This window comes from Cupressus sempervirens, chromosome 10 (assembly GCF_028749045.1).
Source record: "Cupressus sempervirens isolate cs-2001-9-10 chromosome 10, ASM2874904v1, whole genome shotgun sequence".
NCBI lineage: Eukaryota > Viridiplantae > Streptophyta > Pinopsida > Cupressales > Cupressaceae > Cupressus > Cupressus sempervirens.
In genome coordinates this window covers 232,932,885-233,071,879 of record NC_143127.1, presented here as the reverse complement: position 1 = coordinate 233,071,879, position 138,995 = coordinate 232,932,885, and the positions used below count along the sequence as shown (strand labels likewise).

The window sequence follows — 138,995 nt, the reverse complement described above, 5'->3', positions numbered from 1 at the left end:
GGTTAGCATTAGGGGGTTTGGAATTTTACTGGCTATTGCCAAGTTTGAGATTGGAAACAAGGTTGAGAGGTGAGGGGAATGATTCTTCAAAAAATAACAATCCCTCCTCTTGTGACCCTCTTTAGATTGCATAAGTGACATGAATTAACACCACTAAGGAAGGTAATAGGGAAACAAATAGGAGAGTTTCCAAGGTCGAATTGTAAATTATCTAAGATATCAAAGCCATTATTTATATAAATAAGAATCCTAACATTTGTATAGGTATTAGCACATTGGACTTGTCAATTATAATAACTCTGCCAATAGATTCGAGGGAATGGGGTATGAGGTTCTAAAGGAATGAAGGGAGGTTTCCAATTACCAATCATCTTGGACTCGATAGAGCCAAAACTTCACAATGAGAGGCATCACCCAACCATTGGATAACACATAATTAACAAGGACCAACCTTCCAAAATTGTTTGTCAACAATGACTTTTTGTGAATTGGGGTCATAGAAAAATCATCAAGAATAAACCTTTTGGAAGCATTCTAAAAAAGAAAAAGTGATATCCCAATTTTTTTTCCCAAACCCTTTACAACCAATCATTTAAATAATTTGTGTAATGAAGTTTTGAAACATAAAGAGAATAAAAAAGATAGAACAATTCATAATCCTAGATTTCTCCTTGTCTATTGCAACTGCCATGAACAACTCAGACATGCGATTCAAATTTTTGAACGCATTGATTTTGAGCAAGATGTTTTAGGGATTTGGTGCCTAAAAGATTATGAACATATATAGTTGGAAACTTCATTATTGAAGAATGTATGGAGAAGGGTTGTCAAGTGTAGACAAGAAGAACTAAGAAGAATAAAGAAGATAACATAATAGATGAGCTACTATAGACAACTAAGTGAAGATAGAGCTGAGTAGAAGGTGACAAGGTGATACAAAAGATATCATGAGGGAAGTGAAAAAGACAAGAAAAGATATAGACATCTTCAAGGTATACACTAGAGATCTATAAGGCAAGTTGTGCCACTCATTAAAGATCAATCTTTTTATTGCTTTCTTACCATTGTAATCAATTATAAGCTCCTGACTAGACATGTTTTAGTAGCAATCATATTGTAAATCCACTAACAAGATACCCCCTAGAAGGAGAGTTTAAAATCCTTTAATAGAGTAGATTTAAAAGGCCTATGTAATCCTAACATGTTGCTATCATTCATAACTAGACATGTTCTCAGAAAGAACAATTGTAGCCTCTAATCAAGAAACCTTTTATTTATAGTAAAAGACTAGTGGGTATGTTACTCCCACCATGGTTTTCATCCTCTCATCAAGGGTTTACACATACAAAATCTTCATGTCACTTGTATACTTTTGTGTGTGAGATTGCATGCTTTAATCATTATAATATAAGTTACATTTTTGTTATCTAACTTTCTTAGAATAATAGTTCAATAGACTAGTTGGAGAGATTGCACTGATGAACCACCCTGCCCCCTTTAGCGCTAGTTGAGACCAAAATTTGATTTTCTTTCCTATGGTTTTTCAAGTTGAGTCAAGGAAATACATCTACAAACTTGATCACATTCTAAATTCAGCATATTCAGAGATTTATATTGCTTCATGTTAGATCTACTTCTACTACTTGCTAGCAGTTCCATTTCTATCTCATTTTAAGATTAATTCCTAAAATGGGGTTTAACCAACGCAAACCCCCTATCAACGAAATACAAACCCTTTTTCTTGTAGGTCATGGATCTTAGAAGGAAAAATATGTTGTACATTTAGATACCCTTTTCATTGTACTTTAGAGATTTAAAAATAGTTTAATGATCAAGCACTACTAAGTAGGGATGCACTGTGGCCCTACAAAGTTAGTCCTACTCCCAAAAGTTAGTCCTGCTCCCAAAAGTTAGTCCTACTCCCAAAAGTTGATCCTGCTGACAAATTTTGACCCTGCCAGAAAACCAAACGATTTTTGGGTCTTGAAGATCTCACAGTTTCATGTCCAAATACAAAGAATTAGTAGTTTTGGAGATCGTTTGACAACCCATTTACAAGTTTTTATTCTACAAGGTATATCATCCTTTCTTCTCAATTTCAATACATGTTTCCATTTCCTTACATTCAACTTCATATTTTCATAGCTACTTGCCTAAAACCCTCTTAAGATCATGGAGGTGAGGGAGAAGCAATTCCAAGTACTTTCCTCTTTTTTTCATTAGATTATAGATTGACATTGTTTGTTGTGTTAAACGAGCCTGCATTAGGAGGTGAATCTTGGTTTTCTCCCTTCATTTGTGGTTAGGGTGGTTGATTCCATTCCTCCTTACATAGATACACATCTTATTGAGTGCTTCTATTTTTCACCTAAACAACTAGTTTAATTCTTGACTTTTCTTTGACGTTTCAAAAATTTGGTGAATGTACTAATATTGCTAGTAAATTATATGTATGAAGGAATACATGATGAAATTTTAGTGAATCTACAATAGTGAGTGGGACATCTTGATTTTTATTGAAGTCTCATTTTTTTTTTATAAATATGATGATTTATGCTGACATGTCTCATTTGAAGAAATTTAGTAAAAATAATTAGTGTTAGTGTAGTTTTTTAATTTCCTAATGGGTTTTTTTTTTCCCCCTATATTACTAGTTTTTTGAAAATTGAAGTTTGTTGTTCTCTTGCATCTTTGGATGATCTTGAGAATCAGAAAAGTTTTGAAGAAACTGTTTTTGATCTATGGGGTTTCAATCTCAAATCTGACAACCAATGTGCATATTTGAAGTTTTAAATCAGTATTGTAGGTTTAGCATGCCATTGATGGACTTAGGAAGCTGATTCAACATTTGCATGTCATCTTTTGGTTGCCGGGGTCATTTCTTGGTTTTTGGAGCCATTTTTTAATTGTTAAAGGCATCTGATTTACACTACAACTACATCTTCTGTACATCAACAAGAAAAATGCTTTCTAGGTTCTGTTTGCAGCACCAAAAAACTATCTGGGTATCTTTTAGTTTTTGCATGCAAGCTATATATTTTGCATAATTGAGCATGGAAAGCTACCGTTGTACCCCTCTTTGTTGGCAGTTGTATATTTGAATGCAAATTTAAAATGCCTCATTCTTGCTCATACGGACTTTGAGTTTGATGATTCTTGTTATGACCTTGGCTATTTTTTTGTGCTCTATCCATTAGTGGAGTTGGTTTTTTGATTTTCATGCATAAATTCTTTAGAAATTACAGATTCTTGGCCATGACTATGCATAGTTCTCATTTTGGAAACTTTGGAGGATCATAACTTTCTCATACAAGGCAATTTTTTTTTGAAAGTGCATGGTTTTTCGAGTAGATCAGAATGGTGCTATTTGTTTCTTTGATTATTGTGCCCAAGTTTCACTTTCAACATATGCTCTTCATCAGGGTTTTTAATGCATTGAAATCAAGACCACTAAGTATTTATTTCTAGTGGTAGTTGTAAATGCACTAAAATAAAGTGCCAATTTCTTTTGGGGGGGGGGGGGGGGGGGAGACATTGTCGTGGCTAGGTTCTCTTTTTTTTTCTCTGCATTTCTTCATCATGGATCAAACAAATATGCCCATCCTAACTCCATACAATTACTTTGAGTGGAAATCACGCATGATAATTCACTTAAGGAAAGTTGGATTAAATAGGATAACTATGGGACTTGAAACTAAACCTGATCAAAATGAAGATAAGCCTAAGTGGTTTAACAAATGTGATGAGGCATATGGAACATTGTGTTTGTCTATTTCTCCTAATTTTCTATTTCACATTGAATCTTTGAATACACCAAATGAAATATGGTTAAAGCTAGAAGCACTATTTGGCACACAAGATTCAATGAGGGGTCATATGTTTGAAAATGAACTAATTAGTTTAAGTCCAGGCAATTTCAACACAATCCAGAATTTCTTCACTAAATTGAAGTCACTAAGGCTGCAGTTAAAACAATGTGGAATTGAAAAGAAAGATGAACATATGATTCTTATTATTCTCTCTAAGCTAAGTTCAGAATACTTTGTGTTTGTCTCTACCTTCTATGCTACTAAGGGTACACTTGGTACTCAATTCACCATGTCATCTTTAGATGATTTTGCTGTCAATCTCACTCGAGAATAGGACAAGCTAATCTAGATGGGCACTCTCAAGCCCTCTAAGTCACATGCCTTGGCTGCCAACCAAGGCACAAAATAACAAAGAGGACAAAGTAGTAACGACAATAGTAAGGATGAGAAACAAAATAATCGTGAGGAAAAGAAGGATCAAATACCGATTGCTTCAAACGAAAATATTGATACCCCATCTTCCAAGGATGATAAGCCTAAGAAAGAAAAGGTCAAATGTGCCTATTGTAAAAGGCCTGGTCATTATGAACATAAATGTTTGAAGAAACAAATTGATCACTTGACATACATTCTTGAGAAGAATAATATTAGTGTTCCTGAGTCTATCAAACAAAGTTCTAATGAAGGGTCTAACAAGGAAAAAGAAAATAACAAGGGGAAAGGAAAGGGCAAGGCCCTTGTTGTAGTTGCTTCCTCACCATCCACTTGGGTTCTTGATTCAGGTGCTTCGCACCACATGGGTTCATCTAAGGAATAACTTGTATCCTTGGAGCTGTGTACTATGCCTTCTATTTTGATGGGTGATGACACTCCTGTTGAGGTGTGTGGGAGAGGGTCTGTTGATGTGGGGGATGGCACATTCCATGATGTTCTTTGTGTACCCTCATTATCAACTAATCTCCTATTGGTATACCAGATCACTCACACAAGTTTAGGTAAGCGGGTTGAATTCACTCCTAATTCAGTGGAGATACATGAGTTGCACAGTGATTCTATAGTTGCAGTTGGAAGAGTAGATCATCGGTCGCGGTTCTTTCTGTTTTCTCACTTTGTTTCTGATCCTCCTTCATCTATTTTGCTCACTCCCTCTAATGATGTGAGTAAATTATGGCATGAGTGGTTTGGTTGACTTTACTTTCGCTATTTGCATAAGCTCAACCAGTAGGGCATGGTCACAGGGTTTCCTTTAGTTCAATTCTCAGGCAGTGTTTGCCAAGGTTGCATTCTTGGTAAGCATCCTAAGGAAAAGTTTGACAAAAGTAAGGCATGGAGAGCTTCACAGATACTAGAGTTAGTTCACAGTGATTTGGCTGGTCCATTTCAGCAAGGTCTGATATTTCCTCACATTCGTTGATGACTTTCTCAATATACTTGGGTGTACTTTCTCAAATAGAAGTCAGATGTATTTGATCATTTTTAGGACTTCAAAACTTTTGTAGAGAAGCAATCCAAGAAAGCCATCAAAGTTTTGCGCACAGACAATGGTGGTGAGTATGTCAACTGTCGGTTTGAAAGATTTTGCACTTAAGAGGGGATTGATTTACAACATTCAGTTCCATACTGTAAGAATTTGGCTTAGGCCAGAATTCACCCAAGACCAAGGAACTCAAACACAAGCACACAGTAGATCAAAATAGAGAGAATATGAGCAGAATGACGATATTCATTCAATATGCCTTCTTGAGAGTACACTAGGAGTGCCTGTATATAAAGGCCCTCAGGAGAGCTTCTAGAATGCATAGAAGTCAACGTCATGATAATTCATACAGCTAGGCACATGTTCACTAGATATGGATTATCCTCCATTAAGCACAGAATTAAGTGTGATGATGTGAGGATAAGCTTACAATGGTGTAGGATGCAAATCAGTGGTGTAGACAACATGTGAAAAATTAGGAATGCAAATAACTGTGTTGTCAACATGACAACTCAGTGAATGATGCAAACTCCTGTGCTGTAGACACCATGTGCATAGTTAGAGTTGCGTAACTCATGAGAGTACACAAACTCCTAAGTGTCTCACCTAAATAAGTAATAAAATAATGCAAAATAATGCATTAACCTAAGTAAACTTAAGTAAGTGTAATAAGCAAATACTTATTTACAGCAACACCCCCTCTTAAGTGCAAGTTAGGGGAATGCCCTTAAGCTTACGAAATCTAGGATGTAATGCATAATGGGTCTCGGCTAATAGGCCATGTTAGGTACCCATGTACATAATAATATGCAATCTCTCGTAAAGCAGAGAAAGAGGGAAAACCTCATTGGAAAAACGCTCCCCCAAAAAGAGAGATGAAAAGGGATGCATGAATGGATGGAGTAATCAAGACCCTCCCATTACGACATACATCCAGCATATACATAAGAGAATGATGAGAAGAGGAAGAGAGACAGGATAGGCTCCCCCCCCCCCCCACAAAGAAGAATGCCAAATAATGACTGCTCTGATGAAGAAGCTGATCCAAGACTGCAGAATGGTGTTCCTCCCCTTAGGAAGAAACAATGCCAAGCGTACAAATGAGACGCTTCCACTATGTATGGAAAGAATCCCATGGATAAGTGATGTCTCTAAAACCTGCTCAACTAGCTAAAGAACCTATCCCAAAGAACTGTATGTCTTTGCAATTGATGAAGAACCCTGCTGCAACTATTGATCATAAGTATCTACAATCACTTCAACTTGTAACGATTGATCATGTAGAGAATGAACAAGAGAGTCAGATGGAGCCCTCATGACAACTGAAGAAGGTAATTCTGCATCAAGAAGAAGAGGCAAATCATCAATATTGTCCCCCAAATTTATCACTAAACCTATACCTGGAAGATTAGATGTACCTTGTTGTTTTGGACCTATCACTGTGGCGATGTATGCATGTGGACTGAACTGATGTAGTGACCTTTTGTTGCAACTATCGATAGAACCCCACGTGTCTAAATCTATTGAAGCACTATCGCTGGTGTCACTATCAGTTTCCACACGATATGATGTGTGAAGAGGATTAGAGGACAAGCTTGGTGAACTCTCCTCAAAATTTACATCCTTCTCCACAAATGTCTGATGTGTCTCAGGATCTAGAATTTTGTATACCTTCACACCGTCTTCATAACCAATGAAAGTACAAGGCTAAGGTGACTGTGCCTTGCATCCCCTGGAAGATGTGTTTGCCCATGCAGGATAACCAAAGACTCTGAAGTGTGTCACAATTGGTTTTCTGCCGCACCATGCCTCAAAAGGAGTCTTGCCATCTAAGGCTGGATGAGGAGATCGATTAAGAATGTGAGTGGCACTAGTGATTACTTTGACTTCTAATGATGGATCTAGAGACTTGGCATGTATCATGCAACTTGCCATGGACTTAAGAGTTCGGATCCTCAAAGCTGCAACATTTGTCTTATGTGGACTAAATGTTGGTGGAGTTTGAAGATCAATTCCCTCGAGTCTACAAAAGTCCATAAGTCTTTTGTTCACATACATGCTTCCATTATCCATTTGGAGAACTTTGATGGCCTTTTTGGATTTCCGTTCTACATGAGCCTTGAAGTCTAGAAACTTGTCCGACGCTTCATTCTTGTTATGAAGAATATAGACCCAAGTGTATCTTGAAAAGTCATCAATGAAAGTCAATATGTAGCGACCCTGGCTGAATGCAAAAGGACCTGCTAATACCATGTGAACCATGTGTGGAACACTTGGTGCTCTTGAAGACTTCCCCCTCTGTAACTTCCCCTCTGGATGCATATCCACTGAATCTGTTGAACATTCACCCTTAGAAAAGTTGATTTGAGGTAGACCTTTGACCATGTGGTTTGTGAAAAGTTGTTGAAGATAGCGGAAGTCAAGATGACCATACCGCTCATGCCATAATTGCATGTTTGAATTGGATTGAGATAACAAGGCTTTTGAAGGAGACTTGGGCACAAAATGAGAGAAAGAGTATAACCTCTTGTTATGATTCACTTCCCCCACTGCAACCAAGGAATCATCTTTAAGATTGTGAACTTTTACTGAGTCTAGAAAGAACTCAACTCTATGTCCATCTCCAAGGTGAGTGATTTGGTAGATTGATAGGAGATTTAAACTTAGGTTTGGAACATAGAGAACATTTTGAAACTCTCCATTTTCCATTTCCACTTTGCCTTTTCCTTCAACTTCCATTTTGCTATCATCTCCCATGAAGATGTGTGGTACTTTGGACTGCTTCATTGAAGAAAAATCCTCCTTTGAAGAACCCATGTGATAAGAGGCACCTGAGTCAAATATCCATTCCTTTGAAGAGTTTGAATTTTCCATGAGTGCTTGCCCTTTGCCCTTTGAATCTGAAGAAGACCCTTTCTCCTTGTAAGCATTAGGCAATGGAACATTATGTTTCCTCATGATATTGGTCAATTCATCAATCTTCTTGAGATAACACTCATGCTCTTCATGACCCGATTTCTTGCAATAAGCGCACTTCTTCTTCTCCTTATTGTTGTCCTCCTTCTTGTTGAAATTTGAGGACTTTCCTTGTTGATTAGATTGTGGTGTTGTCTTTTTTGCATCCTTTGATTTTCCCTTCCACTTCTTCCTATCCTTTCTTTTATTTGAAGATTGTCCAGTTGAATGTTGAGAACCGTCATTGGCTACCAATGCTTTAGACGTAGGTGATTTGAGAATCCCCATTGATTTCAACTTCTTTTCTTCATCATCTAACAATTTAGCATATTTATCAATAGTGACTTTCTTGTAGGCAGACCCTAAGGTAGTCTTAGAGGTGTTAAAAGAAGATACAAATGTCGAATACTCTGATGGCAGCTTGTTATGGATGAGATAGTTCAGTTTTTCATCTTTGATAGAACTCCCATAATCAGTAAACTTTGTCCTTAGTTCATTCACCTTGATAATAAAATCCTGGATTGAATCATATGACTTAGGATCTAAGGAGAGAAGCTCATCTTCAATTTTGAAAACATCCTCTTCAAACACTTTACCATAAAGGTTTTCGAGGGTATCCCAAGCTTCCTTGGATGTAGAACACTTCTTGATTTGATACATGATCTTATCATCAACCCCCAAACATATATCACCTAGGGCTTTCCTATCCATTGCTACCCAAGCTGAAATATCACTTTTTGAAACTTTATCACTTACTGGTTTAGGAAGAGTATCATCTACATATTGTGAAACTCCATTATGCATTAAGTGATACCATGTTTTGATGGACCATGTAACATAGTTATGAAGAGTTAATTTAGGAAACTTAAAGTTGCCCATAATGCAGAGAATGAAAGAAAAGTGCAGAAAAGAGAGAATACAACACCAAGAACACCCCCCCTTTTCACTAAATCACGAAACCCCACCCAAAAAAAGGCTTTGGGCACTTTATCAGTAGTGTGATTACAATGGGCCACTTGCCAATTTTGGTCTTCGTGGACTTTTGATTTTTCTTATTACAACCTCTTGATAGATTACAAATATGGAACTTTACAATGTGCTACAATTCTAAAGCAATACAAAGCAAATAAAGGCCCTATTGCTGAAAGTGACACTTTTATACACACAACCCTATGATCTAACTAAGGATCTGGAAAGTAGATGAAAAATAACACACTTTTAGAAAAAACAAAACTTGTTTTCGACTCCAAATGTGCCTATACAGAGCATTTGAAGTTGCAAAATGTAGGATTATGTAGGTACAGTCGCCAAAAAATGAAAATTCTGACAAATCCATGCACCAAAACTAGAAAAGTGCTACACTACTAAAAAATTTAGGAAATTCTACCTAATTTCATAAAAAATTGCACCTGATTTGGAGTTTGGATGCCCGAGTTATGGCCTCTTGAAGTCAGACTGCAAAAACCAAAATCAATCTGGATAGGGGTTGCATCAGTAAATGAAGGGGTTAAATTTGATGGTCATACTATTGTCATAGTAGTTGTAATTTGGCCATGAATGACGATTAGACAACCATCAAATTTAGGCTCATGAAAAGATGACGTGAGCACACCCAAGCATGTTGATGATGTCAGTATATATGGATGATGACATCACTTGTATGGATCCAAATGGCTATACTATATGGAATGTGCAAACAGGTGGTAGAAAAAAATGCCTCCTCCTATGTGTTAAGTATGATTTGCTAACATGGCAGTTGACTGTACGCCAACGTACTATTGATTGGGTAGTGATGTGTAATGCCACTATACTCCCGCGTGATAGGTGATTGTTTCTACTGACTGTGTAGGAGTCATCTTTATTGGTGCCATGTGTCCTGCATGGGTGAATTATGTGGATGTCAAAATATTTATTGTCATTATCAAGCTATTGTTTTCAACAATTGCCAAAATATTTTGCGCTAGATACCTTTAAGTAGCTGGGGTTGGGAAAGGGTTTACAGTTGCCATAGTTGTTTTACGTCTGCCTGATTCAAATTGTGGCAGGGGACATTAGTCCCACACTCATTATGCGAGTAATGTCTGCAGTGTTTAAAAGGCTACTACTGTGGTGATCAAAATGAATAGCCCACTGGATGTGTGGAGGGACTCGACTGGGTTTGTTGCCGCTTGTCGAAAATTGAAGGGTCAACCGCTAGTGGGTATTTGACACCAAGTTATGTTCACTTGAATTTATAGTGAAATTTTTTGCAGTGTACGACCAGAATTGTAGAGGCTAAAGAATGGTATTCACAGGGATCTACGACTTGGTGATGGAATAAAGAGCCTGCAATAATATCCTTGCAAAAATAACCTCCGAAATTGTAGAGTCAAGATCCAACAACTTGGTTTTGCTAAAAAAATTCTTTGATAGGGCAATTAATAAATCTAAAAATTAGAGAGAATTAATAGATCCAAAAATGCAAATGATCAGATCAAATTAGATCATACCCGAATTGCAAATCGAGGCCTCTGGGTTTCAATTTGCAAAAAAAATTTGCCTCATGATCGACTTTCACCTAGCATAGGCAAATTTATAGTCAATCTTCATCGAATCGACGCTTCGAATGCAACGATGAGGTTAGATATGGCTCTAGACACTCCTAATTTCCATGGATCCTCCAGATTCAGGTCAAGGTGCTGGAGCATGAATGGTCTCGAATGGCTGTGTAGAGAATCTCCCTACGAGCTCTGATAACATGTAAGAATTTGGCTTAGGCTAGAATTAACCCAAGACCAAAGAACTCAAACACAAGCACACAGTAGACCAAAATAGAGAGAGTATGATCCAAATGACGATATTCATTCAATATGCTTGCTTGAGAGTACACTAAGAGTTCTTGTATATAAAGGCCTTAGGAGAGCTTCTAGAATGCATAGAAGTCAGCATCATGATAACTCATACAACCAGGCACATGTCCATCGGATATGGATTATCCTCTATTAAGCACGAAATTAAGTGCGATGATGTGAGGCTAAGCCTACAATGGTGTAGTACGCAAATTAGTGGTGTAGACAACATGTGCAAAATTAGGAGTAGGAATAATTGTGTTGTAAACATGACAACTCAGTGAATGATACAAACTCTTGTGTTGTAGACACCATGTGCATAATTAGAGTTGTGTAACTCATGAGAGTACACAAATTCCTAAGTGTCTCACCTAAATAAATAATAAAATAATGCATTAATCTAAGTAAACTTAAGTAATTGTAATAAGTAAATACTTATTTACACCAACACATACAATCCTCAACATAATGGTGTTGTAGAACGGACGAATAGATCTTTGAAGGAAATGGCAAACTGTATGATTCACTCTAGATCTCTTGCACCACAGTATTGGGCAGAGGATTCTCAGGATCACAAGTCTACTTTAGGTTACAACTTCTCACTTGGTTTCGGTCCTATTTGTTGGCAAGCAAGAAGCAGTCTGCTATTGTTCTATCTTCTACTGAGGCTGAGTATCAGGGGGCTGTGAGTACCACTACTGAGGCCATTTGGCTTGAACATCTTCTCACTGAGTTTGGTATCCAGATCAAATGATCATTAGTCATATTTTGTCACAACCAGAGTGCCATTCAAATCTCACAGAATCCAATCCATCATCAGCGAACCAAACACATTGAGATCCACATGCACTACATCCGAGAGCTCATCCATGGTCATGTCATCGACCTTTGCTATTGTCCAACTTTCGACTAGGTTGCTGATATCTTTGGGGGTGATGGATGCTTCATCTTTTGGGGGGGCCTCTTCCTCTCACTCGGAGTCCTAATTATTTTTGGGGGTCTCTTCTCTCTTTTTTTGGAAAAATTTTATGTACATGGGTACCTCATCAGGCCTGACTTGCCGGGACCAATTTCTACATCCACCTAAGCTTCTCTTATGGGGGATGTTAGTGTAGTTTTTTAAATTTCCTAGTGGGTTATTTGTTTTTTTCCTTATATTACTAGTTTTTTCCTACACTTTTAATAATCTTTCTTAGGTTAATAAAGCATGTCTTATTTAGAAAGTGGTTGCGAGGTGTCACCTTCCTACATATGAGCATCCATTAGCTATCTTAGGAAGATACTTTTCTACCTTTAGTCCGATAGATGGTTGCTCCTCATTGGTCGATGTTGCCACCTGCTCCCTCTTCCTAGTCTATATAAGCATGCTACCTGGCTTGTATTTGTGATCGCTTTCTTTTGCATCCTCTTAATGCTATTTTTCTTCCAGCATTTGCGTTACTCTCTTGGAGACTAACTCTATGTTGCTATTTTGATTTTGTATCATTTGCATTCATAGTTTAGATAGATGGAACCCCTCTAGTATTTAGTCATATCTCCAATGTAAGTCTCTTTTTCACTTATAAAACACTTGAAAAAAATTATTTTTACTTTAAGTATGCTTAAGTAATGTTTTGTAAGTATGTAGTCCTTATTACATTTTTAAAAAAAATGTCTAATTTTGAATTATATTAAGTTTTTACTTTTTATTTCTTATGAATCTAGATTTTTCATCAAACATTAAGGTTTTTGATATATATATATTATAGTTATAATTTATTTGAACTCAAAAAATAATTAAAAAGAGGCAGTAGGAAGTTATGAAAAAATATCTATATTAGTGTGACAATTTTATATTTGAAAAATTATAATTTTATTCTTTTTATAAATAAAAAAATACATTACAAATTATTATCATTAGAAAAATCTCATCTACACTTATCAAAATATTGAAAAAAAATCATTTTTACTTTACCTTAGAGGGGTCAAAATACTGATGGACCCCCTCTAGTATTAAGTGATATCTCTAATGTAAATCTCATCTACACTTATCAAACACTGGAAAAAATCACTTTTACTTTACCTTAGAGTTCATTTAAAAGTTATGCTTTGTAAGTATGTAGTTCTCATAACAATATTTAAAAAATGTATAATTTTGAATTATATTACATTTTATTAATATTTTTACTTTTTATTTCTTATGAATGCATATTTTTCATCAAACATTAAGTTTATATATATATATATATATATATATATATATATATATATATATATATATATATATATATATATATATATATATATATATATATATATATATATATATATAGGCTATTCTAGTCATAATTTATTTAAATTCAAAAATTATTAAAAACAGGTAGTAAGAAGTTATGAAAAAATATCTATATTAGTGTGATAATTTTATGTTTTAAAAATTATAATTTTATTCTTTGTATATAGAAATAAATATATCACATAATAATCATCATTAGAAAAATCTCACAAAATTTGCTTCATCTTAAAAAATGTAACCCAATGTTGTGGGTTCATAAGATGGTGTAGTTTTGTAAAAAGGTAAATCTCACCACATAAACACATTTTGATTGAGATGTGAATCCATTGTGAGGTATTTATTTATATCCTAATTTTTTAAGAAATAATTACACCTAGAATACAAGTTCAAACTAGGTTGCCTAAAAGCTCTTGAAGCAGTGGGGAAACTTGTTTTTGGGGGTTTTAATGGGCTTGGGGTTACCACTCAAGAGAGGGGGCTTGCCTCTTTTCCTTATAATGTTCTCACCTTCCAAAAATTCTAATGGTTCCTTCTTGCCAACATTCCTATTTTTTCTAGGTTTAATGTTGGGATATGATTCAAATACAAAGTCTTAATATTCATTCTTCTTATGGACATCTCAAGAGATTTCAATTTATCCCTCTTCCATCACATTTGAAGGCCTTTACACATCCTCCAACACCTCACTATCTATTGGTAGAGATAGAATCGAGTAGAAGGTGACAAGGTGATACAAAAGATATCATGAGGGAAGTGAAAAAGACAAGAAAAGATCTAGACATCTTCAAGGTATACATTAGAGATCTACAAGGCAAGTTGTATCACTCATTAAAGATCAATCATTTTATTGCTTTCTTACCATTGTAATCAATTATAAGCTCCTGACTAGATATGTTTTAGTAGCAATCATATTGTAAATCCACTAACAAGATATCCCCTAGAAGGAGAGTTTAAAATCCTTTAATAGAGTAGATTTTGAAGGCCATTTTAATCCTAATAGGCTGCTATCATTCATAACTAGACATGTTCTCAGAAAGAACAACTATAGCCTCTAATCAAGAAACCTTTTATTTATAGTAAAAGGCCAGTGGGTATATTACTCCCACTATGGTTTTAATCCTCTCATCAAGGGTTTACACATACAAAATCTTTGTGTCACTTCTTATATACTTTTGTGTGTAAGGTGCATGCTTTTATCATTATAATATCAGTTAAGTTTTTTTTATCTAACTTTCTTAGAATAATATTTTAACAAACCAGTTGGAGAGATTGTACTGATGAACCACCCCCCGCCCGCTGTGATGTCCCTTTCTAGCTAGATACTTTAAATGTGCTATGGTTTAGCCTATTACTGGACCCTTGTAGGCTAATGAGAATTGTTAGAGGGTCTTCTAAGGATTGATTCATCTTTGACATTCAGGGATTTATGGATTTGGCCTTCATTCAAAGTCATTTGGACTCCATTTTCCATACTTCCTATGTATAGTAAGTTAGGAGTAATAAAGATGAACCCTTTCTATTTTAAGAAAGTGTATTTGGTCACATAGGGAATTATGAGGAGAGATTCCTATTTCAAACAACATGTCAATCAGACAAGTATTTCAAGATATATTAAAGTTCAAGTGACTTAAATGATTTATTTATATATTTTTATGTTATTATAGAGTAACTTATAATAATAAAGTTACTTTAATATTATAAAGTGCAAATATAAGAATATCTTTTATCCCATATTGGGGAGAAAAGTAAGTGAGCACCCGCAAGGAAAAAATAAATTAACTTGAGAGGTTCTTTCTATTTATCTGATTATTGTCAAGTACATTTGATATGAACTTGTGAGAAGAAACTAAGGGTTTTTTATTTTAGTTAGCCATTGGAGAGTTTCAATTCTTCAGTGTTGCAACCATTTGAGGTGGTGAAATATCCATTGAATTTGGCATTTAGGAGAGCTTTATTTTGGAGTTCTATTTGTGCCTAAAGTTAAGGAATAATCAAAGGGTTTGAAGAATATATAAAGACTATCGAGTGTAGACATGAAGATTCTTTATTTGGTAGCCATTAGTAATCATTTCCCCCCCTTGCTGCTACAGTACCTATGAACAATGTTGCATTAGAGTATTTGTGCTTGAATCCGATTGCAACTTTCATCTCCATCCTTAGGCATCACTATTATCAGCTTCCTCTTGCAGCTATTAGTTGTTAGCATTGTAATCTTAGGCATATAATTTTGTTGTTGTAAGTGATAACTCAGAATCATATTTGGCATTTTTGTCATCATTATTGTAAGCCCATTTGTCTTGGCAAATTCATAGCAACATTGCACATGGGAATGAATTCAATAAAGGAGATATATGTTGCATACCATTTATTTGACAAAATGTCTATCTGATAACATATATGATCAATATAATAGTTGTATGCCAATCATTTGTCAAAATGTCAGTTGGTTGCAGGTATGCATTCCATATCTAGTTTTCATGTATATGCATTGAAAAAAACAAAAAGAATTGCACTTGCATATTAGTTCATTGTAAGAGGTATTGTAATATCATTTGTGAACATTCTAAATTTTGTAGCATCATTCAAACTTTATTAAACAATCTGAAACACAAAAATAAGAAAAGAGAAAGGCAACGTACAAGTGTTTGACAATATTCCTTGAGCCAAATCAATCAGTTGGGCAAGGGAAATTACTATGGTATCAGAGCTAAATCCTTCCATCATTAGAGTTTAGCAATCACATGCAACCACCTGGGTTTGGCTCTCATAGTTCTTACACTTGCAGATGAGCTTTTTTTGATAATGACCAAGAATTTGATAGGCAACCAGACACCATGGGTGACAAGAAAGAGGGTAACCCACCAAGAGACAATAGGAATGAGGATCAAGAAATGAGGGGATTTTTTAGAGCAATGGTTATAGGATAGGAGCAGATGGCTCAAGATTTGCAAGCACTCACCACTATGGTTCAGTGCATGAACCCACAAGACAGACATTATAATGAGCAAGGGGATAAGATGAATGTAGTGGGATCATCTAGAGCTCATAGAAATCTTTCCAAAATAATAGACAAGCCCACACATCTTACATTTTTTAGAGAGGAACCAATACAGGAGCCAATAGAGGAAGCTAAGGATGGGACATTTGTAGATATCCTTATGGCTGCTAATGATGAATGAGAGTTATTGGCACCACAAGTGTAGGAAAGAATGAATTTTAAGAGCTTTGTGAACCAAAGAAGAGAACACTATTGTGTAATCAGATAGGATAGGAGACCCAAGGGACATAATAATGAGCTGAAGCATGCTACAAGAAAGCTTACTTTGTCCACTTTTGATGGTAGTGGTAGATTGACTATGCAAGCATGGATCCATAAGCTTGATACTTTTCTAGCACTAAAGCCTATGACAGAGATTGAGACAATAAAAAATGTGACTTTATATTTTGAGGGAGTAGCACACAATTGTTGGTATCATGGGTTGATTACTCTTCGACACAGTTAGGTGACTTCTTATTAGGACTTTGTGGACATATTAGTTGAGAGGTTTGACAAGAAAGACTTACAGGTTTGCTTTAGAGACTTGGCACAACTCAAGTAGACAAGGATTTTGGAGCATTTCATCAATGAGTTTCAACAGTTTTTAGTTATGGTGTGAGATATATCAGAGAGGAGGTTGATAGTTTTATTTATTGAAGGCTTATCTGAACCACTAAGAGGTTGGGTAAAGGCTTTTGATCCTTCTACTTTGTAGGAGGCTATGGAGCATGGAGCATGCAACTCCCTCAAATAAATTTCAGCCCAAGGGTGCATCATCTAGTAAAGACAACAAACCATTCTTCAAGAAACCTAAGAGGAATGAAAAAAAGGATGAAAGTAAAGATAAATCATTTGTACCTTTAGATAAAGAGACATTTAATGATTTAAGGAAGAAAAAACTTTGTTTTAATTGCAAAGGACCCTATGACATGAAGCATGATTTTTCTTTGAGGCCAAAGGGGGAAACAAATAGGGTAATGTGGGCTTATTATGAGGACTTTGATTCTAAAAATTTAGACCAACAATCTAAAAACGAGGAATCAATTGAAGTAAAGGAAGGCACAAATGATGAAAAGTTGAACAAAATGGCTACAAGTGATTAGAAGATTAAGGGTAGACTTAAGGAGGCCTATCTCACTAGTGTAAAACAAGAGGGATCATTCAGGATGAGAGGGGTATTGGTTGGTCAGCGAGTTATCACTTTTCTTGATATATGTTCTACTCACATTTTTATTGATTTTAGGTTGATTGAGAGGTGTGGGATACATACAAAGTAGTTTGAGGGTCTGAGAGTGAGGGTAGCAGATGGCTATATCCTCAAATGTGACAGGAAGATTATAGGTTTTCCCCTAAAGATCAACAACTTTATTTCAAAAAAGATTTTTATGTTGTTAACATGGGTGATACATATTTAGTTCTTGGCATGACTTGGCTACATGATATTGAAGAGTTCACTCTCAATTTGAGAGATATGGAGACGATTTTTCAATTAGATGGGAAAACCCATATACTTAAGACCATTCATGATAGTGGGGTTAGGATGATGTCTTGCAAATGCATGGAGAGCTTATTGAGAAACAACTAGGTTGAGTGGGCAACCCATTGCACTTTAATGTCATTATAGGGGCAACAAAAATCAGAATATCACCTAGACATATAGGAATTGAGAATCAAGCACTATAGGTTTTGAGTGAAATACCACTAGGTAGACCTCCGAATAGAGATATTGAGCATATTATTGAGTTAGAGGAGGGTGCTAAACCCATCATAATCACATTCTACAAGCATACAAAGAGATTGAGAAAACCATCAAGGAACTACTTGCTATGGGGCACATTAGACCAAGTAAGTCTCCTTTCTCTTCTATGGTTTTGGTGAAGAAGAAGGATGGTACTCTTAGGATGTGCATAGATTACAGGGTCTTAAACAAGAAGACTATCAAAAATAGGTATCCCATCCCACAGATTGATGAGTTATTAGATGAGCTACATGGACCATATTTCTTCTCCAATTTTGATTTGAGATCAAACTATCATCAGATTAGACTCAAAAAGAAGGATATAGGGAAGACAATATTCAGGTGTCATTGTGGCCATTTTGAGTTTTTAGTCATGCCATTTGGGCTAACTAATGCTCTAGCTACTTTTCAGTCCACAATGAATAGGGTCTTTTAGCACCAGTTAAGGAAAATTGTGTTAGTCTTCTTTGATGACATCCTGGTGTATAGTAGGACATGAGATGAGCATGTGCAACCTTGTATGCAAAAGAGTCAAAGTGTGATTTGGGATTATCAGAGTTATTATATCTAGGTCACATAATCAGTTCTCAAGGAGTACACATGGATCCTGAAAAGATTCATGCTATTATTGAGTGGCCCACTTTAGTGAACATAACACAGTAGAGAGGATTTTTGGGGTTGTGTGTGTTCCATAGGAGGTTTTTTAGTGGATATTTTAGGCATGCAACACCCTTGATAGACGTGATGAGAAAGGGGGCTTTCTTATGGACTCCTGAGGTACATGAGTGTTTTGATAAATTCAAGGAGTTGATGACTTCTTGTCCAATTCTAGCATTACCAAATCTTAGCAAACCTTTTGAGCTGCATTGTGACGCATCTGGCGAAGGTGTTGGAGTTATGCTTATGCAAGACAAGCACCCAATTGCCTATGAGAGTAGGAAGCTCAGGAGGCCTGAGAGGAGCTTCAACATTTATGATAAGGAAATGTTGGCCATAATCCATGCTTTGGAAAGAAATATTTATTGGGTATACAATTCAACATAAAAACTGACCACAATAGCCCAAAACATTCCTTGGGGTAATGAGATCTTAATGACAGGCAAAAAAAATGGTTAAATAAATTATAGATGTATGGCTTTGGTATTACCTCTTTCAAGGGGACACAAAATGTAGTAGTAGGTCCCTTTTCAAGAAGACTCCACTTGAGCTTGATGACAGATATATCAAAGGATTGGAAACATTTGATCCTTGCAGAGTATGCAAAGGATACATGGGCATCATGATTCATAGATGGATTGATCCAGAATAGTGATTTCACCTCTGTGAATGAGCTCATCATTTACAAATGACACATTTTTTTGGTGCTAGGGTCAAAGGTGAGGAGGATGGTATTGATAGTTTATCATGACTCACCTATGATGGGACATTTAGGTTTTTACAAAACCTACCGACAGATTTGTGAGTGCTTTTCTTGGAAAGAGCTCAAAGCTAAGATATTGTAGTATGTTAGAGAGTGCCCTACTTGCCAACAAAATAAATAGGAGCACTCTTACCCAATCGGCTTACTTTAGCCACTTCCAATTCCTGATAGGAAGTGGGAGTGTTTATCCATGGACTTCATCATAGGACTGCCGAGAGCCTAGGGTAGAGACTATATATATGTTGTTAGCTTACATAATTTGCCCACTTCTTCCTAATCACTACTACATACACTGCTACGCAGGTGGTAGATCTATTCTTCAGAGAGGCATTCAAATTGCATGGCTTGCCTAAAAGCATCGTCAGTGAAAGGGATAGTAGGTTTATGACTCACTTTTAGCAGGAGTTTTTAGATTATGTGGGACAGAGCTCACTCCGAGTACTAGCTACCACCCCTAGACAAATGGTCAACCATAGATAGTGAACAAATGGGTGGAGGGATACCTTAGGAATTACATAGCAGGGCAGTAGAAGGCTTGGATTAAGTGGTTATATCTATGTGAGTATTATTATAATTCCACTTATCACATGTCTATCTAGATGTCACCATTCATGACATTATATGGATATGAGACTCTTAGTTTCATGGACTTGTTGCTATCGAATAGTAGAGTGCTTAGTGTTGAAGACTTATTACAGGAGAGCTAGGACATTGTAGAGGCTCTTAAGGAGAATATCACTAAGCCATAGAATCAACAGAAGTAGTATGCTGATCAGAAGAGGACTGAGTGGGTTTTTGAGGTAGATGATATGGTATATCTGATGTTGTAGCCTTGCCACTAGTCTACTCTCAAAAAGAGTGGTGCTGAGAAACTCAAGCCACGTTATTATGGGCCATTTAGGGTGATCAGGAGAATTGGAGAGGTGGCTTATGAGTTGGATTTTCTAGCATATAGTAGAGTGCATAATGTCTTTCATGTGTCATGTCTCAAGATGATGTTAGGACATCAGAGTGTTCCCTCCATAGTGCTTCCTCTCTTGGATGATGAGGGAAAGTTGGTGTTAGTACCTAAGGCTATCATTGAGTTCAGGAAAAAGAATTTGAGGAAGCACACTATCAGAGAATATTTGGTCAAATGGAAGGACATGCAAGTTGATGATGCTACTTGGGAGAGTGAGGAGATTTTAAAACATCCAAAGTCGAGATTGCTTGAGGACAAACAATTTCAGGAGGGGTGGACTATGATGTCCCCTTCTAGCTAGATACTTTAGTTTGGATGTGGTTTAGCCTATTATTGGACCCTCGTAGGCTAATGAGGATGGTTAGAGAGTCTTCTAAAGATTGATTCATCTCCAACATTCAAGGATTTATGGATTTGGCCTTCATTTGATATCATTTAGACTCCATTTTCCATACTTACTATGTATAGTAAGTCAGGAGTAATTGAGATGGAACCTTTCTATTTTTGGAAAGTGTATTTGATCACATGGGGAATTATGAGGAGAGATTCCTATTTCAGACAACATGGCAATCAGACAAGTATTTCAAGAGATATTAAAGTTCAAGTGACTTATTTAAATATTTTTATGTTATTATGTAGTTATAAAGTAACTTATAATAATAAAGTTACTTTAATATTATAAAGTGCAAATATAAGAATATCTTTTATCCCACATTGGGGAGAAAAGTAAGTGAGCACCTGCAAGGAAAGAATAAATTAACTTGAGAGGTTCTTTTCCTATTTATTCGATTATTGTCAATTGCATTTGATATGAACTTGGGAGAAGGAAATAAGGGTTTCTAATTCCAGTTAGGCATTGGAGAGCATCAATTCTTTAGTGTTGCAACCATTTGATGTGGTGAAATATCCACTGAATTTGGCATTTAGAAGAGCTTCATTTTGGAGCTCTATTTGTGCTTAAAGTTAAGGAATAATCAAAGGGTTTAAAGAATATTGAAGGACCATCGAGTGCAAACCTAAAGATTCATCATTTGGCAACCATTAGTTTCCTTGCTGCTATAGTATGTGTGAATAATGTTGTGCTATAGTATTTGTGCTTGATTCCGATTGCAACTTTCATCTCCATCCTTGGGCATCACTATTATCAAGTTCCTCTTACAACTATTAGTAGTTGGCATTGTAATATTAGGCATATAATTTTGCTGTTGTAAGTGATAACTCAGAATCAGATTTGACATTGTTGTAGTTATTATTGTAAGCCCATTTGTCTTGGCAAATTCATAGCAACATTGTACATAGGAATGAATTCAATAAAAGGAGATATATGTTGCATACCATTTGTTTGACGAAATGCCCATCTAATAGCATATATGATCAACATAATAGTTGTATGCAATTGTTTGTCAAAATATCAGTTGGATGTAGGTATGCATTTCATATCTAGTTTTCATGTTTATGCATTGAAAATACCAAAAAGAACTACATTTGCATATTAGTTCATTGTAAGAGGTATTGCAATATCATTTGTAAATATTCTAAATTTCTTAGCAGCATTCAAACTATATCAAACAATCTGTAACAGAAAAAAAAAAATTAGAAAAGAAAAAGACATCATACAAGTGTTTGACAATATTCCTTGAGCCAAAATCGGTTAGTTGGGCAAGGGATATTACACTGGCCCCCACCCCCGCCCCCCTTAGTACTGGTTGGGACCAACATTTGATTTTCTTTCCTATGGTTTTTGAACTTGAGTCAGGGCAATACATCCACATACTTGATTTCATTCTAAATTCAAGAGCATATTCATAGATTTATATTGCTTCATGTTAGATCTACTTCTACTACTTGCTAGCATTTCCATTTCTATCTCATTTCAAGGTTAATTCATAAAATGGGGTTTAACCAAGGAAAACCCCCCATCAACAAACTACAAACCCTTTTTCTTGCAAGATGTGGATCTCAAAAGGAAAAATAGGTTGCACATTTAGATATCCTTTTCGCTGTACTTTAGAGATTTGAAAACAATTTCAAGATCAAGCACTACTAAGTAGGGATGCATTGAGGCCCTACAAAGTCAGTCCTGCTCCCAAAAGTTGATCCTGCTAACAAATGTTGACCCTGCCAGACAACCAAACGATTTCTGAGTTTTGAAGATCTCACAGTTTCATGTCTAGATTGACAGAATTAATAGTTTTGGAGATCGTTTGACAACTCATTTAATAGTTTGTATTCTACAAGGTATATCATCCTTTCTTCTTCATTTCAATACACATTTCCATTTCCTTACATTCAACTTCATATTTGCATAGCTACTTGCCTAAAACCCTCTTAAGATCATGGAGGTGAGGGAGAAGTAATTCCAAGTAATTCACTCATTTTTTCATTAGATTACGAATTGACATTATCAGTTGTGTTAATCAAGCTTGCATTAGGAGGTGAATATTGCTTTTCTCCTTTCATTTGTGGTTAGGGTGGTTGATTCCATCCCCCCCTACATAGATACACATCTTATCGAGTGCTTCTATTTTTCACCTAAACACCTAGTTTAATTCTTGACTTTTCTTTGACCTTTCAAAAATTTGGTGAATGTATTAATTGAAGGGAAATGAGAGCATCCCAGAAATTCATCTGAGATCAGTATGCACATCCTGTATGCAATAGTTCCTTGTACAACATCTAATCAGCAAATACAAGTGCATACTACTATGCCATAAAAGCAAAAACAGACATAGTTGATTTCCCACAATTAAAACCTTAAAGGAAAGTGATTGCAATTTACCGATCTAAACAAAATTCAGCAGCATTACGACATACAGATTATTACTCTATAATCATAGAACTAGAAGAATGAGACATAATAGAGAACACATATATACGTGGGGAAAACCTTTATACAATACATTTTCAGCCTTCACATGGAAATTTACATCTTGCTCCATTCTAGAGAAAATTCGGCAGCATAACCCTGTCCAAATATCTTCTCATCTCACTCTTCCACTCTCTATTGCATTATAACATGCAATACTCCTTTTATGAACATCTTAAGGCCCAACAAAATGCCCATAAAAGAGTTGGGCATTTTTCATGGCTCAACCACCAAGAACCATGCACAATGCCACATGTACATGCAATAACAAGAAAAGGGCGTCCATCCCTTGAATAGGCAATGACAGCTTGTCATAGAATCCGCCAAAAATAATGGTCACAAGAGAAGTGTAAGGGAATCTGTCATACCAACCTATTTTTGGCATATTCTCTTACACACACCAACCACTCATTCTTGGGCGCCCAAATAGGCCTCATGTCATAAGATGCTCTTACACTTGTCATAGCTCATTCCTTAAATAGCTCTTACGCATCATAGGAATCCGTCATAACCATTTCAACCATGATCTCCTTCACACACTTCAAGATGCCGACACATGTAAGTGATCAACATGCCAACTAGACATGTACACTCACATTTACATATTATTTGCAAAAATACATTTTACAAGGTTGAGACACCTTATTCCTAACATTCTCCCACTTGTCGAACACCTTGTAAGAGCAACAGGAACATAATAGGAACTAACCGCTATAGGCCAAAAGGCCCACAGACTCTAAACACCATCTGAACTTCTCAGTGTCCACTAGTTTCGTTAATGCATCTACAACATTCTTCACAATATCTACCTTCTCCAAATTTACCTTTCCATCTTCCACCATATCTCTCACAAAGTGAAACTGCACATCAATGTGCTTCGTTCTGGCATAGAAAGTTGGATTCTTCGCAAGGCAAATAGCACTCTGACTGTCACACCAAATAGTAATCTATTCTGCATCAACACCAACATCAGAACACAATCTCTTAAGCCAAATGGCTTCCTTACAAGCATCAAAATTGATGAAACTATATCATCACAGCCATCCATGAAACAACATAAATCATAACATATGCTCTTGTGCTCCAACTAGAAACCTGTCCAAATAACACAAGCATAAGATCCATGCGATAACAAAGGCTACACACATTGCTACCGCTCCACTGTGCTCATGAGCTACACAAAAGCATCAAAAATATCAGCTTCTTAGCCCAACAAAACTATGAAGTCATCCTCCAGAAAACAAGATAAAACATCAGCCAGAACAACAACCAAACTGATTTGTCCAATCCAACTGATAAACCCATGAGATTGAAAATAGCATCCACAGTAAATGCTAACTCATCCAATCACCCATACCTCAAAGGTATCAAACACTAGAAAACTCATGCCAACAACATAACCAACCCATAAACTGCAACCTCAAGCTCTATGTGCAAACCAGTCGATGAAGACCAAACACATACAAGAACTCCCACTGCATGGATAATGTCGAATCTGAAAAATCAACGGCATACTGAGTCTACTGATAACAACACAAAGAAAGTGAATCCATGTAGTACCAAGGACCATCCACAAAGATATGCAAATCCTATAGCAAAAACACTGCAAGAAACATCTCTCTCATCCAGTCTCCACAAATCTCCTATGTTCTCCACATCCAACAAAGACAAGAGATAAAGGAACCAACTTGTCATCACCCAAAAACAATGAAGTACAAGTGATAACAATTTGACCACAAAAGAGTGACCACATAGCTCCAACAAATCTCAAAAACAATGTTATGTGAACCTAAACATCCAAGAAGATAACCAAAGCCAAAGAGAGAAACTGCAAACCATAAGCATGTAGCATGTCCTTCTACAAACACTTCTAAATGTCAACTGTGCCAAGTATGATCTCCTTCATAGCCCTAACAGAAAAGCCACAACTACATCCAAAACTATTCAACCTCAACAGATCAAACATAACTTGATATCATAAATCTTCATGGATGTAAGCCTCTCAAAGAAGATCAAACAAACTCCATTTCCCATTTTAGGAAATCAGCCCACTACCATCTCCTATTGTCATCATAAATGAAAGTACACCTCAAGGAGATAATCATGTTATCCATCTCTCGCAATGAATCCTCGAGAACCATCTAATTGGAGCTCAAGATCCACAAATATGAAAGAAAAGATAAAGCACCTGAAAGTAACATTGGGCAGTACCTCTCAAGTGATAAACTGCCAAGTAGACCAAGAGTGGGGAATGCGAATGCTCCTCCAAGATATGCAAGTCACCCTGTGACTTATCTAAGAACAAACTCCTCATAGGTCTCTATTGAACTCACGTCCAACAAAGGTGTAGGCTCCTCAGACTTTCTTCTGAAATCTCATCAAGAGTATACATCTCAACAACATGTATCTCATCTCAAGAGAACTCTAGCCTCACCTAAGTCTCCAAGTATCCACAAGCACCTGTAATCAATCACTCCATGCAAAACTTCACTACAACATAGCACTATCATGAAGTATCAAGCAAATGATCAAAGTACTTAATACCAAGAAACTAAAACAAGATCAATGTCAAAGCTCCAACCATGGAATCAGGAACATAATCATGACATCGTGATCTAAACCATCTCCTCCAAAGAGATAACATGCTTCATGTGATCATACTATAACATGTCACAACTCTAAACGCGTATCAAGAGTATACCATGACATAATAATGAAACCATCCTCATACCAAGGATAACATACCAAATAAAAGCATAAACCACACCTTTTCCAAGAACCCTGTGAGTCCTCAAGATGCAACCATCTCCACACACCATGAAGATAACAAATGCACCATGCAAATGTCAAAGATGCTTCTGCAGCAACAGGATCTAAGAAAAACCTCCAACATTTGCAAACACTCAATAAATAAATCAATGCCAAAAAACTCCCACTCAACCGTGGTACCAAGTCACCTATGGCATCATAAAATCCATCTCCTATATGAAGATCCAAACCAAACTAGGAACTAATCCTGCACTGTCACCCCATCAATGTCACAAGCTCCCACTAAACTGTGTATCCAAGCTATCCATGACATAATGATACAACATCCTCCAAATCTGAAAATCATCTAGGTCCACACATCACATTGGGTGAAACCAAGATCTCCACACTAAGGAAATTCACCATGCTTTAGGACTCCATAACTGACTATCCAAGTACTCAAATATCATCCATCCTCTCATCTCAAAGCAACCACACAAATGCACAAATGCCCACAAACAAGGCTAGCTAACAAGTCTGTACCAATACTGAATCAAATCTGGTGGATAGAGACAGTCCACATCCAAGTTATCCCACTGCAATTAAATGTGCGGCCTACCCACCTGATTGCATAACTTGTAGATCCAATCATTGCAACATGCAAACCCACTATCACATTAGTGACATATGCAAATGAGATCAAAGAGAATAATCATGTAGACAACATGACTCAAACACCAGATCAAGCACAAATCTGATTTGCCAATTATGTCCACATCAAGCACCATAGTCCAGGAATCCAGCAAAGCATCACCATAGAAATGTTGAGTGACTAATCACATACCAACATCTCCATGCAGAGAAAGAAAAACACCTCCTCTCACCATGCACAAAGAATACATGCATGTAGAACTACAACCATCTCATCTGGTACCACTCTAAAGGAACAAGAGTCCAGAAAATAGCTCTTCAGTAGATCCACAAAAAACCACAAGCTTTTTATTTCAACATGCAAAACTTGAAAAAACACTGTGTTTAAGAACACCCATGCACATCCACATCCACTTCTCATCTGGAAGACTCAAAGTCTGAAAAAAAATACCAAATAACTGAACCCAGAATAATAGATTATCATAGATGAACATCACCATAGACTTTTTAGGAAAATCTATAAACCCCTTGAATCCAATGAACAAGAATCCAAGCCATGCATGTATAAACATCCAAGAGGAAAACATAGTACTGGAACTTTAGGCCCACTTGTAGACCAATCCCACAACCGCTACTAGTACATGCATCTAAGAGAGAGAGACTATCCAGAAGCTTCCAGATCATCCAATGATCAACTCCATAGTCTCAATGCATTCCAGGTAACAAAAGAGACACCTTCAAATACCCATGCATCAAGAGTTATTCTGCTATCAACCAAGAGCTCCAGATCAATGTCATTTCAACATGACCAACTCTATTTTCTTTGTCTTCACCATCCTTTAAGAAATGTCTGCTGTCTCCTGAAAGAATAAATCAACTGCAAGACTTCCACTCATCAAAGGATTAATTATCAGTTAATTTCTTCAAAACAAACTTCTTCAAGTTTTGCAGGCTAAGAAATCTTAATAGAAGAAATACCCAGAACCAAAAAAATCTGTGAATCCTCCCATGCAAACAACATGCAATTCACAAAAATGGGCTCTGATACCAATTGAAGGGAAATTAGAGCATCCCAAAAATTCATCTGAGATTAGTATGCACATCCTGTATGCAATAGTTCCTTGCACAATATCTAATCAGCAAATACAAGTGCATACTACTATGCCATAAAAGCGGAAACAGACATAGTTGATTTCCCACAATTAAAACCTTAAAGGAAAGTGATTGCAATTTACCAATCTAAACAAAATTCAGCAGCAATACGATATACAGATTATTACTCTATAATCATAGAACTAGAAGAATGAGACATAATAGAGAACACAGATATACGTGGGGAAAACCTTTCCAGGTAAAAAACCCCACCCTCCAAACCATCAAGCTAATGTATTATTCAATAACAAGTTACAACACATTTTCAGCCTTCACATGGAGATTTACATCTTGCTCCATTCTAGAAAAAATCCGGTAGCATAACCTTGTGCAAATATCTTCTCATCTCACTCTTCCACTCTCTATTGCATTACAACATGCAATACTCCTTTTATGAACATCTTAAGGCCCAACAAAATGCCCATAAAAGAGTTGGGCGTTTTTCATGGCTCAACCACCAAGAACCATGCACAATGCCACATGTACATGCAATAACAAGAAAAGGGCGTCCATCCCTTGAATAGGCAATGACAACTTGTCATAGAATCTGCCAAAAATAGCAGTCACAAGAGAAGTGTAAGGGAATTTGTCATACCAACCTATTTTTGACATATTCTCTTACACACACCAACCACTCATTCTTGGGCGCCCAAATAGGCCTCATGTCATAAGATGCTCTTACACCTGTCATAGCTCATTCCTTAAATAGCTCTTACGCATCATAGGAATCCGTCATAACCATTTCAACCATGATCTCCTTCACACACTTCAAGATGCCGACACATGTAAGTGATCAACATGCCAACTAGACATGTACACTCACATTTACATATTATTTGCAAAAATACATTTTACAAAACAAATAATAATAAGAATAAGAATTATACAAGGTTGAGACACCTTATTCCTAACATTAATACTGCTAGTAAATTATATGTATGAAGGAATAAATGACAAAATTTTAATGAATCTACAATAGTGAGTGGGACATCGTAATTTTTATTGAAATCTTTTTTTTTTGAAAATATGATGATTTATGTTGACATGTCTCATTTGAAGGAATTTATTAAAAATAGTTAGATAAAACCTCCATAGATGGAACCCCTCTAGTTAAGCTGAGAGGCTTTCTACAATAGCAGCAATCTTCAATGTAAGCATTTTCCATTTTGAAAAAAAATTGACGTTTATTTACATGTCAGAAAAACAAAATAGAAATAGACTAAATATAATTATAATTAAAATCATGAAAATTGCAGAGGAAATGGAAGTAAAAATGAGGCAGATCAAGAGTCTCGAATCATTTCCTCACGCCTCTTAGGCTCACATAAATATGGGATGATGAAAATTATGGGATTATAAAAGTAGACGCCTCGAGAAGGATATCTGCACTTCTCAAAACACTAGAAAAAAATCACTTTAACTTTAAATATGTTTATGTTTTTTAAGCATGTAGTCCTCATTACAATTTTTTAAAAATGTCTAATTTTGAATTGTATTAAGTTTTATTAATTTTTTTACTTTTTATTTCTTATGAATGTAGATTTTTCATCATATTTTAAGGTTTTTGATATATATATATATATATATATATATATATATATATATATATATATATATATTCTAGTTATAATTGATTTGAACTCAAAACATAATTAAAAAATAGCATAAGAACTTATGCATACATATCTATATTAGTGCGACAATTTCTAATATTAAGTCATATATCTAATGTAAGTCTCATCTACACTTATCAAAACACTGGAAAAAAATCACTTTTACTTTACCTTAGAATTCATTTAAAAGTTATGTTTTGTAAGTATGTAGTTCTCATTACAATATTTAAAAAATGTATAATTTTAAATTATATTACATTTTATTAATGCTTTTACTTTTTATTTCTTATGAATGTAGATTTTTCATCAAACATTAAGGTTTTAGAGAGAGAGAGAGAGAGAGAGAGAGGCTATTCTAGTCATAATTTATTTGAATTCAAAAATTATTAAAAAGAGGCAGTAAGAAGTTATGAAAAAATATCTATATTAGTGTGACAATTTTATATTTTAAAAATTATAATTTTATTCTTTGTTAAAAAAAAAAAAACCATCACGTAATAGTCATCATTAGAAAATCTCACAAAATTTGCTTAATCTTAAAAAAATGTAACCCCAATGTTATGAGTTCATAAGATGACATAGTTGTGTAAAAAGGCAAATGCCACCACATAAAACACATTTTGTATGAGATATGAATCTATTGTGAGGTTTTTACTCATATCGTAATTTTGAATAAATAATTACACCTAGAATACAGGTCCAAATAATTAAGAAACTTATAACATGATAAAACAATTGTAAATTATGAATAGCATTTTAATTTTTTCAACATAATAATTTTTAATATTTTAAAATGTAATTATATATTTTTAAATTTTTTAATTAAAATATTACAATAACATTAATTATACTTAACTATATTCATTTAATAATACTAATATTATATATAAACTACAATTCTTTTACAGAAATAATAGTTTTAATTTTTTAATTTAATTATTAAATTAAAATATTATAATAAGATTAATTATATTTAATTATATTTATTTAATAGTACTAATATTATATATAGCCTACAATTCTTTAGTAGAAATATTAGTTTTAATAATCAATAATAAAAATTAAGTAATGACATTAAAATAAATCTATACAAAATATCTATAACTTGCATCATAGTGAGAACATCCATCCAATTTTTTTTTTATGTGAGCAATTGTAAAATTCAAATCATCACTAACTTTATGCACTTTAAAAACTAGTGTCACATTAGTACTTGTCTTTAGTTTTTATATAAATATAGTTTTAATTTAATAAATTTATTATAGTTTATAAATATTTTAATTAATAAGAATATTATATTTTTATATTTTTGTATAATGATATTAATTATAATTTAAATTTATATATTATTTATTAATATAATTATTTATATATATGTTTAGTTGCATATGTATCATGTGATATTATTATATTATAAATAAACTATAATATCTTTATAATAATAATATTTCTTAAATGATTATATAATATATGAAATATTTGTTTTAGTATTTTTAATTGAATAACAAAAAATATATTATAGTGTAAAAAAATAATAATATAAAAATATAAAAATATAAACCAACCTACTTACATTAAAAAATATTAAAAATGAATCACATTCACTTTAATAAAAATCAATTAACCAGAATTCATCCAATTAATTTGCATCTATGCTTTGCTATGCAACATATTAGTTTGATAACAAAAATTAAAATTAATTAATGCTTTGCTATGCAACATATTAGTTTGATAACAAAAATTAAAATTAATTAATTCTGAATCGTACAAACTAAAAAATTTAATTACTAGTTAAAGCCTAAAATTCAAAATGTGTAACAATAGTACTTAGCCAACCCATACTGAGCACCCTTCAGGTAATGAATAATTTATTTGTATAAAACATAAAGCTAAGCACCTTAGTATAAAAGGTATGACTAACAATTTTGTGGATAAGACGTGGCCGCTACGTAACATCTCAGGTCCCTCTGCGTAGGTTCGGACAGAAAAGTCACAAAACTGTGTTACTTTATAGGAGCAAAGTGGACATTGATTTCAATGTTAATCACAGCTCACATATTATGAGCTCACATATTATTTCATCTGCAATGGCGACTCCACTCATTCCACAAATCAAGCTGGGCAGTCAAGGATTGCAGGTACTGCTAACTTTTGTGTCTTTCTTTCATCCCTGATCTACTTTCGAAGGATTTATATATATATATATTTGGAATTGGCATGAACAATTGTTGTAGGTTTCTAAGGTGGGATATGGATGCATGGGGCTTACTGGATTGTACAATGCACCTCTCTCTGAAGAAGATGGAATTTCCATGATTAAGTATGCATTTGAGAAAGGCATCACCTTTTTTGACACAGCAGATGTTTATGGCTCCGGTACCAACGAAACACTTGTTGGGAAGGTGAGCTTGATTTTTAGAAGAGCCCAATCGGTCTGGCCATATCAGAAAACGTAGATCAAATCATTTACAGGAATATTGAGCGATGCTTGTCCAGCTAATATTGCTATACAGTCCATAGATCAGTAGAAGTGGGTTTATTTCTCTAGTATATATTAAAAATTTCTTTGTTCTCACTTTTGAGTGATTGTTGGCTCCCACCTTTCAGATTCACTGTAGCTCCTGTGTATTGGTTCTTATTTTGATAATTATATTTGTTTGTTAAAAGCTATCGAATTCGTATAGGTTTGTAGGATCAATATCAGTTTAGGGTGACTTAATATAAATGCCTTTGATTTTGTCCTCACTCAGAGACTTTCAGCAATTTTGATTGTTTGGTTAAGTAATAAATGTACTCTCAAAAGAAAATCTATTACTCACCTAATTTGATTTGTTATTAAGAGGGTTTTTCAACTTAATGTTTGCCTAGCTATTATCAGGTTATAAACTAATTGTATGTAATACTAAAACTTGATCATGGGCAGGCCCTGAAGCAACTCCCCCGTGAAAAAATTCAGATTGCAACCAAGTTTGGGATTGTATTTACTGATGGAACCATGTATGCCAAGGGTTCCCCAGAGTATGTTCGGAAATGTTGTGAAGCAAGTCTTAAACGTCTTGATGTGGATTACATCGACCTTTATTATCAGCATAGGATAGATACATCAATTCCAATTGAAGAAACGGTAAACACAGCCTGCACCTATTTGCATCAACTCTTTTGAAAATACAATAGATGCAAAGTAATGAACTTCATTTTTCTTTTTTCTTTTGCTTCTTAAAAAACCATCTATTTTGGAGCATGCTTTATATGTTGGCCTCGTAGAGATTTGAATCAATCTATCAAGTGTATATGCTTTGATAAGACTTTATTTATTGCATGCATATTCATGACAATTTGTTTCAAACATCGTATGTGACTTTTCTGTGGCAATGATTGTAGATTGGAGAACTAAAAAAACTTGTTGAAGAGGGGAAAATAAAATACATTGGACTATCAGAAGCCAGTGCTGACACCATTAGAAGAGCACATGCAGTACATCCTATTACTGCGATTCAGCTTGAATGGTCTGTTTGGACCCGTGACATAGAGGAAGATATAATCCCTGAATGCAGGTCTTTTCAAACTTGGCCAAACATATATTGTTTTAGTTTATTACTTGAATCAATAATTTTAAAGCCAACAACTAATAATCTTGATGTCAAGAACATATCATTTTTTAAGTCAATGTCCATTTGATACTATCTTCCATAGTTTTCAAACTTGGATTTAGAGAGTGCTTGGCAAACCCAAAATGATCAACTTGGACAGTACTCTGATAAAAATGGCAAACAGATATTTGAAAAGGACAGTATTTTTTAAACAATATAAATTTATCTAATATTGATGCAGAGCCCTCTGTATTTACCTTCAAGGAACCGTAGTTCAACTCAAAGGTTCACAATATGCTGGAACACCCTCAAGGAACTAAGTACATCTCAAAGACTTCAATAGAGAACCCTTACATTATACACCAATAAAGACAACATTCACATAATCAGATTTCTATGTCTGATTACATTGTTTATAACTTTCATTCCTAAACTTTTCTTACCAAACCCTTTGGAGGAATTGTTCCAAATTAGGAATAATAAAACATATCCCAAGATGAGCCAAAAATAATAAATACATTGCAAGTTATAGTCTCTGTACGTAGATCCATTATCTTTGTCACAAACCAGAAGTAAAAACAGTAACCCTGTCTAGGGCATCGGATATATTTCACAAAACAAAGTCAAATAACACCAAACCGATTGCAAAGTATCCATTTGTGAGTCTAGTTTCCAAATCTGTAAGCCATTTATTTTTCCCATTCATAAATCATTATATAAGATCAAATCTTTGTCTGCAACACCATTGAAGGTATTTAAAAACCAGTTTTCACTCAAATCTTCATAACTTTAACAAATATAAATGAAAATGATTCAAACCAATTGGAAATGAAAGTTAGTTCACATATCTTTCCAATGAATATGATTAAAGGTCTTGAGTCTCCAAAATGTGTCTGTACCACATGCTGCAATATGATTGTATTCAGAGAATCTCAAATCTGCAAATACCCACTTTCACCAAAATGCTCATAACTTATTCATTTCTTCATAAAATTGAACCAAACTAAAAGCATGAGAAGAAGAATTCATCATACTATCTATCCATTACTATATTACATGGTTTCCAGGTTGTACATGGCCGTACAAGGCCTGGAAACAACACTAAAAGTAAAACACCAATCAAAACCACAACAATAGAATGCACCAAAAATGTATAAAAATATTTTCTCTTCTCCAATATTGATTTGGTTCGACCATACAATGGTATTTATATTCATTTGATAGTTATAAACCTTCCTAACTACCCCCACGACCAACCATCTACCCTTTTACATCATTTCTGTATTATTAGCAACTTTCTCAATGTTGCAGTTTACAACTTTTTATGCAACTTTTACATTTTTGACAAAATGGCTTTATAGCCTTTACAACTTGTCCCAAATACAACATAAATGACTAAAATGGATTTAAATATATCAAATAAGGAATCTTAACTTTCTCATGTTCTTGTATTTTAGGTGCTCCTGCACCAAATATATAGCTACAAAATGTGTCGAATGACCTTGGTGGGGGTTTGAGGGGCAACTCCTCTCACCAGAATTTGAGGGCAGCAACCTTTGTGGGGTCTGGGTGCAGTGCATACCATTCTGACAATCCTTTAAAATAAAAACAATGCTTGTAAAGCCATCTAATTCATGTTTTTCCCCTCAAATTTGACATGTTGGAGTTTAGATGGAAAAGCTCACCAATTTTTTGGCAAGTCTGGGCAAATTTGGGAAAAACTGAAAAAAACTTGTTGGATGAGCCTCGCGAAATCTCACACAGCAAGAAAAAATGCGAGTTCTCATGACTTGCCGAGTATTTAATCTATGCTACTTATGCTGTCACTGTAGTTGCTTTTTCTTTCCCACAGAAGATATATTTGCACTACGAGAACTATTTACCTATGTAATTGTCAAAGGGGAAGATGATTCTACAGGCAAAACATCTACATAACATTCTTAATGTAAGAAATCTTCCAGCCGAAAGGTAGTTAATAAAATGCACCAGGCATCAGTTTTTTCTGTGCAATTAGGTTTGCTTGATTGGTTTTTTCATCAACTGTTGATTCTTGTAGTTATCTATAAGCAGCAAAGTGAAACAAAGTTTGAAGGCTTCTTAATTAGGTGTCAAAATATTTCTAATGACTTAGATATTCCAATGAACAAATATTCAACATTGATATAAAATTTCTTATGCTCTATCTCAATGTAACTTCCTACTGAACTCGAACATCGATATTGCTGAAAACTGACGTGTGACTGCTATGGCCTTCCCATTTAGATTGTTTATTCTTATTGCCTTCCCAGCTGTATTCTACGCTGCTGAAATTTTCTTATATAATCATAATATTGCCTCATCCTCAAGTATACTATCATATAATTAGCATGTTTTCCTTTTAGCGGATGAAAACAAAATGCTAGAAATGACCAGTTGAGCTAACAACAGAACACCACATCGTATCATAGATCTGACAATTCAACAACTTGAATTCTCTAAACAAGTTAATGTGGAAAAATTCAACTTGAGGTTGTGCTTCTGCATGTCAACTGAAACCTGCAAGATTACAAGTTGAAGATCTCTATGAAGTAGTCAAAAACATTTCGGGACTATATCAGCGCCTCTGCTACATGTCTTCTAGCTTGTGCTGCTCTACAGCTTTCCCAGCTACCTCCTGACCTCTCCTACTCTTAGTTGGAATGCATCCCAATTCAGATCCAACTCTGAAACAAGATAGATGCTCACTGAAAGAACCAAAAGGCATATTTACACATACATTGAATCAGTAAATTGATTTAGAAGACTCAAAATGGCATTTCAACTTAACAATTGGGATGTGGAATGCCTTGGCTTCCATTCTAGCTGTTGGTTGTGTTGTGTATTGCATTTAAGTTCAGTCAACGATCATATAGTCTGCTTGATGCATTCAGCAACAGTTGATTGTAGCGATTCATTCAGTGGGATTTAAATATGCTTGAAAAACTCTTTGTCAAACAAATGTGACTCATCACTGTGTTTCACATTTATAGATGCTGACTTTTTTAAGTGATCCTTAGTGTCTACATCAACTTCAACCTTATTTATCTACCTGCATCATTTTTTATGCCATCAATCTTTGAAGGACGAATCTGGACATTTTGGTTACACAAACCATCCAACTAAATTACCAAATTCTTTCAACCAATCAATTTGTGACCAACTGCATCTCAATATATAAATGCTTTCTCCCCTAAAGCTCATACGTTGAAAATTTGAAGTATTCCCTTCTACCCACTCTGAGATTTCCTTTTCTGTACCTCTCCATTGAAATTGATTCATATCACTATTTTAAGAGTCTTATTAGAATAGAACACTCCCCTTGAAGGTGTCCAATATTGAACTGCTTACATAAGTTTAAAGTTTTATGCTTAATTTGAGCCATTTCTAAGTTTGGCATGACGTACCTCTCTTTTAAGCTGATAAATGGCAATGCTCAAATTACTACTCCATAGTCCTTTTAGTCAAATGATGTCCGTACTCTACTCTAAACATGGATTTTCTCATGCACTTGTTTGATGTCTTCTTTTTTGTGCTCATAATGTTTGTGGCAACCTTAAACTTGAATTCCTTAAAAAATATCTTATTATTATACTATATGGGAATACCTGTGGCTGTGAACTCAAGCTCCTTATCCTCCTCCTTAGATTGGCTGTTTGTTCCTTTTGATTGCCCAAGTGGAATTATTCTCTTGCTTCTGCTGTTCTATGTGAATGGCTTGCAATTTTAAGTTTCAAAGTTTGGGAAACTACTCTTGATGTGTGCTCTTCATAGCTTGTCCTTGCACACTGCAACAAATGGAACTAGGCAAAAGTAACTCAAAACACATAAAAGTTTAAAAGATAATGATTTGAGTACTTTGATATGAATTTGACAAATTTGTAATTATTTGCAAATACTTAATAACATACGCCAAATGTAATGTCCTCAATTGTACAACTCTAGGAAATGGTGATTTATCAAACATGTGTCAGCTAAAACAATCATCAAGTGACTAATGTAGATGCAAACCATTGCTGATCATCAATAATGCAAAATTGCAAATGCAAATTATTTTAAATCAAACTTATACATCCAAACAGAAAATTCAAACCTTCATAATGCTGGTATACATCCTCAAATGCAACATATATAACAGTACTAAATTATATTTGTCAAATATATCAAATATGACTGCTGATTTATGACCAATTGTTATGGGGTATGATACTATCATTCACCAATGGTTTTATGGAACTCTTACACTGCAATCAACCCGATATGAAAGTAGAGTTGGATATGAGTGGCTAGAAAAATGAGAAAAGTAATAAACATGGAAACACCAACATAGAAATCCTAGATTTTATTTATATCTCAAACGGCCAATGTAATCATAATGGAGGCAACGGAAACAACAACATATCCTCATAAATAATTCATATTGGGTCTGCAATTAGTCTCAAAATGCATTCCAATTAGGCAAAAAATATATGTATGTTTGTATTATTAGACGAATAATTGGTAAAATATTGGATGGTTCATTTACAAAGAACAAATTGTTCTGCTAGAGTTTACAATCGAAATGTTTCCAAAAAGAAACATACAAATAATAAAAATAATCTATTATACAATTTATTTACAATGTCTAGAAGTGACCATGAAAATGGAGATAAAATAATTTAGGAGATATTATTTTAATACCCTTTCTTAATGGCCAACTTATTAACGAGACTAAGCTGCCCTCTAAATTTGAGAAACTAGTCATGAAGTAGGGATTTGGTGAGAATATCAGCAATTTGGTCAGTTTTAGAAACAAACTATAAATCCATGGATCCATCTTCAACTAGACGACAGATAAAATGACAAAGAATATCAATATGCATAGTGTGCCCATAGAAGACTGGATTTTTGGCAAGTTTGATGACCCCTTGATTGTCGCAAAAGAGAGGTGAAGGGCCTTCTTGAGGCACGTGGATGTCGGAAAGCATCTTATGAAGCCAAATTGCCTCACCACTTGCTTTGAGTGTGCTTCTTCCGGGGTCCAAGTAATAGCACCTATGCCCAAACTTAAAACATAACTGGAAGTACACTTTTTGTCATCAACAAAGCCACCCTAGTCAAAGTCTGTGTAACTGATGAGTCAGGCGTCTTTGGTTCATCCATAGAGAATACCAAAATCAGGAGTGCCCTTGACACAGCGCATGATGCATTTTGTTGTAGCCTAATGATTGGAGGTGGAAGCTTTCATAAAGCAACATATGTAACTCATTGCAAAGCTAAGATCAAGTGTAGTGGCAATAAGATATATCACACTGTCTGCTAGTTGTTTGAATGCAGATTCATTCTCAATAAGAGAACCAAATTTGGCTGATAACTTGAGACCAAACTCCATAGGTGTAGATGCAAGTTTACAATCTTACATTCTGAATTTTCCACCTAAGCCTATGCATAGTTAGACTGAGAGATGAAATGCAGTGTGACTACTGCCAAACCCTGACACCTAGGCAATAATGAAGAAGTCCAAGGTCGGTTATGTCAAAAAGTGACAAAGATTCTCTTTGATTCCTTGAATGAACAATTTGGAACTGCCAATGGTAATCAAATTATTGAGATATATAACTAGAATGATGTTATCATTGTCAATGGTCTAACATACAAGTTTGAGTTAGAAGCACTCCTCTAGAAACCTCGATCTGTGAGGTATTTATAGATTTTCATGTACCATGCCCAAGGAGCCTATTTGAGGTCATAGAGTTCTTTTACTAGTTTGAGTACTTATCATTCTTTCCTAGCAACCATGAATCTAGGAGGTTGTGTCATGTACACTTCTTTTTGTAACTCACCATTAAAGAACTCACTCTTGAGGTCCATTGATGGACCTTCTAGTTACACTGAGCCACCATGGCAACGACTAATTTGATAGTGGTCATCTTTGCAGTAGGAGCAAAGGTCTCTTCATAGTCAATTCCTTCCCACCGAGAGAAGTTTTTGGCAACAAGGCAAGCCTTGTACTTATCTAAAGAACCATCAACTTTGTATTTGACTTTGTAGACCCATTTGCAACTAACAAGTTTCTTTCCTTAAGGATGATCTGACAGTACCCAAGTGTAAATTTTCAATAGGCTATGATGCTCAATTTGCATAGCTTTTTTTGAATCAAGTATTCCTTCAACCATTGTGTATGTTTGAGGTTCATACACACTGTGAATGTTGGTCATGAGAGAAAAATTTACAGTGTCACAAGGTTTGCTCTTCTTTCGAGTAGTTCCACCCTCGATGAGCTCATCGTCCTGAAGATCACCAATTGTCTTAGCCTACCATTTAGGTTGGAGCGTAGAAGTGCTAACCTTTGAAGCAAGTGGTTCAAGGGGATCATCATCATCAAATGGAAGATCAGATAAATCTAGAGCAAATCTAGGTCATGTGGTTGTATAGGTGAGCTTGTAGGAGGAGTGTAATGGCCCCACTAATTAGAGTTAGATTGGAACATTAGTACCTTCAAAAATAGATGTTAGGTTTGAATATCATCAAGTTTAAATATATTATTCTAGCCATAGTTCTGGCCATTGCCTCATTCTTATCTAGCCATTTATATAGGGTTACTCATCTCTCGCACTGGCACGATAGCCATTTATACGAAGATCTCACTTCTTGCACTGGTACTATAAGATTCATTACTCATTTAGCCATTTATACAAGGGATATAGTTACTTCTCACACTGGCACCATAAGCCATTTATACGAGAGGACACATCTCATGCACTGACACTATGAGTTAACATTATCCTCTAGCCATTTATACGGTGTTGTGATAATCCCTTGCACTGGCACGATAGTAATTTATACGATGATTACATCAACCTTCCGCACTGGCACTATAAGGATCTATTAATCCAATTTAACCATTTGGATAGAAATGCTCAATTCCTCTATTGGCACTTAGCTATTATATATTGTTTAATGTAATGTCTATAATGATACTACAAGACTATAAGAATTTATCCTCATTATTTCTATTTGTTTGATAAATATCATCATTTTAAATCAATATCCATTTCCATGAATACAATAGTTACATATTCATTATGTATTAAATAACATATTATATTATTTGTAGAAGATTATATGTTTATATATCCTCAAATGTTGGAAAATCTATAAATATGAAATTAGTACCTTAAATTACCTTTTATGCTTCGTGGGACCCGGTGTTCCTAACCTTAGAGATTCCCCTTTATCTTGACCCAAAATATGGTTGTGCCTTGCTTTAATTCAGATGATACCTTATGTAATGAGGGATATTCATGCCTTATCAATACCTTCGAATGCTGCCCTATGTCTGACGTAGAAGCCACATGGATTCTCGGTGAATGCGTGCGTTACCCTCTTTATTTCCTCTCCCTTATTTGTGCACTTCGTACTCTATGTTTTAGCAGGATCTTTTCCCTCCTTCGTAGGTGGTGTGTATAATTCTCCGACAGCTCTTACCCCACGTGACCCACTTCTCTTTCTCCACGTCCTCGCTTGAAACACCTAGTTGTGCTTGTACCTTTTAATAGTTTCTTGAACCCATCCGTACTTGTATTTAGGGGCCCTCGATGTTATGTTATGTCAGGTTATCAACGGTGTCCACCTAGGCAAGTGCTATGCCTTGTTATATTATAAAGCTTGTTTGGCTTGAAGATGCTATTCCTTAAGTGGAGGCCATGTTGTTTCTTAGTGAATCTGCCTATGGGAATCTTCCTTGCGATGGAATATCCCGTGGCCGATATGTGTTTCACTTCATTGGTTTGCACAATTCTATGTATAATGTCTTTTTTTTTCTTTTTTTTTCTTCACATGCTGAGCACGATTAATATATGTGTTGGATATTTAATACATCCAAAGGAGGGGTCGCGCTCTTTATTTAGTGAGTATTCTCCACTAATATTTGGTTATTATTTATATTTACATAATAGTATATTTTAGTGCTAGTGATTAGTCACAAATTGATATCATATTGACATTACTAATTACTTTGATTACAGAATCAAATATTATATTAATACCAATGATTAATTAGTAATATTGATTATGATTATATTCAACTTACTTGTTATGATAAATAATGCATTTATTGTTAAAGTAGTACTTAGGTCAATTATGATTGATATTAGATTGCATGATTAAGGGGGCATGTTACAAGGAGTTGAAGGAGAGGTAGGAACATGAACACTTATAGCCTTCTCACTTGAAGCCCTCCAATTAAGTGGACCTAATTGGAGGCAAATATCCAAGTCTTGAGCTTGGAGGGAATGATTCCTTGAATTCATAACTAGAGGAGAGAGCTGAAATGGTCCTTGTTCCTCATCTAAGATTATATCAAAACTGAACATGAGATGATTAGTCTGGATGCCAACTAGGTGATTGGCTTTGTGATTATCACTGTAGCTAGTGAACTTGAGTTTCTAGCTCTTGGCATCTAACTTGGTGCATTTAGCATCAGGGATCCAGACAAATGCATGTAGCCAAAATTTTAAAGGTGACTGATTCTTGGGTTATAGCCTGACTTGGTCTCTTTTAGAGTCTTCTTCTCAACAACCACTGTAGGAGAGAGGTTGAGAAGATAGACTACAATGTGGACATCTTCAGCCCTAAATTTCTTTGGAACTTGCTTGTGTTCAAGCATAGGCCATGTCATTTTAGTGATCATGTGGTTTCAATACTCAATGACACTTTTTTGGTGAGGGATGTAGGGTATTGTTAATTGGCACTTTATGCCATGTTGATCACATAAATGGGAGAAGGCAGAGGAATAAAACTCTCTCCCATTGTCATTTCTAAGAGTAATACTATGTTGACTAGACTCTTTTTCTACAGATGATTTGAACTTTTGAAATATAGCAAATACCTTTGATTTTTACGAAGGAAATACACCTACATTTTACGACTGAAATCATCAACAAAAAGTAAAATATACTTGGACCTAATGAGAAAGGGAGTAGCCATAGGTCCACAAACATCAACATGGACTAGTTGTAATAACTTAGAAACTCCAGGAGTCATCATCTACAAAGGAGTGTGATGTTGCTTCCCAATTTGACATGCTCCACAAACTCCATGTTTTTGGGTTTCAATCTCTAGTATTCTAGTGACAATATTTTCCCGAACAAGCTGAGAAATATAGTGCATAGTGCATATTCAAGTGTCCATACTGTTGATGCTAGAGTAGTAATAGAGGAGCAATAGGCTGCCATAGAAAGCTCTTGAGAATCTTCGGAGTTAAATAGTTTTATAAAGACCACGATCTTCAACACCAATGTGAACTATGGACTGAGTTTCCCGATCGATGGTATTGCACTAATGGGAACTGAAGGTTATGTCAAGCCAAGGAGGTCTCAAAATATAAGTGATAGAGATAAGATTGAGTTCCATGCTTGGAACATAGTACACATCAAGGCAAATCACTTTCCTTTTTCTAGACTGAATTTGGATATTGCCTCTTTTGGCAATGGCGTACTCTTCTCCAAAAGTAATTGAATTTGAGAATGGATGAAAATCTATGAACCAATCCCCATGATGAGTGAAGTGGTAGGAGGCACCTGAATCAATATACTAGGTATAGGATTTTACATGATCTGCAAGTCTTTTAGCTATAAAGACATAAAAGGCAGATTCACTTGGCTCTTTGTGCTCTATAGCATGCACTTGAGGTTGGGAACTAGATTACTTGGCTTGAGAAGCCAAGCATTTCCGACATTTCAACTTCTATGGGCCTTCTAATGATTGAGCAGAAGGATTCTCCTGAGAAGGCTTAAGTGTTAGAAGATGAGATGGTACCATTGTCAAATTACTGTTTTCTATGATCTTGTCATAGAAGCATTATATAGAGATTGGAAAATGAAAGATCAGAATGAGTGGAAGCAACGTTGAGAGTCTCAACAAACTGCTCATAGGAAGAGGAGAGTCACTTTAGGGTGATCACCACTATGTCTTTATCTTCCATTTTGTGTCCAATGGATTCCAATTGATCATGAATATCCTTGATTTTATTGAGATGCTCTTGTAGGGAAATCAGATCATCCATCATGACCGAGAAGAAGCATATTCTTCAGAAAGAATGCATGACTTTTGTTTGAGGTTTCATGCAAACCTTTCAAGTGGCTCCAAATTTATACATTTGTCTTATCAGAAGGAACCTGTGGGAGCTGATCATCAATGACAGAAAGTTTGACAAGCATGATAACTTCTCAATTTTCATCATCAAATTTATCCTACTCTTTTCCTTCATCTGTAGGATGAGTAGATGTGTCTAAAACAATATTTTCAATGCATCTATATTCAAAGATGGTCGTCATGCACTTCTTCCATGTGTTGTAATTTCTACCATCAAATTTTTGCCTACTTTTCAAGAAAATGTTCGTCAAAGATGCCATTGCATGCTTTTTAAGGAACAAAACATGAGAAGACTAGATGGCTGAATGCACACATTTGAATGTGCTAATTATAGAGGCAGATATAGGCACAAATTTCAATGTGAATCCATAGGCCCAAAACTAAGGACAAAAAAAAATTAGACAGCTACAAAATTTTGTAGACAACCTAGTTGAGATCTCAAAACACTGACCAAGAATCTTTAATTAGATTTCAACTTGACCAAAAAATCAGAGGATTTCAAGAAAATCCTTGTTGGCAGAGAATGGAGGTCTCCAATGGCAGAAGGAAGAGTTGAAATAGCTTCAGAAATGATCCTCTCATAGATCAAAATTCTTAGAGATTGAAAAAAATGATTGTTTGGAGCAAAAGAAATGTTTTTGAATTTGTGCAAAAGTCGCAAATAGATGCATCAAGTGCCTCCTAAGTGTAGAAACACAACCCATCACAAGCAAAAACATGACCAAAAAATATGAAAAACTTGCATCTAGGGTTTGTAGGTAGAAGTAAACATGGCTGTCACAAATGAAGACAATTTGTAGGATAAAAAATTACCTAAGAATTGTTGATTCAAGGTGAGAAAATGAAAGCATTAGTGATAGAAAGTCTTGGAAAAAATAGCAAAATACGGGTGATGTGAAATAGAGTTGTGATCGCAACCACAAAAAGAACATATACGATAGAAAAATGACCACGGTATGGTCATTTTAGTTTGAGAGATACTGACGTCTGAACAAGTCTCACCCAAACAATCTCTTCTTTCGCCCTTAAGCTTTCAAACTCCATTTTGTGAATCTGAAGTTTGGCCTTTTTTACCTTTTCATATCCTTCATAAGTGTTACCCATATTTTAGTCTTGTAAAAATTTAAGTAACTGCTGGAATTTTTAAAACCTCGCTTTTTGAGTCATTGAACTTTGAACTTGAACTCAATTAAGTTCAAGGTTTAAGTTTAGAAGTTGTTTCAAGTACCAAGTCGGTCTTGTCATTATCTTTTGTTTCATCGCGTCGGTTATTAAGTCCCAACTTTGAACTTGAATTGTTGAACCTCAATGTTCAAGGTTCAAATTTTAGAGTCTTAGATATGCGACACCAACCCGGTCCACTATATGTATAGTCTCCTTTTATTTCCAGTGACGAAAGCACTCGTTAGTGAAGTTGAACCATTGAACCTTACTTCCTATAGTTCAAAGTTCAAAGTTTGAAAAGTCATAGTGAGTCCTAGACATCGTATGTATTAAGACTCTAAGCGCTTCGTCTCGAAATCTTGTGGATAGATGAACCTCTCATTTCATGGTTCAAAGTTCAAGATTCTTAAGTAAAAGAGACCACCCATAGACACATGGAAGCCAGTCATCATGAATTGGTATGCCCAAAAGGTGAAAGGACATATATTTAATGGTTTTTGGAAAAGATGATGACGGAGTAAGGTTGGTACGTGCAATAAGTAAATCACCATTTAAAACTGGCGACATGCTGTCTAATCAGTAAGGTTTCTATTATTTGGTAAGGCACGTCGCAAGCATGGTTTTATTGTTGGAATTACAAGTGGAAGGAGTAAACTTCGGGGGGGGGGGGGGGAGGGGGGGGGGGGGGCGAGTGTGAATCAGTAGTTTAACCTTGGACCCATAAAACTTTCATCATTCATTCATCACATACATTAACAAGTAAGCTGAAATAACATGTAAAGCATATGCATCTAAAACATATAACAGTGTAAGCATTCACACACATAACACAAGATGTGATTACCCAGAAACCCCCTAAAACTGGGGTGGGGATGACACCCACAAATCTTCACTATTGCAGTAATAAAGTGTATCCAATGAAGGTTACAATGTTTTGACCATGAAACATGATCTACCTTATGAAAAGTCTGCCCTGTTAAAGGCTTACAAAGACTGTTAGATCTCACCTTGTTAGAGGATTTCAACACCCTGTTTGAAGTGTGCTTTGTTAGAGGACTTCAACTTAGAACTAAGTAAGCACCCTGTTAAAGGATTTCATACAACTGTTAGGACTACTCTGCTTAAGAGATTTAATTGAAATCACCTGTTAAAATGTCAGCATAGATCCTGCAATTGGTACTTGCTTGCCTGATAACAAATCACCTCTACACAATATCTTATTGATCCTTCATGATCCGATGTCTCAATGCTGTATCCTTTGCTGTATCCTTTGTTCTTCTCCAACTGATTCTTCAATTCACTCTTTCATCATAACTTCTAAGTCACCTTGAATGCTCTGCATGCAAACTATCTTGTTTGCTCCTTCAATTCGTTCTCCAACCATAGATAGTTTAGGGTTTCGTCCTCCTTAAGAAGACTTTGGTGGCTTAGGATTAGGTATGAATCTACAGCTGAGATTCATCCATTTTGTCGCTTAAGCCTTCCCATTTTCTGATTGGCTGAATGTAATTGTATAGGGAATCTAAATAGAGATTCGTCCTTATCTCCAAAATATCAAAATATAATCTTAAGTTGGCTAAAAAACGGTTTACATAGTTGTTTGTGACATTGAAAACAAATATGTCAAAACTGTGTTACTCGGATATAAAGTCTCTGATGCTTGGCATGCACTATTTTGTATACCGTGACTCGACACTTGCATTACTCGGCATCCATTGTTTACTTGGCCTCTGAATCACTTAGCATGGTCTATCTGCTTGGCACATGAGTGACTCGGCACTCATTACAACTCGGCATGGTCTAATAGTTACATATTGTGCTTTGCATGTATTACTAGTTTGACGTGAACTAAGTAAATGTCTTAAGTGTGTTGACACTCGTCAAAACCAATCTGAGATCAACAATCTTCCCTTTTGACATGAGTGTCAAAAACACTTGAATATACAATATTATCCTTAATCTCTCTAGCATAACATATCCATGACTCGGCTTATATACAAAATTTCAAAATTTTACACTAACTTATATACCTCAAAATTTGATAACTCCCCTTGAGTTAATATGTCTGTTTTATATCCAAAATCTGTGCTCCCTTTGAGTAAATGTGTCTCTACTATACACTTTGATTTCAATGCGCTGTATTACTGATACTCTTTCATTTGATATGCTCTCTCTAGCTGATATCTGTCCTTTTTTGCTCGGTTTCTTGCTATATCACCCCAATGATATAACTCTGCTACTATGCTCTTTTTCTCAAAAATGTATATCACCCCAATGATATAACTCTGCTACTATGCTCCCCCTTTCTTATTTCTCTCTTTTGTCCATACTCCCCCATATTCACTATCATATTTTCTATCTCCCCCATATGTTCCCCCATATGTTTATCTTCTCTGTGTCCCCCTTTTTGACACTTATGTCAAATGGCTTATACACCTATGGTGTGTTTGTCCAAAAAGGATTTGTGGACATCCATTATTATCCTTAGAGTTGCATCCCAGTTATCACATGCAACATCCAATGACTTAATTTGAATTGCAAGCTTGGCAACAAGGTGTATTAGACCATCTAAAGTAGAAAGATTGGGGTCTTTCTTCAATAGAGTTTTAGCATAGCCTAGCTCCTTGTGCATTATCTCCATATGTGGGGTGAGGGTAGCTTGAATACTTGTCAGTTTGGCTCTAATATTGGCCTCATTTGCTGTAAAGACATTTAACTGACTTTGTGTTTGAAGCAATGCTCTGAAATGCTTCTCACTTTGAGTTGGATTTGTAGGTAGGCTTGCACCTGATGCAGATATTTTGCTCTCTAGACTCAGAATGTGACTTCTGGTCTCTTGGGTGAAGAGTGTAGGATTGCATAGTTTTGTGTACAGTGAGAATATATTCTCAAGTATCTTCTTCACATCCTCAACCTTTGTTGCCAATGCAACTTGTTGTAGTGCTATCTCATTTGATATTTTCTCATTTGCCTTGCCTTGAAACTTCTTTTTAGACCATTCTAATAGTTTTGCATTTGTATCAAGGTCTTCATTAGTAACCTTTTCCACTATATTTGTCAGTTGTTCTATTAGTGTCTTGGTCTCTTCAGGAGTTGGCAGACTAAATGCATCTAAAAAGATGTCCTTTATATCTTGAAGTGCTAGCTTCTGCTTGTGTTCTCTCTAAGCATTTCCTAATGCTTTTTCCTTTCTAAGGCTTGCTGTAAAATGCCTATTTGTTCCAATGTCATAGTATCATAATCATAATTTGGAATCGCAATGTCTTTATCAAGGCTTATGTCTCCATAATGTATTACCTTTTCTACCTTTGATGAGCTTGGGCTTGGCACTGAGATCTATAATGGGGTAGCATCTGTGCTCGGCCTTTGAAGAGTTCGAGTAGAAGGAATGGCAGTTGTTGGTAAGGCTACCAATGCTTGGATGACCAGTTGTTCCTTCACCTTTGGTTCTGTCTCTTTAGGCTTGCCTTGGTCTATTACTATGACTTGGCTGGCACCTTGTTCTTGTGCTGTAGGTACAGATGAATCTATCTATCTTGTTTCCTTTTGTTGTCCTGTAGTTGTGTCCTGTTCTTCTGCTTTCTTCTCAGTTGTATCAACCTTAGTAGATTTATCTATTGTCATTTGGATTAAAGGTTGTACAAGAGTGACTGAAGGGATGATTGAAGGTGGTTCTTGTGGATTCACCTTTCCCTTGTAACATCAGTTACTGCATTTTATAGTTCTTCTACACTAACCAAAACAGGATTGCCACAAAATTTGGCTTGTAATGTAGATTGATCTAATATCTTCTTTAGATCTTCTGCACTAAGAGGATTGATGTTTTGAACTGATGGGTTGGAGACATCCTTAATAGTTATAGTTTCAATGGTTTTGGTTGTGTCATGGGGAGGACTGACACTCAACACTTGTGTGTCTTGCACACTTTGTTCATCTTGCTGCTGCTCAGCTATTCCCTTGTCATCATCTTGCTTTTCTGTCTCTCCTCCAACTGTATTGTCTTTGTCATCATCTTCCTTGCCATCATCTTTATCATCATTTTTACCCTCTGAAAGGTCAGCTTCTCCTTTCTTAATAGTGGTCAACCCATAAATGAGTTTCCATATTTTTGTTGATATCTTGACATCTTCAATATTATTTTGGAGAATGCTAAAGGCTTTGTATTTAGGTGTGAACCTAATTGCATATTTCTTGACAGCCTTAGCAATTTGTCCTTTTGTCAACTTTGGCATTACTTGGGCTAATGTGGTTTCCCTGATTTGTCTTTCCACATTCAGACAATGATGGCATTTTTGCTCAATAACAACATATAGGTTTTTAGGTATTAAGTTGGCAAATTCTAGTGGAGTGTTCTTAAACTTTGACATCATGACATATAATGCCTCTTGCACTTGGTTTTTCTCTTCTTTCCCCAATTTATCAAAATCAATGTCTAAAACCAAAGAAATCAGCATTACTCTTGACATTTTTACATAAGTTCTCAAGATTTAAGAGAGGATTGTGACTTACCACCTTGAATTGGCTGTTATTATTTGATTCTATCTTCTTTTCATCAGAATCTAGTTGAGCCACATACTTCCTTCTCAGTCTTTTCTATTCTTGTCCTCCTTGCTCTATCCGCTTGGTCTTTTCTTTGGCGGTAGTTGCACGTGTGGTGGCCCTTGTAGTAGGTATAGTAGGCTTTGGCTGACTAGGTTTTACAATTTTCTTTGCCTTTGCTATTGGCTGTGCCTTTGCCTTTCTCTTCTTTGACTCGACAGTAGTAGGTGCTTCCTGGGCTTCTTCTCCCTCGGCACCTGTAGTCTCCTCTTCTTTCTCTTCTCCCATGCCTTGAGTCAAAGCTAGAGGTTCTTGAGCTTGTGCTTGTTCTTCCTCTTCATCTTTTTCATCTTCTTCCTCTGCCTCCTCTGCATCTTCTCCAAACTTTGCTTTTAGCTTCTTAACCAGCTTATCCTTCTTCTTGATCGTGGAGGCAGTTTTCAATTCCATGGCAATCTTTGATTTCACCATCTCATAGTTTCCAAAGACTTTAGCAGTCTTATCTACTTCTTTAGCAAATAGAGCTGTTATGGCTGCTGAGGCTTCATCTAAATTGACCTCATAACCTAAGGGTCTTAACCATCTTACCCTTGGTGTAGCAGCTTGCACATATGTGTAGTCAGCATCAACAAGAAAACATACATCATTATAATGTTTTTCAACTAAGGAAACTGGAATCCTGAGTCTCTGCTTCATTGACTTCTTAAAATCTTCAAAGTAACTAGTCATTATGGTTTCAAAGTTTTCTCCTAGTTGCTCAATGTATTCTCCAATCTGTGTTGCTACTGACTTATTGGTCTTCCATCCTACAGTTCCAAATGAGGGAAATGTGTTCTGTACATAAAAGAATATACAAACTAGTATAGAACCAAACTTGCATTGTGCACTCTTGGTTTTCCTTATTGCTCCAAGGCTCTCCATAAGTTGTAGTTGAAGTTTTGCTAGATCACATGTATGATATTTCTTGACAATTTTATAACCAACATCCACAGCTATGCAGGGTACACTATTCAATCTACTGGATTGATAGAATTTATGTGAGATTACCCTTACTGCAAATTTTAGCAATGGATCAATGCTGGTATCTATAGTCATACCTCTTTTATTCCAGATTGCTCCAGTATTCTTCTCAATCACTTCCTTGGAATCACTCCTGAGTGTCTTTTGCCGATTTAGGGTTGGGTAGCCAGTAACCCTATGAATTATTCTCTTGGTTATTTTGATTGGTCCTCCTTCCAACCACAAGGAACCATCATGAATTCGGCTCAGCACAATTCTCATCCACTCAGTCTTAACTACATTTGAAAAATCTAGGGCTTCTGTCAAACCCTTTTTCTCAACAATTTTGTTCCTCTTTCAAAACACTGTTTTCACATAATCTGTTATACCGCACCTCTTATCTCCATGTCACCAATGCTTTCTATCTTGCAATTGTAGCATTTCCTCACATCTTGCACCATTATCACATTTGGTGGGATCATAGACAATGTGCCAGAAGGGTCTTGTTTATAGGTGATGTGAGAAATGGCTTTAAATATAGGCTGTTTAACTTCATTACTGACTAGCTGAACATTTAAAACTTCTTTTCCTTCAACATTTTTCGAACTTGATGCCATTGTGACAAGCTAGGGTTTAAGAAAATTTAATATGCGTAGCTCGGCTTTCGATAAATACCTTGGAAATTTGTTGAACTGGTGATGAATCTCTGCACAAGTCTTTTGTAATCGCTTCTAACAAATTTCAGGTCGCTTCTAGTTCTTCTCGCTCTTTCTCGATTTCAAAATGATGAAAAATTAGCTCAAATCGATCATATACCCTTTGAAAACCTTGCATTTAATACTAAGTGTTTACACAACTGTAAGCTCGACAATAACTAATTTTCGGGTTCATTCGACATCCATTGATATTTCCACCACTCATTAGCTACTATGAGTTCGACATCAACTAACTAGTCTGACAGCTCGGCATCAACTAACATTCCACTCGACACATACAGGAAACTTTTCATACTCGGCAACAACATGAAAAATTTAAAGATTTGTCTTGAATTTCTAATAACATCTTGCATTTTTACTTATGCTAATTAATTCCTTTCAGTACTACTTTCTTTTGGAACTGATGCATGATATAACCTTTAAATGTCAATCCCACATACCTCTTGTTTGCCTATTTTGATGAGGTGTGACCACTTGACCCATTGGGTGAAGTGATCCCTTCTCCATTTGATGTGCTGCAAACACCTTTCTTCTTCCATGTCTTGTTCATCTCATCTCTGATGTGTTCAACATCTGCCTTGCCTTTATCAAATTCACAACTTGGTGTCTTTGACCTAATTGGACAATATTTATTGATGTGACCAGTCTTCAAATAGGTAAAACATGTAGTTTGACTCAACCATCTTTTGTAATTGCCACTGAAGTGTGTCCTAATACAATTCTTAGGAACATGTCCATATTCTTGACAATAATGACAGCTATATCTTGTGTTATAATCCCAATTGTAAGAGTTTTTATTGTTTCTTACTTTTGTTGGCTTGTTTGATGACCACATGGATTTGGATCTGCATTCAAAAGCTCTATGTGCATACTTCTGACAATTGTAACAATATCTTTCAAATCTTTGTGTATGCATGGTCCTGGTTTTGCATTCATGTGCCTGATGACCTTGCTTGTTGCACTTATGACAATGAGTCATGTTCTTAGGTTTGACATTCTGATTTGTATTCTTGCTCTTGCACATATTAGCAGTATGTCCTTTCTTACCACAATTATGACAAGTAGGTTTGGAGTTCTTACCTTTGATGTTTCTTTCTTCTGCAACTTTGGATGATTCTCCTTCTTCAATGCTTGTGTAGCCCAATCCTGATGTATCATTGTTGGATCTAGGGGATCTCAATAATTGCTCAAAGTATTTGATGGCTTCATTTGGCTTGTTGAAACTTTCAGCAAATTCCTTTTTTCTCTTTAGGTCACTTTGCAATTGTTCATTCTGCAACTTCAATGTAGTTATCTCAATGTCCTTGACATTCAATTCATAGTTGGCATTCATCATTTGACTTAGAGTATCCAATTGCATGTTGGAAATCTTGGTTAGCTCTGTTGACTTCTCTTATAGTCTGTTGGCCAGAATTCTTTTGTATTCTTCAATCGTGGCCTTGTCTTCCATAGCTTTCTTCTTTTGTTTAGTCATCTCACATAGCAGTATAGCTTGTGATTCTTGCTCTAGCTTGAGATTTCTAATTTCCTCAGCTTGGACTCTATTCTTTTCCATTAGATCTGCAACTGCTGCATCAAATTCATTGGAGTCACCATTTGCAAATAGCTTGGTAGTGTCTATTTCTTTGTATAGTGTGTCATTTTCTGCAATAGCAATCTCTTTCCTTCTCTTCAAGAATTTCTTTAGTTCCTCTCTTGCCTCATTCAGTTGATGCAATATGAGATGTATTTCAATCTCTTAGTTTTCAATAGTCTTTCCCAACTTGTAGACTTCCATTTCAAGATCTTTCCTCAAAGCTGCAAAGCTTGTCTTTTAGAGAACAAAGCTCTGATATCAATTGTTGGAATTACAAGTGGAAACAGTAAACTTCTGAGAGGGACCGGGGGGGGTGTGAATCAGTAGTTTAACCTTAGACCCATAAAAATCTCTCTATTCATTCATCACATGCATTAACAAGTAAGCTGAAATAACATGTAAAGTAAGGATTCACACACATAACACGAGATATGATTACCCAAAAACCCTCCTAGTGAGAAGGTAAAATTGGGGGTGGACATGACACCCACAAATCTTCACTACTGCAGTAATAAAGTGTATCCAATGAAGGTTACAATGTTTTGACCATGAAACATGATCTACCCTGTTAAAGGCTTACAAAGACTATTAGGTCTCACCTTGTTAGAGGATTTCAACACCCTGTTAGAAGTGTGCCTTGTTAGAGGACTTCAACTTACAACTAAGTACACACCTTGTTAAAGGATTTCATACAGCCTGTTAGGACTACTCTGCTTAAGAGATTTAACTGAAATCACCTGTTAAAATGTCTTAGCATAGATCCTACAATTGGCACTTGCTTTCCTGATAACAGATCACCTCTACACAATATCTTATTGATCCTTCATGATCCGATGTCTCAATGCTGTATCCTTTGCTCTATCTTCTGTTCTTCTCTAATTGATTCTTCAATTCACTCTTTCATCATAACATTCAAGTCACCTTGAATGCTCTGCATGCAAACTATCTTGTTTGCTCCTTCAATTCGTTCTTCAACTATAGATAGTTTAGGGTTTCGTCCTCCTTAAGAAGACTTTGGTGGCTTAGGGTTAGGTATGAATCTATGGCTGAGATTCATCCATTTTGCCACTTACTCCTTCCCATTTTTAGATTGGTTGTATGTAATTGCATAGGGAATCCAAATAGAGATTCGTCCTTATCTCCAAAATATCAAAATATAATCTTAAGTTGGCTCAAAAATGGTTTACATAGTTGTTTGTGCCATTAAAAAAAAATATGTCAAAACTGTGTTACTCGGCATATGAAGTCTTTGATGCTCGGCATGCACTGTTCAGTATACTGTGACTTGACACCTGCATTCCTCGACATCCACTGTTTACTTGGCTCCTGAATCACTCGGCATGGTCTATCTGCTCGACACTTGAGTGACTCGGCACATGAGTGACTCGACACTCATTGCAACTCGGCATGGTCTAATATTCACATGTTGTGCTCGGCATGTATTACTAGTTTGGCATGAACTAAGTAAATGGATTAAGTGTGTTGACACTCACTTGTCAAAACCAATTTGATATCAACATTTATAACAACTTTTCCTTATTCTGCCATGATTACTTGCATTGCATAACCATTCCACAATTGCTTATAAGCAAAGAAGCCAAGGCGAAGTAACATCTTCTTCCCAGGATATTGGAGTTGAATTTATAGGTGAGTTTGAAAAATCTCTTCTTGCATTTTCTTGTTTCAAATTCCTTGCTCTTAAGTTAAGGGCTTTTTTGGCTTTTTCCCTATTTATCTTTTGTAAACTTCAAGTAATCCGTTGTGATGTGCCCAAATGTCTTCATCTAGGCCTAAGCTTCCCAAGGAAAATTAAATTCTCTAGTTGATTTCTTTGTCATGAAAGGATGCCTTGTTCACATAGTCCCAATATTCCAAGATGCCTTGATCCAAGAGTCTTTTATTATTTGACATGATTCACATGCAGCTGAAGTTGGTATACCTAATGCACCATTCTTCTTTCCCTGTTTAGGGTCCACAGAAAAGAACACATCAAATAGCTCTTATAGTACATATAGGAATACAAATAAGAGATTGACTGCAATAAGTAAAGAGAAGTAGTAATCAAAAGACGATGAAAATACTTATCTCATTATTTACGAGAAATCAATCTTTCAGCTCTGACCAACAATCATAATCAGAGTCTTTCCATTTGTTGTTCAAGAGTGGTTGGACCACAATCTCTTCATATACATTACCTTAGATCTTCATAAGATATTCTTTTTTAATATGGTAATTATATCATGATATACTTAATTGTTTGATATTACTTATAATAATACACTCCTCTTCCTAACTCCATGAATAGGATAAGAGTGTCGTGACCAAAACTCCCATAGAAGTTGTCAACTTACTAGTTGATAAGAGCATAATATCAAATTATATTAATTTTGTTTCTCCAAATGAATGCTGTCAAATGTGCCATAGAAGTCAACAATCTATTAACATCTCTCCCAAATGTAGTGCTCAAGGATAGGGTTAAATCCTAGGAAAGTTATCAACAGTCCAATAAGGGAAATCACCTATAATGGTGGGTGAATCAGGCATGCTCCACTATTGTACCAGATTGAAGCATCTGCTATACAATGTCCAGTTCAGAAACTTGGCTAGGTTCTGACAACTGCAAAAACATATTTTCACCCAATGATGATGACTGATACCAAATTTGTTTGGGCCACAATCAAGGCCCCTTTAACAGATATTCCTATTAGCCAATACTCCAAGTTGACAACAAGACAACTAAAATGGAATTGGTTGGTTACATGAACTGTGTTCATAATAAATTTAATTACTTTGATAAATATGTTCTTCCTATGAAATCAACTTCTTTTTATATACTGTCTACAAATTCTTCCTATTCAAAACTTTTCTAATTTAATGCACCTTTCCGGTTTCATTTTTGAATCATTCTTTTGCTTTGGAAAGCAACTCGACATGAAGAGTTTAACAAAAGAATTTTAACTATTTCTTATATGCTGAAGGTTATTGTCGATAATAATCAATGTTTCCAAATTTAAAGTCACGTGTATTAGAAGATGTATTTTACTTCTGAAAGTAACGGATCCAAGCCTATTTTTGAATATCTAAATGATGAATCCTAAATGAAATGATGGAAGGAACAAAACCTAGAAATTGTTCGTCCAAAATAGCAGCAAGATCTACGTCGACCTGGCGGGTCGAATTCCCACAAGGTTGACGTGTACCAGGGGCACTGTAGCAAAGTCGAACCAGCTTCTCCAAGAAGGTCTCGGGGAGTTATTTCCAGATCCACATGCAAAGTTCTGTTATCATGCTCCTACACAAAAAATGAAGAGTTTTTGTTGTTTGTTGGTGAGGGCTTAACTTTGTTGTTTGTTGGGTGAGGGCTTGCCTTGGTCAAGCCCCAGATTGAGTAATCAACCTTGTAAATGATAAATGTAAAAATTGAAAAGATAAATGTTAGGATTCACCTTGCTTAAAACCTTTGTCAATAAGGATTTTGTTTTGTAGTGTGTTGTAGATCTTGAATTCGATATAGGAATGTAGGGTATCTCCACAATTTGCAACGGATCTACCATAATCCCATCATGGTTCCATGAGTGTAAGTGTGCATCAATGTAGATCTCCTCCTTTGATGGCCAACAATAAGCTAGATCTTAAAGAGGAAATGCCCACAAAGGATCCTTAAATGCTTGATAGAAATTTCCCTTGCTTGAATGCTTGAACTCCTTGAATAGCTTGCTTGTCTTCAAAAGGATATGAATGCTTAAGCTTGAGAGATGGAATTGGATTGCATGTTATGTTATGAAAATGAAGTCTCCAAGCCTCCTTATATATGAGTTTTCATACGGGAAAACAATACATGCCAACTAGAGAGCGAAATTAAACTAATTAGACCCTCGAGGCTTTTTGGGTTTCGGGCCCCGCAATCCTTGGGGTCAAGGTCGACCTGTGTCGACCTTGACTAGTCCAAGTTGGCCTAATCCCAAAGGTAAGGAAAAGAGAGCTACAGAGAGCTCAGGCAGTTGCCAGAAGGAATAGAGAAGAAAGTGGAAGAAAACAGGGAAAAGAGAGTACTGAGCACAAGTTCATCCATGGTCTAGGAAAGGCATTATGAAAAGGGTGCTAAAAGGTCTTAAGAGGCAAGTGCGCTCATTTTAAGACGGTACAATGAGTACTTTGGATTTGTTAGGCTAGAATACGTGTCCCTCTTTGCGTTTAATTCGATCTAGATTATATTGGACTACATGGTGCTCAAGTTTGGTAAATTTAGTTTAGTTACAATTGTCTCCCAACTGCTCAACCAACCAAACCATATGACAAGTGGCAGCAATTAAATGAGGAAAAAAACACCATTTTTTGTATTCACATATAATTCAGCCACATAATCGAGTCTTCATACCCCTCTATCAAATAAACAATATAAACACCAACATGCTCATCAAATTGTCTAAAAGGTGGAAGCTCAATAAACAAAATGATGTCTAAAGAACCATACACTAACTTTGTGTGTGAACATGTAAATATATATTTGTAGGCGTCGTGGGTATGTAAGAGCTCAAGCTCATTTAACTTCATCGCACATATATATTATTTAATTCTTTTGTAGATGTCCCTTGATGCTTGTTTGGTTGTCAAATTTTCAATCCTTTCCTAAACACCCAAGCTCTTGTCCATACAGTATGATAGTTTCCATTTCATTTCAAGGTCCAACACTAGGCTTGCTCAAAGGTCTTTCTTTTGTTCGATGCCACCGGTCTGTTATAACTTTTCTCCTACACTTATACACTAATTTTTAATTGGCCTCTCATACTATAAGATATACACAAAAATATAGTTTCTAGTTGTTATGCGAGAAGGGAAGATAATATCAAGACCGCAAAAGATATATCTTCCATAAAAATTTGAACCACTAAAATGTAGTTCAGCTGAATTTTTTTATGTTGGCCGATGACCAAATGATTTCCACAATTCATACCTCCTCCGATCAGCTCCTTTGAGACAAGTTGATGCATATTCTATGTTCTGACAGTAATTAGTGTTCAAAAGCATTGGTTCATTCTGTACATCCCTATCCAACTTCTCTTTGTTACATACTACAAGGATATGTCTTTAGCGTAGAATATGAATTCCCATTTCCAGTGTATTCAATCTAATTGATTATGAGTGTCATACCATAATAGATATGTTCTCATCTATATATGCACCAAGGTCTAATCCATGGTTTCTTTCAAATCCTTGTGTTAATGCGATGATATGCAAACAATAGCTATCTCCAATATTATTGTTGCCACTCAAATAAGTCTCCACACACGGCAATGTGAAATCTAAGCTCGGCTCACATAGATATTTCATCTTCAAACTTTACCTTCATGTTGTTGCCCCCATACTAGGATACCGATTCGCCCCTAGATCAGGTGGATGCGGAGGCAGATGCGTATGGAGTCCAGATGCATCCGGATTGCCTGCGGATGCTCACCGAAAGCCAGCCACAGGCTTCCAAATGCATCTGGGTAGTGGCTTCCAGACCCATCCGAAAGCCTGTGGCTGGCTTTTGGCCAGCATCCACAGGGAATCTGAATGCATCCAGAGGAATCCACGGACCCAACACCTAGAGAACCAATAAAAAACATCCAAACTTAAGTTGCTTTTATTTGCATGTGCTCTAATTCATTTTTTTAGGTCTTTTTTTTTGCAAGGAAACCCTAAATGACCCTAAAGGTCATACTATCAAATGATTTATTTTTGTATATTTCTTGCATTTCTTTGCATATATATATTATATAATCACACACACACTTCCTCCCGCATCCGCATCCAATTATTTATTTCCATTTATCCATATCCGCTTCCAGAATCCACTTTCGAATCCGCATCTAAATCGGTAACTTAGCCCCTATACATTTCATTCATAATAGCCTTTGCCTTCAATTTCTATGTGGTGCACCAGATGTTAATGACATATCCAATAACAGATTCATGAGAGGCAACACTAGGAATAGTGTCGAGCTTTGAGATTCATTCCTGAATTGAGTCGGTGATCATTAAAATAGTGATTCACATGATCGGACTTCTGCTCTAAATGCTTCTTCACCTCCCTTGATGTTTTAGCAGAGGGGACAGAGATTTACATCTATAATAGCAAAAATGAACAGAGATAAAAACAAAGCTAAACCCAATGTATAACTGCTACCGCAAATGAAAAATAAATCCCTTTTTCATTCGATTCATATAGAATCCCAAATATATTAGAATCTTTAATCACATAATCAGATCGATATAATATATCATCTCTCTCTGTGTTTGCAGAAAAATCCTATTATAGTAGTAATTATCTCGCATAGGTTGTATGAAGCATTCTAGATATAAGGCTTATAGAATTGATATTGGATTGATCAAGACAATCTTGACAGCATTTCTACCGAATTCAAATCAGAGTGTAACATACCAAATTCCATTATCCAAATAAATCATTAATTTAAATGTAAACCATTATAATCACAATTGAAGGAAGGAAAAGGTAGTTATATTAGGTACTCTTCACATTCACTAGAAATAGAGTAACGAACTTAACTATAACTTGCATTTCACATAACTGAAAAAAAGTAACTAACATTCCTACTTTAGGTTCACATGAATATAGCTAAAAACTACCACATCTATAGCATTTCCATCTCTTGATAATTCAATATAACTTGATCCTAATATCCAATTGATTGAAATAATAGAACTTAAATACATGTTTAAAGATATCAAAATAAATGCAGAAACCAGAAATAAGTGCTTGAGAAAATGCACATAAGTCCTTGTTTTGTGCAAGCCTCGGCATCTAGAAGAGAGGAGAAGCATTGCCATTGGCTTAACCTCCCAACTGTAGATGCTTAAGTATCCCCACACAATCTCTACCGAAAAAACTCTCCCTACCCTAGGATTAGGCTTGGGACACCTTTGTCCTACTTTGAGCATCCTGGTGTTAAGAGTGTCGGCTAGTTAGTTGATGAGGTTGTGGACACCTTCCATTAACCTATCTTCTTATTGCTATCACTCTGACATCTCATGATCACAGCAGCAATCACGCCACAAACCCACCTTGGCCAAGGATTTCGGATGGGCAATATATATATGCCTAATCACCCACTGCTCATCTTGACAACAAGAAATTATACAACGGACTACCATGAGGTGACTTAGTTATTAGATATGATTATTTGTTACTAATTTATGTTTACTTTATCATGCAGGAGTATTTCCATTCCCACCCTTCATCTCGACCATGCTGGTCCTCATGGATGAGTTTCTAGGTGGTTGCATAAGTGGAAATTCATTATTTATTATAAAAGACTGCCATCTCATTATGCCCAATTCTGGCCTATGGCATATCTAATGAGAAATATTTTTCTTTCCAAGTAGATTCATTATCATATGGTTGTTGTTCTTATCTCAGAGGCATTTTGGCAATACATCTGTACAAGCCGGTATCTCTTGACAGAGATTAAAATTATTCATGCATACTTGCAGAAAACACTTCCTTATAATAACACAGATAAAAAGAAATAAAGGAAGATATTTGAAGGACTGTAAATCATTCCAATTCTTGGATTTAACAAAGATTTTATTTCCGTCGTTTGATTGACCGAAACTGACTAAACTAGGCTCGAACTTGAAAGAAGCATAAGAAGGCATATATAAATCATGACCTGAAAAATAGTAAGGCTCGTCGAGCACAAATCTGGAAACAACAAGGCTGGATATGATGCCAGCAATCCCATGCAAAAAGAATAGCTCTGTCTTGGTATTAGACGCTAGAAGTATGGCCAGTAAATCATACTCAATTCAGCTGATGAGAACGAATAAGTTCCAGCTTCGATTAAAACAGAAGCTCCACGTTCAAGGGTTCATGGTAAGAAGTGTCGAGGAACAAGAAATAGAAAATGGGAGAAGTATGAATCCCATCATGAGCGTAGAATAAAAGGCTCAATCCCATCATGAGCGTAGAATAAAAGGCTCACCGAATGCATGCATAGTTACACAAGAAAATCTGAGGTGGCAAGGCGTTTGAAAAGGCCATAGATCCAAATTTAAATAAAAGAATCATTCCCGGATCATAAGGTCAATAAAAAAGGGTCCAAAATAATAAAGATAGCAATAATATTGTTCATACTCACGCCTTAATATAATGATAGCCCCCCTTATGCTTGTATGGATAGCCTTATATATATGTGTGTGTGTATGTGTATGTTTATGTATATGTATACGCTTTACTAGAGATTACACTCGCGCGCGTGCGCACACACACACATATATGTATGAATGTATGTATATATTTTATACCCACACAAGTATGAGTATAACCACCATATTATTATATTAAGACATACTAGAATTTGCACAATATTTAGAGATCAATCACATTATGAAGGTAATCCTTTTTCTTTGCATATTTTAGTGTTATAATTTCAACTAGTTAGATCATGATAGTCCATCGTACATTCTTGCTTGTCTAGCCATTTCATCCTTGGTCAAGGTAGTTAGATTTCATACTTGATGGTTCGACAGTGTATTTGGTGTCCCATTCCTAACTCCCATTTTGGCAATACTCCCCCCTTCATTGTGCTCCTGCAAGAGGAAAGGATCCAGAGTAATAATATATTTCCACGATTCCAAATTATCAAATAAATTTCAAAATATCATATAATCATTTTTCAATTTCCATCATATCCATTTTCAGTTTCAACCACAACGATTGACAAACATGACATATGAAATTCAAGTATAACGATTAACTAACATGTCATATGAAATAATAACAAACAACCAAAATTCCATTTCACAAGATCAAATATATATTTCAATAACTTTACCGAACAACTAACTTCACGTGAATTCTCAGCAGCCATGAGATTAATTTAAATTAGGCAAAAAATTGGGATGTAACAAATAGTTATGTCGGAATTATTTTGTGACAACAGAACCTCTGCAAGTTAGTCTATCATGTGCAGCAGACAAATGTGTCAATTGATTTATCCAATGTCTAGTTTATAGACCATGAAATAATGGAGCCTTGTTTGAAGATAATCCATTTTGTTCGCCCATGCACACTCTTCAGATCTGCCTTCTAGTTTGTAAAATTAATTTGAAGGAACCTGTAAATGAAGAGGATCTCTGATAGAGATAAGAAGTGATATGACAGTCTAGAATTATGTTGTTTCAGAATTACTTATCAGATTGATGTCTGCAGTAACAAGTCTGATTGTGTATGCCTTTCAAATCTCTATAACACAAAACAGAACTATGGAGAATGGATGTTTCTGACCGACTGATAACTTTGACTGCAAGTAGAGGAGATCGCTGCAAGACTGAGTATTGCCGAGGTTATTGATATCCGTCTTTACCAGCAATCTACTTATTAAATATATGAGACATCATGCCCCCATAGGGACATGACTCTACGTGGCCAATGGCCACGTAGTGTCATGTCCCTACGTGGACATGATCTTTGACAATTATACAAACCCGATTATCATTTGGTAGCCACGTAGAGTCATGTCCCTACGTGGACATGATCTTTGACAATTATACAAACCCGATTATCATTTGGTAGACCATATTCATAATCATTTGATAATCATATTTACCTATAAGAGATTGATTGAATAGCTTTCAACTTATGATAAGAGCCTGATTAGTTTATATATATATATAACTCTTCTAAGAAATAAGTCAACTCTTATCAAGAATATAAGACATATAGAACAAATGTATATGTAGTAATCATAAGTACATATACTTAATAATATGTACTTCACTTCTACTGAAGCTACACTTTAACAGAACCTACTCTGATACCATGCTGAAATGTCAGAGTATTTATTATTCTATTCCAATTTTGATTCCATTGTCTTGTAATTCTGGATGAGATCACCTATTTCATTATATATAGGCAAGAGGTGTCCTTTCACCAAGGGATGCCAATCTTTTATATTAATGTAATTGTATGTTAAATGATTATATTAATATAAGATAATATATTATCCATAATAATATTACCACAATTATCATATAAGATAATAATTGTACAATATAATTCTTGAATATATTATATTATAATATAATCATCTCATACTAATGTAAATAATCACAACCTTTGTGATATCTAGGTTGGTTTGTGGATTTTGACCATAGCTATAATAAAATCAACACTCTCTCTTAGCTAGGGAGGAGTCCATTTAGGTTGTGTCACAATGACTATCCTTGAATAGGTAGATTAAATAGAATCTTTAATAATGGAGTGATATAGTATAAGTCATAATAAAATAATTGATTAATCAATTAGTTTATTAATGTCTCAAATAATACTTTATTTGAGACATCATTATGAATTGGATATGTAAGCCTCCTAAAGCTAACTTCAACAACCAGAAAGCATTAATGCCAGTACCCACAAATACTTCACTAGCTGTCACATACTAAACATGATAAACAAATAATTCAATTTGATTTTAAGGAACCAAAATAGAATTAAAGTCAAATATGAACACTCAACTGATGATGTGGCATAAGGTCTGACTGAGCAGCCTACAAGAAGACAAATAGGCATACAAACGGCTTAGGTAGACACTCACACAGCTCAAGTAGACACTCAGGCATCTCAAACAGTTAACCAAGCACCTCAACCATGCAGGTAATCAGCTCGAGCAATCAACTAGACAGCTCAATTGATATTTCAATTCAATTTTATCAACTGACCCTTGACAGCAATGACAAAATGTTAAACAGGACCTACCCATAAACTCATATGCAAAGATGCAATATGATGAAGGATGTAGTGGTACATTTGATGTCTCCACACCATTGACTCCTTTATAAGACAACAAATCCATCTTATAGGTAGGAAATTAGAAGACAATTAAGATTATGTCATGATCAAGCACAAGAGCACAAGAAAATGGTAGCATTGTGCATGTTACGAACCTAGATGGGATGACCATCATTTCTGAAATAATTTTGGAACAGTTTTGGCAGACAATATTTCATTCATCATTGTAAAAGAATGTAAAAAGCATCAATGAAGGACCCACCATAGTGCTAAGGAACACTCAGCCCCATTATGTCATATCTCCAGAGAAAAATCAAGTATTTTTCCTTGTTGCTTAGGAGCTTCTATGGGCAAAAAGAAAAGCAATTGTACCTAAAATGTGTAACCATACATTCAAAGGAATTGCGGAGGACCCATTTCTGCAAAGGATCGTGAAGTGATAACTTCAGGATAAATGCAATGACCTAAACTTGAGACTTGTTGATTCCTTATAATGAATTTATTTGTATGCATGCATATGTGTGTATATATATTTCAAAATTCTAAAAATAGACATGTCTTGCAGCACAAGATTCAGTATATATTGTATATTATCATATGTAGCTTTATGTATGGGCGTGTTTTAAAAAGATAAACCTAATTTAGACAAATCTTCCAAAGCAAGGATGCAGCATCAAATATTCAATATGTTTTTAAAACACAAATAGAATCCCATTTTTCTAAGCAACTTAGTTATTCGCTTCCAAGTATGAAATTACCAAATTGAGGAAATGTAAAACTTTAAAGAGTGTCAAGAAACAAAATGAAGTTCACTGGTTGAAAATCAAGACCTACATCCCAAAACCAACATAATTAAACCAAAAGAAACTTTATCATTTCATTACATGAACGATCATGCTGAAATCTGTATTGGGCATTAGGAATTCAAATAAATTGGTTCTTCATTATATGAATTGTTGATTTCCAGAGATTGCTGCAATTGTAATGGCACTGCTATTGTGGTATGTGTTTTTCAAATGCAGCTATCAATATTTATATGGAGAATGAGGTATGAACAGACATGTCTCTTCAAGGACATGTCTATTCATAATATTAATCATTATAATTATATATATAAATAATATATTATCTCTTTCTCTAATATATAAATAATAATGATATATATATATATATATATATATATATATATATATATATCTTCACTAGAGTTTATCAAACCGAAGCTACAAAACATTAACACTCCCTCTTAGCTGGGGAGGATAAAGTATAAACACATGACCATATAATACCTCAATGTATTATAAAAAAATTGAATTTCAACTCATTTGACACTCGAGTTTCTTGAATGTCAACTCATTTGACATTTTGGTTTTTTGAATGTCGACTCATTTGACATTTGTATGTCAACTCATTTGACATTCACCAGGTGCCTTTGAGTAATGGCCTCCTGAATGTCAAGTCGCAAGATATTCACCAAGTACTATGAGTAATGGCTCTTAAAGTTAACTTATTTGACATTCACCAAGTACTCTGTGTAATGGCCACCTGAACATCAATTTGCATACTATTCACCATGTACTCAAAGTGTTTATAAGGTATGTGCACTCACATTCTCATAATGCGTACCATATAAACATCCATCATGCAAAGTATAATCTATCATGATTTGCATAGACATCGTAAGATATCTGTTATAATAGATTAAGCTATTGAAAGATCGTCACCTTTCAATAACTTCTACAAATACAATTGATAATCATTTTGAAGTTGTTACTTCCTCATGATGTACACAGGTGGTAGGCCCATTAAAATCATAGTCACAAGATATATTCATGAATTGCAGTCCTCTTGACTACTACAACTTGATGATTACCGGAGAATCCATCTTAACATGGTTACTCCCTCTGAATCACCAAAGGTTGAATCATATCCTCTATCTACTCATTCTGACGAATGTGGCAGACTCCCTCTGAACATCAATCTACCTTTCCCTACAATAATTCTTAGAGGAGAAGATAAGGGCAAATAGCTCTTATAGTAAAAAATAAACAAATAAATCATCTTTAATAATTATTCTCAATGATAATATTATATTTTAACTATAAGAACATTAGAAATTTGATTGATTTCCCAAGCTATAATTCATATTTGAAACTTCCATAATATTCGATAGATAGAATTACAAATAAGATATCATGTTAGATTTACTATATTAGTAATACTTGAAAATTATGCTCAATAGAAAATACTTATCTCATGTGGCGACTTCTTCTATTAATCTCACTCTGCAATTTAAAGATAATCATCTTATCTTTAAATATACCATATGATGACCACACTAACAAGAGAAAGTCACATCTCGATAAATAGACACCCATGTTGAATAATGGAACCCCAACTACTCACGTCCAACTGCAATGGACTTGGCATTTCTTAGAATCCTTTTGCCAACAACTAAAATGACATAAGTAATTTGTTCCTGTGCAATTCAATGGAACTCTCCTTTGTACTTCATTGTCAAGTCTTTTTGATCACGTCCCTTGGTTTGGTTCACATCTCATGATAGTGAAACATGTTTTATTGCTAACGTGGGCCCTTTCTTAGGGAATTGTCTGTCTTTTATGATCTATTATTATCAAATCATCCGAGCAGTTAAAGAATAGGAGTGATTCCTCAACAATCTAATCAGAAGCACTATCGATTTGCATTACTTTTGGATGCTCAATTTGAGGTTCATCTTGTCTATTCCCAGTTAGCATGGGATCTCTATCTTATCAAACTTCGGTAGTGAACATTTAGATCACTCGAGCCCCCCAAGCCCCCATTGTGTAGGCTTCAATCTCCATAGATTACGAAGCTCATATATAGAGCTAAGAATTCCATGCGAGATCTAACTCACGCCCCCCAATCCTTACCCACATTTGATTTTGAAAACACCCTTGTCTTATTAGTAACGTGGGATCTTGATGATACTATTGTTGGGCCGCTGATTTCAAATATAGCGATCCCTTCTTAGATGTCTTTCTCTATGAATGATTTCCATTTGGAATAACTTGATTCCACATTGATAAAGGTTTAACAGTTTTTATTTTTTCTTTGTTACATTTGCAGTTGGCTCTGAGACCATGTTGATTTCTAGAGATCGCTGCAAATGTAATGGCACTGCCATTGTGGTATGTATTTCTCAAATGCAGCTATCAATATTTATATGGAGAATGAGTTATGAATAGACACGTCTCTTCAGGGACATGTCTATTCATAATATTTATCATTATATATATATATATATATCTATATATATATATATATATATATATATATATAATCTCTTTCTCTAATATAAAAATAATAATGAAATATAAATGTATATATATATATTTATGTACATCATATATATATATATGTATATATACATATATACATATCTTCACTAGGGTTTATTAGATCGAAGCTACAAAACATTAAAATGAATTCATTGCAGAACATGAAAGTGGCATTGGGAAATTAAATTAAATTGACCTTGTCCATAAGAAACATGGCAATTTTTAGAACATGAATTGAAATGTTAAATCATACTGACCTTGTTGACGCATGGTTTAAGGTCTCCAACATGGACCATATATGACCAATTCTGCATCGGGCCCAAACTCAATCGGATCTTGCAACTGGCTATTCTCGCATTCACTGCCAACCTTAAAAAATAGATAACATGCCAATTAATGGACAGAATTCAAAAGAAATTCACAGAGCCATCTGAAACATGACAAATATTGATCCTTCAAAAATAGTATAAAACAAGGTGTCTTCAAATGCTAGCGAACTCCATGGAGTCTGAAACAGCCCATCTATAAGGAAAGGTAAAACTTTGTGTATTAATATCTACAAATTGACTTTGATGCATTGCAGATCTCTCCTAAAACTCTTCATCTCTGTTAAAAGAAAAAAACTAGAGATTTATGTCCAAATTACTGGAGCTGAATGGAGTCTTTGGAGAATAAACAGATGAATATGTTGTGCAAATGACGCATCATGACTCAATGAGCCATTAATCTTTCCATGATCATCATATATTCCTCCATTCACTGTGCTACTCTTACTAGTAAAATCACCATGACACCCTAACAAAGCCTCAAACATCAAACCCTAAAACAAGTCTTGATATTTAAACCTTAATAGAATTCTGAAATTTCAAACAGTAACAGAGGCCTGGAATTTTGATTTTTTACAGCTAAACAAAAAATCAGCAGCAAAAGATTCAACTGCCCAAGCTCTCGATGGGGGAGGTGTTGGTTCCCAAAACCGCAGATTGGAATCCTACGACCCTTGCCAAATAGATGCTGGGATATCCAACCGGTTTTGGCCAATTTGACAGGATCGATCAATTCGATTTGGAGCCTTTGCACTTTTGGCTCTGCAAAACCAAGGCAGGTGCACTTGATTCTGGACAACAATCTTAGATCCAAGATGCTTAAAGCAAGATTGATTAAATGCAATGATAGTCTCCCGAAAAGGAAAGAAGATTAGTGTAGGCATACTTTTAGTACCCCTTTTTCAAAACTTCAAATATTTGGTTGTCCTGGTCGGTTTTCCCATAGGTTGCCTGAACTTTCTTTAAACATGATGTTGTAAAAGATGAAGATCATAATCTTGAGATGCAGATGTAAAAGTTTTATGCCTCGGATTTAGAAGTTCAAATGTCAGAGTTCAGATCCAAGGTTCAAGTTCAGATTGATGCTCCAAGTTCCCAAGTGTAGGCTCGGTTCAAAAGGCTATGGTTCAAGGTTCAATGACAGGGCTCCTAGTCCAAAATGCATAAACCCCAATGCTTAAAGAATGAAAGTGATATCTCTTGTGAGGAGAAACCATTCTAAAGAATGATGCTAGCAACTCGACAGTCACATTATATGTCCAGGTGTTAACAATGAGAAAGGACAACTCAAGGATACTCTCCTAGTATGCAAGGGTGATGTGATTTGAAGTCATGACTTCATTATTGATTATCCCACAGGTTTCTTCTATTACTGTAGTAGATATTGTGGCATGTTATGGGCCTCCAATGGAATGTTGTGATGGAAATCTGTGTAGATTGTGCGCCAAATGGATAACTTTAATATATCAGACTGATGCAAACAAATTTGAATGTTGCAACCTCTCACGAGGGATAAATGTTGCTCATAATGACAGTTTCATGTAGATATGGTGACATTGGAAAAATCAGTATGAAGGCACGACTACGTCACCATAATCTGTGATTGAGTTTACAAAGAAGATGGAATGCCTCATACATAAGATTTGGGCCAGGGCACAAACAAGTTTCATAAACTTTAGTCATAATGCTGATGCCACCTGGAGAACTATTCACAACTAATTTTGGTGAATCACAGACAATGTATGTGACCTGTTTGACAAATATTGAGGATTGTAAGAGGAAGAGAAAGTTGGAAAGTATCGTTCAACAAAGATGATAATGAACTTCTCTCATGCCTCGATATCACTGAAGAAAATGTGTATGGCAAGATCAATCACTCGTACATGCGGCAATATCTTCAACTACAAATATACCCAAGTCAATGGCGCCAAATATGACAAAAGAAGGTTGTAGTTATTATGTTCCTCTTGACCACAAGTATCCATATATTACACATTCAGTTAGTTGTGATGCAAATGCATCTATAGATTTGGCATATGGAGAATCAGGATTATAGACTAACGATTCCAGTTGCTCAAACGATCTTTCTATACAAGTTGGGCAAGCGGCATGATCATCCAACACCAATCAAATTGTTATCGGGGAAGTATTGATGTTGATGAAGAGGCAGCTTCTCACAAACGTGGCACTTTGCAAGCTCTTCATATAGTGTCTCAGGGACATGATTTGCACATTTTTGTCAATGGAAAGTATAAAGGAGGTGATTAGGGGGACATTTTAGTTTAGATTTTCATCTCGGGTATGTAGAAAAGGTTTCGAGGCCATTCACATACGAATAAGAAGAATGTTCACCGAGTTCTGTTTGGGGAGTGAAGATGAATCATGTAGGAGTGGCATGAAGAATATGCTCAAAATGTCCGACCAAATGTCGATAGTTCTCATCGGGTGATTAGCTCAATAGATATGAGAGCTTCGAAGCAGTTCATAACATGATGACAGGACTGTCTTACTCACACCAGCCACCTGCACAAATTCAAAAAAAAAGTATACATATGAAAACCCGACACATGCTCATTGGCGCAGGGTACAAACTAGCTTGAATGGTGTTGGAATGTTTGCAACATAGAAATAAAGATCATGGAATGAACTTCACATGATGGATACCTGATGGTGGGGTTAAGATGTTGTCTTCCAATCATTCGGTGAAATGCGAGCACTGTCATGAACGCAGATTCCAAATGAAGGGGTTTTGTAGCTTTATAGAGGATGGTCACAAACTATTTGATGGAAAGACCATACATCAAAATATAAATTAGTAACTCATTATAACCGGTGGTATGGATATCAACAATGAAGATGCATTGAACTGCAAGCAGATGAATTTGGTGATAAATATAATGCGACGCTGAGCCTTTCACGTTTCTCACTAATTGGATCCGTTACAGTGGATAACTGTCACTTCTACATGATTCACATAGATTAGAAATGTCTGTAAGCTGCCAAGAATGTCACAAATGCTAATGGAGTAAGGAGCCCGATGAGGAAATGTGAATAAAATCATGGAGCCTCTTGATGGGATATACTCGACTTGCACACGTAGAGCATGCTTTCACTCTCATTGGTATACTGCACAATTTCATGGTAGCAGGCATCTGGTTAATCTGTTGAATCTTGGAAGGGACATTTGACACCATGGGAAGCTCATCAATAGACACTTGTTTATAAATAAAAAATATCAAAGATTAATCCATGGTTTGATGATACTAATCATAGTGTAATTGAGGTAAAGATTCAAATTCGAAAAGATTAGAAAGGCATTGGCCAGAGGCGGAGTTAGATAAAAGAAACTAATCACTTCCTTTAAATAGGGAGTTACATTGGTAACCGAAGGGTCACAGACGAAGAAGAATGTTAAAAAGGGTGTTGAATGAAGTAAAAGGGGTTCTGCTTTTTCTGCATACAGTCAGAGAGCTGGAGTAGGAGGAGGAGCACATTTAATTTCTGTAATTTTCATTTCTTTAATTTTGGGGGGGTTTTCTATTTCATTTTTGTAATAGATTTGATACTGAGTTGTAAGTAATAATGATCAGAGCATCATTATTTGCTATGTTCATAATAAAGAGAGATCTTTTGTTAAATCAAAGAGTTTAAAAAGGGTTTTTTTGATTATTCGCAATTAGAGAGTTGTATTAATTGATTTTGGGCATTATCTTACACCTTAGAATTGGATAACAAATGTGTTGTGGATAAGAAGTGTTTGCAGCCATTTCTATTACAGGAACCAAAATAGTTGACCTTCTGTTCTAATTTCATTTACATTGCATTTGCATTTGCATTTATTGAATTCATATTGCATCACCAATGCCGAGGAGTCATAAGATGTGTGAGTTCTCAAAGTTGGCTAGGTTTAGGATCTAAATTTTGCCTGAGTTAATCTGGCCTAGGATTGACTTGGTTTTCCTCTTTCGTTCTTGGGTTAAGAACGCACCCAGTTAGTTTAGGCAATAAAACATAATTCATTGAATATCATTTACATAGGGAGCTGTACCTCAATTTAGAGGGAAACTAGATATTCTTAGAAATGGTTTCCCAACTGTTGTGTAAAGTTGTTCTTCGTTATAAATTTGGGCACATAAAAAGAGGAAAAGAAGAAGGACAATCTGTTTACCAACAATTAGGAAACTTCTAGATTGCTTAAAATGAATATAAATCTTGAGTAATAACTTCGAAATATGATTGCTTCAAATTTGTAAATGCTGAAAAGGAAATAAAGATAATGATTAAATAAAATGCTAGATTGTTCTGAATGAAAAGATCTAATAGATTTTAAACCAACTGAATATATTAGTTTCAAATGAAAGACATAGAATGCTTGCCAGCCTATGAATTAGAAATTATAAGCAACTTAATGACTAGTGCTGGAATTTTAACAATAGAGTTAATATCACAATTTGCAATGTTCAACTTTGTGAAGTTCTATTTATTAAACTGAAAACAATTTTATTATCAGGATGCGACTAATCAGTTATATTTAACCACATTCAAACCAGTCTAATTTATTTAACTCACAAAGAGACAAAATCGACACAAATATGGAAACAATTTACTATTTCACGATATTTGTGATTATCAAGTTCAAAGGGCTATAATTGATTTCAATCCACTTATATTGGTATCGAATTATTCACAGAAAATAAAATGATCGTAAAGGACAAAATTATAATATTTAACTTTTAAACTTTGCTAACAATAATGAATTCCTTACTGATAAGTCTGAAATTGAATGCAATGAGGACACTCGTAAAAGATGCTCTATTCATTGCAATTCAGTTCCAAATAACACCTAACAATACTTGCCAATAGCTCTGAATTCACCAGCTTAGATCAATCATTCAACCTTTGTGAATGAGAAAATCGTATATCACAAGTGCTTAAGAAAATTGCAGAGTTTCAATATTGTATATGGAAAAATTGTGTCTTGTTATGATTTTACATCTGATATACATAAATAACGAATAGGTGTTGGTTGCATTTTTTAGAATTACAACCTTTTATAACAAATAACTGATCCTATAGTTTTCATATAATTTTGATTTAATATGATCAGCAGTTTGGTAACTCCTGTGTGTTATATTCTTAAATGATAACAATACTGGATCTGAATGCGTTGACACCCCTGATCTTCTATGCTCTATATCCGCACAAGCGCTTCCTCCTCCAAATGCATATACACTTGTGATTGCTTGTGGCTCTTGCATCAGAATCTCTTGTAACCCTCAGCCTGACTTTACAGGTCTGACACATTCCACTATTGCCGTTGATTTTCCCTGTATAAACTCAGTGCATCAAATTGTAGGTTTTTTTGCAATGCACAACACCCATACATCTTCGTTCCCCCTGGCAAAACAAGCCTTGATCATTTACCCAAAGGCGTGGGTGTTCCTCCGAGATCGCTGAAGACATTGAGTATCAAGGAATTAATGTAGGTGTGCCAATTCGTCTCTGGCCTCTGTATCTGGTTTGTGGCACGAGAAAGTTGGCTGAAGAATGTAATCTTAATCGCTATCCATATCTATTCGAACTATTTATTTTATCCATTACTTGCACAATCTTTATTTTGATTTTCTTTTATTGCAAATGAAATATGCGTAGAAAAAGTTCACGCTGTTTGTCTGAGTATATTATCTCACATCTGATATTACGTGTCGTTTATATTTCAAATATGTCAATATCACTGAGTGCCTGGAACAGGACCTTCTGTATTTTCCTTTAAACATCGCATGAATCTGGTCGCCATTTCATTCTAACTCTCTCAAGCTTTCAATTGGACGCACATATATTTACTGGTATGAAAGCTAGGCTCGAATTCCTTGCTCTGGCAGTCCTAGAAGATGCAGTCGCTGACTCTGGGAACACATGCCCTGTTTAATAAGTGATGATTTGGTAACTTTTGACCATTCAATCTTGAATATAGATGAGTCTGGATCCTTTTTTCTTATCACTGTGCGGCTTACTGATGCTTGCTTTTCTAGATTGCAGAGTAATGCATGTAAACCCTTGCTAATTATATTCTTTCCCTGTATAATGGATGCATCACGTTCCATGATCTTCAGTACAATATTACTTTTTGCTTCATAGCTTGATTAAGCCACTTCTATTTCTTTTGAAATGAATACTCTTAATTACAATGAATTTCCAACATTGTCTGCATGACAAAAACACAAAATAAGTATTCAGAGTAAATTGATCCACTAAACTGTCCAAAACAGTAGTGACTTTAGGATTGCAAAAATTTGGTATGAACCATTTGACTAAGGAATATATGGAATATATGCTAGATGTTGTTTTCAATGATAAAATTATGAGAGAAATATATAAGATATAAAAATTAGAAAATGCATTTCAAGTGGATGCCCAAAATCTTTGCACTCCATCAGGAGGAACTCGAACACAATGGGATAGAGCATTGTCACAATTGCAATGAAGATGAACACATGCATGTCTCTGCCTGCAGAGTCTTGATGAAGCAGATGTTAGCTGATTAAATAATTATCTTGCCTATAACATTTTGAGCACAGAGAAATCATTTTTGCCAACATGCACAAATTGTAGCGAACCCAAAAAACAAGTTGTCCTAGATGGGAAAATCATTTATCGGCAATGTCGATAATTTTTCCAAGTTGAGACTTGAGTCTAATAGGTTTTCAACCTATAATAGCCTTTCAGGTGATAAACATCACTTTACTCCAAGAGTACCAAGCACATGCTTGCATTGGGAAAACAAAATAAAAGAAATCATACTACCTTGAAAATAAACTTTTTGTTATTGATGATTTTTTTTTGAAAGGGATATTGCAATGAAACACAGATCACATCTAAACAGTAACAAGAGAGCAATTGGAGCATTAAAGTGTATGAAACACACACACACAGATTTTCAACACAAAATACATGTTTGTAAAAACCAACAAACAGAGAAAAAACTCCAGGGAGAGTAAGCAATATTCCTAGTGACCTGAATCACAGCCATTCCAAGTGCTTTGTTTGCTTCTTGGGCTGTGATAGAGCTCAAGTTAACACATTCAAACTCCCATACACCTACTCACTGCCGTGGCACTCTTTAGGATCTGCACGAATATCTGTTGCAATGTAAGATGGACTACAATCAGCTAAAGATTGACATATGGACTCGTAAACACCTACTCCAAAGCATGATGGGCTTCAAAATCACCATAAACTGTCTAAATTCCATACAAGCTTGATCGCAAATGTTTGCAATGCCAACAAGCAGCTAAGAGCTCACACATTCATCGTACAACTCCAAGATACACCTATAACTACTCTCACCATCTGCAACACTAGCAAGAGTCAAAGGATAAGGTAAATCCACCTTACAATGAGAGCAACTTGTGCTTAAATAGTGGAGACACATCATATGACCTCTCACGAGTCTGCAAAACACGGCAAATGGGAAACCAGCTGATGAATTGCTATGTTTAAGTTTTGTTTTCCATTTCACACAGTGAAATAAACAGGATCCTTCGTAATATTGACTAATTGTTATAGATACATGTATGTTATCAAGAAGCAAAATGTATGAAATCTCTAGAAAAAAATGATCCTCAGGATTTTGAAGATTTACGATAAGAAGCTCCAACACCTCCACGAGTCTCTATTATTTTACAGATAACTTTTCGAGAGTTGAGCTCTATATATATGCATGTCTTTTGCTTTCCCTAAAAATACACACACAATAAAAAATCAGAAGCTACTAATGAATACTAATATATTGTGATAATATGATAAAATTGATGCAATATTATATTTTTTTCCCTTTTTATGCATGTCAAGGAGAGAATTATTAATACTCCTCAGGTTCTGAGAAGTGACCTTCAAAAAAACATAAATGCTACTGCATTTCAAAGAGCTTGATTGGAAATTACAGACTTAAGAAAGATATGCTAAGATACTCGAATAACAGAATAAGTTAGAATATGAGCATTTGGTATGTCCTCGACAATGTGGCTGCAATATGGACTTCAGTATGCATGTCCCCCATGATGGATTCTTTATTGGTATCTAGCAATCTGTTTGACAGCAGATAAGCAACTGTTGTGTTTGGTGGAAACTCTCACTTCAGACTACATTATGCATTGTTTAGTATGTTTCACATAATCAGTGTTAAGTCATGTGTGAACATCTAAATGGTCAGAGTTATGGTTCTTGGATAAACATTACTGGGCGTAAGATTTTGTTTGGAAGTCGTAACAGCATACTTGTTTAATGTTAGAAACAATTGTGTCTACGAGCCTAACTTAAAATATACCTTTCTCACCAAATATACCTGTCTTGCCAATCAATGAAATGGGATAAATCTTTCACATTGAAAGTTTGCATAGAAGATTGAACTTTTCTTATCTAGTTTTCCAAAATGTTGGATTTTATTCTGCAGGTATGTTGTTAAATACATTTTCTGACCTAGCAAGAGAGATTTTGGAATGAGGATAAATTGTTTAATCTCACTTGGCATGCCCAAGTCAGGGTGAAGCCTTCCTCCAATCATAAAAAACTAAGGAAAAATGCGAGGGTACAGATTTCAACGAACAGGGGGTTGGGACTACGCCTATACAATGCGAAAAGTTTGATCACTACCTCCGAGAATCCCTGTGGCCAGTACAAGGTGCCCATGCATCGAATGATTGCTATCTCCAAGAATTCTCATGGATACTAGAAGTTGCTCACAGATTGAGGTTTGTTTCTACCTTCAAGAATCCCTAAGGATATCCGAAGGTGCCCACAGATTAGAGTTTGATTGCTACTTCCATTGGCTACTACAAGTTGCCCAAGATCCCGTGGGAGTGGAGCCTGGGCTGATCTTGTGAAACTTAGCATTCCTTAATACTTCCCCCAAACTCCTGGAGCATGTTTTGTAGCATCATAGCCACAAGGCTATGGGAATATTAAAATAGCCAAAGGGGTGGTCCCACATGTAAAACAAAATAGCCGGGTATTCCTTAATACTTCCCCCAAACTCCTGGAGCATGTTTTGTAGCATCATAGCCACAAGGCTATGGGAATATTAAAATAGCCAAAGGGGTGGTCCCACATGTAAAACAAAATAGCCGGGTATGCCAATATTTACTTTTGGTGTAAAAAGCAAAAGTCCTAATATTGGAAACGCTTACAGTTAGAAACATGTCCACTAACCCACTTGGAATGTTTTATTGCCAATCAATGAGATGGATCCCAAATGTTCATGGCTAAATATCTTAAATTAGCTTACTTAATTACCTAATGCTATAGCAGGAAGTGTTTGTATTTAGCTCTGCATATTTCTTGGTCGGATGTTTTCTGATTTTCAATTTAGTTTTGAATAGAGTGCAATCTCTTAATAGATGAAATCTCGTGGTGTACAATAACTGAGAAAAACACTGCACTTGTCCATCATCAGGAAATTAGGAATTGGTATAGTACCATATGCTCCTCTTGGTGCTGGATTCTTCTCTGGAAAAGCAACTGCAGAAAAATTATCAAAAGATAGCTTACTGGTATGGTTCAAGTTTCACTCAGGAAGTGATTCTCAGTTTCTATGTGGTCTGATTTAAAATATAAAAGATTAATGAAGAACCTGAAAAAAATTCCTTTTTTCATTTTCTTTCTTCTCTATTCAAAATGTCCTTTATCACATCTATTGTTTATTGAGTCAGGTTCATCATCCACGATTTAAAGGTGAAAATTTTGAGAGGAACAAAGTTTTCTACAACCGCCTTGCAGAGTTGGCAAATAGGCATGGGTGTACACCTGGTCAACTTGCTCTTGCATGGGTTCTGCATCAAGGGGACGATGTTGCTCCCATTCCTGGTGAGTAGTTTTTCCATCTTGTGTTTCTCCTATGAATATGTTTTTACTTGTAAAAATATCTTTGCTAGTATATCCTCTGAAATGCTTCTATTTGACTCTTGGGCAGGAACTACTAAGACCAAGAATCTAGATGAGAATATTGGGTCTTTGAACGTAATACTCTCTGGAGCAGATGTGCAAGAAATTGCCGATTTACTGCCACCTGGTGAAATTGCAGGCTGCCGAAGTCCTGAAATTTCGCAGCATTTGACGTGGAGATCTTCAGATACCCCACAAAAACTCAGCACGACGACCACAATGGCATGTAATTGATCAGATCAAGTTGTATGCCTGGAATTTCATAGCTGTTTTGGTGGGTTTTCCACTTTTGGACCGTATTGATAGCTTAAAATTTATTTGATCCTAAATATATGACACTTTGAAATTATTAATGAATACAATATAATATTTTATTTGTAATATAGAATATATTTACAATATTTTAAAATAGGAAGATGAGAATGCTTTTATCTTATTTTAGAGATTTCAAAATGAATTAATTAGAAACTGTATATTATAAATTAATATTATATTATAGATTAATAATATATGTAAAAATTAATAAAATTCATAAATTAATATGTATGTATGTATGTGTGTATGTGTATGTGTATGTGTATGTAATGTATGAAATTTATAAACTTTTGCATATATCGGCAATAATATTTTATTTTAGTAATATATAAAAAGTTTAGTTACGTAGTTTTTCTGGTTATAAAACAGTAACTTTTCTTAACACTGTTAATGTGTTATTCAACTGTCCTCAATAACACTTTCTTCAACAACCCCTAATATGGATTCCTATGCATCACTATTCTTGTTGACTTGGCACATATACAAAAATTCACAAAATTACATATAGCTTCGAACAATTACATGCTATTATTGAAATTTAACTACTAAAAAATCAACCCTTACTTCCACTTTGATCGACTTACATATCTATTTTGGAATAGACACAAACTAGGCCTGGAAAAAACTATTCAAAATAACAAGCATACTGTTACCCACCTTTTACACCCACATTCTAATCTCCCAAGATAACTCTGCAAAGTCAATTTTGATCGATTTTTAATTGTTGATGATGGTTTATGAACTATGATCTATGAAGAAAACAAAGTTGAATCATCAAATTTAGACCAAATTTCAACTTCAGATTCAGAGTTAAGTTCAGAGAAATAATTATAGGTGCAACATACTTGTATTGAGTTGAACTCGAACTCGAAGCAAAGGTTTCAACTTCGACTTCAAGTTCAGGTTAGCAGAATCAAGGCTCAAATTTCCAACTCTGCGATCGACCTTGCCATATCTTCAAGTGTAGATTTAGAAAACCAATTCATACAAAGTAGGTATTGCATATAACATGGCTCGATTTGAAGGTCGCAACCACTATCCAGGATTGCTTACAATCTAACTATGAAGCATGCATCTAGTTAGAATATTCTACCTGTTATAAAAGAAGAAATTGGTATGGACAGAGACATGTTTAAAAGTCACAGATAGTGCAATGGGACTCATGGTAATTTATGTTATGACAAAGTCAGTAAGGATAAACACTGGAGTCATAGTTGACCACAAATAGAATACTTCCTATTATTGCTAGCATGGGTTTTAGTCCAAGTAACTCAATTTGTGGAACATCTAATAGAACAAGGGAGATCGAGTGGATTCATATATAGTGGACTCATCATCAAATAATGTATTGTGTAGAACGTCTAGTAAAGACTCACCAAGTCCCGAATATGGATAATTAGAATCATACTCGGGGCAGTTATTTAAAGTATGGAGAGTAAAAACAAAGCACAGATTTAATGTGTGTGCATGACAGTGATATAAGCCTTTCGAGAGGTAAATGGAAATAGTCATATGTACCTCCTCGAGTTTGTAATCTCCAACATGCTCATGAAGTGTCAATGCTTGATTTTGGGATTTCTTAGCAAAAGTTATAGTATGAAGGCCACGTGCAGATCATAGGCACATTGAAGAGTCGCAAGGAATAATAAGTGATACAAACTACAAGTGATGTGTCGGGTTGCATGAAATGCAATAATGTTATAATAAATAACATCTTGCATGCGTAGTGTTGAGCTTGACCTTTATCGGCATTCCTAATGTCACTTCCAATATGCTCGGCTACCATCATGCGGTGTCTAGGTTAGAGAAAACTGTCATCATACCATTCAAGCCAACTCTCGATAGAGGTTATTCCTAAGTGCAACAATATAAAGTGTTGTTGATATAACTCTAGAGACCACGTCAAAACAGAGACTATGGCCACCATGCCAAGATGAAGGCCCTTCTATTATCGGTTGTTGCAGAGTCTTCTTACAGATTCACAGAGACAAGCTACAATGGATGCTGCTTAGGTGGCCGGGATTAATGTGTTGCAACTTCTGAATAAACCAAATGCTACAGCCATAGCTTATGGGTTGGATACTAAGACATACTCTTCCAAAGCAGGTAAGGATATCCTTGTTTTGGTTGTTGGAGGAAGCACATTTGACGTTTCTGTTATTACCATCAGAGGGGATTCGTTTGAAGTAAGAGCAGTTGGAGGAGACACTCACTTGGGTGGCGAAGATTTTGATACTAGATTGCTTGAGTATTTTGTCAAGGAATTCGAGAGGAAGAATAAGAAGCAAATTGGCGGAAACCCCAAAGCTCTTCGTAGACTTTGTATAGTGTGCGAAAGGGCCAAAAGAAGCCTTTCTGCAGCTACAGAAACAACTGTTGAGATTGAGTGCCTTTGTGGAAGTAACGATTTACATTCCAAAATCAGTAGAGCCAAGTTTGAAGATCTCAACAAACATCTCTTCAACAAATGCATTGGTGGTGTGAAATAGTGTATGAAGCTATGGCTTATCGAGCTACTGTACAGGCTGCTACATTGACTGGGCAATGTTCAGAAGTAATTCTCCAAGATGTCACTCCTTCGAGCTTGGGCATTGCAGTAACTGGATGTATCATGAGCGTGATAATTCCTAGGAATACCCATATCCCTATAAAGAGAGTAGAGAGATTTCGCACTTCTTCAGACTACCAAATAGTTGTGCAAATTTCTGTCTAAAGAAGGTGAAGACGAACAGGCTGCCCTCAATACCAAGCTAGACATGCATTGGAAGACTTTGTGTATGAGAGGAGGAATAGAGCACATGAGCAGAGCCTCAGAGGAACTATAAAGGTTGCAAAAGCACACAAAATTGAGGGTGTCACAAAATCTACAATTGCGTGGATAGAACAGAATCATGATGCAGACATTGAAGAATTCAAAAAGAAACTGGAGCATCCACCAAAGCATGAATGATGACTCAGCATGTTAGTCGTAGGTGCCCGTGAATTGAAATTTAGGGAGAAACAAGTAATATTATAATATTTTATCAAACATTATAATTATCCTTAATACTTGTCCTTGCCTCAATAATAAGATGTGTAACGTCATGCGAGGATAAAGTAAACCGATGAAAATTTGGAGGGGAGAAAAGAATAATTTCCACAATCGGTTCGGATAACTGAAAAAGATTTTATCAAGGGAAAGGTAATACATATTACTGGGAGTGGCATGCAAGTGCCGATGTGTAAAAGACCACAAACATTGAGATTTTTGAATCAGATAGGGTATATGTATGGCAGTTGTTGCAGACCTCCGAAAATCCAATTATACACATGGTCGATACATCCAAAGACAACAGTAACTCATGTCTTTACCAACTGAACCCTTAAAGTGACATGTGGCATTAACATCCAATGAAGCATCTTTTATTAAAGGTTTTTAATTGTGAATTTGAAAAGTATGGAAGCCTCTCGAATTTAATGATTGAAAAAGAAATGAAATATTAAAGAATGCAAATCATGATATTGCAAAGAATCGGTTACAAACATAACCGAAAGGTTACCAAAAAAGAGATGATAAATAGATGGTAAATGGAAATGGAAAGGGGTTCTTCTTTTTCTAGGGGAGGAGTTCTATAGCTGCTACTACAGGGAGAAGAGATTTCCATTTTGTAACAGAGGAAGCAGTTTCATTTTATGCAGATTGACTATGATAAGGGGATTGAACAATACCATTATTGTTTTATCATGTCTCTGAAATAAAGAGGGACATAAGTGTTAGATTTTACAGTCATATACATTTGTGTTTCTGATCTGAAAGGATTTTGGAGTCCTTTTATTTCTGTTTTAGATGCAGTTCTTTATTATTATGTCAGATGTGATATATGTAATCTTATGGTTATGTATTCACACTTTTGCATAAAGATGTTTACAGCTTTCTCTCTTTCATTTTCTCTATCGCATGGAAACGTGGTAGATAGTCATATGGCTGTTTACTGGTTTTTCATTCACTTTTAAGTTCAGCAATCTTTTAATCGCATTTATTCCATTTTGATGGATAAATGTTTGAAAAACCCTTTTGTGTCTTCAGGTTAAAGGCACAACCAAGTATCATATTCATTGAATATCATTTGTGAGGGAGCTGTACCTCTCAATTCAGAGGAGGATTATCAATAAAATGATAATCTATCCATCTGTTAGTATATTTTGTCTTTCTTTTTGGGTGTATTGAGTCATGTTCTGTAATTCTTATTGAAAGGCAAAACTGTTTACTAACAGTTTTTGGCGACTCCGCTGGGGAATGATTGAGAAGATCAGTGCTGAATAATTGTTTCCTCAGTTTATATGTATATCTCCACATACAAGAGATTGGCGACTCTGATAAAGTGGTGACTCTGCTGGTTCTTCTTGCAAATCCTAGAAAGTTACAAGAATGGGAAAAGGACCAAGCCCCACTATCCCGGAGATCCTTCAAATGAATGATAAGGTTCTACAAGATTTCTTGGAGCATTATAAAAAAAGTATTTCAAAGGCTGTGAAGCTGAAGATAAGTCTTGAAGATGATCATTGCTCTGCCTTGCTATGGACGAGTTTATGTCACAGATTTCACAAGCTCAAAGAATTGGATGCATGCAGAAAGAAAGTGCAGCAGCTCAAGAAAGAATTGGATGTTGTGGAAGAAGAAGCTCCAGTAATTTCATCAGGATATATTTCTTGTAACTATACAGTCATGAGTGATCAAGAAATGGGATTAAAAAAGAAGCCTCAAAAGATATCTAAAAAGATACCCACTGTTAATGAGATAAATTCTGAGAAAGATCCAATGCTTCAGTATTTGTGGAATGCTTTCAAAGGGAGCATCTATGAAGCTGAAAAGAGAAAGCTGAATCCTTCTGAGGATCGTCGATCCTCCATACTACTAGATTGTGTGTACCAAAGATTCAATGATCTTAAAAATTTTGATCAAAAAATTCTAGTGGCTACAAAGATATCAACAGAAAAATTAGAGATTAAAGAACCTTCATTTTCTCTCCCCTTAGTCTCAAAAGATCCAAGTGTTTCAACAGCAATGCCAGAATCATCAACACCTTGGAGTTTTGATCAGCAACAGGAGGAAAATCAACAACAAAGTCAACAAGATGAGTTGCATTTTCAGAAAGAACCTCATGTCATAGAAGAGTTGTTGGTAAGTGATGATAAAGAGTTAAAAACTTATGATTTCCAACCTTTATTTTCACTCAATGAAGATTCTAATCACATGCAGCAAGAAGAGGTTTTTTCTACTAAGTTCGATCCTATGGTCATTGAAAGTAGTCTTGAAAAACCATTACTCTTATCTATATGTCCTAAGGATAGTCTAGCTTCTAATATTCAAAAAGAAAGTTTGAATTCTGATTTTTCTCTTGTATGCCCAGAGAAAGATATGGTTCATATGACAGCAGTAGGGAATCAATCCCAAAATGATGATGGTGAGATTGTTTGGGGCAGTGTGAATGCATTATACTTACCTACTAAATTCATTGAAGATTTTGAAATTAAAGATAATCCTCTCTTTGTGCCCTATGATCTTATATATGACAGAAAAGAGCAGGGAGAAGGTGGTCTTGAAAATTCTGGTAGCATGATCATACATAAGCAAAATAAAGAAGCAACAATGAATCCAAAACATAACAGCCAGCAAGAAGTTCCCTCAAGAAATCATTCATGGTTGACTAAGGAAGCTGACACAAGAGTGTATAATGAAGACCATTTGAGTTTGGTTGAGGTAAAGAATAATTTAACTTTGATCCCTTTGATTTCTTCAAAAGATTCAAATGTTCCCTTTGTTTGGTCTAGTGTTGATCAAAACATATTGAGTGATGATATAAAACCTAATGTTCTTGAGCTTGAGGAAGAGGTAGATTATGAGGTTTTCTTGTTTGATTTTACACCAACTCGAAAGGAATGGTCTCGGCATCAAGACTTAGAGGCATTCTATTTTAAACATGAAAGTGCTGATGCACTCACAACAGATAGGTTTTCAGCAAGCCTAGTCACAGGTTTTGATTTGAAGGCTCCGATAAGGATAGTGCAGCTTGAATTTTGTGATGTAAGTTGGCTTTTTGGATTTGATGAAATTCCTAAGTTGGTGTAGCATATTGTGGTCAGATCTCTCCTTGCAACAATCATCAATTACAAATTTGGAATGGTACATCTTATGTATCAACCTCTCTTCCGCTTAGGCAGATACTTCTCACAGCCAGTCAATGGATTCACATGAACAGCCAAAGCCATCTTTGGAGGTATGGGCTGCTCACCCTATCCTTTGTGCATAAATTTTTGTTGTGCCTAGGTTAGTTTGTTTTTGGTGGTGCTTAGTGTAGTTATCTAGTTGTTGTGTTGTTGGTTGCTTTCCTCTGTTGGTCTTCTTTGTTGGTCTTGTCCCCTTTTCTTTCTTCTCTGCAAGCAGCCCCAAGATTCTTTATGACTCCATGACTCTGTTTCCCAATGGATAAAGCACTGGCCTTCTACCAGAGATTGCTAGATTCTTGGTGTCCCTCACGACCCACATCCCCAGTCAGAGCCAATTGTTACCCTACTTTTACACCCACATTCTAAACTCCCAAGATAACTCTGCAAAGTCAATTTTGATCGATTTTTAATTGTTGATGATGGTTTATGAACTATGATCTATGAAGAAAACAAAGTTGAATCATCAAATTTAGACCAAATTTCAACTTCAGATTCAGAGTTAAGTTCAGAGAAATAATTATAGGTGCAGCATACTTGTATTGAGTTGAACTCGAACTCGAAGCAAAGGTTTCAACTTCGACTTCAAGTTCAGGTTAGTAGAGTCAAGGCTCAAATTTCCAACTTTGCGATCGACCTTGCCATATCTTCAAGTGTAGATTTAGAAAACCAATTCATACAAAGTAGGTATTGCATATAACATGGCTCGATTTGAAGGTCGCAACCACTATCCAGGATTGCTTACAATCTAACTATGAAGCATGCATCTAGTTAGAATATTCTACCTTTTATAAAAGAAGAAATTGGTATGGACAAAGACATGGTTAAAAGTCACAGATAGTGCAATGGGACTCATGGTAATTTATGTTATGACAAAGTCAGTAAGGATAAACACTGGAGTCACAGTTGACCACAAATAGAATACTTCCTATTATTGCTAGCATGGATTTTAGTCCAAGTAACTCAATTTGTGGAACATCTAATAGAACAAGGGAGACCGAGTGGATTCATATATAGTGGACTCATCATCAAATAATGTATTGTGTAGAACGTCTAGTAAAGACTCACCAAGTCCCGCATATGGATAATTAGAATCATACTCAGGGCAGTTATGTAAAGTATGGAGAGTAAAAACAAAGCACAGATTTAATGTGTGTGCATGACAGTGATATAAGCCTTCCGAGAGGTAAATGGAAATAGTCATATGCACCTCCCCGAGTTTGTAATCTCCAACATGCTCATGAAGTGTCAATGCTTGATTTTGGGATTTCTTAGCAAAAGTTACAGTATGAAGGCCACGTGCAGATCATAGGCACATTGAAGAGTCACAAGGAATAATAAGTGATACTAACTACAAGTGATGTGTCGGGTTGCATGAAATGCAATAATGTTATAATAAATAACATCTTGCATGCGTAGTGTTGAGCTTGACCTTTATCGGCATTCCTAATGTCACTTCCAATATGCTCGGCTACCATCATGCAGTGTCTAGGTTAGAGAAAACTGTCATCATACCATTCAAGCCGACTCTCGACAGAGGTTATTCCTAAGTGCAACAATATAAAGTTTTGTTGATATAACTCTAGAGACCACGTCAAAACAGAGACTATGGCCACCATGCCAAGATGAAGGCCCTTCTATTATCGGTTGTTGCAGAGTCTTCTTACAGATTCACAGAGACAAGCTACAATGGATGCTGCTCAGGTGGCCGGGATTAATGTGTTGCAACTTCTGAATAAACCAAATGCTACAGCCATAGCTTATGGGTTGGATACTAAGACATACTCTTCCAAAGCAGGTAAGGATATCCTTGTTTTTGATGTTGGAGGAAGCACATTTGATGTTTCTGTTATTACCATCAGAAGGGGTTCGTTTGAAGTAAGAGTAGTTGGAGGAGATACTCACTTGGGTGGCGAGGATTTTGATACTAGATTGCTTGAGTATTTTTTCAAGGAATTCAAGAGGAAGAATAAGAAGCAAATTGGCGAAAACCCCAAAGCTCTTCGTAGACTTTGTATAGCGTGCGAAAGGGCCAAAAGAAGCCTTTTTGCAGCTACAGAAACAACTATTGAGATTGAGTGCCTTTGTGGAAGTAGCGATTTTCATTCCAAAATCAGTAGAGCCAAGTTTGAAGATCTCAACAAACATCTCTTCAACAAATGCATTGGTGGTGTGAAACAGTGTATGAAGTTGTGGCTTATCGAGCTACTATACAGGCTGCTACGCTGACTGGGCAATGGTTAGAAGTAATTCTTCAAGATGTCACTCCTTCAAGCTTGGGCATTGCAGTTATTGGATGTATCATGAGCGTGATAATTCCTAGGAATACCCATATCCCTATAAAGAGAGTAGAGAGATTTTGCACTTCTTCAGACTACCAAATAGTTGTGCAAATTTCTGTCTAAAGAAGGTGAAGATGAACAGGCTGCCCTCAATATCAAGCTAGACATGCATTGGAAGACTTTGTGTATGAGAGGAGGAATAGAGCACATGAGCAGAGCCTCAGAGGAACTATAAAGGTTGCAAAAGCACACAAAATTGAGGGTGTCACAAAATCTACAATTGCGTGGATAGAACAGAATCATGATGCAGACACTGAAGAATTCAAAAAGAAACTGGAGCATCCACCAAAGCATGAATGATGACTCAGCATGTTAGTCGTAGGTGCCCGTGAATTGAAATTTAGGGAGAAACAAGTAATATTATAATATTTTATCAAACATTATAATTATCCTTAATACTTGTCCTTGCCTCAATAATAAGATGTGTAACGTCATGCGAGGATAAAGTAAACCGATGAAAATTTGGAGGTGAGAAAAGAATAATTTCCACAATCGGTTCGGATAACTGAAAAAGATTTTATCAAGGGAAAGGTAATACATATTACTGGGAGTGGCATGCAAGTGCCGATGTGTAAAAGACCACAAACATTGAGATTTTTGAATCAGATAGGGTATATGTATGGCAGTTGTTGCAGACCTCCGAAAATCCAATTATACACATGGTCGATACATCCAAAGACAACAGTAACTCATGTCTTTACCAACTGAACCCTTCAAGTGACATGTGGCATTAACATCCAATGAAGCATCTTTTATTAAAGGTTTTTAATTGTGAATTTGAAAAGTATGGAAGCCTCTCGAATTTAATGATTGAAAAAGAAATGAAATATTAAAGAATGCAAATCATGATATTGCAAAGAATCGGTTACAAACATAACCGAAAGGTTACCAAAAAAGAGATGATAAATAGATGGTAAATGGAAATGGAAAGGGGTTCTTCTTTTTCTAGGGGAGGAGTTCTATAGCTGCTACTACAGGGAGAAGAGATTTCCATTTTGTAACAGAGGAAGCAGTTTCATTTTATGCAGATTGACTATGATAAGGGGATTGAACAATACCATTATTTTTTTATCATGTCTCTGAAATAAAGAGGGACATAAGTGTTAGATTTTATAGTCATATACATTTGTGTTTCTGATCTGAAAGGATTTTGGAGTCCTTTTATTTCTGTTTTAGATGCAGTTCTTTATTATTATGTCAGATGTGATATATGTAATCTTATGGTTATGTATTCACACTTTTGCATAAAGATGTTTACAGCTTTCTCTCTTTCATTTTCTCTATCGCATGGAAACGTGGTAGATAGTCATATGGCTGTTTACTGGTTTTTCATTCACTTTTAAGTTCAGCAATCTTTTAATCGCATTTATTCCATTTTGATGGATAAATGTCTGAAAAACCCTTTTGTGTCTTCAGGTTAAAGGCACAACCAAGTATCATATTCATTGAATATCATTTGTGAGGGAGCTGTATCTCTCAATTCAGAGGAGGATTATCAATAAAATGATAATCTATCCATCTGTTAGTATATTTTGTCTTTCTTTTCGGGTGTATTGAGTCATGTTCTGTAATTCTTATTGAAAGGGAAAACTGTTTACTAACAAATACCTATTGTGGTAAGTATTTGATCACACACTTAGTGGAGCCATTATTGCTCAACAAGTTGAGCCGCTACCTCCCATTTCACTTACCTTCCACCTTGTTGAGAGTGTCCATGTCCTGGAACCTGAATTATAAAATTCATAGATTAGTATGTATGTATGTATGTATGCATGTGTGTATGTGTATGTGTATGTATATGTTTATGTAATGTATGAAATTTATGAACTTTTGCATACATACATACATACATACGTACATATATATATTGGTAATAATATTTTATTTTAGTAATAAAAAAAAATTCTAGTTACGTAGTTTTCTAGATGTAAAACAATAACTTTTCTTAACACTATTAATGTGTCATTCAACTGTCCTTGATAACACTTTCTTCTACAACCCCTAATCTGGATTCCTATGCATCACTATTCTTGTTGACTTCGCACATATACAAAAATTCACAAAATTACATTTAGCTTCAAACAATTACATGCTACTGTTGACATTTAACTACTAAAAAATAACCCTTACTTCCACTTTGATTGACTTACATATCTATTTTGGAACAGACACAAACTAGGCCTTGAAAAAACTATTGAAATTAGCAAGCATACCTATTGTGGTAACTATTTGATCACACACGTAGTAGAGCCATTATTGCTCAACAAGTTGAGCTACTACCTCCAATTTCACTTACCTTCCACTACGTCGAGAGTGTCCATGTCCTGGAACCTGAATTGGGAACTCTGGTGTAGTTCCTTCTTCCAACTTCTGCAACTCCACCTTTAAATTCAACCACGCCTCCTAGTGCTCCTGCAAATATGTCTCTTATCATTCCCCCCCCCCCCCCCCCCCCCCACCATCTTATGGATAGGATGAACCCATGTTCTCTGGCATGTGCTTCATTAGCAAAACATTTAGAAATGTTTGTTCCCCACCTTGGCACAACCCATTCCAAGATGAAATTCATGCCCAAAAGCACATTATAATCAAACAGAGAGTGCATAATCCATTTCATTATTTTGTTGTCCTCTTCAAATTGTAGATCTCACACCAACACCATGGACACTATATCAATGTTTATCTTCCACTTCCAATGATTCTGAAACTTGCTTCCCAACACCTTTATAATCACATTCATCACCCTTCGTGTTTTAATTTTCAATAAACCCTTCATTCTATGTTTGGAAATAGGACTAGAAATGATTTCTGTTGATGCTTAGTAGAAACAGAGAAGTTGGTCTCCATTTTTCACCTAGTTCGTCTCTCACAACCAACTTCTCAAATAGACTTCAAGAAATAAAAAGGACCACCTTCCCTTTAAAGCTATTGCTTATGCCTGATAGAAACATTATGATTTGTTTACTCGCTTGTTTCATTTGCGCGATGACAAGACATTCCTTTTGTAAATCAGAGCCACCATAGGTTTAGCCATCACCATTTTCGTGCCAAAAGGATAGTCTTTTAAATGAGGCACATATTGCTTAGATCGAATCATCATTGTACAATAAATGCTTTTGATATCATCTCCAAGCTTGTCCTAACCATCAAACACCTCTGCCAAATAAACCAATTCAAACCATGTCAACACCTTAGGCTTCATCCAACCCACATGGACTAAAGGAGTTGTTATTACTCAAACTTTCAAATTTTAGTTCATTTGCTTGCAGAAAGGAAAGCACCCATTTAGATAATTTTTCAACTACTACATTGCCTTCTTTGCATAAATGAATCACTTAGAAATTTTGAAATACTTCCAAAGAATCTTTAATTACATCAATAATAGGTTTTGAATTTCAGTTTGTAATAGTCACATTCAATGTCATTCATCATAAGCAAAGAATCCCCCTCTAAATGAATATTATTGACCCCCATCTCTTTGGCATACCTTAACTTCTCCAATTCTGCCAGACCTTCAACCTTATTGTTTGAGGTATAAGCTAGTTGAACCACTTCAAAGTTTAAAATGTTACCCCCAAATTCTTTGAACAAAAAACTAGCCCTCAAGTTGCCACTAGATTTAACAAAAGCCCCATCAAAATTTTCTTTTCCCATCCTTGATCAAGTTTTAACCACTTGACTTTTGATCTATCCAATTTCATTTGACCTTTCGCTTCTTGATTACTGATTCGATATTTGAAACTTGACCAATCTGTTTTCCAAACTTTATCCAAAGTTGTAAAGGGAATGTGGGTTGGAATGGAACAGGGTGTAGCGTTCATCATCTCTTCAATGAGATTATCAATTCTTTGCAAAACTGTATCTACCAATTCTTCTACCCCTCTAAAAATGTGTTTGTTATGCTCTTTCCATAACTTGCACACCATAATAGAAGGAAACACTTGCCATAAACCAAAGAAAATAGATTTATGAACTTTATGTGGTCAACAAAAGAAAAGATCCTTTAAAGTATAAGGTAAAGAACCATGCCACCCTAATTTGCTTTCAACCATAGTGCAATCCTTTGAAGCCACCTTATAATTTAGTAGTAAGTGATCTACATTCTCACAATGTTCCTTACATAAACTGCATCTGGAGGCGCCATGGATACCAAATCTCTACCTTCTGCCATAAGTGAAAATCCGCCTTTTGGTTGCCAACCAAGCAAAGACACCTGCCTTTGGGGGGCAATACTTACCCCAAAGTAGATTAGTGGGCCATAACTCCGCTCTAACCTCATTAGCTAGAATCTTATACCCAATCTTAATTGGATAAGAACCACTTCTTGCAGTACACCATATCAGTTTATCCTCTTTGTGTGGCTTCAAAATCTTTATAGAATCCAAAATCTCTGGCCAATGCTTCTTTAGTTGCTCCTCCACACTAATATTTTCTAGGATTTTCCATCTCTAATCCAAAATCGATGGAGTACCCACTTGAACCTAAAAATTTGCCATTGTATGTCCCAACGACTATTCCAAATTATCTCGAATCTTCCCTAACTCTTGATCCAAATGTAGCTTTGGATGTCCATCCCAAGAATTGATCTAGAAATTTGCTTGTACACTATTTCTGATTTTCCAAGTAAGATTATTATTAATCAATGAATGACAATAAAGTAAGAAGTTTCAAATAGTTGATCCCCTTGGTGAATTCCTTACTCTAAGAATCTAGATGTCTTGCTGTGAATCCAAGTATTTGGCCCTTAAGATTTGCACCAAGAACAACTCCAAATTAGTATACATCATCCACACAAGTTTCACTCCCAAAACCTCATTTATTAGGTTCCAACTCCTCAACCCTGTCCCCCTAGTGCCTTTGGTTTGTAAAATTTTTCCCATGCTAATAGAGGCCTTTTCTCTTCTTCGCTTCCACCATTCCAACAAAAATTCCTTATCTTGTCCTCAATTATGTTCAGAACATTTTTAGGAATCTTGAGGCAACTCATTGAGAACATTAGGGTAACTGAGATGATAGATTTTAGAAGCATAATTCAACCTATTGAAGTGAGCCATTTTCTTTTACATCCATCCATCTTCTTAAAACAATTGTTTGTCAAACCTGACAACAAATTTTCCTTAGAAGCCCCTTCAAACAAAGGGGCCCCCAAATATTTACTTGGGAGTTTGTCAATCTGCATACCCCTAATGTGACTATTATCCTATTGTAATCTAGGTGGGGTATTAAAGAAACATATCTTAGATTTATGCCAGTTGATTGTTTGTCTCAAGATCCTACTATATTGGTCCATGAGGGATTTCATTACCTTTGTCGCTCTAATAAAAGATTCACTTGAGAGATAGGTGTCATAAGAAAATTGCAAGTGCATAAGGGGCTCCAAACTATCAACAATTTTGATGCCCTTCTAGATACTGTTCAATCTAGATTTTGCAATTAATCTACCGAAAACTACTACCATTATGATGAAAAAAATAGGTTATAGATGGTCCCCCTGATATAGTCATCTAGTGGATTCAAAAAAGCCCTATAAGTTTCCATTAACCAAGATAGAAAACCCAGGAGTAGATGCAGCTATTAATCCAATTAACCTGTTCTTTGTCGAAACCACATTTCCCGAATACCCCAATAAGAAGCTCTTTATTGACTGCACCATAAGCCTTTCTAATGTCAAGCTTTACCATCAGCTTTGACAATTTACTAGTTTTCACAGTGTGAATTGTGTCATGGGCCAAGAACACCCCTTAAAAAATGGACCTATTGGGGGAAAACCCACTTTGATCCTTAGATATAATCAGATGTAAAACTTGCTTCAATCGGTTGGCTGTGACTTTAGCAATGCTTTTGTAAATGGTGTTATATAAGGAAATGAGTCTAAAGTCATCAAAATATATCATTTCCTCTCTCTTTGGAATTAAAATTCTACAAGTATTGTTAAGATCTATTGAAGTTGATGAAAGATCAACTCCACAGCTCTCAAGAATCACTTGCATGCAAACACCTGTCATAGAAAGAGAAGCAAAAAGCCATGAAGGCTGGAATTCCTAGATCTACAAAGGATACATTGTTGATGAGCAAAAATAAAAATTTCTATTAATCAAAAAGTGAATGAATGAATTACAAAAGGAGATCCATCCTTATAAAGGATATTAAAACCCTAAAAGGTAAAACCTAGGTTGCATAATAATAATTAATATTTATAAGCCTAAATTTTAGCTTAAGAAAATAAAGACAATAAGAAGACACTTTATTTCTCTAACAGCCCCCCTTACGATAAACTTAGGGAGTAGCTAAAATCCTAGCAACCACTGGTGAAACTAAATTTTGGTCTCGATAAAAAAGCCTGATAAGGTACCCAAGCACAACCAAATCTTTGTAAAAAGGAGAAATAGAAAAAACCACATGGAAAAACCCCACTCCAAGAAGAAAAGGAAAGAATGTTGAAAGAACTAGTGAAGGACTGCAAAAGCCTCCAAACTAGAGAATGTCCCAAAAGATAAGAACAAAAGAGATGATCAAGAAGAACACCATTGAAGCATACAAAGTTGCAAAGCTCTTTTGAAAAATAACTGTTGATCTAAAAAACCCCCACTGAAATAGAATCTAGCAAGGTAGAGAAGACTATAATTTGCATAAGCGCTCTCTGAAAAAACTTCTCTAATCAGAAGACACACAAAGGAAAACAACTGAACTTGAAGATACAAATGACATGAAACACCAAAGTCTGAAGAGCCGATCAATCAAACATGGAAGGTTGCAACCAAAGTAGGAATGATGTGGTAAATGATCCATGGCATCAAAATGCATAGGTACCCATCCACTGCATCTACTTAGTACATAGGAACAAATAGTGAACACATAGCTCACTCCATCAAACCAAGGAAGCATAATAAGCAACATAAGAACTCCCCCTAATGCAGACAAGGGTGAGGTGACAGACAAATGGAAAAGTAGGCCAATAGAATTACATATCTAAGAACCACAATCAAGATGCATAGAATAATACACATGTGTGTATCGAGGTGATCAATCTCAGACACATCATGAGGCTAATGTCTTAGAAGGGAAACTGAAGGAAGATCACAAACAAAGGCTAAATATCACCCCCCTATAACACTTTAATTAGAGTAGTGCATGTATATTAAGACACAAGATATAATGAATCCAAAGAATACAATAATCTGTATGAGTGTCCTCAAACACCCGTTGCTCGAACCAAAAGGCAAAACAAAGAAAAATAATTGAAACAAAAATACAGATGGAATATGACATTTTATCCCAGTGCATTTGCAAAAATGCATATAAATGATGTTTACAAAGACCAAAAGAGACATAAGGTTGATACAATAGATAGTACAACCTATGATAAATCATTAGAAGCAACAAAAGTGATCTTCAGACCTGAAACAACCAAGATATCCACTAGATTGCAAAAAAAACTAAAAACTAAATATAAGCTACTTAGAGAAAAAAATTGGAAAAACAATGAACATTACTGGAAAGAGCTTTGAAAGACCTCTCCAATGATATAAAGAATTCTCAAATTGGAGATCAGATTCTCAAGATGTCTCCTGTAGTGCAAGATAGAACTCTTAAATTTGATATGGAAAAAAAGTTATAAAAAAACATCAAAATTGAAAATCACCTATACCACCATGACAAGCTTGGAACCATCTTTTCGGTGATATCTTGTTTGTAAAAAATGTTTGTATGTTCGAGATATCTGCACAAACAAGAAGGTAGGTCCAAACAAAGTGAGAAGGGCAAATAGGTGCACTATTGCAGTGTTGATGTCAGCAAGGGACGAGCCCAAATTTTATGGTCAAATGGTCGTTGAGGTAAAAAAACCCCCTCACTAGAAAAAAATCTGTTGCAAAAAGATGAGAGAGAAGGGGTCAGAGTTAGAAAACATAGTTTAGTGGCCATGAAAGTAACATGTGCCAAAAATATATGTGGCTTGAAAAATGCCACACAATATACAACGTTTGACATCAAAATGGTTTTTTCCCCGTATTTGAAATACTTCGTATAATACCTAATAAATTATTAGGTGTCCTTTTAATGGCTTCAATACCTGTAGGACTATTGACGATTCCTAAGGTGCGCTAACCACTGATCAACCATTGATTCCACTTAACCATTTGGGGAGGCCAACCTTTATAGTTAGTGGAAAACAACGGAAGGGTGGGAATTTGTTTCTTAGTAGCTCTTCATCTGCACACACCCCAATGTGTAGTGAGAGGGAATCTTACTTTATTTCTGTGCAGTGGTGCTTGCTTAAGAGGAGCCATAGAATTTGAGGGCTGTAGGGGTGTCAAAGCGCTATAGAGGTAGGGGTGGCCATGTGCCAGCTGCCGCTGGTGTGACAATATCCTCAACCCCTACTATTCTATGGGTTTTTATTTAAGAACAACTTAAAACTAAGGGAACACCACTAGCAAAAGGAAGTTATTCAATTTTCTTAATTTAATGCCCCACCCCATTAAATTGTAGGGAAACATAATTCATCAATATTGGAAAGGAGCCCCCTACTATTCTATGAGGTGTTCGGTGAGGAAGAAGTGCTACAAGAACTACTGATAGGGTGGGGATAGGGTGTCATTAATGGGATTTGGGACTAGATATGCTGCTGCCCTTTTCCCTCATTATTGAGGTTTTTCTTATATGGATACTCTCTATGCCTCTGGGGGGCCTATTCTATGGTGGAGGACTGCCAGGGTCTTCCTCATGCACAACCTACTACACTATTGTTTCCGTCATAGAATAGCAGAGCCTAAGGCATCATACCAATAAGTGTGACTTGTGAGGTATGTAAGAATTTTCCCTAGGCAAAAATCACCCAAGACCAAGAAGCTCAACAACTAGCACAAAATAGACCAACAGAGTATGATCAGATAACAATATGATTTTCCATTGATATCTTGATTGATAAGTACACTAGGAGTGCCTGAATATAAAGGCCTCTAGAATGCTTCTAGAATGTCTAGGAGTTAGCAATATGATAAGTCTCACAACTAAGCACATGTCCATCAAGAGTGGATTATCCTCCATTGAGCATAGGAGTTAGTGTGATAATGAGAGGATAAGCCTACAAAGGTGTGTCATGTAAAATTATGTTGTAGACACCATGTGCTTAATTAAGAGTGCAAACAACTATGTTGTCTACATGAAAACTCAGTTAATTATGCAAACTCCAGTGTTGTAGACACCATGTGCTAAAATAGAGTTGCTAACTCTTGTGTTGTCAACATGACAACTCATATGAGTACACATACTCCTAGGTGTCTAATCTAATAAATAATAAAATAATGCATTTATCCTAAGTAAACTTAAGTAAAGTGTAAATAATAATTATTTACACTAACAACCCCCTTAAGTGCAACTTAGGGGAATGCACTTAAGCTTAGAAAAGCTATGATGAAATGCATAATGGGTCCCGGCTGCTAGGCCATGTTAGGTACCCAAGTACAAAGGAAAGGCATAAATGCAATACAATGCAATCTCTCTAAAAACGAAGAAAGAAGGAAAACCTCATGGTAAAAACCCTCCCCCCAAAAGAAAGATAATTACAATAAGGAATATGCATGTATGGATGGAGTAATCAAGACCCCCCCCACTATGACATACATAAGGCATATATAATAGAGAATCCCTCCATGAAAGCCCCCCATTAGTGAAGGATCTCGTGATGATGAGTGCTTGAAGACAAAAGTAAATCCAATTTCGACAAACAACATTTCTCCCTTTAGGAAGAAGATACACCAAGTATAGGTGCATGTATGCTTACCACTGTGGATAGGAAGATGGAAGAGGGATCCAAATGTAGTATGCGGTGGATGCTGCCTCTGAAGTCTGTTCATATGTCGACAAGTCCTTGATGAGTGTAGATGCCATGAACCAATCTGGTGGATACCGAAAATAAGGTGGCAAACAAGGTAACATGTCCATGTATAAAACTAAATCAACCTCCAAAGATGATGAAGCATCTTGATAGGAAGATGTAAGAAGAGAAGCAATGTCGCCTCCCCTCAATGATGTAGGTACACCCATGAAAGAAGCTCCTCGATGACTAAAGTAGCTGCACCATGAAAGTTGAATAAAATTACTCCTTGTAGGAAGAAGTGGTGCCATAGGTGTAGCAGAGAATGCTCCCCAACTAATAGGAAGAATCCTTAGAAAATATGATGTCTGAGGAAACTAGAAGACAATCTCCAAAGAGTGGTATGACTCTTGATAAGTGAAAGAGTCCTCCATCTGTTGTAAAGAAATGTCCACAATCATGTCAGTTTTGAAAGACAACTCAAGTGGTTGAGGGTCAGAGTGTTCCCTCGTAATGAGTGAAGAAGTCTCCTCAACAAAGAGAAGATTGATGTCATCGATGATGTCTCCCACATATTCAATGTGAGACTCCACAAACAACCCTGCAATGTCTGTAAGGAAGTCATCCCATAAAATTGAAGTAGGAAGACATGGTATATCCTACTGCACTGAATTAGGAGCATCGGTGGCTGGAACTGGATCAGTAGAATCAACAGGAGTATCAGTATGTATGATCTCATTTGGAGTTGAAGGTACTATAAATAGAGTGACTAAAGATATAATTTCTTCTGGAAACGGAGGAACTGTTGGATCTCCATATGCTTTCCAAAGAGCCATCCAAATGTCATAAGGATCATTGAACTTGTCAATGACATCAAAACAATATTTATTGACACTAAAATAAATGACATCTTTAATTATTTTAACAAGTGGTAGATCAATGGAAGAGGGTAGTTCTTTAAAATATAGATAAGGAAATACTTCCTTATGCTCTCTTCTTAGATGATCAATTATCAAGGCACTCCATTTCTGATTGTTCTTCTTTGTCAACCTCGGTCTTACACCAAACTAACATGTGAAAAAGAACTCCATAAGATTTGACACTTTATAGGTAGTGTGTTTACAATAATCAATCAACCCCCCCTAAAGTATGATTTGACACTTTATAGGTAGTGTGTTTACAATAGGCCATTTGCTAATTTATGCCTAAGTGGGCTTCTAATTTTTCTATTTACAACCTCCTTTTTGAGTTCAAATCTAGAACTTTACAATGTAGCTTATAAATACAACTATTTTGAAGCAATACAATGCAAAGAAAGGACCTATTTCTAAAAGTGGTATTTTTGTCCACACAAGCTTATAATCTAATTACATATCTGGAAAGTAGACAAAAAATTATTCACTTTCAAAAAAAATAGAACCTGTTTATGTCTCTAGATGAGCTCGTACGAAGCATTTGAAGTTGCAAAATGCAAGATTAGACAGGTACGGTCACCACAAACTAAAATTTATGACAAATTTATGCACTAAAATTAGAAAATAATAGCACCACTAAAGAATTTAGGAAATTTTAGCCAAAATCAAAAAAATTGCACCTGATTTGGAGTCTGGATGACTGAGATATGGCCTCCAAAAGTCGGATTATCAAATTAAAACTAAATTTGGAGAGGGGTCTGATCAACAAACTACGATGTTAAATTTGGCATCCAAATGATTGTCACTGTAGTGTAATTTGGCCTATTGATGACGGTCAAATGATTCTTAATTTTAATGCAGTGTTTTGATCATGTCAGCAAAAATGTCCTCCCTAGATGATGTGGCAGGTATGGTCTGCTAACGTTAGTAGTACATAATTGTATGGAATGGTGCAGTCAGGCTAATTTAGTGCTGATGTGGCTAGTGAGTGGGAGCCTGCATGGCACTTATGTGTTAGGTACACATGGCAAGTGCTTAGCTTGCGGACGTGGATGGGTTTGTCCGTGTAGTGTGGCAGACGTGCACCGAGTGGATGCTGAGGTAGCCACTTCGGCAGGGGTTTAGCGAGGTCGTCGTGTTGGTGGATGATGCCATAGCCAGAGGATGGTAAGGCATTGTCAGTGGTCGGCTAGTGTTGCAGGTGGGAGGAAGTGCACCGGTGGTGAAGTGGGATTAATCCCACATTCACCATGCAATAAGCATATGTGGTGTTTAAAAACAAAGATGCCACAGAGTTAAAACAAATGCTACTGCTGGTGTGATTAATCCGCTGTGTGTTTGTGAATCCATCGGTTTGTGTGGTAATGTTCTCGTTGCATGAGATGGATAGGTCGAAAATGTGAAATGTGCCTAAAAATGTTGAAACTGCCAATGTTTAATGGAATATTTTGAATTAATAATGGAATATTCCACCTGCGGGGGCCGAGATTTGATTACTCGGTTCTTGCAAAAAAAATTTCTCTTCAGGCTTGATGGCCTAATTTTTTTTTTGAAAATATGATCTGAAAAATACAGAGAAAATAAAATTGACATATCCAAAAAATAAATTCAGAGATCTAAAATGACCATACTGAATTTGCAAATTGGGCCTTCGGGTGCCAATTTGCAAAAACATTTTGCCTCAAATTTGACTATGGCCCAACATAGGCGAATTTACAGTCAATTTTCATGAAATTGACGCTCCAGACGCAATGGTGAGGTTCGCTTTGACTCTACACACTTTCAATAATTGCGGATACTCCAGATCTAAATCGAGGTGTCCTTAGAGAAGTGAAGCAAGAATGGTCTCCAATGGCTATGAAATGATGTCTCTATGACTCTGATACCATGTAAGGAATTGCCTTAGGAAAAAATCACCCAAGACCAAGAAGCTCAACAACTAGTACAAAATAGACCAATAGAGTATGATCAGAATAACAATGTGATATCCCATTGATGTCTTGATTTATAAGTACACTAGGAGTGCCTCAATATAAAGGCCTCTAGAATGCTTCTAGAATGTCTAGGAGTTAGCAATATGATGAGCCTCACAACTAAGCACATGTCCACCAAGAGTGGATTATCCTCAATTGAGCACAGGAGTTAGTGCGATGATGAAAGGATAAGCCTACAAAGGTGTGTCATGTAAAATTATGTTGTAGACACCATGTGCTAAAATAGAGTTGCCAACTCTTGTGTTGTCAACATGACAACTTATATGAGTACTCATACTCCTAGGTGCTTGACCTAATAAATAAAAAAATAATGTATTTATCCTAAGTAAACTTAAGTAAAGTGTAAATAATAATTATTTACACTAACAAGGTACAATAATTATTAGGAAGCAATAAAGTTAGAGCTGGCACATTGTCAGTAGGTAGAGCTTGAGTGTGTATGGTAGCACATTAACATGTTCTTCCAAATAAAATCCACCAAAAATATAGTGGAAACCACCATTGAACAAGGAAAAAACTCCATAGATGAGAAACCAGCCAATAAATCGAGGAGCTCATTGATAGATTAAATGCTTGCACCAAAGGAAAAATGTGTGCCTCAAAAAAGGCATGTGCCTTGTCCAAAAAAGGTTGGTATACTGCCACTGACATTGACATGATAGACCCAACTAATTCTGTGCAGACCGAGGAGTGTGCTAACCATGGGTGAAGTATGAGCCAAAAAACTTGGCACCAAGATCATATGAAGTTGCGTGAAGAGCCTAGAATAAATAGAGGAGTGGGTGCCAAAAACAATGGTGGCGTCCAATAAAATGAGAGCTTGTGTTGAGCCTGTTAAACTAAGTGCTTCCCCTCATAAAAACCAAATTCTACAAAGAAAAGGTCATGCACTCCAAGGAGGGGTTTGCAAGTCATCGACGTGGTGGAGGAATCCAAGTACGAGGGCCACAAAAATTGAGCGTCCCAAAAAATTGTTGACTCAAACATTGAAGTTAACCAAGGTGCATTCAATGACGACAACCCCAAGTTTGACAAAAAATTCCACCCATGTCAAATGAAATGATGCCAAGAAAAAAATAGGTTCTTGGAATAAGGGGTGTGGGCCCAAGCAAGTTAGTGGTGGGGCAGAGCAAGTGCATGCCTAAAATTCATCCACTTGAAAAGGCACACTAGGTGAGGAATAAGAGAAACTTGAGGAGCTATGTGGGTTTGGAGTAGTCAACGACCTAAAAATTGAGCGATGTCCAAGAAGGTGTCCTTTGAAAATTATGTTCACATGCCTGTCAACTTTATCTTTGATAGAGTGCTGAGCAAATAAAATTTTCCTCCTTTTCTTAAGAAAAAAATTGCCCACTACCTTTGTAAAAGGCATGCACAATGATTAAAAATAATGCCCCCCATTCAAAAGGAATGCACTTTAATAAAGTTCTTATAATTAAAAAATTTAAAAACAACCTCTAGCTCATTTTTTGTGCCTAGGCTATACGACCTGATTGCAATTTTCTTCTTTAGAAATAAATTTATCCAATATTGACAAATTTTATATGGAAATGAGGGTTTTTGGATTCTCTAAGCACGACGGTGATGTCTGTTTGGGCTCAAAGTGACCAGAAACAAAGACCCCTCAAGATCCAATACAAAACACCTTTGAAAATTAAAACCCTCTAAAAGAAAAAGTAGAGATCTAAAAACCAAGCCAAACATCTCATAAATAGGATAAAGGTATGAAGATTTGGAGCTCTAATACCATGTTCAAGTTGATGAAAGATCAACCCCACAACTCCCTAGAATCACCTCCATGCAAACACCTATCATAAAAAGAGAGAATAAAAAATCTATGGGGTCTAGGATTCCCAAATCCACAGAGGAGACATTCTTGATGAGAAAAAAAAGAAATTGCTATTAATCAAAAATTGAATGAATGAGTTACAAAAAGAGATCTATCCTTAAAAAGGAGATCAAAACCCTAAAGCATAAAATCGAGGTTGCATAAGAAAATACTTTATTACTCTAGCGATCTTATAAGATGAAGCTACAAGATCTAGATTCTTCTACCACCTCCCAAATATCCTTACCAAGTATACTCTAGAATGATTAGAAGAAAATAGCTAGAAATCCATTAGGTCTTAGGGCCTTCTCACTGCCCATTGCTAAAAACAACCTTCCCAACTTCCTCCAAAGAGATAGGAGCATAAAGGGCTACATGGAGTTAATTGGTGATAACACTTGGGATGATCTTCCCTATGGTTTCACAAGAAACTAGTTCTATAAGGGAGTAGAGAGAAATTCTTGGAAATACCCAACAACATCTTTATTTATACCCTCCTTGGATGATATCAATTATTGTCATTAATGAAGAAAATTATACTATAGGATCTCTTAACCTTAATTGAATTATGAAATAATTTGGTATTTTTTTCATTTGCGGCCAACCATGTATCCCTTGATTTTCAGCACCAATAAATCTCCTCTCTAGCCATTATCTTTGCATATTGCTTATTTAGTTCTTTCTTTGCAAAAAGTTCCACCTTTTCCATTCCTGAATCTATGACCCTAGAATGCAAGTCTGCCAAATCATTCTCAAGCTTGAATTTTTCCACAAAGATATTTTGAAATGTCTCTCCATTGTAGATTTTTAGTTGTTATTTAATGAACTAGAGCTTCTTAAAAAAGGCAATTTCTTTATTCCCTCTTTGATAGGAGCAATTGTCCACCATGCTTGGATAATATTATGCAACCCATCATGCCATAACCACATTGTTTCAAATTTAAAAGGGTCTCTTTCTAGAGAAGAATCATTGTGAACCTTCAAACATATTGGATAGTGGTATGATCCTGTGATAGGAAGTATTTCTACAGAGCACATCCAGTCTATGGCACTTGAGTTGCCTACTAGCAAAACCCTATCCAACTTTTCAACAATATTAGAAAAACCACATCATCTTTTTGTCCATGTGAATTGGCCATTGCAAATCTCAATTTCAACTATACCATTGTTCATGCAAAAGTTTGCAAAGTCTATTTGTATTTTGTTGGCCCAACCTTTTCCATCCTTCTTCTCATTTGGCTTGAGAATAGCATTGGAATCCCCTCCCAACACAAGTAATTCATTCTCAAAACCTACTATGATTCTTATAAGAGATCTCCAAAGTTCCTACTTACTTTTTGAAATACTGGGCCCATAACATTTACCAAATTCTTATTAGTCAACAATTATTTGGAGGAAATATTCAATTGTATCCAAGAAAAATTAGAACTTTTAATAGAAACTTATATTGTTCCCAAATTTTGAAAAAAACCTAGACCTCTAGAGGCCCTAATAGCTATCGAGAATCCACATTTCCAAAGGATTAACCTATGCCAGACACTTTCTAAGTCCTTGGTCTTTAGTTTAGTTTCCTATAACAACACTACATCGGTTCTCACTCGATCCAAAATAACATTTAATGAGACATATTTTGTTAGGGGCATTGTGACCCCTAACATTCCACGATAGGACCTTCATTTCTCCCAAGAAAGGGTGTATCCCTTTCTTTATCTCAATAATTTGGATTGGTTAGATGCATTCCTTGTCATGTAAAGCTTAACTTGAGCTATTTTGGGTCCTCTCTTGTTCATTTCCCCTTTAGTGGGCTTACTAATATTTGATTGGGACTATGACACCATTCTCTTTTCCAAAATGTCCTGAATGTTTGAGATCCCTAAAGCATGCTCCACCTTAAAATCATCCATTAACCCATCATATGAGTCCAAGTCCACATTCCCACACTATCACTTACCCCTTCAAATGAGGCCTCTAGATTTCTAATAGGGGATATTTGGATATCCTTAAAAACTTCTTCGTACAAGTTGGTCCCTTCATTAGTAATTAGAAGAATCTTGGCATTTGAATTTGGTAATCTTCTTGTTTCTTTTGTCTCATGTTCAAGATCCATTCCAAGCATTCTATTACTCCCTAGATCCTCCTCAACATTTCTCAAAACCACCTATTGATCAAACATAGTAGCTTCTCACATATCTTGCTTACCGCCATTGCTCTGTTGTGTAGAAATTAAGTCTTCACACTCATGGGCATTATAACATCTTAGACTCATAGCAACCAAATCTGGAGATGCCAACCTCATCTTCAAATGCCAAATTATCTAGAGCCCTTTTGAGCTTCCATCTCTAAACCATTTACTTCTTCTTTCTCTATTCTAGGGAAAAGAAAATCCATAGATAAATCCACCAATTTCTCCTTTAGCAAGTCTAAACTTATTTCAAGAACTTGTTGGAAATACAATAGGGAAAGTAAACTAAGAGCGGGGTGGGGGGGGGGGAGGGGGGTGGAATCAGTCCTTCAAAACTTTAACCATAAAATCATTCACCAGACATCCATTTCACAACTTGCATGTAAATTGAAATACCAAACTAAGCATGTTCATCCATAGTGTGAAATAAAATAAACATTCAACACATTTATGAAATAAGATATTTGGTTACCCAGAAACCCTCTAGTGAGAGGGTAAAATTGGGGTGGCGATGTCACCCATAAATCTTCACTACTGTTTGATCATAAACTATGATCTACCTTGTGAAAGATCTGCCTTGCTAAAGGCTTACAAGATTGTTAGATCTTACTCTATAAAAGGATTTCAACACCCTATTAGAAGTGTGTTTGATTAAAGGACTTAAAATTACATTGAAGTAAGCACCCTATTAAAAGATTTACAACAGCCAGTTAAGACTACTCTATTAAGAGATTTAACTGATTTAACATGTTAAAATGTCTCATCAATGATCATGTGGTTAGCACTCTACTACTAGATAACATATCACCTCTTTGCATGTATCTTTGATCCTCTCTGATCAAATGTATCACTTCTACCCTTTAACTTCTTTCCTCTGTTCTCCTCTAATTGAATCTGCAATGCATATGTCAATTCATAACTCCTTAGCCACCATGAATGCTCTATCTGCACATGCAAACTTCTCTCTTCGCACATATAATGTTTTAGGGTTTTCTTTCCTTAAGAAGACCTAGGTGACTTAGGGTTAGGTATGAATCAATGTTTGTGATTCATCTTTTTTGCAGCTTAACCCTTCCCTTTAATTGATTAGTTTCATGTACTGCATAGGGATCCTCTATATAGATTTATTCTTATCATCTAAAATCGCAAAACAATCCTTAAGTCAGCTAAAAAATGGTTTATATAGAAGTTTGTGCCATTGCTAACAACTATGTTCAAAATTGTTTTACTCGGCACTTGAAGTCTCCGATGCTCGACATCTACTATATCTTCAATGTAGTAAATCGACCTTTGAATGACTTGGCATACTTTGATCACTCAACATCTGAATCACTCGGTATCAACTATCTACTTGACACTTACTATGTTATCTCGCTTGACATACACTATGTGACAACTTATGCTCAGCATACATTACTTGTTCGACATGAACTAAGTTCTATCTAGTAAATGACTTAAGTGTATTGTCACTCATATGTCGAAACCAATATCAGATTAACAATCTCCCTTTTGACATGAGTGGAAAAAACACATAGTCATGCATAAATAACCTTAACTTATGGGCATAACTTCGATAATCTCTATTCAATACTCGGCTTACATACAAAATTTCAAAACTTCAAAATTTTGCAAAACTTGTGACTCATTAGTCATACCTCAAAATTTTATAACTCCCCCTAAGTTTATTGTTCTATTCATAATCTGAATACTCCTACTAAGTTGATTTTCTATACTATTGTGTTGTCTCTATTTTTATACTGACTCCCCCTTAGTTTGGTCTCCCCTAAAACTTATTCATTCTCCCCTTTTTGTATTTTTCAAAATTTATTCTCCTTCTTTTTGATACTTATGTCAAGGTGGTACACAAATAGTGTGTTTGTCCAAGAATGATTTATGGACTTCCATTATAAGCTTTAGTGTTGCATCTCAGTTGTCACATGCTACCTCTAGAGATTTGATTTGAATAGCTAACACAACAACAAGGTTAACTAGGCCTCCATGAGTAGAAAGATGGGGATCTTTCTTCATCAATGTTTCTACAAAGGCTAGTTCCTTGTGCAAGACCTACATGTGAGGGGTCAACATGGATTGGGTGTTGATCAATGTAGCTTGAATGTTGGTATCTTGAGCTTGTAATGCTGCAAATTGACCTTGTGCCGATAAAAAGTTTCTAAAATGAGATTGAATTTGACCAGGAGATTGTTGTAGGATTTTACCTGTTGACTTCAAATCTCCCTCCAAGTGGTCAATGAGTCTTTGCACTTCTTGTGTGAACAGAGTTGCACCACACAACTTGGTGTAAATAGAGAAAGTGTTCTCCAACACCTTCTTTACACTATCAATTTTGGTTGCTAACTCAACTTGACTTATTGCAGTATCACTAAATATCTTTTCAATTACCTTGGCTTGAAATTTCTTAAAGAGATCAGATTTCCACAATCCATTGCATAATATATATTTGTTTCTGGATTTGATTTGGTAAAAAATCTCTACACAATCAAATCCAGAAACAAATATATATTTTGAAATTTCTTCTCAAATCATTCTAGTAATTTGACATTTGTGTCTAGGTCTTCATGATTTATCTTCTCCAAAATGTTTTCCAACTACTCAATGATTGGTTTTTCTTCATCAGGTGCAGGTAGGCTGAATGCATCAAGAAATATGTCCTTGATGTCATGTAGTGCTTATTGCTACCTATGCTCCTTTCTAAGCAGTTCTTGGTGTTTCTTTCTAGCTAGAGCATCCAACAATATGCTCATTTTCTTTATGGTGATTGATATAAGATCAACCTTTGGAAGTTCAATCACCTCACCTAAGTTGATATCACCATAGATGTAACCTCATCAACCTTAGATGTACTAAGACTAGGCCTAGATGACTGCAATGGTGTAGCTTCTACACTAGTCCTATGAAGTGCTTGACTAGGAATAGGAGTAGCAGTATCTGGTAGGGTAACCATTGTCTGAATTTCTATCTATTCCTCTAGTTTTGTAGTCAAGACCGAATCGTTAGTCCTATCCTTATCCTTTTCTATAATCTCTATTTCACCTTGTGCTTGTGTTGTAGGTGTAGGACTTGCTTCCTAACCTATTTGGACCGGTCTCCCATCTTTCTTAACTATTGAAACTACTTGTACTAAAATAATTTTGCACCAATGTGCTGACATGTGATGTCATTGTGTCCTTTATTTAATATACTATAATGGGCATTGTAGGTTACACTTCTGTAGATTGAGGGGGGCAATGGATAATTCTTGAGTTTTCTTCCCTATAGATGCTAATTTTGCCTTCTCAATCTCATCCACACTCACCAATACAGGATGACTGCATAGTTTTTCCTTGGGGGTGGAATCAATTAATATCTTCTTCATATCCTCCTCTATTAATGGATTGATGATCTGAGTGGTGTTGTTAAAGACATCCTTGATCTTTACTATTTCTACTTGTTGATCTGCTTTGTCCACATTAGGGGGACTAACAGTCAGCATATGTACCTCTGGTACATTCTGATCTTGTTGTTGCTCTTCCTTAGCTATAGCCTTTATATCTACTTCTTTTATAGTGCCTTCCTCATGTCCTTCCCTTATAGATTCATTATTGTTATCTCAACTACCTCTTGTTTGAATTTGTCTTCACCTACTTCCACAGGTGTCTACTCAATAGTTTTTTATGTCTGTAACCCCTAGATAACCTTCCATATTTGGGTGCTCTATTTGACTGCCTCAATGTTATTCTGTAAAATGATAAAGGCTTTGTATTTTGGAGCAAATCTCCCCTTATACTTATTAATGGCCTTAGTCATAGATGACTTATCTAATTCTGGCATTACCCTAGCAAGAGTAGTTTCCCTAATATTCCTTTTAGTATGTAAACTGAATTGCCATCTTTTCTCAACTCTGTCATATAGAATTTTGGGTAAAGAGTTGGTAAGCTCAATAGGGGTATTCTTGAATGTGGCCATCATTTTGTACATAGATTCTTCAACTTTGTTCATTTTTATTTTACCAAGTTTGTCAAACTCAACATATGTGAACCCAAATAAATCAACATTGTTTTTTATATTATCACACAAGTTGTCCAAATTAGAAGAGGGATTGTGGTTTACCACTTGAAATTGACTATTATCATCTGACTTGGTCCTCTCCTCATCTAATTCAGCTAGAGCTATATATTTCCTCCTTTTCTTATGCTCCACTTCATCTTCCTTGGTAGCCGTACTAGTTCTCTTTCCTTTAGGCTTCTCAACTTCTTGACTCTTCTTAGCAGTAACTCTTGTGCTAGCCCTAGTGATAGGAACTGTAGGCTTTTTTTGTGAAGGTTTCACAAATTTCTTGGGTTTTCTTGCTACTAGCTTCTTTTCTTTTCTCTTTTTCTTTTCTATAGCAATAGGTGCTTCATTGGCTTCTTCTCCCTTGGCACGTTCATCAAATTCTACTTCTTATTCTCCTTGGTCCTCACGTTGACCTTGTGCGAGAGCAAGTGGTGCTTGGACAAGTGTATCTTCTTCATTATCTTCATTATCCTCTTCTTCTTCACCTCCTTCTGCCACTTCACCAAATTGTTCCTTAAGCTTTTTCACAATTTTGTTCTTTTTCCTCATCACAACTTCAAGTTCATTGTGATTTTAGACTTGGCTACATCATAGTTTCCAAATGCAGTAACCTTCTTATCTACTTCCTTTGCCAATAAAGTAATGATGGCTACAAATGCCTCATCCACATTAATTTCATAAGGCAATGGCTTGAGCTATCTAACCCTTGGAGCAACAACTCGAATATAAGTAAAATCAATGTCAACTAGAAAAAAAACATCATGGTAATGTTTCTCTACTACTAAAATTGGTATTCTTAGTCTTTGTTTCATTGACTTCTTAGAGTCTTCAAAATAACTTGTCATTACAATCTCAAAATTATCTCCAAGTTGCTCTATGTCTTCTCCAATCTGCACTGCAATAGACCTATTGGTCTTCCACGAAACTTTGCCAAATGAGGGAAAAGTGTTCTGTAGATAGAAAAATATATGAGCGAGTATTGAACCAAATTTGCATTGTGCACTTTTTGTCTTTCTTACCAAGTTTTCTTATAACTCCTGGAGTTGTAACTTGACAAGGTCATAATAATGGTCCTTCTTTACTATCTTATAGCCTAAATCCACAACTATACATGGTACACTGTTCAATTTTATATATTGAAAGAACTTATGTACAATTATTCTTACTACAAATGCAATTAGGGGATCCATGATTATGTTTATTGTCATCCCTCTCTTGTTCCATATTGACCCTATATTCTTCTCAATTTCCTCTTTTGTGTTACTCCTCATAGTCTTTGTTCTGTCTAGGGTAGGATAACTTATTACTCTTTGAATAATTCTCTTTGTGATCTTATTAGGGTCATTTTCTAACCATATAGAGTTGTCTTGTATTCTATTGAGAACTATCTTAATCCACTCTGTCTTGACTACGTTAGGAAAATCTAGGGCACAAGTTAACCCTTTTCTTTTGACAATTTTGGTTTCCTCTTTCAACACTTTGTTTTCCAATTTTTCATACAAGTCTTTGATTTCCATTTCTCCTATACTCCCTACCTTACAAGTGTAGCAACACCTTACATCTTGTATCATTAAAACTTGTGGTGGTATGATAGATAACAATCCAAATGGGTCTCCGTTGTATGAAATATCAAGAATTGCCCGAAAATGTGGTTGTTTAATCTCATTACTAATCAACTATACATTTAAAACTTCTTTTCCTTCCTTAGCCACAATAGCAAAAGAGCTAGACACCATTACAACTATCTAGGGTTTGCATAAATTCAAACAACATAGCTTAGCACATGATAAATACCTTGACAAATCTAATGTTTTGTGGCTTGGAGTAGTTGAACCCAATTTGCAAATGCTTGAATCAATTTCTCCAATTTGACCTATTCTCTTCGTGCTCTCTTCAATCTCAAATGATTGCTAATGAGTAAAAAATGATCATATAACCCTTGAAACTTTGCAATAAATGCTCAATGCTTACACAACTATAACCTCGACTCCAATAGTAATTTTGACTCATTCGACTTCCATGTAATTTCTACCACGTTCGAGAAACACAATGAGCTTAGCCAACACTACCACCTTTGATAGCTCAGCATCAACTAAATTTTCACTCAACAACAACAATGAAACTTTTCATGCTCAACAACAACATGAAAACTTATAGAATTCTTCTAGGTTCTAACCAATAATTTAGATCTTACTTCATGCATATATGATCTTTTCAGAATTGAATCCTTGGAATTGATGTATAATTGAACTTTGAAATATTAGTCCCACACCTACCTCTTGATTTCCTAGTTGGGGGTGGTGATCACCTGATCCATTAGATGAAGTAATCCCATCTAAATTTGATGTGCTGAAATCTTCATTTTTCTTCCATTTCTTGATCATGTGCACTTTGACTTCTTCAACATCAATATTTCCTTTTCCTTTATTGAATTCACTTCTAGGTGCTTTTGATCTTGTTAGACAATTTTTGCTGATATAACCAGTCTTCAAATAGCTAAAACATGTAGTTTAGCTCAACCATCTATTGTAGTCACTTCTGAAATGTGTTCTAATGCAATTTTCAGCAACATGTCTATACTCTTGACAATACTGACAACTATACCTTGTATTATAATCCCAATTATATGATCTATTAGTAGGGTTTACCTTAGCTTTCTTATTTGATGACCAGTTAGGCTTGGATCTACACTCATATGATCTATGTCCATACTTCTTACAGTTGTAGCAGTAACCTTCAAATCTTTATGTGCTTGTAATCTTGGTCTTGCATTCATGTGCTTGATGTCCTTGACAATTACCCATGAATTTCTTCTTAGGGTTCTGATTTACATTGTTGCTTCTACAAACATTTACTGTATGACCTATCTTTTCACAATTATGACAAGTAGGTTTGTAGATCTTACCTTTGTTGTTTCTTTTTTCACCACTTTTATATGATTCTCCTTCTTCAATATTGGTATATCCCAATCCTGTAGTATCATTGTTAGATCTAGGAGATGTCATCAATTTCTCAAAGTACTTGATGGCTTCACTAGGTTTGTTAAAACTTTTAACAATTTTTTTCTCTTTTCTAATCATTTCTCAGTTGTTCATTTTGTAATTTTAGGGATGTGATCTCAATATCCTTTCTATTCAATTAATGATTGGTAATCATTATTTGATTCATTATTTCTAATTGCACATGAGAAATCCTATTTATCTCTGATGTCTTCTCTTCTAGTTTGTTGGTCAGTATCCTTTTGTCATCTTCAATTATGACTTTGTCTTCCTCATCTTTCTTTTTCTACTTAGTCAGCTCACGTAGCAATACTGATTGGACTTCTTGTTCTATCTTAAGATTTTTGACCTCTTCAATTTGGGCACCATTCTTTTCCATCAAATCTGCAACTGCTACATCAAATTTATTCGAGTTTCCATCTGCAAACAATTTAGAATGCCTTCCTTTTGGTAATGTGTGTTATTCTCCTCAATAGCTATCTCTTTCTGTCTCTTTAATGAGCACTTTTAACCATCTCTTACTTCATTCATCTGGTGTAGGGAAAGCTAGATTTCAATCTTCTAATTCTCAATAGTCTTTCCCAACTTTTAGACTTCCATCTCCAAGATCTTTCCTCAAAGCTACAAAGCTTTCCTTTCCAAAGAACTAGGCTTTACTAGCAATCGTTAGAAATATAATAGGGAAAGTAAACTTTGAGAGAGCGGGTGAATCAGTTCTTCAAAATTTTAACCATAAAATCATTCACCACACATTCATTTGACAATTTGCATGTAGACTGAAATACCAAACTAATCATGTTCATCCATAGCATGAAATCAAATAAACATTCAACACATATATGACACAATATATTTGGTAACCTAGAAACCCTCCAATGAGAAGGTAAAACTAGGTTGGGGATGACACTAAAAATCCTTCACTCTGCAGTTGTAAAGTGTATCCAATGAAGGTTACAATGTTTGACCATAAATTATGATCTACCCTATGAAAGGTCTACCCTATTAAAGGCTTACAAGATTATTAGATCTTACTCTGTTAAATGATTTCAACACCCTATTAGAAGTGTCCCTGATTAAAGGACTTAAACTTGCAATTAAGTAACATGTTAAAGGATTTACAATAGCTTGTTAGGGCTACTTTATTAATAGATTTAACTAATTCACCTATTAGAACATCTCAACAATGATCTAGCAGTTAGCACTATGTTGCTAGATAAAAAAATCACCTCTTTGCATGTATCTTTGATCCTCTATGATCAGATGTGTCACTTCTATCCTCTAACTTCTTTCATCTGTTCTCCTCTACCTGATTCTGCAATGCATATCTCAATTCACAACTCCTTAGCCACCATGAATGCTCTTTTTGTGCATGCAAACTTCTCTCTTCGCACATAGAATGTTTTAGGATTTTCCTTCCTTAAGAAGACCTAGGAGACTTAGGGTTAAATATGAATCAACGATTGTGATTCATCCATTTTGACTTTTAATCCTTCCCTTTAACTGATTGGTTGCATGTACTGCATAGAGATCCTCAATATAGATTCGTTCTTATCATCTAGAATAAAACAATTCCTTAAGTTGGCTCAAAATAGTTTACTTAGAAGTTTGTGCGATTACTAATGACTATGTTCAAAACTATTTTACTCAACACCTGAAGTCTCTGATGCTCGACATCCACTATATCTTCAATGTTGTAATGACCTTTGAATGACTTGACATTGCATTGATCACTCGACATCAACTATCTGCTTGGCACTTGAGTGACTTGACATTTGCTATATATCTCACTCGACATACACTATGTGACAACTTATGCTCAACATACATTACTTATTCGACATGAACTAAGTTCTATCTAGTAAATGACTTAAGTGTATTGTTACTCATGTCAAAACCAATATGAGATTAACATAAGTAGTTCATTTGAAACATTTTGTTCTAAACCTTTTCCCTTGCCACCCATTCCAACTAAATGCATATCTATATCACCTCAAGGAAAATAGTTCACAATGATCTCATGTAGCCATATCTCTTCTCCATATTTAATTTCCAGTATACTAGGGATAGGGTGAGCCTCTTGTCAGTTCACCCACAGCCTAATGTAGACTTTAAGGTCTTTGTTTTCTTCACATTCTTCATGTTTGACATAAGATCCAACCTTGACCCTAATAACTTTCATCATGGTTGGGTCCAAGTTTTCAAAAGGGATATCAAGTAGGAGTAACCAAATTGGAGTCATGTCAATTTTCACCATCTCAGGTTCAAAGTTAGGACTCTAATCAACCACTGATATCCCTCTTCCATTTATGAAGAAAGGACCACTATTCAAAAACCATTCCTTATCTGCTAGCGCAACCACTATTACCAAAAAAAAACCATTAGGATATTAATTTTACCCTATAAACTTGTCCTAAATTCTTTAAAAAATATTCTCTGATTCTCGAATAGAAAGGGCATGTGCCACCCCATTTCACAAAAAAGGCACGATGTTTCAAATAACTAATATATTCACTCCACTCTATGTTATGAATGACTACAATAAAAACCAAAGAGTGATCTTTTCTGGGCTTATTGATTGTGATTTACTGACCATTGGATTTGAGTTCTTTGGATGCTAAAGATTCTTTTTAATATTCTTAAAAGATAAATAACTCTCTATTCTCAAACCACTACAGTCATACATCCCACGTGTTGGTGTTTAAAAACGTTACCCGTTTCCAATTACCCTGATGAGAACAAAGCACATCTAGGGGCAGCTAACTCCCATTTTCAACATGCCCATTTAGACACCAGGCCAACTATAAGGCTAGACCCTTCTTCTTCTTCAGGCTCTACAAAACCTAGGCGGGTAGACCTATAGATTCTTTATATGGTACCAGTTGTCAAAGCATACACTGAATCTATTATGAAGTAGATAAAACCCTTATTTCTTCTGATAACTCATGAAATAACATCAATCTACAGTAGCTAAATGCAGATCTAGGAATCTCATAAGCTGAGTGAGGGCATTCTATTACAACTCTTCAACATGAAAGGGAAAAGCGTTTGATTAATAATGTTGATATCAGCAAGACCCAAATATGAGCAACAAAATCTAGTGATCCTATTTCTGATCAGTGCCTTATCTATTGGGCAATTAAATGAATTATAACCATACATCTTTTGGAAATTTGAGACACATTACTACATCCAGATCCTTGATCTATCCTTCACCTTGTGAACAGACATCTGCTTCAGATTTTAATCTCATACTCAAATTATCCCACCATGAAATCTGCAAAACCCTGTGATAAATACCAAGCAATTACATGGCTCTTTGATCCATATGCAAGACATTTTAACCACATACATTCCAAAATGAGATGCAACCTAATCTATGATCCTTGATCACAAACTAGAAAGATTACAGATCCATAAACAGGAGACAAGACTCAAATTGAATTTGGAAACCCTTTGCTACACTTTATTTGTTTTCCTTGAAATCAAATACATGAAAGACGCATAGAAAATAACTCATAGATCACCTAATAGAATAGAACTATTTGCATAAAACTTAATTTGCTGTTCATACAGAAGAGAAATTGCTGAAGAATGTGGGTGGAATCATAGATCTGGATCCAACAAATTGGTCTCATAGAATGATTGCAAATTCTCTACCAACAATGGTTTCTCAGTAACAAAAAATTGGAACCCTTGAAACAATGAAAGATAGAAAGATATAGCAAAGGAAAGAATCTCGGATCTGATCTTCACGTGACAAGTGTCCATTTGAAATGCAATCCTCTGTAACTGAAAAACTTCTTTCTTCCATCTTTTTCATGAAAAATTTGGGGAGATTGACGTGGAGTGTTTTCAATTTGATTTTTCCTTTCAATGCTATAGGGTTGAGTGCATTTGTTCTGCCCTTTGTAATAATTTTGAAACCTGCAACTTTTTTGATTGCATGGATGCTCTTTTCATATGTTTGGTGCTAGCTCTCATGCTATTTATAAGTTGCATACTTTCCAATTCATGTGGAGTTCCTTCTTTTAAATTAGACTTCCTACTCTTTAATGCCTACCTCCTCTTTGTTTCTGCCAACTACTCCTTCATAGTGTGAGTTTTTCTAGCCGGCTGCTTTCAATCTTGCACAGGGTCTGTTATAGGTTGCAACATTCTTCTTTCGTTTGCTGCCGTTGACTTCCTTTTAAAACGTGGACCCATGCTCATTTTTGGCATGAGGCTCCTTGCTTGATACCAATGGCTTCCTCTTAGTCAAATTCCTTACGTGTAGATGGCATTGAAAACTTCCTTTTTGCTGTGGCTTCTTTCCACATGCTCCTTGTATCCTCTTTTCAGGATTCTAACTTCCATTCAACGCATCCCTGCTCCATCCAAATCTAATGCTCTATTTTTTGTTCTCTTTGATTTTAACTAATTATCTTCTTCTATTGCCTGTACATTTCCTTCTTTCTCATCGTAGGTGGATGGATGTGGAATGATATATACTGGACTTTTGATACATTGAAATGTCCATTCAATTTAGCCAAATAATTATGTGCAGTAATTAAAAAAAAATGAGGAGCATAAAACCTCCCTGTCATGGCCTATAGAATCCAGCCCGTCAGCTTCCTCTGTTCTTGAGTGGATGGCTTCCTAGTCTCCATTTTGGAGTTGCATTCCTAAACACCAAAGATCAAGCTTCAAATTTCCTTTGCTATGCGTGTTTTCCCTACACGTCCCTCTACTTCCTCTTTCTGAACCTGCTAGTGTCTAAAGTTGAATTTATAATATATTTTAACTTTAATAACAACCTCTGCATATGGTCTTCTTTTAGATGTTTTCCAATGTGGACTCCTCTTCCTTTGTGTTGCTCTTTGATCTTTATGTTAGCTCAATGTGGTTTTATTAAAATCCCAGCACGAGAAAAGGACTTCTTATCACTTTTAATAAATCCAATTATCAACTCCACATTCTTTGCATACAAGGAAATATTAACAACCAATATATTATAATATTTCTTTTAAAATCTAATGCTCATTAATCTTCTGAGTTTACACCTTCATAGTCTCATTTTTTAATCAATTCTGCAAATTGTGAACTTGTGCCTAGAGGCCTGCCAGTTGGGCTTAAAAATTGATTCAATCAAGTGACTAGGCCACAAAAATCGGCATGAGTGTTCAATCCTACACACTATCATACTGCAAATTCTCAACCCATGACGAATTCTCAATCAGGAGATTTTAATTGCCGAATATCCATACTTCAATTATCCTGCAAGCAAACAATGTTAAAAAACATAAACTGGGCTCAGGTTTGGCATTATAAACTGGGTTATTGATCACTTGGATATAAGTTCTTTGCCATGAAGATAATATAATTCCATGTTTTGGGCTCGTGACGAATCACAGGGCACATTTGGCAAATTTTCGAAAATGGGCACTTGGAAGTTTTAACTGGCAAATGTGTCAAAAAGTAATTTTTGGCAAATGTACGAACATATGAAAGTATGCAAATGGATTTTTTATGACTTGAGAATTGGCATACTTGAAGGATTTTTAGGAGAAAACACAATGATATAATCCATTTAGGCTCACCAATCACATGATCAAAGTTAAAATGTGCCAAACAGGGGTACGTATCAATCAGGATACCTTAGCCGTAACAAAATAATATAAACTGGGTTTTTAATCATGTTAGCAAATTGATCAAATGGATTCGTCATGATCACAAAATTGGAACATCTGAAGTGTCTGACCCCTGGAGCACAATGCAAAAAGAATTTTTTCATTTGGGTCAACTGGGTCAAAGATATGATTGGTCGAACAGGGCTTCCCAGATTTGTGAACAACTAGTTAAATGCACAAAACAGTAAATGACCAACTTTGCGGGGTGCAAAACCTAGTCAAACGAATTCGAAATGACTTGAAAATTGAAAAATAGGTTCTTTGTTATGCATACTAAACATCCCCAAAGTGGCTAGTCATGACACATTCCTGGGTAAAAAATATTCAGATGCAAACTGGGCCTCTGATCGCTATTTGACACTTGGGGCAGAATTGCAAATTTTGACACTAGCTCAAAATGGGACTTCACAAAATGGTTCGAAATGTTAGTTTAACTTCATAGAACACATAGACGCACTAAATGAAAGGTGTTAGAAACATTAAACACCTCTTAGGCCTCAGACTGACAACCAAGTACAATCTCATTTAAAAGCATTTAAGGGCTTGATTTTTTCAATGGTTCTCAAAATTGACCATGCAATTTTTAGTCCCAATACCACGATACACCCTATCGTTGAAAAAATTCCGCCTCGCACCATTGCCCCACCAAAAGCCTTCAAAATTCATTTTTTGATTGCGCAAATCCTTGTTCCAAAAATCCTTCAATCCTTTATTCAAACTCCCAAAAACTCTCTTATTCCACCTGCTAAAAGGCCCTAGTCGACTACCATTACCTTTGTACTTGAGATTTCAACATTGCCTAAACCCTAAACCTTAGGCAACCATCATGAATTAAGCCACCATTCATTTTTTAACTCAAATAATTATAAAGTTGGACATATCGGTCTCTTATTTGATATATATTTTTAATTGAATTTAAAATAGATTATATTTTGTTTTAAAAAAATAAATTATTAAAAAATAAATAAAATTGACAATTAATTAATTTTTAAACAATAAAATTGAAGATATTAAAATGGCTAGACCATTATAAATAATCCATATGACATATAGGGGTGATGGTCAAATTTGAGTCATGATCAAATGTACACATGGTTAGAGTCATGCTAGTTTTAGAAAAGTTTGGTTTACTTTATATTTATTTCTCCTCCATCTTAATTTGGAAGTGAAATATAAGACTTGTATAGGTCAACAAAAAAGGGAAAAAGTACATTCTGATATATTTTCATAAATATATATATACACAATTTTGTGATATCAAACTCTCAAAATACTAGTCATTAATAAACCATAAATATCTACAAATTGGTCTTGATGTAATCTAAAAATTTCAAGAATTTATTAGATTATTGTCATTAGCATATTAAACACTTTGTATTGTCATATAAAATTATCATTGTTCAATAACTTCCTCTTACATTTCTTCCAATAACAATTTGATCCACACAATATTAGAGCAGCTAATAGTAGTAGCTACATAGTCATCTTCAACAATGGACTATGAGATACAACTGTGCTTCTTACTTATCCATGTCACAAGCATTTCTCCTAGAAAGAAAGCTCCACCATTGGTACCCTTTGTACCATCAACATCTTCAGCTCAATCAACATCAATATAAACTATTAGCTCAAAATATCTATATTTATTGTAGCATAAACCAAATCCTATGTTCCTTTTAGATATCTAAAGATTTTGTTCACAATAATCACGTGTGTCTCCTTAGGAGTAAAAAATAAAATATAGCCACAATTCCTATAACACGAGTAATATCTAGTTTGCTATGAACAACATACTATATATGTTCTTACTAAGATCAATTGTGTGAATATTTTTAGCAATAATGTTTTGGATTATATTACATGATCCATCAATAGGATGCAGGAGAGAAAAGGAACATGAAAGTGCAAATTGTGGACTGAGGAAGGAATAAAAGAGGAAAAGGGAGGAGAGAGGAGACATTCACGGGAAATTTGATAGACACAATCAATCTGAAACATTAGTGCTAAAAATATTCACAAAATATATCTCAGAAAGAACATATACATTGATGTGGATTAAGGAAATTTGATAGACTCTACATATTGTAGATTTCCAATCATAGATTCATACAATGTTTGATTTACCTTGGTAGTATCATCTTCCCTTTATATTTTACACCTTGTGACCATCACTGTATCCATTGATCTTGAATCTTCCATGCCAAATTTCTTAAAGATCTCCATGATATACTTGGATTGAGTTATGTATATATCATCCTTCACTTGTTGAACTTGTAATCCAATAAAAAAATTTAATCTTTCCAAACATTGACATCTTAAACTCTTTTCTCATTCATCAACAAATATCTTGCACATCAATTCATGTCCTCCAAAGACAATGTCATCAACAATTAGGTGTTAACCTCATAATGGTTTTTGACAATTGAGTGCCAACACACTTAATTAAATTCTACATTGGAGCTGAGTACATCATGTATACCGAGCCACAACATCAGCCGAGTTAGAAAAGACATCAGGTGTTGAGTAATCTTCAGGTGTCGAGCAACCTTTAGGTGCCGAGTGAAGATCAGGTGCTGAGTGAGTACAGGTGCCGAGCATGATCCAAGTACCAAGCATCATTCAGGTGCCGAGTCTTAAAAGATGTCGAGCAAGATAGGAGCATGTATAGGAGTCGAGTTACAGAAGGTGCCGAGCATCAGGAAGCAGTAAGTGCCGAGTAACTCAGATTTAGCATATGAGTTTGAAACTTCACAAACTCAGATGTAAACCATTTTCACAGCTAACAAAAGACAAATATCGAAGGATCTAAGTGATAAGATCAAATCATTTATATTTCTTATGCAATCTACATGCAGCCAATAAGAAAAATGGAGAAGGCATGCAACCAATAAGAGATGTGCAAGGAATAAGCAAAAATCAGAGATTAAATATGGATCGTAGATCCATACCTAACCCTAAGTCTTCGAGTGTCTTTATAAGGAAGATGAAATCAGATTGAGATCAGAGAGAGAGAGAGCAAAAAAAATGTATAAGGAAGTCTAATATCAGAGAGAAGAGAATCAGATCAAAAAGGATCAAGATCACAGAAGAGTAGATCAAGTGCCTGTATTCAACAATCAAAGGATTGTAAGCCATCAGGTTTATCATACCTAATACTCTTTAACCATTGTATTAGAGAGAAAATCCTATGATGATAGGTTAGCTTAGCAGCTATTTTTATAGATCCTTTAACTAGGTGGCTAAATCCTTTGACAGGGTGACACTTCATGTAAAGTGTTTGTAAATCCTTTAACCAGGTCACTATTGATACAATGTAAAACCTTTGACAGGGCAGGCCTTTAATATGGCAGACCATCAGAAGTGGTTAAATATTATTACTGCAGTGATTTTGTGGGTATCATCCCCACCCCAATTTTACCTTCTTATTCCTGGAGGGTTTCTGGGTTACCAAATCTTAAGTGTTAAGTGGTGATGCATATTTGTTTCTTATGATTGCTTAAAGTTTATATGCATGCATACTCACTTCAAAAATATGTTATTAAGGATTTGAAACAATTAAAAAGGCTAGTACTTTTGATTCACCCCCCCCACCCCCACCACATTCTTTCCAATAAGATAATCCAACATTAGGATCATATCATTAGATTCACTTTGTAGGTTCAAATTATTGTTCTCACTTGTTCTAACAAAACCAATCTTTCTTAGATAAGAGTGAAATATTTCATACCATGCTCATGGTGCCCACTTCAATCCATAGGGTGCCTTGTGTAGCTTACAAACCATGTTTCTTTAATTAGGATCAACAAAACCTTCTGGTCGTTCAATGTAGACGTCCTCTTCTAGTATTCCATTAACAAATGTAGACTTGACATTTACTTGCTAAAATTTGAATCCCTTGAAAGAAGCATAAGAATGTAATATCCTCACACCTTCTAGTCTAGGAATAGGGTCAAATGTTTCTCCATAATCAATACCTTCTTCTTCTACATATCCCTTGAAAGCTAGTCTAACCTTGTTTCTTGTAGCTTTTCTATTTTCATTCAACTTATTCCTGAATATCCACTTAGTACCAATTACATTCTTATCTTTGGGTCTTCCTACCAATGTTTGTGTATTGTTCTTCTCTATTTGTTCAATCTTCTCATTTATAGCAATAATCCAATCATCATTCTCTAATGCATCTTTAATTGTTTGAGGCTCAAATTCACAAATTGATCATGTATTGTCTCTAAACTTACTTCTTTCCATGACTCCAACATATTTGTTTCCAATAATTTTGTTTGATAAATGGTTCCTTCTTTCATATTTTTGTTATATAGGCTTGATTCTATATGGTTCTACATTTTCTCCACTCAATGCATGCTCGATAGCATGCCACTATTTCTAGGTGACTTCTGGTTGTTTCTCGGGTAGTGTACACATTAAAGTATCAAAAATGCCTTCTTGCACATAGACAAACCTCCTACAATATTCATATTCTATCTATTTATCATTGTGTTCTGTAAACTCATCAATTTTTACATTTGCACTTTCAATAATTTTGTTAGTTGCCTTGTTCAAACATTTGTGTGCCTTTCTCCTAGCGGAATAACCTAGGAACATGCCTTCATCAATTTTTGAATCAAAATTTCCATTTATGTCTTCTTTTAGAATATAACATCTACATCCAAATATTTTGAAGTAACTCACATTTGGTGTATGTCCATACCAGAGTTCATAAGGTGTCTTATTTGTATATTTCTTCAATTGTACTAAGTTCAGTGTGTAGATTGTAGTACTGATAGTCTCTCTCTAGTAGATCTGTGCAACCTCCTCAATCAATAGTTTTCTACCACAATCGATAATGGATCTATTTCTTCTTTCAAAAATTCTATTTTGTTTTTTTTTGTCCTCAGTGTTGACAGTTTCTCTTAATTCCATTCTTATTAAAAAAATAGTAAATTCATCAGACATAAATTCACCTCCTCTGTCAAATCTCAAAAAAAATTGTTGCTTAATAGTTTCCTTTGCAACTCTAACCTTATACCATTTGAACATTTCAAAAGCATCAGATTTTTCTTTTAAAAACGTAACTGACATCATCCTTGAGAAATCATCAACAAATAAGATAGAATATTGATCACCATAGTAGCTTTGAAATTTCATAGGACCAAATAGATTAATATGAATCAATTCCAATACATCACTAGATGAGGAAGAACTACTTTTAAAAATTGACTTAGTCATTTTCTCAATTTGACATTGCTTACACATCACTTTATAAAGTTTAGATAAGCTCAATAAACATGTGTCTTTTTTCTTTCTACTAACCTTGATTATGTTTTCAAAATTAATATGACATAACCTCTTGTGCCATAGTCAAACATCTTTAACTCTTGCAGTAAAATGTGTTCTCAATAGGAACTAGGTATAATATGTTACCTCTTGGTTGTTCATTGATAGAGATCAAATTTCCAACTTCATCATATACTTTTACTCTTCGATTTTGAAACTCTAGTTGGTGGCCTGCATTGTTCTACTATGCCACACACAACTTATTATACTTTAGCCCTTTTACCTAGTATGTATTATCACATTTGATCTTCTCATTCAACATAATAAAACATTTTCATTTCACAATACATGGTGCATCACTCTCAAGTTTAACAAACCCACCATCATAATGTTCACAATTCCCAAAGTTACCAATATCACTAGTCATATGATGAGAAAAACCACTATCAATAATTCAAGTATAATTCTTACTTTCTTGATAAATAGGAGTCTTTTATACTTCATATCTTTCTTGTCCTTGAGAATCTTCCTCCATTGCAACATATATAATTTCCTCACCTTCCTCTTGATCAACAATTTCATACTTAGTATCTTCCTCCTCAATTTGTCTTTGTATTCTTTCTTTCCTCGATATTTTCTCTCTCTCTCTCTCTTGTTATTTTTTTCATTCATTTTTCTATCAAGACATTTGTTGGGACTCAAATTTGTAAGCCCAATTTGAGTGTCATTTTGAAATTTTTGTTGAAATCAAGCCCCTATAAGAGCTTTTCATACACATATACCTGACTATCATTTGGAGGCCTATGATGTGTTTCAAGTGTTTAAAACCTTTCATTTAGTAAGTGCATGCATCCTATGATGATTAATTTCCATTCCAAGTCATTTTGCAAAGTGTCATTTTGTGCATTTCTCAAACTTGCGTTTTTTGCCTAGTGTCAAACAATGACCAAGAGGCCAGTTTGCATTTGAATATCTTACACTTGGAGAAGTTTCACGACTCATCACTTTGGGAGTGTCTAATATGCATATCAAAGAACCTATGTTTCATATTTCAAGTTGTCTCGATATGTTTTGACTAGGTTTTGAATCCCTCAATGTTGGTTGTTTACTGTTGTCATGCTGATGCATATTGTTCAAAATTCTAGGAAGCCCTATTTGACTAGTTGTAAATTTGACCAAGTTGACCCTATTGAAAAAATTATTTTCCATTACATTTTAGGGGTCAAAGACTTGTTATGTTCTGAACTTGAACCTATGAAAAATCTGTTTGACTCGTTTTCAAACGTGATTCCGAATGCAATTTCTAAAGCTTTGCTGGTAACTAAATATGCATATTGATCAGGAGGCCTATTCAGGATGTTATAACTTTGAATCCATGATAGATATAGCCAACTAGATTACACCACCATCATATACTCTAAAGATACTTCTAACATACCAGTTTGCAATTTTTCATGAATCCATTTGCACACTTTCCTAGATCCATCCTATTCATAAAAATCATTGTTTTGACAAGCTATCCAATTGTGCAAATCTTAGAAGCTAACTTTATGTGCTTTCCAAACTTGTTGAGTAATTGGTCATGATCCCAAATCACATAATTATATCCTCTATATGAAAATGAACCAATGTCCTGAATTTCATCTCCTCAAGTGGCCATTTGACCTATTTTCAAAGCCGGATCCAAATGCAATTTGTTGTTTCTGACATGTTTCATTTGTAGACAGTTTAAAGTAGACAACTTTGATGGTCAATATCTTTTGGCTGAATGACCATCATAAAGTGATATTTCACAGATTGAAAGAGTATGGATCAGAGAACATAAGTGCAAGGTTTTAAGGCCTAGTTGTTTGATTTAGTTAGTTTTTAAGGCTAGTTCCAAAGCCTTCTGACACTAGATGGACAATTTCCAGCAAGTGGCTGAAAATGAGTTTTAAACTGCCAACCAATGATCCATATTAGTTTTAATTAGTTTAAAATGATTACTCAGTGGATTCTAGGAGGGTAGGTTGTTTGAGTTTAATTTTTTTTAACTAAGCCATTTTGTAGCCCGACTAACCTAGACAAGATTTCACATGTTAAATGGGTGGATTCATTATGAAAATCAAGGTTTATGATGTGCACAAATTATTGTTTGAAAGGAAATGGTGCATGGTATTATATACAAAATAGACAATGAAAAAAGTAATCCATTTTTAGCAAGAACATTAGTAAGACAAGTAGTGTGTTTCTCAGTGTTGTCAGATGATCAGTTGGTCTTAAACACATAGTTATATGCCAGCTCATGAAGTAATTTGGAGATCTATAGTAAATGTTTGGTGAGGTTGAATATTTTATTATATCCCACTTGTCCAACATTGAACATCATAATAGATACCAATGCGACATCATTTTAAAGGTGCTTGAGAGTTTCCCTCAAGTATGTTGTCATATTGACTCATTGGATGGAGGATTATTTTGACAAAGTCTACCTTGACATGATAAACATCTTTAAAAAATGAGGAGAATGTTCTCCATTGTGAAGAAAAATAAAGATTGTTCAGATTAGATTTGTGTTTTCCAAACACCAAAAGGTCATGTCTTACCCTTATGAAAGACTATAGCCAAAGTTAGCAACCCCAATGATAACTCTTATAGAGCCAATGATAAACAAAGGAGCTAAATTGAAGAGGAATGGAAATGAAGTTATTGTAAGCCACAATAAAAGCATTGTTGGAGAAAAATAGGAGATGTGGGTTGTGAAGGAATGCATGGATCAACACCAATTAAATATGAACACAAATGAAGTTCTCTCTAGTTTGTTTTCCAGTGAACATAGGAATCCAACATGAGCTATATGCGATAGAGTGATGTGCTATTAGCATTGATTTCTCCGAGGCTGTAAGTTAAATGCTTGAATACAGATGAATCTAAATACAATTTGGAATTGGATTCATGTAGGTTGCAGTGAAATCAGTAGAGTGAGATCTTGTATGCATGGCAATGCTTGTTGTTTGTTCTAACAATTAACTTTTATGCCTTGGAGATCTTCCATTTATGACTTCACATCGACTTGTTTTGGGCACTTTGTTTTCATTCATTGTTTAAGTCAACAAATTAGGGAGAAGCCCAATGGGGTAGAAATACAATGTGATTTGGCATTAGATAGTTTCCAAAGAAAAGGTTTGTCAATGAATGAAGTGCTCTAGAATGAGGATAAGTTCATGTGAAATCCTCAATATACACCACACTCCTTTGTATATGGAAGTGGGTCAATGTGCGCATGAGACCCATATGAAATGGTGATGGACATGGTGAATACTAATCTCAGGGAGATGATGTTGAAGTAGGGCATGCAAATCTTCCATCGATTGAGTACACACTATTCCAAGCATACTAGACACCCAGGTCACCATTGATTATAGAAATGAATGAGGTGCCATGGTTCTTGAATGTAATGTCCCCACTTCTGGGTTAAGATCGAATGTGATGCAAGAGCATGCTAGGTGTAAGAGAAATCTTGCATCACCCAAAACTATTTTCATACAAGCTAGGAATGTTCTCATTTTCTACATGAAGGTTTATTTTGGAATTATAAGCCTACCATAAAAATCTCATTGGTCCAACTTAAGTATTAGAGAAGTTATTGCAGATTTACGATGGAAAAATTTGTAGAAAAATCTCTAAGCTCACCGTTGGAGGCCTTAGAGTGTCCGGATGAAGTTTGAAAACTCAAGAAAAGGGCAATTGTGTAGTTCTGAGCTTGTAGATCATGAGCTAGTGTTTTTGCAAAGTAGTTATAGTAGCCAATCAGAGCAACGGTTTGAGAGTTATGGTCTTCCAAAATTAGACTATCAAAATTTCTAAAATAATTTGTCAAAGATGTATTTGGCTGACTCTATATGTTTTGCTAGAGTCTATCAACCCTAGGTATTAAGTTTGAGCATCTAGAACCTTCTCAGGTGGCATAAAATTTCCTATTTAAGAAGGACCCAAACATTGTCTAAGACAACTCTAAGTGATAGTTCCCAACTTGTCTTGTAGATTACTATAATGAATGCATCCATGTGGGTTAGAATATTGTACTTGTGAATTCAATAATTTCGTATTTGTGGTGCAAATATGAAGTCTGTATTTTGTTGTCACATTTGCTAGTGTTTTTTTTTCCTATTATGGTTTATGGTATTAAGGGTAGCACCCTTCATAAAGTGGTATCAAAAATAAAGTTATTGAGTGTGTAGACAAATCATCGACTATGAAGTAGTTCACACCAAGATTGTGGTTTGGGTTGAACATGTAGATAGATCACCAATTTTGAGGTAAGTTTGCACTAGGGTTTCAACGGAAGTGCAAAAATGCCTCCATGAAGAAAGCATGGTAGAAGAGTTGTAGGTGTTACACCTAAGGGTTTTTGAGCCCTCTAAAGACAAATGCAAGCATTCGAAGAAAAAATGCATAGATGAATAAATCTTCCCATAAGAGATGAAAGTGAGGACAAGGATGAAGTAGAAGAAAATGCCAAAGAAGAGGTAGTTCTAAACCCAAAGGAAGAAATGCTTTTTAGGTCCATCTCCAAGATTGAAAAAAGACTTGGAAAAAGACCTAAGTTTGAGGTTTCCACATTTTAAAGAAATATTAACCCAAAGGAGCTGATCGATTAGATAAATGAATTGGAGGAGTACTTTGAGTATGAAGATATTGAGGATCTTGATAGGGTCAAGTTTGAAAAAGTAGAACTGAAGGGACATGCAAAGATTTGGTGGCAAGAGGTTCAGTTGGAGAAAAATAGAAAGGGAAAGGAAAAAATCACCAGATGGGATCATATGATAGCTAAACTGAAGTGAAAATTCATTTCCATGGATTATGAGCTTGATCTATTGAAGAAGATGCAAGCAAGAAAGTCTATTCAAGAGTATACCAAAGAGTTCTATCGAGTTCTCATTAGAACCGACCATGCAAAAGTTGATAAGGAGAAAGTGACCCATTATCTTAATGGGTTAAGGCCAAATATTCAAGATGAGCCGAGTCTAGTTCAAATGAACAGTATTGAGGAGGCATACCAGTTTTACCTCAGAGTTGAGGGAAAATTGAGAAAGAAGTTTGACAACAAGAATTGCAGAAGAGGTTGCAGTGAAAGATTTGATGGATGATCTTTTGTGGAAATAATGATGATTAGAAGAACAAGGATGAGGCTATGAGTAGTAGTAAGAACCAAAGGAAAAACAATTCCAATCATTTTCATGATCAGAACAATAGAGATTAGAGAAGAAGAGGTAGAGGACAAGGATCTGGAAGAGGAGGCTTTCGTGGAAAATGTTTTCATTACAAAGAAGAAGGGCATAAATCATTTGAATGTACCTCACACTAAGGAAGGATAAATAAAATAAAAGAAGGCCAGGCCAGAGTTACACATGTTGATGAAGATGTTAGATCCTCACATTCTAAAGATGCTGAAAGAGGAGAAGTCTTAGCTAACAAAAGAGTCCTCTTGAGTGGTGAAAATGAACCTAATTAAAGGAGTTTATTTTGCACAAGGTGCAAATGTGAAGATAAGTGTTGTGATGCGATCATTGATGGTGGAAGTACTGACAATCTAGTGTTAGAAAGGATGGTCACCAAGTTGAAGATAAATAGACAACAACACCTACATCCACATCATATTGCTTGGGTGCAAGATGACCACAAGATCATGGTCAATGAGTAGTGCTTAGTGAAGTTCAAGATTGGAAGCTACCAAGATGAGGTACTATGTGATATCATACTTATGGACATATGTCATATGTTGTTGGTAGGCTGTGGTAGTTTTGCAAGCATGTTTTATACAATAGGCGAGCAAATACCTACACTTTGGGAAAGAAGAAAAGGTATGTAGTGCTGCTAGAATATTTTTTGTGATGGAAAAGAGTTTCTCAAAGGTATGAAGAATGAGCATATGGGTTTTGCTATAATTCTTAAAGATAGTAAAGAAGAAGTAGAGGTGGTACTTGTAGAAGTTGTAGATATGTTGGGAGAGTTTTCTGATATTGTATTACATAATGTACTTGATGGATTGCCCCCAATGAGAAAGGTCATTGATTGAATGGATTTGATTCCAATAGCTAGTTTTCCAAAGAAGGTAGTGCACAGAATGACACCAGCAAAAAGTGAAGAGCTGAATAGGCAAGTTTATGAGTTGTTCCAGAAGGGGATAATTTGAGAGAGTCTAAGTCCACATGTTGTACTAGCCATACTAGCACCAAAGAAGAATGAAAAATGGAGGATGTGCACAAATTCTTGTGCTACCAACAAAATCACTATCAAGTATAGATTTCCATTACCAAGGATGGATGATATTGTGGATTGTTTGAGTGGAGCTGAGTATTTCACAAAGATAGATCTGAAGAGTGGATACCATCGGATTTATATTAGAGAAGGTGATCAGTGGAAGACTGCTTTCAAGACTAAAGAAGGATTGTATGAGTGGTTAGTCATGCTTTTTGGGCTAATCAATGCTCCGAGCACTTTCATGAGGCTCATGAATGAGGTACTAAAAGAATTTTTGGTTAAGTTTTTCATTGTTTACCTAGATGAGATTTTGATATTTAGTAAGACATTGGAGGATCACTTGATCCATATTCAAAAGGTGTTTGATAAGTTGAGGAAAGAAAAGTTGTTGATAAACTTGAAGAAGTACAATTTTCTAAAGGAGTTGGTCTACCTGGGATTTGTAGTCTTAGCAAAATGTCTAAAAATGGACTTAGAGGAAGTGAAGGCTATCCTTGAATGGCATACTCCAACAAGTGGGATAGAGGTACGATCTTTTCATGGACTGACTAGTTTTTATAGAAAGTTCATAAGAGGTTTTAGCAGTATTTGTGGACCCTTGACTAAAACAATGAGAGGATATAAGAAAGAATTCAAGTGGACTGTAGGAGTAGATAATAATTTTAATATGTTGAAACATAAGGTTACTGAGTACCCTACTTTAGCACTTCTTGATTTTAACAAGGTATTTCAAATAGACTGTGATGCTGGTGGTACTATAATAGGAGTTGTTATGAGATAAGAAGGTAGACCTATTGCTCATTTTAGTGAGAAGTTGAATCATTCAAAAAGAAAATATTCTATTTATGATCAATAATTTTATGCTATAGTTCAAGCATTGAAGAAGTGGAGACACTATCTCATTCCTAAGGAGTTTGTTTCATATATTGATCATCAAGCTTTGCAATATTTGAATAGTCAAGGAAAATTGAACTGAAGGCATTTGAAGTGGGTTGAGTTTTTATAGAGTTATACATTTGTTTTGAAACATAGCAATGGAAAGTCTAATAGAGTTGCAGATGCTCCTAGTAGAAGAAAACTTTTGCTAACATAAAAGTAGATAGAGGTGGTTGGGTTCAAGGAACTCAATACTTTGTATCTAGATGATCCTAATATTGGTGAAGTGTGGAAAGATTGAATAGAACCTGTTCTATTTGACAAGACAAAGTGGTTGGATTTCATATGTTGTTTAAAGGAAGCCAGTTGTGCATTTCTAGAAGTTCAATGAGAGAGAATCTCATAAAAGAGAAGCATAATGGAGGATTGGCTAGACATTTTGGCAGAGATAAAACCATAGCTTTGGTTGCTAAGAATTATTACTAGCCACCATTGTAGAAAGATGTGAAGAAGTTTGTACAAAGTTGCAGAGTATGTCAGATGGAAAAAAGAGTGAAGCAGAATATAGGGTTGTAGCAGCTATTACCTATACCAGAGAAGCCATGGGAGGATGTCAAAATGGATTTTGTTCTTGATTTACTCAAGACTCAGTGTGGGCATGATTATATTTTTGTGGTGGTTGACAAGTTTTAAGAGATGACACATTTAATTCTTTGCAAGAAGACTAGTGATGTTGTTCAATGTGTTCATGTGGCAGATTTTTTTTATAGAGAAGTGGTGAGACTACATAGTCTACTAGAGAGTATAGTTTCAGATTGAGATACCAAATTTTTTGGACATTTCTAGCATACATTGTGGAAAAATTTGAAGTCCAATTCATCACATCATTCGTACACTGATGGACAGACAAAAGTTGTGAATTGTAGTTTGGGAAACTTGTTGAGATGCTTGGTTGGAAATAAATCAAAAGGATGGGATATGATTTTTCCACAGACAGAATTTGTATATGATAATTTTGTCAACAGGATCATTGGTAAGTCATCATTCCAGATTTTTATATGGGAGTTGTCCTAGAAATGCTTTTGAATTGAGGTAGTTGGGTAAATGAGAGATAAGTAGTGCTAAAGCAGAAGAATTTGCTTAACATTTGAAGAACATCCATGAGGAGGTATGGAAGTGTTGGAATATTTTAAAATAACTAAGAGCCGGGGGGGGGGGGGGGGTGTGAATCAGTTATCCAAGGTCCATATGTATAAATAAAACTTTTCACAGCTTAGTGAACTCATAAAATATTTATCATAATGTATGCATCCATTAATTATGCAATCACTTAAATCTTGTAGGCTATTGTTAAATCAACTTGCAGAAATGTAAACATGAAACATAATAGATTCAACAACACATTTCACAATTATTTATGTGGAAACCCAATTTGGAAAAAACCACCAGTAACATGCTACTCTTTTTCACTCTTCTGAAGTGATGCCTTGTGAAAGTCCAACCCTATTGAAGGTTACAATAGACACTGTTAACTGTGACCCTATTAAAGGATTTCAATCACCCTGTTAGAAGTGAGCCTTGTTAGAGGACTTTAGACCATTCACTTGGAATGTCACCCGGTTAAAGGATTTACAAATGAATGTTAGGTCCACCTTAATCCAAAGAATTTACCCTAGACTGATACAATTATTAGAGAGTAATAGTAAGGTTTGATCTGATAATAACTTACTACTCCATTTGCAAATTATAGATCTTTGTTCCATTCCTCCATTCTGCTTGGCCTTCACACATTTCAACTCTAGTAGATTGTTCACCCTTCAAGCATTCATACCCTTAAGCCTTCTTGCTTAACATACCAATATAGACTCTTCTTAGGTCAATTGATGAAGCAAAACCTTTGACTCCTTATCTTCCTTAGGTTCTCACACATGACAACAATTGCTTCTGACTAGTCAGTCATATAAATAGGAAATTAAGATCTTTTGTCGCTTATTCTCCATTGTCCAATTTAGGGCTAGGACAAATTAGGTAGGATACAATGAATCTGCCCTATATTTCATCTCTTCTAGGAGCTTCTCCTTTAATCCTCTTTAAATTTTCCTCAAAATGATTTACCTTAAATTTTGTGCCACTAGCTCATCAATCTTATCTTCTACCTAGTTCACACAATCCAAGAAAATAAACTTGTTGACTCAAATCTATTGAATTCATGATCTTTCAAATAATGTAGCCACTCAACATTAACTTACTTTTGATGCTTGACACATACTGAGTTTTTTGACATCCTCTGTAAAATCACTTGGCATGAACTAAAGTTTACTGGTGCTCGACATCAACGAAACTTTACTCCACATCCACTATTTTTCTTGACATACACTAGAATAAAATTTTACTTGGTCCAAAATAATTTTCTGCTCAACTTGTATTGAATTTTCTTGGCACCTACTATCCACTTGATCAAGCTTGACAGACAATTTTTTTTTAGCTTGTTCTTCTATACTTGCTTAGTGTAACTAGCCTTTGTAACCTTAATTAGATTATTAATAAATCATGTTATCACTGTCTTAACTAATTATTGTACTCCTTTACATATTTTAACTCAACCTTCCTCTAGGTGCGATTGTTACATCTTTTTATCAAATCCTCTTCATCAATTAAATGAGTGATAGTACTTAAATAATATAAGTAGTTATCTTATTAGCAAATAATAGGTTTGGCATTAGTGACAAAACAATGATTGAAATATATTGATCATACTTGTATCAATCTGTTCTCCACAGTCTCCTTCTTTAACAATCTTCTTCAATCTATGCTCAACAATCTCCCTCTTTGGCATTGATGGAAAACCAAACTAATTAACCAAATTAACTAAGGTTAAAATAGTAAGACCAACAAAATACCAAAAAGAAAAAAAATAATTCCTTGTATTGAAATCTCTGTCTCTATCAGATATCTCTCCCTCTATTAGCAACTTTCATCTCTCTCTCTCTCTCTCTCTCTCTCTCTCTCTCTCTATATTAGATATCTCTCCCTCTATCAAAAACTTTCATCTTCTAAATAGGTTAGAAAACTCTTCCTTATAACTCCCTCTAAATTACTTCTTGTATCTCCCTTTTACTAGATTTCTCTTTCTTTGTTCTCTCGATTCTCCTGATCAATAACTATCATACTTGTATTTCCCTTGATCAACAATTATCTCCCTCTTTGACAACAATGCCAAATATTTTTTATCTTAATATGAAAATATGAACTTCTTTAGTTTCTCCCTTTGTCACCTTACTTATGACTAATTTGAAGTTTTTTCTCTTTGATTACTTTAGGTAGCTCTTAAAGTAAGATCCATTGCTTCAATCTGTAACATGTGAAAATTAGCTTGTTTGATGCAAGGAACTCCTTTTGTTACTTAGATATCTTTTCATATGGGTATCACCCCTAGTTTATCTTTTAGAACTAATGAGCATCCTTAGGTAATGCTTTTGTGAATATATCAATAATTTATTCTTTTGTGTTAACATATTCCATCTTCACCTCTTTATCTTGAACTAATTCTTTCAATTAATGATACTTGATTGCAATGTGCTTAGTCTTTGTGTGCATAAGAATATTTTTTTATATATTGATAGCACTTGTGTTATCACAATAAAGTGTCACTAGTTCTATGATATCTTCCTTCACACCTTTAAGTAACTATTTGATCTATACACTATTTGTACAATTTACAACAACAACAACATATTTAGCTTCAACAGTAGATTGTGAGGTGCAGTTTTGTTTCTTGCTAGTCCATCTGACTAGCCTATTGCCTAAGAAAAATGCTCCTCCATTGGTGCTCTTTCTATCATCAATGTTTCCTACCCAATTAGCATTAGTATAGGCTCTTAATTCAAATATCTCAAATTCCTTATAGTATAGACCAAACTCCTCTGTTCTTTTCAGATATCTCATTATTATCTTTACATCCATAAAATGATTCTCCTTGGGATTAGCAAAGAATCTTGCAACTATCCCTATAGATAATGCAATGCCAGGTCTAGTATGTACTACATATTGTAATTTGCCAATCATAAAGCTATATAATGTTTGATTCACCTTAGCTGAATCATCATTCTTTAACAACATGTGTCCTATAACCATAGGTGGACTTATTGGTTTGGAATCCTCCAGTCCAAAAGTTTTCAACATTTTTTTAACATACTTTGACCGAGTGATGTATATACCATATTTTATCTGATATGCTTGCAAAACCACAAAGAACTTGATCTCTCCAAACATAGACATCTCAAATTCTTGCTTCATTTCATTTTCAAAAGCTTTACATAAAGCATCTTGACCTCCAAATATGATATCATTAACAAAAATTTCTGATAACAAAATACCTTTTCCTTTTTCTGAGTTCATATATAGATTGTTATTATCATCAATCCTTTCAAATCCAATCTTCACAAGGTAATTATGAAGTCTCTCATACCTACTCTTGTCACTTGTTTCAAACCATATAAAGCTTTGTGTAATCTACATACCATGTTCTTATTGTTAACATCAACAAATCCTTTTGGCTATTTTATGTAAACTTCTTCCTCTAATATGCTATATAGAAATGTAGATTTAACATCCATTTGATAAACTTTAAAACTTTCATATGCAGAATAAGCAAGTATAGTTCTTACTCCTTCCAATCTAGCAAAATGAGAAAATGTCTCTCCATAGTCAATTCCTTCTTGTTGTCCGTATCCTTTGCAAACTGATCTTGCCTTGTTCCTTGTGACTTCACCATTTTCATCTAGGTTATTTCTTAATACCCACTTGGCATGAATCACAATTTTGTCTTCTGGTCTAGGAACTAGAGTCCATGTTTTGTTTTTCTCAATTTGTTCAATCTCTTCTTCCATGGCTTTACTTGAGTCTACATATTCTAATGCATCTCTCACTGATTTAGGTTCTTTCATTCTTAGTAGACATGTATCATTTCTCAATCTATTTCTTTTCATTGGTCTAGCATCTTTATCTCCAATTATTTGTGCAACAAGATGATGTCTCTTGACATATTTGGACAATCTTGGTTTAACTCTAGCTTCCTCATTTTGTCTTTCAACTTTAGAGTCATTATGTACATCTCTGTTATGTAGCTCAGCATCTCTTTCATGTATAGTAATCTTAGAATTTGAATGTGCTTCAACTTCATTCTGTGATTTGGCATCTAAATTTAGCTCAGTTCCTAAATGCAACTTGATATTCATAGTATGTGACTCAGCATTCACTAAAACTTGTTGTTGGTTTGTAGCTTGATTTGCAACATCTTCTTCAATAGACATACCTTCATAAGAGTATACAAATGATTTGTATTCTTCTAGTTCTTTCATAGGTTCAACCTCATATATTTTATATATTCATCAAAGTTTACATTTGCACTTTTCACAACTGTGTTAGTGTCAGTATTTAAACACTTATAAGCTTTACTTCTTGTGGAATATCCAAGAATATACTTTCTTCACTTTTTGCATCTAGTTTACCATTCCTAAAGTCTTTAAGAATGTAACATTTACTTCCAAATACCTTAAAGTATTTTATATTGGATGAGTATCCATACCATAGTTCAAAAGGTGTTGAATGAGTACCTTTCTTGACTTGTACATGGTTCAAGGTATAGACAGCTGTGCTTACAACTTCTCTTCAGTAGTTCAAAATAACATTTTTCTCCATCATGAGTGTTCTAGCACAATCCATTATATATCTATTCTTCCTTTCAGCTATTCTATTTTGTGGAGGGGTTGTAGGGGTAGATGTCTATCTTTTGATTCATCTATCATTACAGAACATCTTGAACTCATGTGATGTAAATTTTTCTCCTCTATCAAATCTCAAACACTTTAGACTTTTACCTATTTCCTTCTCAACTCTTGCTAAGTACTACTTAAAATTTTGGAAAACATAAGATTTTTTTTAGAAACATAACTATCATCATTCTAGAATAGTCATCAACAAGCAACATAATGTACTTATCTCCTTTGTAGATTTGCACTTCAATTGGTCCACACAAGTCAGTATGAACAATCTCTAGTATTCCTTTGGAGGTATGAGTTTTATTCTTAAAACTTGACTTTTCCATTTTTCCTAACTGACATTGCTTGCACATTATATTATTAGGCTTCTTCAACTTAGGTAAGCCTCTAACTTTTCTCATGTTACTGATATTGACTAAGTTATCAAAATTGACATGACATAACCTTTTGTGCCGTAGCCACACATCATCAAATTTTACAATTAGACAAGTAGCATCCTCTATATCAAGATAGAATAGATTAATCCTAGTTTGATCATTGTTTCCAATTAATTTTCCATTTGTGTCATATATTTGAGCAATCTTTTTTTCAAACTCAACCTTATGTCCTGAATTATTCAGTTGTGACACACTGAAGAGATTATAGTTAAGTCCTTCAACATAGTAAGTATTGTCACATAAAATTTTATCTGTGAGTTTTATAGAATTTTTTCCTTTTATCAAACACGGTGCATCATTACCAAGTCTTACACTATTTCTATCATAACAATTCAAGGTAATGAAACTTACTTTTGTCTTTAGTCACACCCACTATCAATGATCCATCTGTCATTCTTGTTCACACAAGTTACAAGTGCAATCACCTCATCTTCATTAGATTTGTCCTTCATTGCAACAAAGACCACTTCATCATCATGTTTATCAGATTCATCTTTTGTTTCCTCTTTAGCAATATAACAAGACTTTTTGCCTTTGTCTTTGTAGTGTTGCTATCTTCATCTCTCCTACTTTTGTTCTTTTCACCACCTTTGTAGTTCTTCTCTAGACATCTAGCAGTAATATGACCAACCTCATTGCAATTGAAACAAATGACAGGTAATTTAACTTTGAATTTTCCTTTATCTTTGTAGAATCTACCATCTAGTAGTGCTTCAAGTTATTCTACATCCTCCTCATCTGTATCACTGTCATTGTAATTAAGGTTATCATTGGAAGATAGTCCTACCATGATCACTAAATGATTCATTCATAGGGTAACAAGGTATCCTACCCTATACATACATAAGACAATGAGGAGCAATGGCAAGGAAGCAATTGAGAAATATACAGGAGTAGTATAGAACAAGAGGGGAATGCCAATTAATACAATTATAGACCCTATAATTATATTTGCAGTGCATGTGATTGCACACAAATTCTATCGGTCTAGTGGACTCAATAGTGTGTTATGCATTATTGTTGACCTAGGTTATAAAATTGTCGAGAGAAATCATAGCTATGACCTAGCCAAGCTACATCTTCAACAACTATCAGAAAACCTTGAAGCTATCAAGAAAGAAAATAACTCTTCACGTAAGTTTGGTTCAATTATTGTTTGCATATTTTTCTATGTCCAAAAAATATTTCCTACATTTGGAAAGGTAGTATGGAAGACTAGTCGGTCTATTACTCAAGAGATAGGAGAGTTAATTGATCAACTAGGAGAGAATTTTGATTCAGTTATGACTAGTTACTTTGAAAATTTTAAGAAGCCTTTGAAGCAGAGATCCAAAATACCTATATCTCTAGTGGAGAAGAATTATCATGATGTTTGTTTCCTAATAGATGTCAATTACACATATGTTCAAGTGCTTATTCCAAGGTTCAAATGGGTGAAACATTTATCTTATGAGGTGAATGCTGATGAATCATTTGTTGCCATCATTGCACTATTGGCAAAGGACATTGACAAGAATTCTAAGGCATTTGGGAATTATGAAGAGGCTAAGGCAAGAATTAATATAAACTTTTAAACTCCCACCATTGATAGAAAAAATAAAAATTTGATGAAGAAATTGAAAGAACAATATGGTGATGATGAAGAAGAAGAAAGTCAAGGACCTCTACAATTAACACAATGACTAGGAGAAGATCAAGGTTCAGATGATAAAGAGGAAGTTGGGAAAGAGACCAAGGAAATCTAGAAAGAAGAGGAAGACACAACAAAAGAAAGTTCAAAAGCCAAAGAAGAAAACAAAGAAGAATGTATAGAAGCTAGTTGCACCTTTGACAAGGTTAAGCACAACGGTTGTCATTGAACAAGCAAAAGAAGCACAATCATCTAAAGGAAAAAGGAAGGACGATACTCTAGAGTTGAGCCAACCTAAAAAGAAACAAAGGAGGTAGTACAAATCTCAAGATGATTTAGATGAAGAGAGGAAAGAATTAGATGACATAAGTTAATCCGAATTGGTAATCTATAATCCTTCATCTGATATAGATAATCTATGTGAGAATATAAGGAATAATGCCGATTTATCTGGATTTCTACATATTGATTTGCTAAGTTAGATAAAGGAGATAAGAATAACATTGAAGAAGTTATTTATGACATGATGGCTACTTTCAAAACCACTCCTTTAGATATTGCTAACTCTGTACCTAAAATTTTATGTGAGAGAGTTGAGAAAAAATGGAATACAACATGTAAATTGAAAAATAGATTAGAGAGTCTACTTTAGCTCAAGTTATGTCTCCTTTGGATAAGAAGATGATTAAAAAGATTGTAGAGAAGTAAAAAGGGAGATTTTCTCCTAAATATAGAGCTTTTCATATTTTGAGTAAACAAGTTGAAGAGGAGGTAACCCAAAGTACACTACTTTGGAAATCAATCTATGGGTTGACCAAAAAGACAATGGAAGAGAAAGAAAAGATAGTGGGAGAGAAGGAAGATATAGTAGAAGAGAAGGATGAACCAGAAAATTATGACACTTAAGTAACTATAGATGTTAATGTGTTGGATATCAATGTTCCACAAGAAGAGATAGAGAGTCATGGATAAGATATGTAGTGCTATTGAACTAAGACAAGTTGATTTGTCAACTAAGATGGATAGTGTGAAGAAAGTTTTGGATATTTATACTCTTTGTATAGTAAATTATGAAATGTTTATTTCTTTACTCAAGAAACTCAACAAATAATTGACAGGTTACAAGGAGATCTTAAGTCTATTGGATCTTCATTGAAGACATCTCCTGGTACTAGTCAGTTACACTTTTAGTGATTATTACTGACACAGTAGGTTTGCCAAGTTTCAAGAAAAAGATGCAAATTTATCATCCACTTTGATCAAAATTTAGTCCATGTTGACCCCACACATGGAAGTTTTGCAGAAAGAACTAGCCTTTGTAGAGACATCAATATAGAGAGATTCTCATCTTTCTACACAAGAAGGTCTAGCTAACATGGTAGAAACTTTAGAAATCCAACTCCAATCATTAGATATAGCTAGAGATATTTGGGATTCCACATTAGGAATCATAATGCAAGTACACAAGCTATTTTTTGGATAAATACATTTTAAGTGTACAACCCTCAGTGACATAAGTGTAAAAAAAGGGGGATTTTGCAAATTTTTTAAATTCTGAGAATTTTATATTATCAAGGAAAATATCTACTCAAAGGGAGTTACATAATAGAATGAAGTATTTATTCATGAGGAGTAACAAGGTATGACAACATTTTTTGAAAATTTTGAGATTTTGAAATTTTGTATAGAGACAAAGCATAAATTTTACATTGTCTAACTAATGCATGAAGTAAGATTATATATTCTATGACAAAGTGTTTTTTTCACTTATGTCAAAGGGGGAGATTGTTAATCTCATTATGGTTTTGAAAAAGTAGAGACAAAACACTTAGTCATTATCTAGCATAGTAGGTTGGTCATCATTGTGACCAAGTCACTACTAAGGCCGAGTGAATAGAGTGAGCCAAATGATAAATGCAAGCTAAGTGATCAAAGCATGCTAAGCATAAGTGTCTAGAAAATACATACCAAGTGATATGATAGTTAGTTCCAAGCACTAGTAGATGTTGAGCAATTAGTGTGTTATGAGTCCCTTTGGTGTTGAGAAAATAGTTAATGTCAAGCAGACAGGGTGTGCTGAGTGATTCAAGAGCCAAGAAAATAGTAGAAGACATAGTTAAGGCCAAGCGTCAGAAGCCTATTGATGCCGAGTGACCTAGTCAATGACATACAAGTTTTTAATAGCACAAATTTTTATGTAAACCAATTTTGGCCCACATAATCTTGAATTTTTGATATCAAGAGATAAGGATGGATTCATATCATACATCCCTATGTAACCCATGTAGCCAATCAAAAAAGGGGAAGCATTAAATGATAATAGAAATCAACCATAGTTATTGATTATTACCTAAGATCATTTCCATGATGCCTATTTAAAGAGGAAAATCATAAGAGGGATTCATGCGATGAAAAAGATATTAAGGAGAGTATCATGCATGAAAGGAGTCATGGAGAAGATGCTTAAGTGAAGGTTGAACATTGTAGAACTAGTTGATGAGAACAAAACCAGTTGTGAAGACAAGAAATGAAAGGTCAGAGAAGATACATTTGATTAGAAGGATCAAGATACAATTAGAAAGATGAGATCTAACATCTAGTAGAAGAATGATAACCAAAGGATTAGGTACTAAATCTTTTTGACAAGTGATAAATGGCAAGTCTCTTAACAAAGTAGTCCTAACAGACTTTTGTAAATCTCCTAACAGAGTGCTTAATTAATTGTTAGTTTAAATCCTTTAGTCAAGATGAGACCTAATAGTTTTTGTAAGCCCTTAACAAGGTAGACCTCTCATGAGGTGGATCATAGTTTATGGTCAATAATGTACAAGTTTTTAATAGCAAACCTCTGTCAAGTGACCTCTACAAACCTTAGCCGAGTGACGAAGAAGATGCTTAAGTGAAGGTTGAGCATTGTAGAACTAGTTGATGAGAATAGAACCAGTTGTGAAGACAAGAAATGAAAGGTCAAAGAAGATACATTTGATAAAAAGGATCAAGATACAATTAGAAAGAGGAGATCTAACATCTAGTAGAAGAGTGCTAACCAAAGGATTAGGCACTGAATCATTTTGACAAGTGATACAGGGCAAGTCTCTTAACAAAATAGTCCTAACAAACTTTTGTAAATCTCCTAAAGAAGTTCTTACTTAATTGTTAGTTTAAATTTTTTAGTCAAGGTGAGACCAAACAGTCTTTGTAAGCCTTTAACAAGGTAGACGTCTCATGAGGTAGATCATAGTTTATGGTCAATGACTAAGATGCTTAAGTGAAGGTTGACCATTGTAAAACTAGTCGATGAGAATAAAACTAGTTGTGAAGACAAGAAATGAAATGTCAAAGAAGATACATTTGATTAGAAGGATCAAGATATAATTAGCAAGAGGAGATCTAACATCTAGTAGAAGAGTGCTAACCGAAGGATTAGGTACTAAATCATTTTGACAAGTGATATAGGGCAAGTCTCTTAACAAAGTAGTCCTAACAGAATTTTGTAAATCTCCTAATAGAGTGCTTACTTAATTGTTAGTTTAAATCCTTTAATCAAAGTGAGACCTAACAGTCTTTGTAAGCAAGTCTCTTAACAAAGTAGTCCTAACATACTTTTGTAAATCTCCTAATGGAGTGCTTAATTAATTGTTAGTTTAAATCCTTTAGTCACGGTGATACCTAATAGTCTTTGTAATTACTCTTTGGGATTCTTGGAACTTAGATGTAAGCATTGGAGAGTATTGACATGTTGCATTCATGACTATGTTTGTCATTAATGTTGACATAGCAGTAAGTCTATGAAGAGTG

General features: G+C 35.3%; 2 protein-coding genes across 2 annotated transcripts; both read left to right on the top strand.

Annotated features, from left to right (window-relative positions):
* The first annotated feature begins 31,569 nt into the window (after nucleotides 1–31,569).
* LOC149533485 (putative aldo-keto reductase 1) lies at nucleotides 31,570–77,031 on the top strand. Its single transcript, XM_089807484.1, has 7 exons — nucleotides 31,570–31,668; nucleotides 31,765–31,932; nucleotides 32,454–32,654; nucleotides 32,912–33,084; nucleotides 76,156–76,252; nucleotides 76,412–76,565; nucleotides 76,672–77,031. The coding sequence occupies exons 1-7, from the start codon at nucleotides 31,591–31,593 to the stop codon at nucleotides 76,875–76,877; spliced, it is 1,077 nt and encodes a 358-aa protein (XP_089663610.1). The 5' UTR covers nucleotides 31,570–31,590; the 3' UTR covers nucleotides 76,878–77,031.
* A 1,080-nt stretch (nucleotides 77,032–78,111) lies between these two features.
* LOC149533484 (heat shock cognate 70 kDa protein-like) lies at nucleotides 78,112–79,447 on the top strand. The gene is made up of 2 exons (XM_089805871.1): nucleotides 78,112–78,123; nucleotides 78,971–79,447. Exons 1-2 carry the CDS (start codon nucleotides 78,112–78,114, stop codon nucleotides 79,445–79,447), a joined length of 489 nt encoding a protein of 162 aa, XP_089661997.1.
* Nucleotides 79,448–138,995: the final 59,548 nt, after the last annotated feature.

What these genes read in the sequence shown, in the direction of transcription:
- LOC149533485 (XM_089807484.1), top strand. Translation starts at nt 31,591, where the DNA reads ATGAGCTCACATATTATTTCATCTGCAATGGCGACTCCACTCATTCCA. An exon ending in GATATAATCCCTGAATGCAG is followed by an intron (nt 33,085 to 76,155) that starts GTCTTTTCAAAC and finishes GTCCATCATCAG; the next exon opens with GAAATTAGGAATTGGTATAG. An exon ending in CGATGTTGCTCCCATTCCTG is followed by an intron (nt 76,566 to 76,671) that starts GTGAGTAGTTTT and finishes ACTCTTGGGCAG; the next exon opens with GAACTACTAAGACCAAGAAT.